We start from the raw sequence: 144,179 nt of genomic DNA on the forward strand, positions 1-144,179 counted from the left end.
GGTGGTCTTAGTAAATTGATTATGGGGTTTGTAGAAGTCACAACATCACCTTTATGGAGATTTGTGACATTTCATTCAGACACACAAATTGCAATGTTATTGACAAACTTCAAGGGAAAAGAAAACTCAAGGATGAAACTTACATGGTAAGACATTGAAATTGTATGTTTGATTAATGTTAAAAAAATAATTTATGTACAAGTTAATTGAAATTTTGCTATTTCATGTTATAGAAAAAAGTCAAATCTTATTAGTCACAGAGATCAACCAATTATAAGTGATTGTGAGTTCATCCATGTTGAAAGCTGGACAAAATATTATAGCTATAAGCCTATTCTTCTAAATCAGGTAGATGGAAAGAGTCATAGCCAAGTATTGGTTCATGATGTTGTTGTAAAAAAACTAACATATGAAGATAAAGAAGAAAAAGGAGATATAGTTAACATTTATCAAAAACCACAGTCATTGATTAACTATCTTATCGATTTATGTTCAAATCAAGGAGATTGAGTTTTGGATTTATTCTCAAGTTTAGGTAAGTTTTATTACATAAAATTGAATTTCAATATCTTCTTTTTTAATTTTTATGTGATTATACTAATTTAATTCATTATTTCTTTTATACTTGATGATTAGGTACAATGCTAGCATGTTGCCTACAAAAAGGAAGAAATGGCATTACCATTGAAAAAGACCCGGTACAGTGCAAATCTATTCAACAAAGAATTAATGCTCTTCAATTTCTTCCAGATACAATGCAAGAAGTTGGTTTTAGGAAAGGGGGTTTTAATGTATCACATGTGGCAAAATAGACAAAGGGACCTCAACCACCATTAGATGGAATGATTGGAAAGACATACATTGGGAGGTTCGCAGACATCAAAGATCCATCAGAAGAGGAAAATGAGCAAACTGAAGCAGAAAATATTATGGAAGAAGACAATGATGGAACCCTAGAAGATGAAGAGTATGGACTACGTGATATTAATGATTAAATTTATTTTATTCTTGGAAATCAAGTTCATTATTTGTAACTATTAATTAGTTCTACTTGTAATGTTTTGACTTTGACATTTTATGAGAAGAATAAGTATTCAATTATTATTGTTATATGTTTAATATTTGTATTATGTGATTTTCACTTTAATTTTTATGTGAATCATTATTTTTTGAAAAAAATTGTGATTATTATTATTATTTGACATGAAATTCATTAAAAAATGATACTTTTTAACTATTTTCTGTTATTTTTTTCCTATAAAAATTGTTTATTTGACATGTCATTTTTAGCAAAAAAGTCTCAAAATGTGTAATTTTTTTATTATATTTATATTCAAAATGTGTATTTTTATGTCAATTGTTAAAAATTATTGTTTTTTTAGAGACAATTATTTGATGTGCATTGAAATATTAATTAATGATATATAAATATATAGAAGATCGAAACTTTAAAATATCGACATTTTTTTTAACTATGCAAAAAAATAAAGATCTCACTACAAAAAAAAAAATGAAAATGAAAACAAAAAATATGAAGAAGATGACTACTTAAAAAATTGTTAAGTCAAAAATATGATATATATATCTATATCTATATATCTATATATATATATATATATATCTATATATATATATATATATATATATATATATATATATATATATATAGATATATATATATATATATATATATATATATATATATATATATATATATATATATATATATATATATATATATATATATATATTCTAAATCAACACTTTTCAAAATCGGTTGATTTTTTTGCTACCTAAAAAAGACGGGTAACAATTCCCGTTTCAAAATTTACATTGTTGCAAGAAAATTAGAGTGATATTCTATGTTTTGGGTTGCAGGTCAAGGAGAAAATACAATGAGGTAGAAGGAGCCATTTTGGGTTCGATGAAGGTTGTTTTGTCTCCGCAGTGCAGACCAACTTCTTTTGGGAGGGAGCCAAAAAATTTGAGAGGATATCTAGGCTATTTGGGTGATATCTGGAGCTACAATTTGTTATAGGTATGGATCGTATACCTTCCTGAAGTAATAACAAGTGTATAGCCATTGTTTGAGGAGGCTGAGAGATCTAACATCATGATTTTTCTAGGCCATAGTCAAGGGAAGGAACAATGTAAGTCTTAGGCCAGTCTTGGAGCTTAAATGAAGGAGTTTACAACAATGTTTAGGGATGTTTTAATTTCCTAACCAAGAATTTTCATCTCAAAATTAAGTGCACAGAATGCGTGGTCAAGAAGAGGTAAGAAAAGGTACGATTAGTCTCTTCTTATTGATATTATTTTCTAGGTGGATTTTGATCCTAAATAGGACATATTTGGAGTACTATAGTAGCCAAGAAGTAGGGATGATATGGAATATAAGAATCCGTAACCAGTGAGTAGATGCTATAGTGGTGATTGGGTGTCTATATTTTCACAATACCTCCTATATTAAATAGCAAAGGGCAGATCTTCAGAGCTCTAGTTGGATGATGTTTGAGAAGATATGAATGGCATGTTTGTTGGTGTCGGATTGGGCATTTGAGGTCTACTAGAGGGCAATAGGAGAGTGCCCAAGTATGGTAGCCTTAACATATCCTTGATGGACAAAGGAGGCTACGAGAGAAGGCAGATTGGAGCTCAAGCTTTGGCCAACCAGAGGAGTGAATTTTTGGAGCCCGTGTTCATCATTAGAGAAGCAACATTCGATGATGATAGGTGGAAACCCTATTACCCTATTTTAGTATTCATTGTAGTAGTGCATTAAGAATATAGTGGGAAGAATACCCTAAGTAGCTAAGAATCAACATTGGGCAATTGTGAGTTGTTCACAAATGGAGTTGTGAAAAACTCAACAAGAGTCTCGATGTGTTGATGCGTTAATGGACAAATGATCAACAAGAGTGCAGATTGGATAGCCAATATTCAGTGGCTGGATGGACTTGGATCATTGATAGAGGTAGGTGCTACATATTGGGAGAGAAGGACCTGCAAGTGTACAAGATATGAAAAAGAAGATGTGATCGTCGACTACATCAACTGGACCATCATATTATCTTGTATTTTATATTCATGTACTTGTTGATATTTGAGGGCCATTATCCATGGTACGAGTGTCCTAGACTTTTATATTAATCAATTAGATTAATATAACGAGGGTTGGGTTATTGCAAAAATTTGTGTAAAAAGTTTTGTATACTTTGTGCATAGTAGATTTACTATTGTATATTGTTCCGATGTGAAAAGTAGCTTCATTGTGATTCTTTATTTGGTAGCATCAATGATTTGAGATTCTATCTTAAACACCAAGATTGTGGAAAAACAACACAATTTACCTCCTTAGACAATGAATTTAGCTCGGGGGTGGTTGACTACAAGAAATAACAATAGTGTAGTCAACCTATGGTTGGGTAGAGAGTTCAAGTCCCTCTCTTAGTTTCCAGTCATATAACTATAAGATATGTATTTACTTTCATTTCCATGTTACTTATGTTTTTGTATTGTATAGGATGACTGGATTTTGAAGATATATTGTATATCTTTAGGTGCTACAATGAAAGGTGTTTTAAGTTGTTTATCTTAATTTCAAGGAGATGATTGATTCTTGTGATGTTGATATGTGTCTGTATGGACTATTTGTTACACTCATGAATACACAATGTAGTAACAAGTTCATGATCACGATTGATTGCTCGATGAACAAGCTATGTGTTTATTTTCCTCTGTTATGAGCCTGTATTCTTTGTTTACCTGTATTCATGCCTGGTTTTGGAATAATATGCTTATGTTACTAGTGAATAACTCAATGGGGTTGGATTTATGTACATTTCCTTGTATGAGTTTGCATGTATTCTCGATCACCCATGTGAATGTTGAGAAGATTTGTGAATAATGCGGGGAAGATTTTGTTTGTGTCCATGAGGAATGATTGAATGAAAATATTGTGAGCAATAGGAGACAAAGTCATCGCCTTTATGTATGAGAGCAAAATGCTTCTCTATTGAGTATAATAGCTCAGGAGAAATAGACAAAAAATTATCTAAAGTGTTGAAAGGGCATTCACTGTCAAGTATCTAAATAAAAATTCCTCTATTATGAGCCTGTATGGTTTGTTTACTTGTATTCATGTCTGGTTTTGGAATAAGAGGCATATGTTACAGGTGAATAGTCCAATGGGGCTAGATGTATGTACATTTCCTTGTACAAGTCTTCATGTATGATTGATCACCCATGTGAAGGTCGAGAATATTTATGAATAATGTGGGGAAACTTATATTTGTGTCAATGAGGACTGATTGAATGAAAATATTGTGAGAAATAGGAGTCAAAGTCATCGTCTCTATGTATGAGAGCAAAAGGGTTCTCTATTGAGTATAACAACTCAGGAGAAATAGTCAAAAAATCATCTAAGTGTTGAAAGGGTGTTTACTGTTAAGTATATAACTAAAAAATAACACAAAAACATAAGAAAAGATAGATCAATGACTAGATAATAAGCCTCTTGAAGGGGTAAACCTCCTTTACATCACATAAATGAATAATTCTTGGATGATTTTTGTATTCAAGCTTTTGTGATCCATAATGAATTAAGCAAAGTCTCTTATGTGATTTCTACCAAAAGACTTTGCTTAATTCTTGGATGATTCAAATAACAAGATCTCCTTGATATATATAGGAGTATAAAGGGTCAAAATATAATTAGGGCATAAATAAAAATAATAATTTAAGGGCACAACAATAACAATAATGGGATTCTATGGGGCATAAAAATAACAAATGGGGGCTATACTAGTATTATGGGGACCTGGCATGCCCCTCTCCTTCAATAAAGTGTTTTCCTCAATGCTTGAGTAGTTTTGGATGTTTCTGTAAAAAATATTCATCCTCCCACGTGGACTCTTTAGCATGCAACTTCTTCCACTTAATGAGATTCCTGTAAAATCAATCTATTCCATAGATGCCAAATTCTTATTTTCGTGATTGCTTCAAGCTCCAATATGATTTTTCCTTCCTCATTAATTTCTAGCAATATAATTTTAATTGGGAGGTTGTCATCTATAACCTTATTTAAGCATGAAACATGGAAAACTAGGTGTACTCATGAAGATGCAGACAACTCCAATTTGTATGCCATAATACCTATCTTTTGCAACACCTTGTAAGGGCCATAATACTTGGGTGATAATTTATTATCGTTATTAGCTTGCTTGAGAGAGATTTGTTTGTATGGTTTTAGCTGTAAAAATACCCAATCACCCACATCAAAATGTCTTTCACTACTATGCTAATATGTCTGTTGTTTCATTCATTCTGTGTCATAGTCATGTTATCCTTTAAGATTTGGAGAACTTGATGTGATCTTCCATTTCTTGAACCTTATAATTGCATCTTAAATATTTTGTGATGGATGGTGGAAGATATCCATTAAGCGATATAAATGGGGTCATTTTTTCTATGGTATGGAAGGAAGAGTTAAACCACCATTCTTCCAAAGGTAACCACTTGACCCATTATGTTTGTTTATCAGATACAAAGCAATGAACATAACCTTCAAAAAAATTGGTCACTATCTTAGTTTCCTATTAGATTTAGGTTGATAAGATGAACTATGATCTAAATGATTACCAACACAAGAAAATAATTCTATTTAAAAATTTCCAATGAAAATGGTATCTCTGTGTTGAAGCCCTGAACATCGGGTCTACAACAAGGGGGATACCCACCTGGTCCGAACCTTGAAAGCATCTCCTTTTCTGTTTGGGATGGTGGGTCCGACTGGGGATAATGGGACGAGCTTCCAAATTTGTGTGTGTGATGATAAGAATTGATATTTCCTTTTTGTGTGATGATAAGAATTGATATTTCCCTTTTCTAAAGATTTCTAAGTAAAATTCTTTCAATCTAAGTCTAAATTAAAACATGCAATTGTATCCTAATGAACAGAAATATCTAGTTCTAAAACTAACCCGGGATTCAAATTTTTACCTATGCGATCTAAAATAGTTTCTAATAGCAATTGGTAATAAAGATCATTCAATTGCTACGAGAAAAGAATTCAATAAAAATGAATTATTTCGTATAAGAAATTATCCGAAACAATTTTGAGAAGCATATCTCATAATAAGTCATTCATACATTAAGCATAAACAGAATAGTCATCACCGTACAAAAGTGCCAGATGATAACTCAAACATTCAAGCCTTCATATATAAATAATTGAACATAAATATTACTTTGACACATAAGCAGAATTATTGAGATAAAATTACCATTGATAACAAGTTCTACTCATGAGCTTCAGCAATATAGATTTATCTCTTCCTAATTCAACATCTACTAAGAGTACAAAAATGCATTTTAGTAGCAGAAATTAAACACAGATATCAATAAATCTCATTCCATTCATTCATCAAAACCTCCTCTGAGGGTGCGGAAGTGCATGCTCTAAGGAAACGTTTTTGACAAATTTCAGGACCCCTCTCTAAATGCATGAGAGGGGTTAAAATACTACTACCTAAATACTAAAAATAGTTTATTACAAAAATATAGGAGGAGGTTTAAATGACCGTCCTCATCTAAGGCAAAAATAAATAAAAAATAAAACTAAAACTGTATCTGGAAATTAACTATCTATGTATATGTTCTCTGAGATCGCAAGCATTCAGCATCGGCTTGAGGAGCATCGGTTGGCCAACCTGCGATTTTGGTTGCCCTGCGAAAACAGAATTGGGAAGTGTTGGTGCTATTTTCTTGGTAGAGTTTGTAAGGCATTTGAGAGTCATGCATTAACTGTGTAGTTTAACCAAGTATTGCCAGTAAGTGTCCCAATTCAACTTGGCTAACTTCTTGATGGACTTTGCCCTTTCCTCATCTTTTTGTCTCCAACTTGTCTGTAGTTGTTATGTCATTGGGAGAAATCCCATAGCAGTTTCTGATATGAGGTTTTCTCTGTGCAGGTTTTAATTGACACATCAATGACATTGTTTGCCGCTGTCGCTGCTTCTTCTGCTGCCTATTCTATCTTTTTAATCTGTGCATCCCACTTATGAGACAACATTTATTTGCGGGCTTCATTAATTTTGAGCACGCCTGCTTTCTTTCCTTCCTCTGATTCCTTCCATTTCAAATAATTAGAAATTCTTTTATCAATTAAATCACAGTCGAGTAGCAAGTCCACGACTTGATTTGTAATTTTATTGCTCATCTTGCAATGGGAACTCCATTGCGATATTTTCTAGCATAATGCCTCTTGTTGTTGCAAGAGTTAGTCGTTCAAGGCAAGGGCTTTTGAGACAAACTCTATGAGCTTGGGGTCATCTCTATGCATTTCAAGCATAGCCTATAACTGATTTTCCTTTTCGGCCAAATTGTTTTGATATCCTAGCTGCCTCTGTTGAAAATCTTGTTGTAATTTTTCTAACTTCTCCTCTGCTTCTCGGTTGGCACTAGCCTGCTATAGCTATTGCTACAAAACTTTGATTTGTTCCTCTCTATCCTTAAGTAATTGTTGTACCTCAGACGCTTTATCAAAGGTAGCAGAAGCATAAGCTCCTACAATCTGGGATAACTTAGTCATATTTTTAGTAGGGTCAGTGGTAGGGTCTCGCCAAAGGACATCTAGCTACTCTGCCTCAGGTGAGAGCACACTATCCAATTTCCTTTTCTTTCTTTGCCTTCTTACCACTACCTTGTGTTGTGGACTACAAAATACATCTAGAGGAGGAATCTCCTCTATCTTGAGCATGATTTGAGATGATGGAGTAATGGGAATATGCTCCATTTCTGGAGCATTGCTAACTATTCCAATGACCATATCTGTTATTGTCTGCACTGTACTCTTAGGTGTCTTCGTGTTCTACTCCTCAATATTAATCAATTCATTGAATGTTTCCCACTATTTATCTAGCTCAGTTCTCACTAGCTTTGGTGGTTGGATGAGGGGAGGGGGAACCTTTACCTGTGGTGTAGTCAAGACATGTTGTTCTAGGTGCTCTTTAGATTGGGCAATATCTCTTACTGACCCTTCACTTTTATTATGGTCACTCTTAGACTGTTTATAGAATTCTGGTGATTCTTTCCTAGACTTAGACTTGGACTTGTCTGTACCCGAACTTCCACTTAAACTGATACTGGGAGTTGGCTCCCTTACTGGTTCTATGCACAACTTATCCAAGGGGATGTTTGCTAGTCTCCTTTCTCTGTATAGTTTGAATTCATGGAATTCCGCTGGGGGAAATTCAATTTGAGCCATATGCAAAACTTCTTTTAGTGTTTTTTTCTGTTAGAAGATATCATAAAAAAGATCCTCTTCTTTAGAAAATACTTTTATCTTGATAGTAGTAGTAAAATTCTTAATGACATCAAAGGGGTCGAATTGTCTCCCTGGAAAATTGAACAGTCGTAGATTCAGCATATTGTCTACTTCTTTGAATGCATGACCTAAATCAAATAGTGAAAAGGCCCCACAAGCCATAGGAAATTGTGGCCAAATGGCCTTCTTCTTGTCTTTCAACTCTTTTCTCATTCCTCCCACCCCACAGGTCTGGTAGGCAATTTCTTGAGCCAATAACTTATCAGGAACATATAAGGGTAGCACATGAGGGGAAGCAATACTTCCAAATACTCTAACATAGGTGAAAAACTCTTCCCCAGACCATCTTCTGACAAGGAGGATGTCAACTTCCGCTTCAGGGGAAAATCTTGGGGTGTCCCATTATACAACATTCTGTGAAGAGGTAACATAATTCCATGACAAATTTTGTAAAAATATGGGATAAACTTGGAATCCCACCCTTCCTTATGATAAATGTGAATGGGAAAGTGATTCTGCATAGTCCACTTCCAACCCATTAAAGGAAATCTGGAAACGAAACAGATTGCATCCATAACATAAGTAGCTAAAAAGAAAGGTGGATAAATCCTCTGAGAGGGAGTTCTTTTAGACTAGTAGTTCCAAATAGCCGAGGCTAAATTATCAGACAATATCTAAGCCCAATCCATAATATTGGTGTTAGTGGCTCTATCTAATAGGGGTAGCCACTCAGATGAAAATTTGTTGATGTCAGGCCTTCCAAATAGCCTACATAGCATAGCAGCAACAAAGCAATATGGGGAGGAGATGGAACTAGTACTGTACATACCGTGTTTGTCCTTTTTTAATGGTTCTTCCCTTGCCGATTAGTTCTTGGTGCACTCCGCCAAATATTCATTTTATTTGGTGAACTTCTCCACAAACTGCTTGTTATAGCTTGCCTCTGGCTCTGGTAGATGATACATAAGCCTTAAATCCTGTGTACTGAATGACCCAATGAGGTCTTGGCTCTGAGACTTGAATTGTCTATCTATTATATTAGCACTATCTAGTACCCACTTGACCATGTTTGTGTATGGAAGTATCTCAGGCCTTGCCACTATTCAATGAAGGAATGAACATGCAAGTTCAGTAATTGATGCCTTAGATGACCCGCATGAGTCTGTTGTTGCTTTAACTTCCATAACTTTGAGGTTTTCTTCTTCGAGCAAACTATACATGCCTTCCCAATTGGTTATGCTAGCATCTCTGGTACAGGTGGTGTCTGTGAATAAGGGTGTCATCTCTTTGTCCTCAACAACCAGAGCTTTTCCCTTCTTTCCCATTACGTTCTGCACACTGGTACGTATATTATTCTACTTGCCGCTCCTGCAAGTTTATAAGTAAGGAAAGAATAATGGTAAGAGATAAGGTGATGGGAAAGCTCTTAATTCCGAAATCATATCAAATATATCACCCTACATGAAACAACCTCTCGATCAGATCTAATTCTTATCTCATAAATGACCATCAACTAACCACTAAATTGACATTAATACCCATAACTTGATATTGGATTATGAGAAATAGTTTATTGAACAATGAGCCCTGCCAATCTGCGATAAACTGATTTTGTGATTTGCTTCGCAATATCGCAGATCAAAATATCACTAATCCTTTTTGTTAACAATCAGTTATCACCTTATGCATCTGCGAGATGTGATTTTCAAGATTCCTTATCGCATATCGCTGGATCAGGATATTTCATCTTAGGTGATACTTGCGGCATATGAAATCTGCGATGTGCGATGAGTCTTTTAAGGTGAGGTCTCACATCACATTTTCACAATTTCGAAAGCTTTCTTATATGATGTCCTCCATTACCCTTTGCGATGCGATGTTTTATTGTTAAGAGAATGATTTTATTCGGAACTTATCATAAAACTTAAGTTTTTTGGTTTTGCGGGTGTTTTCTTAAGCTTATGATAGTATGTTTTATTCAAAGGGAAATATAAGTGCTATTTTTTATTTTTAGAAAAGGGTCCCCATTTATTTAGTTTTATTACTAATGCTAAATAAAAAGGGGGGGTTGTTGCTGGCCACAAAAATTGGCGATTCACTGGGAAGAACCAGTTATTTCTGATTATCTTTTGAATTTTCTAAACTTCTAAAATAGAAAAGATTTCTGGAAAATCAAACTTTATTATAGAAATATAAAGTGCATCATGCTTTTAGCCATTAATGGTAGTTTGTTTATTCCATGGTAACTCTGATTATTTAATTCCCAAAGCTAGTCATTGTATTTACATCAGCCATTACTTGGTTTATAAAGATAAAAACAATGACTTCTCTATAGATCAATTTTAAGTATGCTCATTTGTTGTAGGTAGAGCCTCTGCTGCCAGCAGGCATTCATAGCCTTGACAAGGTTACCTGTTATCCAGCAATGATCCTGTATCCTACTCAAAGAAATATACAATTTTCAAAGATAAATCCAGATCCACACTTTATTGCTTTTATTTTCTTTTAATTCTTAAAGAAAAATGTCTTGGTTTGGTAGCCAAATTATGATAGTGCCATTCACTTGATTTATAGCTTTTTTGAACAAGTTGGCTTGTGATGAGACCCCTTGTCTTTTGATTGCAACAATCATGAGTCATTGCCCTGTTTTGTATGTAGTTTTGGCAATGTCAGCAAGTTATAATATCTATGATCATGATAAATCGGGTCATGATGAGACCTCTTATTATTTAAGTCTATAGTGTATCATTGGATTACTCCTTGAAACTCGTAATTCCCTAGGTGGGGAGGAAGTCATTGGTTTCTTAAGAATAGATCTAGACGACAATTATAGAGTTTTTTGAAACAGATTTTCTACAGAGAACCTTTGTTTTGTTATTGATGATTTTCCTTGACTGATATAAAACAAATTCCCACCAAAGGTTGTTTTTTATCAAAATTGGTAAGGCTGAAACTAGTAGCATTTACAGTCTTGTAGCATTTGACTATATCTTTCAATAATAATGGTCGATTTTCCAACTCAGTTCTATTTATACAAGCGAAAAACAAAATCTAAAAGAAACACTAATATTTTTTCATGAATTCCAAAGATAACCATTTACAACTTGTTTTATTATAAAAATAAAGCTATAAACAATAATTTACAAAAATAGAAGTGGTCATCTTCTATGGAAAGCATTTTTTAAGGATCTTCCCATTAACAGGTAAAGACTCTCTTTTCCCTGTTAAATCTTGCAACATGAAAGTGGATGGATCTATAATTTCAACAATTTGGAATGGGCCAAGCCACATTCATTGGAATTTAGAATGTTTTCCTTTTTCTTCATGAGCCTTATCCCATTTCAAAACTAAATCTCCAATTTGACAATCCTTCCTAGATACCATGCTTGAATTGAAGGAAGCCTTTAAAAATGCTTGATGATGAGTGTGTGTGATTTAGCCTGTTCTCATTGTTCTTCTAGCTTAAGGATCTGCAATTGTCTTAGTTGTAAAGATGAAGTTGGTGTTTCGTCAATAAATTGAACTAAGGCCAAAGAAGGAATTGCTAGATGAGTTGGGAGAACCACTTCTTTCCCATAAACTAAAATAAAGAGAGAAGTGCCAATGGAAGCCTTTTGGGTTATTCAGTCTGCCCACAGAGCATACATCAAAGATTTGTGCCAATTTTTATGATTCTGATCAATGGTTCGCTTAATGATTCTGATTAAGTTTTTATTCATTGATTTAGCCAACTCGTTCCCTTGTGGGTGATAATTGGTAGAATATTTAAGCTTAAAACCTCTTTTAAGTGCAAATTCAGTCATTTCATTGCCAGAAAAATATGATGCATTGTCAAACATTAAAGCAGAGGGTAGACCAAACCTGGTAATTATGAACTGAGCTATGAAATCAATGATGTGTTCAACATTAGCTGTCTTGAGGGGTACTGCTTCTACCTATTTAGTAAAATAATCTGTAGCCGTAAGGATATACCTATGCTGTTTAGAAGAGTGAGGAACAATCTCACCTATTATATCCAATCCCTTTGATCAAAGGGTTGATCAATATTGACTGGTTGCAAAGGCAACGATGGTTTCTTCTGTCTTCTAGCAGCAGTTTGACAAACTTGACATTTCCTTATATAGCTATGCGCATATTTAAATAGTGTAGGCCAATAGTATCCTAGGCACAAAGTTTTATGTGCTGTAGCATCTCCCACATAATGTCCACCTGCTGGTCCACCATGGAGTTCTTGCAACACCTTTTCAGCTTCAGATTTCTCAAGACATCGTAGAAGAACAGAATCATAATTCATCCTAAAAAGTACATCATTTACGAGTTGATACTATTTGGCTTCAATCTTAGGGCTCTTTTCTTTGTATAATTCAGATTTGAAGGAGCATATCCATTCTTTAGATAAAATATGATATCAACATATCTCGATTCAATATCATTTAGGCTTACCGCATACATTTGTACCTCTTGATTTGGAGATGGTATTTAAGAAATAATTGATGCTCTAGCCAACATCTTGCAAAAGCCTTGACCTTTTACAATATTTGCTGGCCTAATCTCAGCATCATATTCTTGTAGGGAAGTGACCCAATTTGCTCTCTTTTCACCCACGTCTTTCTATACTAGGAGATTTCTTACCGCTAGAAATGGTACTATGATTTTTCTATGGGTTTTAAGAAGAAAGGGTTTAAAATATTTGATCACTTTGAAAACAACATAAGCTTGTTTCTCAACGTCAGAATAATTTAATTCATCCCCTTGCAAATTTGAACTAAAGAAGGCAATTGGGGCTTCCACCTAGTCTTGATTGGCTTGAGTCAGTATCGCAGCATATGAATTATCATAGGCAAATGTATACAAAATAAAAGGGTTGGAAAAATTTGGAGTTCTGAGGGATGGAGCATTAATAATCGCTTGCTTAATTAAAATAAACACTTCATACTCTGCTTGGCCCCATTTGAAGAGTGAATTCTTCTTGATCATTGCTTGTAATGGTGACACAATAATTGAGAAGTCTGGAACAAATATTTTAACAAAATTAATCTAACCAAGGAAGGATTGCATGGCTTTCTTATTATGTGGTAAGGATATTTCAGAAATGTCTTTAATCCTATCGGGATCAATATGGATTCCATATTTTGACACTATAAATCCAAGAAGTTTTCCTTCACTTAACGCAAAAAAGGACTTTTTTGGATTAAGTGAAATCGCATACCTTTGACAATGTTGGAAGATATGCTTTAAGTCTCTAAGGTGATTACCACGTTTTTTAGAATATACTGTTATGTCATCCAAGTAAATCACCACTGATTTGTTTACTAACCCCTTAAATGTGATATCCTTGGCCCTTTGAAATGTGGCGCCAGTGTTGATCAGACCAAAAGGCATCTTTTGATATGCATAAGTACCCCATTTGGTTCTGAACGTGTTTTTCAGCTAATCGTTAGGATGGACCAGAACCTGGTTGTATCCGGAGAAACCATCGAAAAAGGACATTAATTCTGATCTTGTAACCGCTTGAAATATTTGTTCCATAGGAGGCAGGGGAAAATTATCCTTTTGGCAGGCTTTGTTAAGATTTCAAAAGTCAATACAAATTCTAATATCTCCATTTTTCATTTTGACAGGAACCAAGTTGGAAACCCATCTAAAATGTCGAATGGGAAAAATAATTTTGGATTCCAATAATTTATTGAGCTCAAATTTAATCCGACTTTCTAGATTAGGATGGATCTTCCTCAGATTTTGCTAGACATGTTTTTCATCAACTATCATTGGGATAGTATGCTGAATGATCAAAGTGTCATAAGTCTTAAGGTCATCGTAGTTCTAGGCAAAGACACTTTTATACTGTTTCAAGAGGTGAACAAAGGCTAATTTTCTTCTGGGGCTAGGCCAAGACCTAGGTTGATATTTTGTGGCTTGGTATTTGTTCCTAGATTTACTAATTCATAGTTCAGAGTTGAACTCTAGAGTTTTGAATTGGTAGATATTTTAAATTCAGTCTTTCAAATCATATAGGTCTTCCAACTTGACTACATATTTTGGTATGGAATTATTAGTGCTCTCTTGTGGTAACTTCTTGTCATGTTGGTCCTCATCAATTATCTGATTAGTGTAAGATCCTTCTGATGTCAAGAAACTTACAATATCAGGATCATCATTAAAAATTCTCTAGTTTGTAACATTATCAGGGATGGGGGGCCTAAAGATCAATTCAATTGAGAATCTGTCTGGGCTATAGTCTTCTGAGGGAATGAGCTTGGAAGCTACATTAGCCAGGATGTCAGCACTAGCATTTTGGAGTCTAGCAATAGATGAAATATTGAATGCTATAAAATTTTCAGTCAGATCTTGCACTAAAGATTGATAATGCTTTAAATGACCTGATAGACAATGTATAGTATTTCGTACCTGTTTAATAATAATCTCAGAGTCTCTGAAGACTTGTAGATACTTGATATCTAATTTGATTTCCTTGTATAGTCCTTGGACTAGAGCTTCATATTCTACAGTGTTGTTTGTGCAATCGAACTCGAGTCTACATGTTAGCATAGTTTTGTTTCCTTCTGAACTAACTAGTACACATCCTACTCCTGCTCCATCATTAGACTTAGAACCATCAAAAAATAATTTCCAAACTAAAGAAGTATTTACAGGATTATCTACAAAATTAACGCATTTAGAACTATCTATTTGAGAATTTTTTTCTACTTGAGAAAGAACAGAATGTTCTAAGTAAGGCGAAGTATGAGCATTAAAATTTCCTAAGAAAGAGTCAACATAATAGTTGCCAATTATATTTTTGTTGTATGCTACAGGTTCATTTTCTCCTTCCAATTCCATCACTATGTATTTTTAGTGTCTTTCTCACTCAACCTTTATCTGATTTGGTTTACCATTTTAAGAGAGCCACATATGTGACCAATTGGTCGCAAAGTATCCATGAAGCTTTTCGGACCAATCCCTACTAAGAATTAAGCCATAAAATTCAGGAATGTCTACAACTATAATATCAATGACTTGGCATACCTTTGGATTAGATGACAACCTTATGGAAACTTGATTTAGTTCACCAATTACTTCAACCTGCGATTGGTCCAAATGAACTATGCGTACTGTAGATTTTTGAGGTTGGACGTTTAACTTTGCACATATTGTTTTAGGTAAGATATTAGATGAAGCTCCTGAATCTACCAAACAATTATGCAAGTTTTTATTGAAAATTTCGTAAGTTAGAAGGAATGGAGGAGTATGGGATTTTGACATACCTCCAATTAAAGCAATATCATTCAGATCAACTTTATTTGCCATATTATTTGAAGGTATTTCCATCTCATGAGAAGCTTGCGAGGTTACAACGGTAGGAAGAGGTGCAATAGGTATTGCATGTAACTATTTCAAAAGTAACTTATGTTGATGTTTCAATTTGCTCAATTCATGAAAAGTAATGTTAGCCCTAGTCTTCTTCATGTCTTCAACAATATTATACTCCATCTCATCAGAAACAATTAGTGTTTTACATGGAGTTGGTGAATCAGATTGGACTAGGCTTGTTTGAGTCGCTTTTGGTGATGATTTCTTACCTGCAAATTTATCTTTGGATGTCAAGCTTGCGCTCTTCTGTTTAGAACTAGGTTGTGGAGGATCGAGTTGATTCCTACTTCTAGTACTGACTGGTGATGCCTCTTGATCCTCTTTGTTGTGGGGAAAAATGCCTATGCAGGACGATCCTATCCACCTAAGGTGTGACAGTGCCTTAGCAACAAACAGAGACAGCTATTCTAGTATTCTTACTTTATGAATTAAAAATGAAGAGAGATAGATGGACTAACCGGTGTCTTCCGTTTGTCCCTCGATCCGGTTTCTCTTCTCTTTGCAGGTTCCCAGCTACTTGCCTTCTCGCTCGCCCAGCTTCAAGAGGTTTCTGCAAGATCACAAGAAGAGAACACTACACAAGACATGGATTCATATTCATAACTAGTTCAGGATTAGAAATAAACTAAACATACTAATGCAATCATACATCAAAGATACATCAGTATATAGGAGAAACCAAGATAGCTTTATTGATGAATAACAAGGTTCAGGAAGAGATACAACCCAGAGGGTTCCAATCCAGCATCTCCTTCCCAGCAAATGGAATTCCTATCTTCACCCCCTTTAAAGCATTAAGCACCCAATGATTCCAATCTCAAACCAACAGCAATTCTTTGCAATAACAAAATTCCAGCCTCTAGATCTTATGGAGGAGAGATCCATATATAGATGTTTGGAGAGAGGATGAGTCAGCTTGAGATCTGACTAGTGTCCTCTCCCTCTGTCAGTTCTTGATTCCACTTGGAGGTTCTTGCTTCCACTTGGAGATTGGGAACCTCTTACTCATCACCAGTCGAATTCACTGAGGCAAGTGTCATTGAGGAAGATTCTGGAAGCTTCCTAGGTCTTGACACCTCTTGGAATGAACTTGCCATTTGGTAATTCTCGCTCAACGCACCCTAGTAGTGCTTTTACCTGCGTTGCAGTGCAGGTAGCCAGTGTTGGCTTTGACATTCAGTGTAGACAACTAGTGGAGCCACTAAATTGATCCTGAATTGACTTGTTTTTGAGCAGTTTTTGGTGGAGAACTTCTGTGAATTGTTGTGATTTGTTAGCCTTGTTCCTCTAGGGGTAGGAACAACATGTTTAGGGACTTTGGATCCCTTAGATTATGGAAATTTCATGCTCAATGCTGTAAGGCACAAAAATGTCTATAACAGTTGCCCCCTAAAGTATGAGGCCGTTTATCGGGTGAAATGCTTTATCAGGGGGATCCGAAGTTCATCCAATGTTGGGAGGAGACCTGTAATAGGATACAATACAATACATTATTTTTCATACTGCTTTCATGATCTAGCTGAGGCGGTCATTCCCATGCTCAGCTCTATAAATTCATTTTTCTGTACATAGAACAGACAATCATCTGGTGGTAGACTGATAATTTTGATGAAATTATCATCCTTTGGGTAGGATGATTATCTGCTGCAATGATGTACATGTCAATGTCTTTATTTTTCCTGAATATATATCGCAGCCCGGATGGATGAAACTAGATCCAGGGTCTTCAAACTCGTTCAATCTTCACTCTAAGTACAAGTCGATCCATGTGAGAAATGTTCTGAAGTCGAACATGGAAAGACATCGCTTGATTACCGGTCAATGAGGTAAACCGTTAACAAGCGCGAGAGGAATCACCGATAATGATAATGAACCTCAAGGTACTGCAGTACAATTCACGTGGTGTGAATAAAGGACTTGGCGTCGAACACCACGCAAAATCTTTCGGTCGAAGGTCATTGATGTATACCTGTCGCCGGAAGTGAGAAACTTGCCATTGAGGCATGCAAGTTTCAAAGTACTGAAGGGGTTGTTCCTAGATCAACTTCCCGAATAATGAGCTGATGTCGACAAGAAGTGATCCGTCAAAGGAGGGCCTTAATGAATCCCACATCAATGACACGGAACGGAGCTAATGATTTTGATGGAGGTGAAAACGATCTGTGACATATGATTCAGGGTGGCGGTCATGAAAGGATGAAGGATAATGTACGGCAGTGGATGGGACACGGTTGACTTTTCTGAACGACTTCTCTTGAACATATGGCGACACTGATGCGATGGATCGGTAGCATTACCCCAAATATGGATGGTATGGCGAGACCATGGATGTGACCGGTGAATGAAACAACCCAACCCGATTGTGGTACGGAGGAAAAGTGTCATGTTCGAGAGCGACTTGCTACCATCAAAGTTTTCTTGAGTTTCTCCCAATTTTTCCCCAGTCATTGTTGACCAGTACCTCTTTATTTTTGTCAAGCTTGAGGAGGATAACATATGATTGTTCTATAACCTGCCCTTCGGGCAAGCCCATCGCTATGTTTTAACGAGCCTAGTGATAGTGAAACTCGTTCTCGTCTAAAGACAAGTTTGTCGCTATTTAATGCATTTAACGAATCTAACGACAAGGATAACTCGGTCCTTTTCATTTTTAGAGAGTCTGAAAAGATACATAAAGTTAACTCTGAAAGTCCTTTTTCTTCATCTAATCCCTTAAGTCCGAAAAAAGTATAAAACAATACAGAAGGGATGAGTTTTCGATAGTTTTAACGAGTCGAATAAAACAAGCGCTCGATCTTTTTGTGCAATAATCCCTCAGGTCCAAAAAGATTAAAATCTAGAGGAGGGATAGCACTTCCTGTCCCTTTAACGAGCTAGAAGGCCAAGGACTCGGAAATCTTTTCATATTTTACGAGTCAGATGAAAAGAGCTTAAAGAAGACTCGTCTTTTGAGGAACGAGTGATAAAACAGGTTAGCAGCTGATTCCAGGTACAGGTTGGAATTTTCCAATCACGGCAGTGTCACAAGGATGGCTAGTGAAATCACTCTTCGCAGCTGTTCCTCAAAATGTGTAAACAAATATATGGAGGTGAACGATTGGCCAATGGAAAAGTGGAGGTGACGGTGCAAACACGACCAAGGCTTTAATGGCTGATGATATTACATTCACTGTGGTTATTTACCGGGTAGTTCATTTTTTAATGAGCTTAAACGCGGATTGAAACACTTGCTCGATTTTATGTTTATTTTTTAACGAGCATGAACTATACGATAAAACTGCTCGGATCTTGCATTTATTTTTTAACGAGCATGAACTGTGTGCTAAAACTGCTCGATTTTAAGTTTGCATGCCCCCAGCATAATAACGCAAATCGAGGTGCATGCATATTGGTCACTATTTAAGCATAGTAACGCTTGAGGTACAACCCATTACGGGGTTGCGCCAGTGGAATTCCATCATAATCCATTAACTCGTAGGCTCCTTTTGCTAACACTCGTTTAACAATATAGGGGCCCATCCATAAAGAATTGAATTTACCTGCTCCCAATTTATCGGATTCTTGGTCATAAAGCAAGACCAAGTCACCTTCTGAGAAGACACGGGGTTTGACATTTTTGTCGAATTGCGCCTTGACTCGTTTCTTATGGGCTTCGTTAGCCAAAGCGACATCACGACGGGTTTCATCCAATTGGATTAATTCCAAGGAACGGGCCTCTTCTTCTGAAGTTCCGGGGAGGAGATCAATTGCGAGTTTAAGATACGAGATTTCACACTGGATAGGTAGGACTGCTTCCAGGCCATACACCAGTTGGAAAGGTGTGAACCCGTTCGCATTTCTTACCGATGTTCGGTAGGCCCACAAAGCTGAGTACAGGATTAGGTGCCATCTTCTTTTGTGAACCCAAATCATCCTTTGCAGCATGCGCTTCAGGACTTTGTTGATCGCTTCAACTTGCCCGTTAGCTTGCAGATAATATGGGATAGAGCTATCGTGAGATAGCCCTAGCTTGGCAGCTAATTCAACCATCATGTGATTGCGAAAATGCGATCCATGATCTGTAACTATAGCCTGTGGTACGCCGAACCTGGCGACTACATGATTGAAAAAGAAAAGGGCAGTTGTTTCACCAGTGTTATCTAATGTAGGCATCGCCTCGGCCCATTTGGTAAAATAGTCAACGGCGACTATAATATACCCATGCCCCCCGGTCGAGGTGGGGTTACATGTCATGAAATCGATGCCCCATTTGGCGAAAGGCCCAACAACAACTATTGGCTGTAAAGGTGCGGGTGGTCTTCTGGTTTTTCTATCAAAAATTTGACAAGCATGGCAACTTCTGACTGCGGTTATGCAATCTTTGAACATTGTTGGCCAGAAGTATCCTACTCGTAAGATTTTCTGTGCTGTAGCAATCCAGTTTTCTTGAGTTTCTCCCAATTTTTCCCCAGTCATTGCTGACCAGTATTGATTACCGGTCAATGAGGTAAACCGTTAACAAGCGCGAGAGGAATCACCGATAATGATAATGACCCTCAAGGTACTGCAGTACAATTCACGTGGTGTGAATAAAGAACTTGGCATCAAACACCACGCAAAATCTTTCGGTCGAAGGTCATTGATGTATACCTGTCGCCGGAAGTGAGAAACTTGCCATTGAGGAATGCAAGCTTCAAAGTACTGAAGGGGTTGTTCCTAAATCAACTTCTTGGATAATGAGCTGATGTCGACAAGAAGTGATCCGTCAAAGGAGGGCCTTAATGAATCCCACATCAATGACACGGAACGGAGCTAATGATTTTGATGGAGGTGAAAACGATCTGTGACATATGATTCAGGGTGGCGGTCATGAAAGGATGAAGGATAATGTACGGTAGTGGATGGGACACGGTTGACTTTTCTGAACGAATTCTCTTGAACATATGGCGACACTGATGCGATGGATCGGTAGCATTACCCCAAATATGGATGGTATGGCGAGACCATGGATGTGACCTGTGAATGAAACAACCCAACCCGATTGTGGTACGAAGGAAAAGTGTCATGTTCAAGAGCGACTTGCTACCATCAAAGTTTTCTTGAGTTTCTCCCAATTTTTCTCCTATATAGATTGGAGGCAGAAGTGCGAAAGTTCCCATTAATGTGGGGTCTTTCAGTAGGCCTACTCCAATATCTTGAAGCGAATGGTTGCTTCCATGGATCATGGGAATGCTTCCTGTATCTTGCGAACCATTAGGGAGGAAGTCTTGTTGGTCGACGATCGTAATCCCTCCTTGAAAAGGGAATGTGATCTTTCTAAAATAGGTCGACACAACAACTGCCATGGCATATATCCACGGTCTTCCCAGTAGGATGTTGTTGTCAAGATTCCCATCGATGACTTCAACATCTATTTCTACTGTTTTTCCCCCCAGTTCAACCTTCAAGTTATTTAGGATACCGCACGGGGTATAGGTCCTTCCGTCGAATGCTTTCATTATCGTCGAAGATCGCGACAATGTTGGAGACCCTAAAGTTTTCCAGCAACTCATCGACATAATACATGTAGATGCCCCCTCATCAATGATTGTTTGGTGAACAGTTTTGTTGAGGGCTTTCACTTGAATAAGGAAAGCTAGTTGTGCTGGCAACTGAGGATTGTATCCTTTGTGGTCGAAGGATACAAGACTGGAATCCTTAGGATCAACCCCACCAATGGCTGATAACAAAGCCTGCCTTTGGGATGGGCAATTTTGTAGTACTTCAAGAGTCGACATAGCAGATGTCGATTGGGCCAAATCTTCCACTATGTTATAATGCTGCGCCGCTCTGGCGCGAGGATTAAATGTCGACTTGTGTACTACTCCCTTTGGCGGTTTTATTGTTAATTCAGGAATGATGGGCGGTACCACTTCTGTCGAAGTTGTTGTTGAACTGCTTGGTTGATCTTTATCCTTGTCGTTCGACAGCTGCGGATTCCCGTAATCTTTGTTCCTTGTCGAAATCAAAGCATCATTCTGCTCTTTTGAAACCGACAACATAAGCACTTGCGACGGGGAAGCATTTCCACTATCAACCAGATTTTGACCTGGGTTTGGGAACGGATCAGTTAACACAGCTGAGGTTTGCGAACTTTTGAAGAATCTCTTAAGCTCAGCTCTGTATGGAAAATTGGTTGTCCAATGATCCTCGTCACATATAAAACATGGACTTTTTGGTTTCCCTTTCCCAGGAGGGTTTGAAGAATTTTTTTCAGGAGATGACTCACCCTATTTCTTCTTGTTCCCTTTGTTTTGCTTCTTCTTGCTTCCTGGTTGATTGGTTTCTTTGCCTTTATCTGCTGATACGACATTTACTTCCGAAGCAAGAATTTCTTCTTTTTCATTTTGATCTGAAGTCTTATGAGCCTTCTTGGAGTTGGCCTTTGTCGCCTTCGCGTTTGTCGTGCCAATCACGCCATTGCCGGCATGAGAGTCATTGTTTGATTTAGGAGGAGGAGGAATTGAAAATTCCGGTCTAGGGGCGTCAGGTATTTTGTCGTAGAGCGTGCCACACTGAGTGTAGACTAAGTCTAGATATTGCGCACGAGCGATAACTTGCTCTTCTATTACGACTCCCCCCTTTGCCACATCTTCCGTTATAGCAGGAAGTAACGACTTGATAAACCATTCAGCTAATAGCTGATCGGGAACATACGTTTTTACCATCCTGCGACAATGTCGTCACTCATGTATGATCAGATATGTGAGTGGCCGTTGTCTGTTTGAAGTTGGTTAAGATTTCCGTTCCTATTTCATACCTTATCGGTAATTGAAAATGGGTTAAGAAGGTCATGGCTAAGGTGCTGAAATTGTCGAACGAAGCTCTAGGCAATTCAATATACCATTTTGCCGCTAGACCCGTTAACGTCCTCTGAAAAAGGTGAAGCCTTATCGAATCGTCGTTTAAGGTGTTTGATGAACACCATAGATGAAATGTCATCACGTGATTCGATGGGTCTTCACCTGGATTTCCATTAAATTTAGGAATGTCCGAAGGAAGTTTGTGAGGAATCGCTGGCCACCAAGGGGCGTAAGCAATTGGATCGTTTGTTAACCGGTGTAAATTGGGTAACTCTAAAGTTGCCACGAATGGTAACTGCTGATTCAGGTTAGGTGAAGCATACCCAGGATACGATGGGATCGTCTGAGCAGTTGGCCTTTGTATACCAGCATAATGTAATTGATGTTGGTATGACTGATACGGTTGGTGGACTTGGCCACTGTAAAGTGGTTGGTTTTGACCGTTTTGAATATACGGTTGTCCACTGTTCGCAAAGATCTGCTGCTCAGAACCTTGGTACACTTGTTGGAATTGTGGTTGTTGATATTGCACCAGCCACGGTTGTGAAGCCATGCTCTGTTGCGCTATACCAACCGTTGGACCAAGGTGTGGGGTAATTGTACCCGTTTGGACCTGTGTCGCCCCACCAGTAGGCGATTGTGGTTGAGTCACAGGGTCAAGGGGCTGTTGCATTACAACCTGAGAAATCTGAGGTTGACATACAACAGGCAACGTTTGAACCTGCGACACTGTCACAATAGCTGGTGTGGTTGGGATGTTCGACATAGGTACACATTGTTACATAGAATACACAACCCTTGGTTGTTGAGGTAGCATAGGTACCCAACCACTTGTCGGAACTCCAATATAACCTGAATACTATTGAGAACTCCCGTATGGATATCCTCTCGGAGGGGGTAATGAAAGGGCATACTGCCCCCCATACTGTAGCAATCCGGAACTCAAGGGGATTGTTTGTCCTTGGGGACTGGATTGCCCAAATTGACCTCCAAATGGATCAATCTGGTGAGTCTCAACATAAGAGTTGCCAGATATCATTCCGGAGGAACAAACTGGAACGGACCATACTGTCGAAATAGTCCCTGGGTGGACTCCTAGCGGTTGTGAGCTAGTTGGGACAGATGGTATGCCGGAAAACATTGTCGGAGTGACGGCAGGGAGGTCTGCTGTCGCTGTGTCATTCGACACAGTCCTAGATGTTGACGGTTGCTCAGACATTTTGAGTCTATCCAAGAGATTACCTAGCGATTCTACAGGAACTTCCACTTGTGGTAGACTAACTTCTGATGAAGGAAATAGAGTGACCCCGACTCCAAAATGTGTTGGAGTACTTGCTTGCGGATCTTCTACAATTTCCTCTATCGCAATCAAACCAGGTTGAAGGGGAATACCGTCAGGTCCGTAAAATATTTCTGGTGCCGAAGAAGGGGTTGAATCGACAGCGACAATTGTTTGAGGAACAATACTCTCTGGACCGGTTACAGATGGAACTGGTTCAGTAACGCAAGTATTTGCTCTTAGACTAGGATCAGTGTTACTGTCCCTCTGTGGCTGTTGAACTTCTTCTATAGAGGCAAGGTTTCCAGAAATATTTGGAGTAACTGGAATCTCAGATGTTGTTGGAACAGTTGTTCTAACTTTGATAGGAGATTTCGAACCGGTTAAATGAGTTCGCTTTGTCCGTACTGTTTTCGATTCCGGAGACAAAGACGGTTGACTCGCAAGCCTCCGCGAACGACGGGGTTTCAATTGACTTTCTTCCACGATTGCGGATTACTCGATCAACCAAAATACAAAAGGGGAAAATGTGTTTCCAAATTAAATGAATTTTTTAGACGCTTTAGACACAACTTGCTTTTTCACTTTTAAAGAGTCAAGAAAAAGCTAAAGATGACTCTAGTCTCCTTCGATGTTTTAACGAGCCCGAAGTGACAAATGCTCGGATGGACTTTTGCCGTTATAGAGTCTGAAAAAGGCCAAAAGGAACTGCTCTGGAGTTCTAGGCAGAGGGTGTGCCAAACTTTTTGCAAAACCGCAGAATACTTTTTAGGGTACGGGCGGTCGATCTTCCTGAATGCTGTGTTCAGTGCATTGCGATCAGTAGGGCGGCCGACACGGCTTCCTAAGGATAAAGGTTTTATGCCTATAGGGGTCTCCCAATATATACGCGACGGTACATGGGAGCACAATCCATACTGGCGCTATCGTCCCTCAGGAGGAATCACCCACCATCAACGAGATCGACAGTCACCAGGCTTTACGACGTCGGAACACGTCTCTAGCCTAGACCTCTATGTTGTGCGTTATGTTGCAAAGTGTTGTTAAGTTCATTCAATTTATTTTAGGTTGATCTTTTTAGAAGTTTGCCTTTTGAGGTTCACCATGGGATGTATGATACAAATTCCTAAATGCAGTCTAAAGATGATAAGCAAGTTTTTTATATCTTTTCAACTTATGAAAATCCTAGCTACAAAGGGAAAAGAAAGACACCATCTTTTCTCAAAGAGCAATCAGCACACTCTAATGCACTTTTCCTAAATCAAACATGCAAACTACCAAGATGCAAATGCATAATGCAGGTGTTTGTTTTCCGCTTTCTTAGTATTGATGCCTACAAAGAAAGCTTTTTGCACAACTTTGAATTTGCTTTTAAATGACAAATACAAACAAGTTTACTTTTTCGAAATCAGAAAGGGTAGAAGAGATTACAAAACTTAACGATTTTCAAAATAAACTCTTGTTTCGACACTTTAAAAGAGACAAACTCAAACCAATAAGCAAAAGAAAATGTATAATCAACTGTAAACAACCAATGAACTCTCTCCTAAGATCACAATCAACAGATCCGAATCAAGGGCTACAGGATGATTATTTCACTCATGCAAAGGAAAACTGTGAATGACGCCACAAACACATAAAAACACTCACAGTCTTTTTGTACAAAAGGAGGCGGAATTTAAGCAGAGAAAAGGAGTTATCAGACTAGTACCTATGCTGGTTACAGGCTGCAAAAATCAGAGATCAAAACAGAGCAGAGAACCCCAGCTGCACAAGGCCTAACTGGATCAGCGCAACCTCAACACAGGGGTTTTGACATTCAGCGCAGGTAGCCTTCACGGGACCTGCATTGAAATGCAGAACCTCTTCACAGGGGTCGCGCTGAAGGAGAAACGAGAGTTTCTCACTGGGTTCTGGGTTACAGATTGCTGATTAATCTACTGTTTCAGGCCAAATAAAAGCAACAAGCAAGGTACAATCAAAGGGATGCTTTGAGGGGGTACTAAGATCTATCACAAAGGATCATCAAATCATTTGTGAATCCATTGTTCAGATCATAGACAAATCCAGTGATTGGATCAAAGCAGCAGCTGTCTACTTTGCATCTGAGAATAGCAGATGCAGTTTGATTGTTTCTGTTGAGTCTATGAAATAAACAATGATGGAAACACAAATAAAATGACTAAACAAATCTCCCCAGCGGAGTCGCCAATTTGTTGTGGGGAAAAATGCCTATGCAGGACGATCCTATCCACCTAAGGTGTGATAGTGCCTTAGCAACAAACAGAGACAGCTATTCTAGTATTCTTCCTTTATGAATTAAGAATGAAGAGAGATAGATGGACTAACCAGTGTCTTCCGTTTGTCCCTCGATCCGGTTTCTCTTCTCTTTGCAGGTTCCCAGCTACTTGCCTTCTCGCTCGCCCAGCCTCAAGAGATTTCTACAAGATCACAAGAAGAGAACACTACACAAGACATGGATTCATATTCATAATTAGTTCAGGATTAGAAATAAACTAAACATACTAATGCAATCATACATCAAAGATACATCAATATATAGGAGAAACCAAGATAGCTTTATTGATGAATAACAAGGTTCAGGAAGAGATACAACCCAGAGGGCTCCAATCTAGCATCTCCTTCCCAGCAAATGGAATTCCTATCTTCACCCCCTTTAAAGCATTAAGCACCCAATGATTCCAATCTCAAACCAACAACAATTCTTTGCAATAACAAAATTCCAGCCTCTAGATCTCATGGAGGAGAGATCCATATATAGATGTTTGGAGAGAGGATGAGTCAGCTTGAGATCTGACTAGTGTCCTCTCCCTCTGTCAGTTCTTGATTCCACTTGGAGGTTCTTGCTTCCACTTGGAGATTGGGAACCTCTTACTCATCACCAGTCGAATTCACTGAGGCAAGTGTCATTGAGGAAGATTCTGGAAGCTTCCTGTGTCTTGACACCTCTTGGAATGAACTTTCCATTTGGCAATTCTCGCTCCACGCACCCTGGTAGTGCTTCTACCTGCGTTGCAGTGCAGGTAGCCAGTGTTGGCTTTGACATTCAGCGCAAACAACTAGTGGAGCCACTGAATTGATCCTGAATTGACTTGTTTTTGAGCAGTTTTTGGCGGAGAACTTCTGTGAATTGCTGTGGTTTGTTAGCCTTGTTCCTCTAGGGGTAGGAACAACATGTTTAGGGACTTTGGATCCCTTAGATTATGGACATTTCATGCTCAATGCTGTAAGGCACAAAAATGTCTATAACACTCTTCATCTGGAAGAATGAAGTCCCACATTCCCTGTAACCCTACAACTTCATCTTCATCAGTAGGTTCCTCGTTGGAAACTTCCTCTTCTTCTCCTTCAGATTCTGCATTTGTTATAGCATTGGGAGGCTTTGAATCAATTGAAGGATTTTTTCTATAAGGCTTGTAGGGATTTTTAGAAGAAGTCTCTGCTACTTGTTTCTTAATGTCAACCATTTTGTTAGACATGGTTTTTAGGACTTTCTGCAATCCTTCTAAATCAAATGGGTCTTTTGATTTCTTTTTGTTGGGATCATCTCTAAAAGTAATCTTCTTAGATTTTCTTTCATCGACAATGTTTTTCTTTTCTAAAGCTAAGATACACTTTTCTATCGATATCGCTTCCTTCATGTTTTCAGCCAATGTTGTCTTGGCAGCCCTATCAACAAAGATCGCTATGTTTGATGGTAAAGTAGATATGTACCATTCACTTTGAACTTCTTCGCTAGGCTTGGAAGCGGTCAGAATTTTATTCAAAAGCTTGTTGAAACACGAGTTAAAATCTTTGATAGGTTCTCTCGATTCAGTCTTTAGATTCGATAGATCATTGATCAGTGTTGCTATAGATCTATCATCACTGAACATAGTAAAGAATTGCTCTTGGAAAATGTCCCAACTAGAGACGAACCCTGATGGTAGTGAAAAATACCAAGATCCGACTGTTGCTTGTAAAGTATAAGGAAAGAGTCTAACAACAACATCTTCATTAGTAACACCATTTAAATTTATCGATAACATAAAGTTTTTTATGTGTTCTTCTATTAGCATGCTTACTTCAGGATTAAACTTAGGCAACCATTTTTTAGGATGGGCCAATAATTGACTCAAGGTCATAGGCATTGAGACTGCCCTTGGATTATTCCATGGGTTTTGGGCCATTGTTGAACTACTAACAGAGGAAAGTGCAGACGAAGTTCCTTGTGGAAGGGATGAGGATGTTAAAGTTCCAGTACTCTGATGGACAACAATTTGAAGTGGAGGGGTGGATGGTTGACTTTGCAATGGGGAAGTTGGAATGGATGTTGATGATGAAAGAGTCTCACTATCAGACCCTTGAGGTGACTTCCTTGCTCTTTTCCTTTTTGGTAGAGGTAATTCAGTTGGTTCGATACCAAACTTTTCACTCTACAATCTGGTTAAAGGATGAGAAGGATTGTATTGCGAAGTCACACTACCTTGAGATATTTCAGACTTTTGTGGTGATATGGAAAATCCTTGAAGTTTATGAATCAGAGACTCAACTTCAGGAGGTTTGATAGTAGATTTGTCTGAAATGTTTGGGTTTGTGGTAGTGGTTGTTGTTTTCTCAACTTCTCGCTTAGGATTTAAAGATTCAGAATGCGATGGAGAAGTCGGGGGAGATGTTGAGGGTGATTTACTCTCAGAATGGTATTTAGATTTGGATTTACTAGCCATTCACAGTTCGGGGCCCTCCTTCTAGCACCAAATATGTTGAAGCCCTGAAAATCAGGTCTACAACAAGGGGGATACCCACCCAATCTGGACCTTGAAAGCAACTCCTTTTCCATTTGGGATGGTGGGTCCGACTGGGGATAATGGGACCAGTTTCCTAATTTGTGTGTGTGATGATAAAAATTGATATTTCCTTTTCTTAAAGATTTCTAAGTAAATGATTTTAATATAAGTCTAATTTAAAACAAGCAATTGTATCCTAATGAATAGAAATATCTAATTCTAAAACTAACCTAGGATTCAACTTTTTACTAATGCGATCTAAAATAGTTTATAACAACAATTGGTAATAAAGATCATTCAATCACTACGAGAAAAGAATTCAATAAAAATGAATTGTTTCGTATAAGAAATTAGCCTAAACAATTGTGAGAAGCATATCTCATAATAAGTCATTCATACATTAAGAATAAACATAATAGTCATCACCGTACAAAAGTGCCAAATGATAACTCAAACATTCAAGCCTTCATATATAAATAACTGAACATAAATATTACTTTGACACATAAGCAGAAATTATTAAGAGATAAAAGTACCATTGGTAACAAGTTCTACTCATGAGCTTCAGCAATAGAGATTTATCTCTTCCTAATTCAATATCTACTAAGAATACAGAAATGCATTTCAGCAGCAGACATTAAACACAGATATCAATAAATCTCATTCCATTCTTTCATCAAAACCTCCTCCGAGGGTGTAGAAGTGCATGTTCTGAGGAAACGTTTTTGACAAATTTCAGGACCCCTCTCTAAATGCATGAGAGGGGTTAAAATACTACTACCTAAATACTAAAAATAATCTATTACAAAAATATAGGAGGAGGTTTAAATGACCATCCTCATCTAAGGCAAAAATAAATCAAAAATAAAACTAAAACTGTATCTGAAAATTAACTATCTATGTATCTGTTCTCTGAGATCGCAAGAATTCAACATCGGCTTGAGGAGTGTTAGTTGGCCAACCTCTGATTTTACTTGCCCGGCGAAAAAAGAATCGGCAAGTGCTAGCGCTATCTTCTTGGAAGAGTTTGTAAGGCATTTGACTGTCATGCATTGACTATGTGGTTTAACCAAGTACTTCCAGTAAGTGTCCCAATTAAACTGGGTTAACTTCCTGATGGACTCTGCCTTTTCCTCAGCTTTTTGTCTCTAGCTTGTCTGTAGTTGATGTGCCTTTGGGAGAAATCCCGGAGCGGTTTTTGATATGAGGTTTGCTCTGTGCAGGTTTTCATTGACACAGTCAATGACGTTGTTTTCCACTCTCGCTGCTTCTTCCACTGCCTGTTCTACATTTTTAATCTATGCATCCCACTTATGAAACAACATTTCTTTGTTGGCTTCATTGATTTTGAGCATGCCTGCTTTCTTTCCTTCCTCTGATTCCTACCATTTCAAATAATCAGAAATTATTTTATCAATTAAATCATAGTCGAGTCGCAATTCCACAACTTGATTTGTAATTAAATCGCTCATCTCGCAATGGGAACTCCATTGTGATATTTTCTGGCATAATGCCTCTTGCTGTTGCAAGAGTTGGTCGTTCAAGGCAAGAGCTTATGAGATGAACTCTGTGAGCTTAGGGTCATCTCTATGAATTTCAAGCATAGCCTGTAATTGATTTTCCTTTTCGGCCAAATTTTTCTAATATCCCAGCTGCATCTGTTGAAAATCTTGTTGTATTTTTTATAACTTCTCCTCTGCTTCTCGGTTGGCACTAGCCTGCTATAGCTGTTGCTGCAAAACTTGGATTTGTTCCTCTCTATCCTTAATTAATTTCTATACCTTGGACGCTTTATCAATGGTAGCAGAAGCATAGGCTCTTGCAATCTAGGATAACTTAGTCAGATTTTCAGTAGGGTCAATGGTAGGGTCTCGCCAAAGGACATCTAGCTGCTCTGCCTCAGGTGAGAGCACGCTGTCCAATTTCCTTTTCTTTCTTTGCCTTCTTACCACTGCCTTGTGTTGTGGACTATAAAATACATCTAGAGGAGGAATCTCCTCTATCTTGAGCATGATTTCAGACGATGGGGTAATGGGAATATGCTCCATTTCTGGAGCATTGCTGACTGTTCCAATGACCATATTTGTCATTGTCTACACTGTATTCTTAGGTGTCTTCGTGTTCTTCTCCTCAGTATTAATCAATTCATTGAATGTTTCCCACTCTTTATCCAGCTCAGTTCTCACTGGCTTTGGTGGCTGGATGAGGGGAGGGGGAATCTTTACCTGTGGCGTAGTCAAGACCTGTTGTTCTAAGCACTCTTTAGATTGGGTAGTATCTCTTACTGACCCTTCACTTTTATTATGGTCACTCTCGGACTGTTTAGAGCGTTCTGGTGATTCTTTCCCAGACTTAGACCTGGACTTGTTTGTACCCAAACTTCCACTTAAATTGATACTGGGATTTGGCTCCCTTATTGGTTCTAAGCGCAACTTATCCAAGGGGATGTTTGCTAGTCTCCTTTCTCTGTACAGTTTGAATTCTTGGAATTCTTCTAGGGGAAATTCAATTAGAGACATATGCAAAACTTCTTTCAGTGTGTTTTTCTGTTGGAAGATATCATCAAAAAGATCATCTTCTTTAGAAAATACTTTTATCTTGATAGCAGTAGTAAAATTCTTAATGACATCAGAGGGGTTGACTTGTCTCCCTGGAAACTTGAACAGTTGTAGACTCAGCATATTGTCTACTTCTTTGAATGCATGACCTAAATCAAATAGTGAAAAGGCCCCACAGGCCACAAGAAATTGCGGCCAAATGGCCTTCTTTTTGTCTTTCAACTCTTTGCTCATTACTCCCACCCCATAGGTCTGGTAGGAAATTTCTTGAGCCAATAACTTATCAGGAACATATAAGGGTAGCACATGACGGGAAGCAATACTTCCAAATACTTTGACATAGGTGAAAAACTCTTCCCCAAACCATCTTCCGACAGGGAGGATGTCAACTTCCGATTTGGGGGAAAATCTTGGGTTTTCCCTATTATACAACATTCTGTGAAGAGGTAACATAATTCCATGACAAATTTTGTAAAAATACGGGATAAACTTGGAATCCCACAATTCCTTATGATAAATTTGAATGGGCAAGGGATTCTGTATAGTCCACTTCCAACCCATTAAAGGAAATATAGAAATGAAATAGATTGCATCCATAACATAAGTATCTAAAAAGAAATGAGGATAAATCCTCTGAGAGGGAGTTCTTTTAGACCAATAGTTCCAAATAGCCGAGGCTAAATTATCAGACAATATCTAAGCCCAATCCATAATAGTGGCGTTAGTGGCTGCATCTAATAGGGGTAGCCACTTGGATGAAAATTTGTTGATGTCGGGCCTTCCAAATAGCCTACATAGCATAGCAGCAGCAAAGCAATATGAGGAGGAGAGGGAACCAGTACTGTACATACCATGTTTGTCCCTTTTTAACGGTTCTTCCCTTGGGGACCAGTTCTTGGTGCACTCCGCCAAATCTTCATTTTCTTTGGTGAACTTCTCCACAAACTGCTTGTTGTAGCTTACCTATGGCTCTGGTAGATGATACATAAGCCTTAAATCTTGTGGAGTGAATGACCCAATGAGGTCTTGGCTCTGAGACTTGAATTTTTTTTCTGTTATATTAGCACCATCTAGTACCCACTTGACCATGTCTGTGTATGGAAGTATCTTAGGCCTTGCCGCTATTTGATGAAGGAATGAACATGCAAGTTCAGTAATTAATGCCTCAGATGACCTGTGTGAGGCTGTTATTGCTTTAACTTCCATAACTCTAGGGTTTTCTTCTTCGAGCAGACTATACATGCCTTCCCAAGTGGTTAGGCCAGCATCTCTAGTACAGGTGGTGTCTGTGAATAAGGGCGTCATCTCTTTGTCCTCAGCAACCGGAGCTTTTCCCTTCTTTCCCATTATGTTCTGCACAGTGTTGCGTATATTATTTTTCTTGCAGCTCCTACAAGTTTACAAGTAAGGAAAGAATAATGGTAAGAGATAAGGTGACGGGAAATCTCTTAATTCTAAAATCATATCAAATATATCACCCTACGTGAAACAACCTTTTGATTAGATCTAAATCTTATCTCATAAATGACCATCAACTAACCACTAAATTGACATTAATTCCCATAACTTGGTATCGGATTACGAGAAATAATTTATTAAACAATGAGCGCTGCCAATCTACGATAAAGCAATTTTTCGATTTTCTTCGCAATATCGCTAATCCTTTTTATTAACAATCATTTATCACCTTATGTGTCTGCGAGATGTGATTTTCAAGATTCCTTATCACATATCGCCAGATCGGGATATTTCATCTTAGGTGATACTGGCGGTATATGAAATCTGCAATGTGCGATGATTCTTTTAAGGGGCGGTATCACATTGAATTTTCGCAATTTTGAAATCTTTCTTATATGATGTTCTCCATTACCCTTTGCGATGTGATGTTTTATTGTTAAGAGAACAATTTTATTCGGAACTTATCATAAAACTTAAGTTTTTTGGGTTTTGTGGGTGTTTTCTTAAGCTTATGATAGTATGTTTTATTCAAAGGGAAATATAAGTGCTATTTTTTATTCTTAGAAAACGGTCCCCATTTATTTAGTTTTATTACTAATGATAAATAAAAGGGGGGTGTTGTTGTTGGCCACAACACTCTGTCACTTACAATAATTTTTGGGTTTCTATGTAGCTTTTGAATTATTTCCACAAATTCAATAGTTATTGTACTAGCTTTGAAAATATGAGAGAGAGCACTAAACTGTGCATACTTGGTAAGTCTATCAACTACTGACAAGATGACACTCTTTCCTTCAGACTTGGGTAAACCTATGATAAAATCCATTGATACCTCCTCCCAATGTTGAATTGCTATGGTTAATGGTTGTAAAATAACCTAGGTCTTAATTGTCTCAACTTTATTGTGTTGGAAAAATAAACATTTTGCCACAAACTTTTGAATATCAGATTTAAGGCCATCCCAAAAAAAATCCTTCTTTACCCTTTGGTAAGTTATTAAAAATCCCGAGTTCCCTCATATGGGAGAGGTGTCCGATTCCAAAAGAACCTATTGTTTGAGTTGGGAGTTCTTACATAGATATAAGTGATCTTTGTACCATAGTGTGTAGAAATGTAATGTGTAGATTCAAAATTTCTCATGAAATTTACTAGATCACAATACTTGAAGCTATTCTACTCGTCCATAGGAAGAAAATCATGATCGAGAACACAAATCATTAACATGCACCAAGATTTAACACACATACACATATATTTATCTAGGGGAAAGCAACTATTGAAAACCCCTTACTATATGTATTGCATTAATCAAAGAATAGAGAACAAATGCAATGCTTTCTCAAGCCCGAGAAACCTCTGCACTAGTATATTATATCTCACTTCCTCACATACTAACTCAAGCTAATGCTTAGCCAATTTATCACCCTACCAAGCTCCTATTTCCTTGTGTTGTTTGATGAGGAATTAGCCCCCTATTAATTAGGAAAATTACTCATTGAGAATTGTGATGTTCCTTTAGGCCCTTCTTTGACTACATGCACCACCAGTACAACTTGGAAAATTCTACAACTAATATTACATTGCCCTTGAAATTCAATATCAATTGGGTAACTCGAATTATTTGCATGCATGTGTAAATTTAGGTTGATTGATCAATTTAACTAGATGATTACTCAGTGTGAAAAAAGTTACACACCTTTGACTAAACCTACACTAGTTCCACTAATAGTGAAAAGTAGTTACACTAACAATAACTAAAATTAACTGAAATAGATTGCTACAAATTAGAAATCAATCATGTATAACTAAACTCAAGTGTCTCCAACTCGAATTTACTAAGTTAAATTAGGGACAAGATCCTTGTCACTTCAGTTAACTACCTCCAAGTATTTTATTGAAATTCAAATTTCTCCTAATTTAATCAAGGAAAAATTAAATTAGGATTTTCTTGCTGCATTTTCAACACTCCCTATCAACAATAAAGGGATTATCAGATTCCCCAATCCTGCTTCTATAGAACTTAAATTTGCCTCTTGACAAATCCTTTGCCAAAATATTTGCATCATGTTCCTCTATCAGAATGTACTGCAACAACATAATCCACCTTTGCACATAATCTTGTAGATTGTGATACCATATGTCGGTATTCTTGGATCAATCATGAAATACTGGATTCTAAGAGAGTTTGATACAACTCTAATTATCACAGTAAATCACTGTAGGATCCATCTTCTAACCAAATAAACCACAAGAATATTTCTCATCTAGATAACATCACATACTAATTGACTTGCAACCATGTACTTTGTTTCTATTTAGCTAAGTGCCACACATATCTACTTCCTGCCCTACCAAGAAATGTTTACTGACTAAATACTGAAAATTCATCTTGAAGTACTCTTCATGTCTAATGTAGTTCCCACTTAATCTGCATCTGTGAATCCTTACATCATCACTCCCTTTGTCCGTTTGTACCAAATACCAAATTTAGTAGTGCCTCTGAAGTATCTCAACACATGCTTTGTTGCCTTCCAATACAATTTGTTTGTATTAACCATGGCTTGATTAAGATAGTTAATGACATAACACATGTCTAGTTGTATGTTCAAAAAATACATGAGTGAGCCCAAAAGCTCCCTGTAAATAGTAGCCTCCACTTCCTCACCTGAAGTGGCATCCTCTTTCCTCCAGTTACCTGTTAGAGGAGTGTCCATGGGTTTTCTACTCTCCATGCAAAACTTCTTCAATATATCATTCACATACTTGCCCTGAGAGACAAATAGTTCCCCATCACTTTTCCATACTTCCAAACCAAGGAAATAATGCATGAGTCCCATGTCCTTCATCTGGAACGCTCTTGCAAGGTCCTCCATGCAATATCTAGTCAAATGCTCATCACTAGTAAGGATCAAGCCATCGACATATAAAACAATAATCAATAATTTACCTTCTACCACAATGTGATAAAAGTTTACATCTGCTTCACATTTTGTGAAGCCCAAACCAGTGAGATAACTTTTGATCCTCGTATAACAAGCATGAGGTGATTTCTTGAGTCCATACAACACTTACTTGAGTCTTCACACATGCGACTCTCTAAAAAAGGTCTCAAACCCCTCTAGATACTCAATATACAACTCCTCCTCAATAACTCCATTAAGGAATGCTATCTTCACATCCATTTGGTTGATATTTCACCCCATTTGTCCTAACAGTGCTAGAATTGACTTTATGGATAAGTACCTTTCTACTAGAGAAAATCTATCCTCATATTTAATTCCCTCCACCTGAGAGAACACCTTGGCCACAAATCTAGCCTTGTGTTTCTCTATGCTCTTGTCTGCTGAATGCTTTACCTTTTAAAGCCATCTTGAACCAACCATTGATTTGTCTGATAATTTGGGACCACTTCCCAAACACTATTTCTGACAACGGAATCATATTCCTCTACCATAGCATCAACCCACACTAGTTGTTGCATTGTATCCTTGAATGAGGATGGTTTTCTCTCAACTATCTCACTCATTAGATACATTTATCTAGTGTACTGATTCGGTGACCTCCTCTACCTGCACTAACATGTGGGTGCTCCCACATTCTCTCTAACATCCTACAATAATCTATTAGCTTTCATGGTCCACTTCCTTCCTTTTTTTGGATGTCTTTTCTTGAGAGGATTTCTCCACTCTCTCCTCCTCTGCTTGTGGCTACTCCACAACTTCCTGAGGTTCTTCCTTTGGATCCAAAATATCCTGATCAAGTTGAAAATGAAGCTCCATCTAAAGAGACCACTTTATTTCCTTCTCCTCATCAAACTTCACATCCCATCTGTCCATTGTCATCCTGAGGGATGGAAAGGACACCTGATAGTTGTGAGGTGTATCTGTGTACCACAAAAATATTCCCATCTCTATTTTCGGCTCTATATTTTTCCTTCTTCCTTGGAAACATGACAGTAAAATGATGATCCAAAGATCCTAAAGTGTGACACATCTAGTTTCTTCCCTAAAAATGATTCCTCTGGTATACTGATGCCAATAATCTTATGAGGATTATTGTTCTACAAATAGACCATTGTGTTGCATGCTTCAACCCTCAAGTTTAGAGGTAGGCTTTGGTCATGCAACATCACCCATGATTCTCCCACAATACTTCTATTTTTCCTCTCATCCACCCTATTCTGTTGTGGGTTATGAGGTGTTGTCAACTCTTGTTGAATGCCTTCCTTTGCACAATTTGTTTTAAACTCATTCGACACGTACTCATAACAGTTATTACTCCTGAGAGCCTTCACCTTCCTTCCAGTATCTTTCTCAACAAATGCTTTAAACTTAACAAATTTGGATAATGTCTAGTCTTTCTTTTGCATGAAGTAGATCTAGCAATTCTGTGAGAATCATCCACAAATATAACATAATACCTATGCTTGGCAGTGTAAGTTGTCAAGAAAGGCCCACATACATCAAAGAAGATCCTTTCAAGGATTGAATGAACCCTACTATCCCAATCGTTGAAGGTGGATTTTGTGTAATTCCCCAATGTACACCCTTTGCATGTATCCTGCTGCTCTAGTGATCCATTGTGGAGGCCTGTAGAAATATGTTGCATGATTTTTAAAGTGCCATGATGAAAATGGACAAGTCTTCTATGCCATAATTCATTGACATATCAAATCTTCACCTTCTCTTCTTTTATGCTAAATGTTGCACAGTTTTCCACATCTAATTTGTAGAGGTTCTTCACTCAAACCTCGATATTTGTCACTTGTCCCGGGGTGATGTTTCTCAAGAAAGACTTTCTTTTGTTGAATATCACATCATCCCCGGTCCTCCAACACCATGACAAAAAATAGATTTTTCTTTAGACCCGATACATACATCACATCCTTGAGCCTAAGAGGAGAGCCAAACTCCCTTTGAAAACTAACGGTTCCAATGATGGTCATGATATGCCTTCCATCATCTCCCATATCTTTGTGCATTTGGAGATCCTTCTCCTCCAAGTCACTTAAAAATTATTTGTTACCCGTCATGTGGAATGAGACACCACTGTCAAGATACCACACACTATCCATCACTATGCCTTCCATGCATGACATGAGGGTAAAATCAATTTCAAACTATGAAGCCAAGGCTTCACCTAATTCTCCTCCTATGGTATTCTTGCTTGCTTTATTATGTAGACATTTTGTGGCATAGTGTCCCAACTCATGATAGTGAAAGCACTTGCTTTTGGATAAGTCTTTATTTTGGCCCCTTTGACCCAATTATGCTTTGGATTGGGATTTATTCCCTTTCCCTTTCTTTTCCTTTCCAACCAAGGCACAATTCTCCTCATCATCACCCTTGAATTAGTTTCCTCCTCTCGTGTTCCGCCTTATCTCCTCCTATACCGAATCAAACCAAAGGTGTTCCCAATTTTGTAGCTTATCCCTCCCATTTACAAAGTCCTAGTAGATGTGCCAGCTCTTGGGAAGGCCTAAAAGTGCTAGGAATACTTGATCATCCTTTGCTATAGTAACACCAACTTGGCCAAGTTTGAACCTCTAGAGGTACTGTGGAATTTTGGTGCCCTTCTGCATCTTGATATTCTGAAGCTTGTCCTTCAGTTCCAACTTCCTATGGTCACTAATATTCTGGAACAAATCTGTCAAGGCCTGCTACATTGCATGTGGAGTCTATTTCCCATGGATATTCGAGACAATATGGTCTTGAACTCCCTCCAATATGATCCTCCTCGCCTTTGCTACATACTTCCATTCTACTATATTTTGAGCATCAAATTTTGGAGGTTTCAGATATCATTATCTATGAATTCCTTCAACCCATTATCTTCCAAAATTGATCCATATTGTCCTTCCAAGAAACATAATTTGAGATACCTCAAGGGCATACTCAATTCTCAGTCCATAGAAATCCATCCTACTAGCTCTGAAGAATTGATCCTATAAATTTGATCCACCTACGAAGACAACTAGAAATTCTCTTCTCTACTATCATTCCTACTATAATACCATATAGAAATTTAATGTGTATATTCAAAATTGGTCATGAAATTTACTAGATCACAAGACTTGAAGCTACTCTACTCATATGTGGAAATAAAATCATGATCAAGAACACAAATCATTAACATGCATCAAGATTCAACATAGATACACATATATTTATATAAGGGAAAACAATTGCGCAAAAACGCTTACTATTTGTATTGCATTAATAAAACAATAGAGAAGAAATACAATGCTTTCTCAAGCCTGAACAACCTCTGCACTAGTATAATCTATATCACTGCATCACACACTGACTCAATCCAACACTTAGCCAATCTCTCAACCTGCAAAGCTCCTATTTAATTGTGTTGTTTGATGAGGAATTATCCCTCTAGTAATTAAGGAAATTACTTATTTAGAATTGCATAATTCCTTTAGGCCCTTCTTTGATTGCATGCACCACCTGTACAACTTGGAAAATTTTACCACTGATAGTACACATCCCTTGAACTCCAACCTCAATTGGGTAACTAAAATTGTTTTCATGCATGAGTTAATTTAGGTTGATTGATCAATTTAAATGGATGATAACTCAGTGTGAAAAAATTTACACACCCTTGACTAAACCTCCACTAGTTCTACTAACAGTGAGAACTAGTCACACTAACAATAACCCAAATTAACTGAAATACATTTCTACAAATTAGAAATCAATCATGTTGAACTGAAATCAAGTGTCTCCAAATCAAATTTACTGAGTTAACTAAGTGACAAGAGCCATGTAACCTCAGTTAAATACCTCCAAGTATTTTATTGAAATTGAAATTTATTCTAATTTAATCAAGGCAAAATTAAATTAAGGTTTTCTTGCTATATTTTTAACATAGTGAATCATTTTTGTAGATAATGAATTAGATGCGCTAGAATTTTACTGAAACTTTTGAATGATTGTCCACATATCTTCATCATTCTTCCATTCATCCCTTGCTTGAATTATCCAATCAAGTTGGATAATAGAAATGGCACTGAGCAATGTCTCCATATCTTCATCCCTTCTTAAGAGTGCATCTGCAAAAAAAATTTGCTTCCCTTTTTTGTAGATGATTTCAAGGTCATAAAAAAATATTTGTGACCTGTTTTTGCTACCCTTCTGAAGCTAATATTTGTTCCAAGAAGTATTTAAGACTATCCTGATAATTTTTTTACCTTGAAATGTCTTTGAATTAGGTAAGTGTTTCATTTCTTCAAGGCATGTAGCATTCCAGACATTTCCTTCTCATAAATAGGTTTATGTAAATAACTTCCCTTAATTGGACGACTTAAAAAAGAAATGGGTATTCCTTCTTGCATTAAAACAACACCAATTCCATTTCCTGAGGCATCACATTCCATAGTAAAGGTATTTGTGAAGTCTGGTGAACCTAAGACCAGAGCTTAACACATTGCCTCTTTAAGATATTAAAAGGAATTAGTTTCTTCTGGAGTCCAGAAAAATGCATCTTTCTTCAGTAATTCTATTAGAGGTGTTGTTATTTTCCCATAATTCTTACAAACTTTCATAATACCCTTTCAACCCAAGAAATCCTTGAATATGCCTTAAGGTAGTGGGTATTTTCCATTCCTTGATGACTTTAATTTTGTTAGGGTCAACCTTAACACCCTCATGAGATATAATATGACCCAAATATTCCATTTCCTGTACCCTAAAGACACATTTGGAGGGTTTTGCATACAATTGTTTCTCCTCCAATAGTTTTAGAACCCTATAAAAATATTGAATGTGATCTTTCCAAGACTTGTTGTAGATTAGTATATCATCAAATCTTACTAAGAAAAATTTTCTAAGGAAGGGTTTGAAAGTGGAATTCATCAAAATTTGAAATGTGGAAGGTGCATTAGTAAGGCCAAAAGGCATGACCAAAAATTCATAATGACCTTCATGAGTTCTAAATGATCTTTTCAGAATGTCTTATGTCTTCATTCTAATTTGATGATATCCTAAATGAAGATCTAGCTTGGTGAAGTAAATTTCTCCATGTAGTTCATCCAACAATTCATAAATGATATTAATGGGAAATTTATCTTTAATAGTGAGCTTATTTAGCTCTCTACAATATGGAAACATACACCATGATCCATACTTCTTATGCACCAACACTACTGGAGAAGAGAAAGAAATTTGGAAAGGTTGAATTATACCTTCCTCTATCATTTCTGCAACCATCTATTCAATTTCACTATTCATGGCATAGGGATATCTATAAGGCATAATGTTTGGAGGTGCACTTCCTAGAATCAAGTGAATAGCATGATCATGATCACGAATAGGTGGGAGACCTTTAGGAGTCTCAAATACCTTGGAATGATTGTCAAGGACTCTTTGGAGATATGGAGAAATGGATGAATTAGATGTTTGAACATATAGTGAGCTTAATTGTGCAATTACCCCTCGTTGTTCGTTATTCAAAATATTTTTCATGCCATTAGAGCTAATTATTTTCCCAGGTTTCCCTTTGATACCTCTTAATCCAACTTACTTTCCTTTCTATAAAAATTTCAAGAAAAGTTCTTGAAAATTAAAATCTATCGCACCCAAAGATTGTAACCATTGGCATCATAATACAACATCAACACCACCCATTGGAATGATAAGCATAAGACTATTCAATATGTATTCCCCCATGCTTAGATTGATATTATGGCACTTCCTTGGGAACTTTATACTTCCTCCTTTTGAAATCATCACTTGACACTCTGGTAATGGATATAGAAAGAAATTAAAATCCTTGGCTATCTTAGAATGAATAAAATTATGGGTACTACCTGAATCAATCAACACTATTACATTTTTCTTGTTGATATATCCATCTATATTGAGAGTTTGAGGAGTAATAATTCCCTCTAACACATTACAAGATATGGTCATATTCATTTCTTCTTTTCCAACCCCTGGGTTGGTTCCTAGTGTATATCTTCTTCTTTTGATATTTATTGTTCCTTTTCCTCCTCCTCTTCATTATCTACATAAAATAATTTCTTCTCAGCACATTTATGACCTTTGGTGTATTTTCTATCACATCTATAACAAAGTCATTTTTCTCTTTTTTCCTCCAGTTGTTTTTGTGTCAACTTTGTAAGTTGTGGGAGGCTAGGAGTGGAAACAGTTCCATCTTTATAGTTGTGAGCGGTAAACCTATTTGTTGCCATAATTTTTCTTTCAAATTTTCTTGCTACCCTAAATGCATTCTCCAATTACATAGGTTCCCAAATGTGAACCTCATGTTTGATGTTATCCTTCAAGGTACCTATGAAGAAATCCTTCAAATTCTCTTCTGGAATATCAATTACCTTGATATTCACTCTTTGGAGGTCCTCTATGTGCTCCCTAACTGAGCCTTTTTGTTTGAGATTTATCAATTGTCTGTATCCTCATAATGTGCTGTCAATTCCTCCATAAAATTTGTCCAAGTGACAAGTGATTTAAGAGAATAAATCCATCGATACCACACAAACTGAATGGGTTCTAAATATAAGATGCAATGCATATTTTATGTGTTGCATATCATGTAGATCAAATAACTTCTCCATATGTAGTATCAATGTTACCAGATCCTTGTAATCAAACTTTCTCATATTGATCTTTGGAATATGGTTGGTCTTCATCACAAAGTTGGAGTCTCTAAATATTGATTCACGTTCCTTTTGTTTTCATCATGCTTTTCATGAAGTACCTTGTCACCATTAGGAATCATTTCTTATTACAACTTTGCCAAACCTTGCATGTCTACTTTTCAACCTTCCATGTAACCTTTTAAACCATCCATCTCAATGTTCATTGTTCTTTCTAATTCGTTATTGGTTGTTCTTTGTGAGAGTGAAATTTTTTGCACTTGGTCCCATAATTTTGTTATATCTTGTTTCATTTCTTCCTCTTCTTCATGCATCATAGTAGAGATTTTTGAGGGTTTAATAGGTTTAGTTTTTTTTTTGGGAGACATTTTGGAACCAATTAATTTTATATATGATTCAATATTCCCTTTGAATCACTTCAAACTAATTTTTCAAAAAAAGTTGCGCTAATTTAAAAATACACACCTTTTAGAGCTTGTTGATAAGACTCACCTTGAAAGTATTGTATCTTTATGATTTCGGTCTCCCAAGGTCTAAACTGTAGTCCTGTGGTATCCCTCTATGTCTTATTTAAAACCCCACTAGTTATACTAAGATTGGATTTTTTAACATAAAGTTATTCCAATTCTCCCACAATGACCTAATTATGAACTGGTTTAATATATTGAACTTGTAAAAGATGCCACGTGTCATTTTTTCAACATTCAACCCTGAATATCATACCCAAGATACTAAAGTCCATTAAATTTCATTTAGTTATTAAAAATTCAAATCTAATGCTGAAAGCGAAAGCTATGACAAATTTCTCTTGAGTTCCTATTTGAGACGAAATTCTGGAGTATGCATAAACCCTAACTTCCTTAGACCATATATATGAAAATATGGTAAACCAAGATCTAAAATTGTAACTAGATGTTCATAAATATTTTTGTTTCACATGGTATCAGTTTCATAGTCTGATGCTTTGAATAAAAAAAATTATAGTGAAAAATCGAAGATGACCTGTTTGAAGTAGAAAAACTCTAGGATCAATAGCTCTGATACTAAATGTTAAGTATCCAGATCAAAAATAGCACAGAAACATAATAAAATATAGATAAATGACTATATAATAAGCCACTACGAGGTGGAAACCTCTCTTTACATCACATAATTAAAGAATTCTTGGATGATTCAAATGACAAGATATCCTTGGTATAGATAGGAATATAAAGGGTCAAAATATAATTAGGGCCTACATAACAATAATAATGTAAGGGCACGAAAATAATAATCGTGGGCTTCTATGGGGGAAAAAAATAATAATATGGGGGCTACACCAGTATTATAGGGACCTAAAATTGACGGAAGGGAGCTTCCCATCATATAATAGAGGGATTCCCATTCTTGCCATGGAGGTTGAGAGAAGTTGCCATTTCAATCATGTCCTGGGAGATGGGAGTCGTGATACAATTTTTTTTTTGTCAGTAGGTGGAAACATGTATGTCATGGCTTGGGAGGGGGATTTAACCATTATGTGTCCTGATGAAAGGGGCAGGGGCACAAGACAAAGAAACTATTAGTTAAGTGGTGTAAAATGTGCTGTCATGGTTGCAACCTATAAGGGGCTATCCTCATGATCTTACAATGGAAGAAGGGTCAGGGTATGATTACGTGGAGGCCCAAAGACTGAGCTCTACAATAAGGCCAAAAATTTATAAAGGGAAATTTTAGTTTTACATAAGGAGCTAGGACCTTGGTGGGACCCATGCCAAGACTAATGTCTTGAAAATGCAACAAGAAAATCTCATTTTTACTTTCTCCTGGTCAAACTAGAGAAAATTCAAATTTCTATTTCAGCAAAAATCTTGGAGGTAGTTAACTGAGGTGACATGGAACTTGTCACTCAGTTAACTCAGTTAATTCGAGTTGGGGAAGCTCAAGTTCAGTTCAACATGATTAATTGCTAATTTCTGGGAATCTATTTTAGTTAAATTGAGTTATTGTTAGTTGAACTAGTTCTAACTATCAGAAGAACTAGTGGAGGTCAAGTATTGGAAGTGGAACTTCAACCACACTCAGTGATCAACCAATTAACTAATCAATCAACCCAAATTAATTGTTGCATGTAGAAAATTCAAGTTACCTAGTTGAGATGGAGATTCCAAGGCAATGTACTATCAGTTGTAGACTATTCCCATGTGTACAGGTGGTGCATGCAGTTAAAGGAAGGACCTAGAGGAATTATGTAATTCAATAGAGGGAATTTCCTAAATAATAGGGGCTAATTTTTTCAAGGAACAGTGCTAGGAAATAGGAGCTTGGAGGGCTTGAAAATTGACTGAGTGTTGGCCAGAGTTAGCCAGTCAGGAAGAGGGATAGACTATACACTTGCAGGTTGTGTTCAGGCTTGAGAAAACATATATATTTCATCTCTATTCTCTAATTAATGCAATATGGATAGGAAGGGGTTTTGAGCAGTTCCTTTCCCCTAGATAAATATTTTTTCATGTGTGATGTTTCCTTTTACATGTCTATGTTTTGTGTTCTAGATTGTGAATTAATGTCTGCAGAGTAGTAGAGTAGGTTTGAGTCTTGTGATTTAGTAAATTTCATGAACAATTTTGAATCTTGTTGGCTTGAGGGGGCTTGGACCCAAGTTTGGAGTTAGCTGCGCTAACCAAAAAAACCCTACACTATTGACCCTTTTGGCAACAACCCATGTAGCGTAGGCTGCAGTCTCACCCGAGGTAGTATTGGGGGATGCTAGAACTAGGTTTCTACATCCATAGGACTATTTTATGTCTTTCTTCCAGAAATAGGGATTTACCTTGAGCTTCACGAATCCTAACCCTTGAAACCCAGAATTTATAGTAATTAATAGTTTGCAGGTTTATGTCCTTTACCGATTGCACTAAACATGCATAGCATCATATAAACAAATAGATCTACGTCTTCACAAATGTATTAAGTAATTTTCTTGATTAAATGCATTCAAAAGATCATAAATACAGTAAATTCAGAGATAAACAGTAACACACAGATGCACAAATAGTTATTCAAAATAAGTCTTTTATTATGTTGCAAATCTTCAATTACAATTCTTCCCAACCTTGCGCACACAGCTGCGAGGGCCCACACACTCAACTACAGACTTACCAAGGTCACCTTGCACACAGCTGCAGGAGCCTTCCCCTTCGCCCAAGTACAGAATAAGTAAAATCAGACCCAAATAATGAACTATTCTTACCTAGCGTGCTATCTTATGGCTCTTCTATGACTTCCTTTTATATTATTCTTCATTACAATACCATGATCCTCGAACCATGGGCGGGTCTAAAAACAACTTGAATCTAACAAACTAAGGGGCTTTGACCTTCCTAAAGCCCCCTTTGTGATATGAACTTAAACAGGAACACAAGAACTTATAGATATAATCATAAACACAGAGATGCGGCAGAAAAACATTTCATTTCATTAATGGAAAAATATTGAACTATGCTTACAAATAGAATGAAAATAAGATACCTCGGGTGATGTTAGCTTATCTCTGAGGAGAGATGTGGTGGCTACATGCCTCTGAAATCTGTTACGATTAGGCTCAAAGGCCTATTTATTATTGAGAAACAATGGAAAACCCTAAACATCCAAAAACCTAACCCTAGAAGATGAAGCGCCAAAATTGTGGGCCCCGTTTGGGTAAATTGGTACATCAACTTCCCGGGGTCGTAACTTTGACATACGATCTTCGTTTGGCTATCATAATACCTCGTTTCGAAGATCTCAAAGAGAAGGCTGAAAAAAAACTAAGAGGTTGGTTTGGGAAGTTTTTGGTCTCTTCGTTTTCCCTAAAAATGCCATTTAGGGCCTCAAAATGGCTTTGGAAGTTCAGGACCCAAAAAATTGCCAAAAATAGTAAACTGTGCTACAATTAAGGAAACCAAAAAACTAAACGAGAAAATGTTGGGGGTCCAAGTGGAATAGGCACATAGCCACCAATATCCACCTAGATCATTCCTCCCCCTTTAGGAAGTAATGGTCCCCATTGCGTTGAGTGCCTCCATGAGATGGGGAAACTTCTGCTGAACTTGATCCCTAGTGAGCCACTTGCCTTGGTGAAGGAGTTGGCCAGCCTTGACAACCCGATATAGTTGGATCTTCTGCTAGCGAGTTCTCTTGACCTGTCTGTCCATGACCCGATCAGTGGTGGCCTGTTCCATGTAGTCTGGGTTTAGCTCTATTGATGTGAGTGGTTTTGCAATGTCAGATGTGTCCAATAATGGTGGGAAGTATGGTCAAAGGCAATCTACATTGAACATTGAGTGCAGAATAAGGAATAGTGGGATGTTGAGCTTGAAGGCATTATCACCGATGGCCTTGGTGATGGTGTCTGGCCCATATCGGAGGGGACGAAGCTTGCGGTGGGGCCCAGCAAGGCACTCTTTCTACAAATGAAGCCATTGTTTTCCACACGGAACTTGTGCGGCACTCAATGTTCATCATGGCGCTGCTGTACTTAGCATTGGACCTATCCAATATACCATGGACCTATTGGCGTATGTGTTGAATGCGCTCAATGAAGCTATTAGCCCTTTCAGCTTTGGACTTCACGTGCGTCAAATCTACTTAAGTGGCTATAAATGATATGGCCACATCAATGGGGCATAATCGCTGAAATCCAAGCCCTACCTAAAAGGGGCTGTGGGTTGTTGAGATGTGGAGAAATCTGTTGTAGCTATGTTGGACATATGGTAGACTTCATCCCATGTGCGTGGATGCTTTGAGTTGTACATGTGTAGAATGTGTATGATCATTATGTTGACAACCTTTGTTTGGCCATCAGTTTGGGGATGGAAAGTCAAGGACTTAGTGAGTTTTGTATCTAGCATCGACCAGAGACCTGACCAAAATGCACTCAGGAATCCGTTGTCCTGATCTAAGATAATGGAATGTGGGATACCAAAGTGTACCCACACTCACTCAAAGAAGAGCTTAGCAGTGACCTCTGTTGAGATACTCTTCTTACAGGCCGCCATGATGGACATCTTAGAGAATTTGTTGACAACCACGAAAAATAAAATCATTGTTGTGCTTAGTTGAAGGAAGGCCCGACATATAATCCATGGAGTTAGATTCCCATGGCCGATTAGAGTAGGTAGAGGAGTATACAAGCCTTGATTTTTTATGGTTGGTTTGGAAATGGAGCAAGTGGTGCGTGATTTAATGTACTTCCCAACATCCTGACGAAGTTTTAGCCAATAAAAATACTTCTACAATATCGCCACTGGTTTCTCTACTCTGAAATGTCCAATGACCCGACTATAGTGTGCCTCCCAAATCATCTTGGCATGCTCACTTGAAGGAACAAAGATGTGTCCCAAGTGGCATAACAGTGCATCCTGAAGGTGAAAATTTGGAACTTTCTTCCATTCCAGGAGTGTCTGGTATATGCTACTAAATTCTAGATCACTCTTGTAAACATGCGGCCACACTGAAGTCTCATGCCCACAAGAGTCAAGCACAGTGATCAGCGCCATGACTAGTGGTTTGTTAAGGCAATCAGTCACATTATTGGTACTTCCCTTGTTATACTTAATGTTCAAATGAAACTGTTTCATATAGGTGGACCATTTTTTATGGCGATCGTTCTACAACTTCCCTTGTGTTTGTATGAACTATAGAGGTTGTTGGTATGTGTCGATGACCGTTTCCTTCCCCAAAATGTAATGATTCCATTGACAACAAGCCGACACAACGGAATACATTTATTTTTCGTAAGTGGGGTACTTTCAGACTGTGTTTAAAAGTGCCTCACTCTAGTAAGCCACTAGATGCCCATGTTGAGTAAGAACTACCCCAATAGCATAGTCAGAGGCATCTGTCTCAATCTCAAATAGTTGTTGCAGGTTTAATAATGTGAGAACTTATGTCAAACAAAGGCGATTCTTTAACTCGGAGAACACTCGCTGCTGGGTTTTTGACCAAAATAACTTTTCTTTCACTCCGCCATTGGTGACTTGACTTAAAGGCCAAATGATATGAGAGAAACCTAACACGAACTTGGAGTAGAAATTGGCAAGACCCAAAAAGCTGTGGATCTTTGTTAGAGTGGTTGGGGCTAGCCAATCTTGAATGACTTGTATCTTGGATGGGTCCACATGTACACCCTCCTCATCAATGATGTACCTCAGATATTGAACCTGGGTCAAGCTAAAGGTGCATTTCTCCAAGTTAGCACACAACTTGTGTTGTCGAAAGGTTTGAAGGACTTGCTGAATATGGTGGAGGTGTTGTTCCCAACTTTGGATGAAGGTCAAGATGTCATCTAGATACACCACCACTAATGCATTGGTGAAGGGCCACAAGATGTCGTCCATCATTCTCATGAAGGTTGCAAGGGCGTTCGTCAATCCGAACGGCATGACCAACCATTCAAAAATGCCCTCCTTTTATTTGAAGTCAGTATTCCACACATCGGAGGGTTCGATAGGCATTTGGTGATAACCTGACTTCAAGCCAATATTGCTGAAATATTTGGCCCCCTATAGCTGGTCCAGAAGGTCATCAATCTACGGGATTGGGTACCTATTTCAGACAGTGATCTTTTTTAGCGCCCGATAGTCAATACAGAGTCTTCAGGTCCAATCCTTCTTCTATACCAATACAATCAGGCTCCTATAGGGTGATGATCTTGGCCTGATGTGCCCTTTCTACAGTAGTTCCTAAATCTGCCTCTTGATCTCATCATTCTCCAAAACAAAGTGTCTATAGATCAGTCCATTGGGAAGCAGCGCACCTAGGGTCAGATCGATGGAGTGCTTGACCTGATAGTGCAGAGGTACCCCTATGGGTGAGGCGAAAATATCCCTGTAATCCTCCACGACCTTGTCTATCAGTGGCTATTGTGAAGAGGAGCCCTGCCTGGAAGCTATGGCCACAACCTTCTTCTTGTCTTGGGGAAAAATCATAAGGAAAACGAATTTCCTGGTCTAGAAAATGATCTTACTGCATTTCTTTATAGAGATCAAAGAGATGGTGGTAGGTGGCGCTACCTCCGGTATCCTGTACAACTTATTAGCCAAAGTAATAATCACATAGAGAGGTCTAGACTCATATATAGCATGTTGCTTCCACAAGTATGGTTGTCCTAACAATATATCAGAAACTTTAAGAGGAGCAACTTCACACAATACCTCATCCGTGAAGGGCTTGATGTTATAGGGAAGGTGGCACTGCTGGTTGACGTGAAGATCTCGTCCTTGGTTAAGCCACCTGATGGTGTATGGTTGCAGATGTATTGTAGTCTTTAGGTCCAATTGCTTCACAACTTTTGTTGAAATGAGGTTCTTTTGGCTCCCACTATCAACAACAAATTTCAGCAGAGAACCCTTTGCCCACATTTGTGAGTGAAAGAGGTGTTCCCCCTCTTCTGGATCTTCAGGCTCAATTTTTTGGATCTTTGTGGTGGCCATGGTGGCACTAGGCTTCGCATCAATGATCTGCTTCCCTTCGTCAATCCCCTTATCGGGTTCTAATTTAGAGTCGGAACCTACGTCTGATTTGGAAGCCTTCAGCTCAGCCACTAGTGAATGCTTGGCCCGACACTCACCTATATTGTGAGTGGAGTTCTTATGGAACTCACACCATTTTCCCATGTCCTTCTTCATCTTTGTGGTGTTGTTCTTTTCTTGCGGCTTTGATGGGTTGTCCTGGGTAGCCCTGCCTTGGCTTGGTCCCTTGTTATGTGGTTTGGGAACACCTTTTCCTTGCTCTGGATTCGCATCTCCAAAGTCCTGCTTCTTTTTTTTAAACTTATGCTCAATATTTACAGTGTATCGTTAAGCCATGTTGAGCGAGGAAATGTCCAGGAACCCCATCTCATCTTGGATGTACTTGTGTAGATAGTCGCGGTACTTGAGCACCAAATTCCACTCAGTATCCTTGATACCTAGCTTCATGTGAAGGGTATGGAAAGTATTTGTCAACTCTGGCACATCTTGGTCACTTCCATGTCGTAGCATGGTCCACTTTACGTATTTATCTTCATAGCTCTCAACAGGGTAATACTGTTCCTTGATGGCACCTCAAAAAGAAGTCCAAGTGGGTGCAGCAGCAAAAAACAAGGGTTCACTCTTTTCCTTTTGTTCATAGTAGGTTTCCCACCAGCCCTTGACATGTGGGGCAGCTTTGAGAAGAGCAAATGTAATCTTTTCCCGATTGGAAAAGTCATGAACTGAAAAATATACTTCCAATAGATTTAACCATTTTTATCTATGACGTCTGCATCTATCAAGCCTTAGAATATGGGAATATCAAAGTTAACTTGTACCTTAAAAGGAGAGGTGCCTCCAGAGTGGCTACTGGATGAAGATGCATCACCTGTGGGTAGTTGTCGAAGGATCTGGGCAAATTTATCTATCATCACATCCCTCTGTCACTCGAGAGCTTCTTCAAGCAACATTTTGAAAGGATATCCTGCCCCCTCATCTTTCTTTTCTTCCTTCATAGGAGGTCGTCGGGTTTTGCAAGGTTGATCCTGCAATGGTTCAACCAGATCAAGCCCTAATTCCTTATACCCTGAACTCATCGGGGACATGCAAAGAAAAATAAAGAAAGAGGAGACCCCTCTGATACCACTGATCCGAACTTAAATAGGAACGCAACAACTTACAAATATAATCATAAGCACAGAGATGCAACAGAAAAACACTTAATTTCATTAATGGAAAAATATTGAACTATGCTTACAAAAAGAATGGAAATAAGATAGCTCAGGCGATGTTAGCTTATCTCTGAGGGGAGATGTGGTGACTACATGCCTCTGAACTGTGTTACAATGAGGCTCAAAGGCCTATTTATTATTGAGAAACAATCGAAAACCCTAAACATCCAAAAACCTAACCCTAGGAGATGAAGTGCCAAAACTGTGGGCCTAGTTTGGGTAAATTGGTGCATCAACTTCCCGAGGTTGTAACTTTGGCATACAATCTCCATTTGGCTATCATAATACCTCATTTTAGAGATGTCGAAGAGAAGGCCCAAAAAAACTAGAAGGTTGATTTGGGAAGTTTCCGATCTCTTTGTTTTCCCTAAAAATGCCGTTTAGGGCCTCAAAACAACTCTGGAAGTTCAGGACTTGAAAAATTGCCAAAAATAGTAAACTATGCTACAATTAAGGAAACTGAAAAACTGAACAAGATAGTGTTGGGGGTCCAAGTGGAATAGGCAGGTGGCCACCAATATCCACCTGGATCACTTTGACTCCTATCGACCTGTGCTACTCACGCTTAACAAAACTTAACAAAATTTGACCCAGGGGACCCCGTCCCAACAAGCCCCCATCACAAAGTCGTGACTCGTCCGGAGTCACTCTGCTAGTGTTGCCTCAATCTTTGATTGCAGACTATTGAATTTGATCTTCAATGCTTTGAAATTTTCCATTCCATGCAAAGCATTCTAGCAAATTTCCTTGACCAATTTCTCCATTGTTGGACCTTCAACTGCAAGGCCCACAATTCTCTGCATCTGCTAAAGAGTTTTTAACTTGCTATGGACTGTCTGTGCTAGTTGGCTTACCCTTTTGGCCCATGGGTGAATCCTTGAGGAAGTAATGGAGGCCTTCCAACACAACTCATCAGTCTGGGTCTGGATGAACTTCCTTTCTTGATGTCTAGTGAACCTTTGCACAGGTGCTAAGGTTTGCGTTGTCGCCCTGATCTCATCAAACTGCAACTTTTTTTCACAAATGTATGCTTTGATTATTTGCAAGTGTGGATCCTCCTGTAGTGAGGTCCACAACTCCATGGTCTGCTCAAACAATTCACTGAAGTCATTGATTGCATCTTCTAGAGTGGTCATGTCTGCTTTAATAGCAGCCTCCCATTGCTCTCTGACTTCTGAAGGAGTGGTTGGATGCAGCTTCAGTTGAAGCTCTGAAATCTACAATTGAATCTAAAACCAAACCTTTCTAATTTCTTCCTTGTATGCCTTCACTACAACATCCAACATGTGAATTTTCTCTGCTAAGGCCACCTCTGTGGTAATTTGGAGCTCAAAAAACTCGCTACACACTTGGGTAAGGGTTTCCTCTAGCCACTGATTTTGTTGTATCACCTCATCATAGGTCTGCAAGGCCTACGGTTTCTCTGTAAAAATTTGTTGATTGTTAGTTTTTACCTCGTCGATAATCAACAATGAACTTTTCTCCCGAATGCGGAGCTCTTCTAAAACTCCTTGGTGTAGCTCATGCAAGGTCTAAATCGATAGTGTTGTAAGGTTGATACTTAGATTTTCCAAGTACTGCACATGTTATCACTCGGGTTGTTCCCTGCCTCCAGAAGGGAATACGGCCAAGGTAACCACTAACCAATCTTTTAGCTGCAGATTCTAGCCAACCTGCAACTAGAGAGGGCTCTCTCTTTGTAATTTAGCTTTGTTTTGAAGTATTTTAGGCTAGTTATGATGCACAGAGTTTGATTTTAAATTTGTTGGATGGTGATCTTAAATAGAGCTGGGATGCAAGTCTAAAAAAATTTATACCATTGGGAAAATGGGGTCAATGAGGATGAACTGCTGAGAGTGTTCTCTTTGGTAAAGGGCAATGCTACAGAGCAAGATAATCAGACTTGGAACAATTTTGAGATCTGGAAGTTAATGGAATGTAAGCCAGTGGATGAAGGGCAGTCAAGAATCCTTCATTATGCTGGCAGAGGGAAGGTGCATGAATATTATCAAGGAGCAGTAAAGAATTCCTAGGCAATATTCAAAGTGAAAGAATCAGTGGAAACAAGAGCAGCTAAGAATTCCTGTTCATGCTAACTCTGAAGAAAACATAATTAATAGCAGAGATTGAACACAGAGTGTATTTAAACAAATTCTGGGCTATTCTTTTTCTCTGTTACTAAGACTATGAAACATATATGAAATTTGCAAACACAGAAAACATAAACGTAGGTTAGAGAAACTTATTGATCCATAGAAAGACACAGGAATTCTATAGCAGTTCCCAGAACATCAAATCCACATTCAGACGGTCCAGCAGCAATGAAATTCAACAGCCTTTGTATTAACAAGTCTCAGAGTTACAGTGCAGTCTAGAGAGTAAATCACCAACCCCAAATACATATTATGGGGAGGTATTTATACAAAAAGGAGATACAAAATATCATGTAGATAAGTTCTCAAGCAATAACTTCCTTCACCAACTCTTCAAAAGAAGTAAATGAGAGAAATGAATGCCGCAGTAAATGTTGGTGTGCTGGCTGTTTAATTTGTTAGAGATTTTTGACTTTTGGACTGAGTGAGTCGGATGGTAGCTATGTCTTTACTCTACGTTTCTGCGTTTGCTACCTTACTATTTTGCTATGTTGTTGTCCTGGCCTTGTCATCGGTGCTTGGTCTTGCATTAATGAGATGCAGTCACAATATGACTTCCTCTTTCTGTTGTCTTCATTCTTTGATAGGTGGCTTGTGTATTTGAATTTTCTGACATATAGCTAATCAAAAAAAGAAAAAGAACCGAAATCACCTTGGTAAAATCTCCAGCATTCCCTGCCACCATTCTTCTGTTGGCAACTGATGTCTTTGTATTTTTATTAGTGTTTCATCAACTTCAGTATATCTATAGAAGTTGGGCTGGACCTCAAAAAGGTGATTTATCTCATGTTCAATGTAGAACAAATTCTGTTATTTTTCATATAGACTCTGTCCAGAGGGAGGCACTGTGTCTTCTGACATGCTTGATGAAGCTGTAATTGGATTAAAAACATAGGTGTTTGCCCTGTTAGCATATTGTTTATGTGTTAGCAGTCTTCCACTACTGGTTAATAAGCTGGGTAACCCTTTGCTCTGTAATGTTGCAAACTTTAGTTTGAAGGCATTTATTTCTGTCTGCATTTCTTGGCACTTTCTTTCTAAAGTCTGTACAAAATTCCTCAGGGTCAGCACCTTTTTTACTATCAAAATGGTGTCTATCCTGTTCCTGATATCTAGAGCTGCCAGCTGCTCTTTGGTATGAGTATTCAAAAATTGAATCATTCTGTTGGCTTGCTCAGGCATGTTTCCCAATGATGCTCTGGCCTTTTGAGTTTCAAATTGAGCGATCCCTATCAATTCTATTTGCTCATGTATAGTCTGAATTGATTGCCATTGGTCAGTAATAGATTGGCCAATTTTGGCCCACAGAATTGTCTTGATTTTAGCCATAGTTTTATGCAGAGTAAGCTCTTTTTCTAAGGATTTTATTTTATTATCCAAGGCCTTTATTTCTCTTTTTTTTTCAGCCACTGTTATCTTGGACTTGTCATAGCTTACTTCCAGTTTGGCCAAATTTTCTTTGGCCTCTTTCAGCTCTGTCATTTGAACTTCTATCTCTTTTACTTATCTCATCATTTCTTCCATACTCATGCTAGATTCTGGTGTTGTTGTTGCTGCTTCTGCTAAAGCATCCGTGGTTGATGTACGTGTTGTTGATGCTGGGATGATAGGAGGGATTGCTGCTGCTACTGTGGGAAGGGCAGTGGGGACTGTTGGAGCTGTTACAGGTGGCTGGGAGGTCGACTCTCCCTGCTTTCCTTGCAATGCTTTCTCCAATTCTTGCTCCATTTGAATTATTCTTTGATTCATCCTCATCAGCAAATCCATTGTATCTCCCTCTGCCTTCTCTTCTGCAAGTTCTGTAGTTTGTGGGTGCATGGTTGCAGGTAGCCTCAATTGCTTTCTAAGTGCAGCAATATCTTCTTCCTTTTTCCTTATGAGGGCTTTGATGCCCTTGGCATCCTTAGGATCATGCCCTAGCTCAACAATAATTTCCTCCAGGGTCTTTATTCTGTTGTCTTTAGCCAAGGAAGAAATTCTTTCCAAATCCAATTGGGCAGATGTATTGCTTAATGACTCCTTCAATTGGTGGGCCAGCATTGCCTTGTCTGCCAATGTAGCATAGACCATTTCACCTGTTTGCTTGTGTAGCTCAATTTGATCCATTGGATGTATGTCTTTGGCAAGGACTTCTAGATTGGTCTTTATGTAGTCCGCAGTTGTCTGTGGTTGCTGAATCTTAGGCTTGAAATGACTTAAGATCATCTTTTCCTCCTTAAAGTCATAAGCTGCCATCAGTATTTGTTGTTTGGAGGGTGTTGTTTTGAGGAGTTGATCATAAAGTTGTATTCTTAATAATTCATTTTGGACCTTAATTTCCATGAATGTTCCTTTAATCCCAGGTGGTTGCTTACTTTTCTGCCTTGAGGAGGATACCTCCATACCATGTTGCCTCTCCGTTTCTTGTCTGTGAGAGCTGGTGGATGTTTGTTGGCTGGTTTCCCTCTCCCTCCTTGGACTCTCTATGACTCCTTCACTAATCTCCTCTTCAATTTGAGGATCTATTCTCTGCCTTTTGGCTTCTGGTGGCTGTGTTGACCCACTTGCATGTGTGGTCTCTTCCTTGTCTCATTTCTTGCTTCTTTCCTCATTGAGAGGAGTCTGTAATGCTGGAATCTATGGTGCCTCTGCCTGCAGTGGAGGGGCTTGCCCTTGACACTGTTCCTTTGAGGTAGTTGGCTGGTTTGTCATTCTTTCTTGCTCTATATCTAATACCTCCTTTCCCTTTGTTGTACCTACTACTGGTGCAGTCCTTTCTTGGGCAGCTTGTGAAGCTGCAGCAATTGATGTGCCTTCTCCGACTTGTTGTGGCAGTTTGAATGACACATGTTTTGATGGCGCGGTGAGCGATTAGCATGGGTGACTCGAGCTGCGGAGCAAATTTGCAGGTTGATGGACTATGCAGCTTTGGAGGTGAATTGGTTGTAAAATCGCATGCAGAGGTCTCGACTAACGAGCAAATAGAAATAAACAAAAAACAGTCATTTTTGCGACTTTTAACACAATTTGGGCCTTTTTGGGCTTTTGGCGCTTTTTTATGATGACATCATCATGACGTATTTTTTATCGTGTAGCGGGTACGAAGGATGACGTGGCAGCTGATGTGTTGGATGATGTGGTGGATGACACGGTGGCGTGGTGGTGATGTCAGCAGATGACATGGCACTGGTGCGGAGCGGTGGCGGGCGACGTGGATGCAACGTCATGAGGTGACGTGGGTATGACATCAGGGGGGAGGTGGCGGGGTGGTAAGCGGTATTCCCCGCACCGCCTTTGGCCCATGGTGGTTTTGGAGGAGGGGGCTCCGATCACGCTGGGAAGCCGACGCGTGGCAGGGGTACAACAGAAATACCGCCCATCCCCCGGACGCTAACGTTCGGCAGATGGGGGCTTCCGATATCTCCGCCAGCCATTAGATCTATGGTGCTGGATCGGACGGTCGACGGGTGAGGTAAGTGGCGAGGGTTTATTAACACGGGACCCGCATTAATATTTCGGCATTTTAATAATGTTTTGGTGGGTTTTAAACTGTGGATTAGGCGGAACGGTTATTCATTTAACCGGATGTTAAACGAAACCCGATATATACATGCGCGCCAGGTTAATGTATGGTTTATGAACGCGGAAGGGTTATCATTAAGGTTCCAAATGAACCCATAATTCCCGAACTTTGATATAAGGCTATAGTTGCCAAGGGTAGGGATATTATCTATTTTTGGGTTTTTTATATAGTTTTTTGTAGAATAGGGGTAGGGCCAATTATAAAGGAGATAAATAATAAAGTTAATGTTAATATGATTCTATGGATAGGTAATGCTAAGTTTATAAGGTAATAACATAGGTTTTTAGGGAAATGAAGTAAAATGGTAAGATCTTTTTCACAAGAAATGTGGCTTCTTTTAATTAAGTAAACACATAGTTCAACTTAGCATTTCTCATAAAATGAAGTGAAACAGGACTACTGGGCAGATCCCAAAGTCCCTGAGGGGATGTTAGTAAATGATTTCTGGGGGAATGAAAGGGGAAATTAGTCATGCTTCCACTGTTCTACAACCAAACAACTGCCATGGTACTTGTGTCATTCATGAGATGAATCTTTCTTGACAAGACAAAAAGTGATCACAAACTCGCTTCTGCAACCTCAAACTGCCTACTCAGCCTAATACACCTAGCATTTTTTCTTCCTTTTGATAGGGTGCATTTGGACTAGCAAACCCTGATTTTCCTCTTTTTCTTTTGAATGTCTTCCTATCTAAGTCTACCCTTATCTCTTCCAAGGGCCCAGATTAAGCAGTTGGGCTCCTTATTTTCTCTACCTATTTACTCATCTGCCAAGCTTACACTGTTTGGACAGATCTTTATTCTCTATTCTAAAGACAAGTAAATTCAAACATGATCTAACCAGGATTGAACTGTCTGGCTATTCATCAACTGTATGTAGAATCAACCACCTGTACACAATGAAATTCTGCAACAATGGAATAGTAGTGGCATTTAAACTAGCACACTTTCTTGGTCTTTTGGTTTGGGGTTCATTTTTATCATTTTTTCTGACCAATCCATTCTTTTTGCCCTTTGATTTTTCTTTTAGGGCATACCCTCTTTTCATTTTTTAATTTTCTTCCTTTGTTTACAAAATATGGAACCTTTGCAGCATGCAAGGATGAACATATTTGGCCCTTCTACAGTCAATCATGAAAAATGAAACCTATTGGTATAGGAACCTAACAGTGGCTCCACTTGGGGATGGCTTTTCCTGGTGAAAAGTCAAGAACAACAGGTCAGAGGGCCGTATGTTCAATTCTTGATGTAATCTGAAAATTCCTTCTGTTGTAGACAAAATAGTGCCTCTGCAAAATTTGAGTGACTCTCATGAATTCATTTACTTAGTTGCAGCTCTGTTTAGGTTACTCTGTCTGAATATTTTCCATCATTTTCACAGTTCCCAAGTCTCCTTTTTAACTTCTTCTGATAATCTCCAAGTGTAATACCATAAGGTGGTAGAATTCCTTGCCTTTCCCTCAAAATTTGCTGCATCTCATTCCCTATCATATTGCTGTAGTAAATTGCAGAAAGTAAACACTATTATGTACAAACTAAAGTGCTGATTTCTTCAAAAAACCTGATCAAAATAATGCTTCAGCATTCAACCATTTACTGGCCCATCACCCGCCTCTGTGCCATCCAAGCTTTTTAGAAAATAAGTGTTGTTTCCTTGTAGAGTCTGAATAACAAATGGTCCTTTCCAGAGGAAATCAAATTTGCCATGCTTCCCTTTATCTTCCCTCCTAGAATCCCACTTTCAAACTTTATCCCCAATGAAGAAATCCTCTGCTTTGGTTCTTTTATCAAACATATTTTTTAGTTTTTCTTGTAGAACCTGACTTCTCTGATATACTTCCTCTCTAGTCTGCTGCAAGTGAATAGTTTGATTGATCCTTCTTTGAATATCATTAGGTTCTGCTTGTATTTCTTGCAGCAACTTTATCATTGGGATTCCCAAAGATGAAGGGAACATTGCCTCCATGCCATAAACCAATTCATATGGTCTTGTTCCAATGGATCTTTTGGTGGTCAATCTGTCTGCCCATAGTGCATTTACAAGTTTTTTATGCCAATTTTTCTTGTTTTCCTCCAAGACTTTCTTAATGATGTTGATTAAGCTTTTGTTGGATGACTTAGCTAGACCATTACCTTGGGGGTAATAGGTTGTGGAGTGGCCCAAGGTAATGTGGTACTTATGACAAAAATTGATCATTCTTTTGGATTTAAAGGCAGCAGCATTGTCTGTAATAATCTTCTCCGGACAGCCAAATCTAGACAAGATGTTGGTTTCTAAGAATTGCATAATGATTGAGTCATTAGCTTGCCTGCAAGGGGTAGCTTCTATCCACTTGGTAAAATAATCTGTGGCTATCAAAATCCACTTATGCTGACTAGAGGATGAAGGGTGGATTTCCCCAATGAAGTCTAAACCCCATTGTTGAAATGGCCTTTCAGTTGAAATGGGTTTGAGGGGCAAAGGGAGCAGCTTTTTCTTGCCTTCAAAAATTTGGCATTTGTGGCAAGAAGTTACATATTTATTTGCATCAGCAAAGAGGGTGGGCCAATAAAATCCAACCCTTAGGATTTTATCAGCTGTTGATTTCCAATACAAGTGTCCACCACAGTCCCCTGCATGAAATTCCTTAAGTACCTTGTCAGTTTCATCCAGTGTTAGGCAATTAAGTAAAATACCTTCATGGTTTTTCCAAAACAACACATTATCTATGATACAAAACTTTGAAGCTTTCATTTTCAAGAATCTCTTTTTAGTCCTGGATAACCCTGGAGGAGCTTGCAGGTTTATCAATATATAACATATGTCAGCATACCAAGGTGATTGTAAGAAGGCTTGATTGATCTGTGGAGTCGCCATCTCCTGTTCGTTATCCAGTTCATTGATGTCAAGGGCTTGAAAATTGGTTTCAGTCATCAGCTTGGCTAATCCCTATCCTTTTATCAGTTTTGTTGGCTTAATTTCAATGTCATATTCTAAAATGTTAGCTATCCATTTGCCCCTTTTACCTTCAATTCCTTCTTGAGTTAGAATGTCTTTGACCACGGCATTTGGGACATAAGCAATGACATGTGAATACAAGATGTAAACTCTGAAATCCTTGATGGCTTTTACAAGGGCATAGGCCTGTTTCTCCATGATTTGATATTTGAGTGGAGCATCTCTAAGTGCTTTGCTGAAAAAAGCAATGGGCTTCTCACACCCTTGGTCATCCTTTTGCAATAGGATAGCAGCAATAGTATGCTCAGATGCAAAGGAAAAGATCATGAAATCTCTATCAAACTTGGGGCTTGTGAGGACTGGTGTTTTTGTTAAAGCTGTTTTGATGTCCTCAAAGGCTTGTTTAGCTTCCATTGTCCATTTGACTTTAGAATCTTTCTTTAGCATATTATTCAATAGTCTTATCAGTTCGGCCAAGTTGGGAATGAATCTCCTTAGGAAATTGATCTTTCCTAAAAAAGCTTGTAGTTCTTTGATGTTTCTTGGATGAGGCACTTGGAGAATAGCTTGTATTCTGTCCGGGTCAATTCTAATGCCATCTTTTGAAATTATGTGACCTAGGAGTTTGCCTTCTTCTAGGCCAAATAGTGATTTCTTTGGGTTCAATGATATGCCATATTTTCTGCAAATTAGGAACACTTGTCTCAGATGCTCTAAATGTTCTTGGTCTGATTTTGAAAAAGCAGTGAGGTCATCAAGGTATATGACTAAGAAATCATGGATCTCCTTTGCAAAGGCTATGTCCATTGCTCTTTGAAATGTGGCCCCTGCATTTTTTAGTCCAAAAGGCATTTTCACATATTTGAAGGTTCCCCAAGGTGTTGTAAAGGCAGTTTTATCTTGATCATCTGGGTGGACTAAAATATGATTGAATCCTGAGAATCCATCTAACAGTGAGATCCTAGAAGCTCCCACTACCCTTTGTAAAATATGATCCATCTTAGGTAAGGGGTAGTGGTCTTTGAGAGAGACTTTATTCAAATTTCTTAAGTCAACACACAGTCTTATCTCTCCCGTTTTCTTCCTAGTAGGCACTAGATTTGAAATCCACTCTGAGAACCTGATAGGTGCAATTATTCCAGCTTCATACATTCGTTTAACTTCTTTTTCAATCAGGGGAAGGAGGACAGGATTCACCCTTCTAAGCTTCTGTTTAAAAGGTTTTTGATTCTCTTTCAAAGGTATAGTATGTTGGATGACAGAAGTATCATAGGACTTGAGGTCCTCATAGCTCCAAGCAAAGACATCTTGGAACTCCTTAAACAACTCAATGTATTTCAGCTTTTGATCAGACGGTAATGCTTTGGAGAGTTTTACCATTTTGGGATTTTTTGTGGTTCCAATATTGCAGTCCTCAATTTCTGCATTCAATGGTTGCATTTTTGGCTTTCTTGGAATATCATTTGAATCAAATATATCCTCCAAAGGAGTTAAGCCTGTGGGCAGAAAATTATCCTTTAGTTCAATTACTTCAGATTCTCCCTCAGCCATTTCATCAAGGTCTATTTGCTTCAGCTCTTGTAAATTTTTTTCATCAAAAGTTGTTGGATGCAAAATTAAATTTGTTGTTTCAGCTGATATACTTTTCTCACTTTTGTCTGTTTGCTATTGATCATCAATGGTGCTTGTGTCAATGTTTATACTTGAGAATTCCTCTTTCAAAGTCAGGAAATTATTTATTTGTGTATCATTTTCAAACACCTGCCAATTTCTGACATTATCTGGGACAGCAGGTCTATGTTTGATTTCAGCAGTGAAGTGGTGGTTGGGCTCAAATGGTAGCTTGCAAGTGCTGCGAAAGTTTCCAAACTATGTGCATGTAAATTTTGCTTTCTTGGAATTTTGGTGAGCTGAGATTCTAAGAAGGTGTTAAGTATTTCAATGGTTGCCCCTCTGTAAGCTCTTAACCTAAGATCATTTGTAACAAATTTTCCCTTCATCTATTGTATAATCAAATCTGAGTCTCCTAGAATTGAAATCCTAGCTGCCCCAAGACTTTTAATCAGTTTGAGACCCAGTAAAAGGGCCTCATATTCGGCCATGTTGTTTGTACATCTGAAATTTAGCCTATATGCATGACCTTCAGCATGGTCATTTTGCATGTTATGTATCCAAACCCCTGCCCCTGCTCCTAATTTGTTCACTGACCCATCAAATTCTAAGTACCATAAGATTTCTTGGTTGTGACTAGCCTTAGGAGTTTTGGAACCTTGTTCAGTGGGCAAATTTGGATTTTGTAACTCATATGCTATGTCATGTTCATTTGTTGTATCAATCACATCAAGAATTTTTTGATCTTGGGCACTAGATTGTTCATTTATGCTTTTTGTTTGTGCTATTTTCAGGAGTTTGACATCAGTTTTGGGACACATCTTAGCATTGTATAAAATGAATGAATCCATATCGGAATGCATAGAATAGATGGGGAAGTTTTGAGGTTTCTCTTGACTGCTAACCACATATTTCATAAATGTTTCCCAGTACAATCTCTTTGGCTGTCCAAAGACTGAAATGGTGGCATAAGACATGTCTAGTTGCAAAGACCCTTGGAGTTTTGCACCCCAAGATCTAGACAAAAGCATACCATACTTTGGTGGGATATCAGCTACCACCACCTCCATCAAGATTGTCTTGGCAGGGTATTGTACTAGAGATACACATAGATCTTTGATTAGGCCTAGACACATGACCTGGCTGGAATCAAATGAGAACAAGTCTTTGTATGGCCTTGTGATATCTAGGTCCAGTATTTCCATCACAGACTTAGGCATTAGGTTATGGGAAGCTTCTGAATCAAACATTGCATTATGCAGCACTTTGTCATGAATATTTAAGCTTACATAGGATGGAGCAACCCCTCCATCTACTGTTTTACCATTGACTTCAGGACCAAAAATCAGTTCTGGTTGGTCATCTAAAACATTGACTGCATCCCTATTCTCTGATATTTGAAGTGACCTATTGATTTGTTCCCTATACACTTCATGTTTAGCCTATTTGAATAGTGGAATTGCTATTTTCAATTTGCCTATTTCAGTTTCTAAGCTAAAAGGTTTTTCCACTTGAATTTTTGTATTGTAAGTAGCAAGGTTTTCCTTTTTTGCTATATTTTCAGTGAACTTCTCTTCATCATGAGTGTTGTTTTGAGGTAAATCTGTTTTGAAACTATTTTCAGGGGGGCAGTTTATATTTTCTTTTGAGGGAAGGGATGTAGATGACTGATTTTTTAAGGGCTGTAAATCTGATATGTCTTCCACAGTGGCTTCCTTTGGGTCGAGATCTGTTTTAGTAGGGTGTTCTATCAGGATAGCTTTATCCTTTGTATTCTTTGGCTGCTTGGTATCTTTCAGCTTGTAGGTTCAGGCACATCTATAGTTCTGCTTCTTAATTTTTATTTTTTATGAACCTCATAGACCGTTGCATCGTAGCCTTCTCTGAAATCAAATGACTCTTCGGATTTGGTTTGAAATTGGTTGAAATTATGAGCTTCTTGGTCATCTTGGGTTAGAAAGATTTGTTGTTCACTATTCAAACCCATTAGGTTGATTTGAGCATCCTCTATTGGCTCACTAGAGGTTGAGGCTTCAGCATAGTTCTCTTGAAATGGAGTTTTGATATTCTGATCAGGGCCAACTTTCCCGGTGTTAGGATTTTGATTTTTTCTAAAGTTTGGATTTCGGGTGATATTACTTGGTTGGCCATCCCAGGAAGATTTCCTTTCAATGGTTTCCACTCTATCACCCAATCTATCCATGCCTTTGATGATTGCATCTAGTTTTTGCTCAAATGCAGAAGGCTCTTCTTTGAAAGTTGTTCTCCTTTCATTTCTAGCCCGATTTCTCTTAGATATCAAGTTGGCCTCTACAATAACCGCTATGCTTTGCATGTCTTCTAAGCTAGGAGGAGCTCTTTCCCTTAGTTGATATGCCATGTCGGAATCAAATCCATTAGGGAATTTGATCAAGGCTAGGTCAGGTGGAGGTCTAAGGTTTTGCGGGATAGCATTGTACACATTGTTGAATCTAGCACAATAGTCTTGGATAGTTTCTTGTGGGCCTCACTTTAAACTGTCATACTCTGATAGAATATGCAATGGGTCCTTCTTCTTTTCCCATCTGTTAAGAAAGGTTTGGTAAAGGGCATCTGGATCAGCAATTGTATTTTCCCCAAGTGCCCTAAACCAAGTCCTTACTTCGCTAGTTAGGCTTTGAATGAAAATTTTCATTCTGACATCGTTGTCATCAATTTCATAGTTGTCAAAGTAGTCCATCATTTTCTTAGTGTGTTGCTAGGCTGTATAGGAGCCAATACCATCAAAATATGTGATTTTGCTCTGATGATCCTGAGGCATAGCCCCTGGATTTCCAGGTAACTGCAGAGGAGCATAACGGTTTGCCATATTTACAGGGATAAATGGGACAGCAGGATGAAATAAGACAGTTGGAACAGCAGGGATAGCAGTGGAAATATGTGCAATGGATGGGGGAGTGGAAAGGATACTTTGAGGAGTGGATGAAGAACTCGGAGAGGCTGTAGTATTGATAGAAAGGACTGCTGCTCTCCCAGGGGTGAGCTCAGATTTTGTAGGATTTTGCTGAAATATATCAAGGTCTAAATCAGCAGATTTTTCTAGTTTTTCTTGTCTTCTAAGGCTCTTAGAGATTAAGTTGGGATTTTCAAAATATCTAGAGGATCTGGATCAAGATTTGACCTAGTGTACTGGACTTTCTACTTTGGAGCCAGCTTCTAATTTTTTTTTTTTTGGTATTTTCTGGGAATGTTTAAAGATTACAGTCTTTGATAACATTTTGCAGGAAGCTCTTTGAAATATAGGAGGCCTTGGGCTTTCCTTTGAATATGTTGAAACAAGGAAACTGATTAAATATTTGGGACAACTATTTAAAGCCTAAAACTAGACTGGAGATTGATTGAAGCAGCGTTTATTTACTCCTGTAAATGCACAGCAAAAACAGTTTCAAAGGCTACCTAACTAACTTCAGGCTCCATCTGTAGCTTTAGAAAATAGACAGCAGTAACAAACAGTCATTTAGGTCCCCAATGATGTTATCACTCAGGTTGTTCCCTGCCTCCAGAAGGGAATACGGCCGAGGTAACCACTAACCAGTCTTTTAGCTGCAGATTCTAGCCAACCTGCAACCAGAGAGGGCTCTCTCTTTGTAATTTAGCTTTGTTTTGAAGTATTTTAGGCTAGTTATGATGCACAGAGTTTGATTTTAAATTTGTTGGATGGTGATCTTAAATAGAGCTGGGATGCAAGTCTAAAATAGTTTATACCATTGGGAAAATGGGGTCAATGAGGATGAACTGCTGAGAGTGTTCTCTTTGGTAAAGGGCAATGCTACAGAGCAAGATAATCAGACTTGGAACAATTTTGAGATCTGGAAGTTAATGGAATGTAAGCCAGTGGATGAAGGGCAGTCAAGAATCCTTCATTATGCTAGCAGAGGGAAGGTGCATGAATATTATCAAGGAGCAGTAAAGAATTCCTAGGCAATATTCAAAGTGAAAGAATCAGTGGAAACAGGAGTAGCTAAGAATTCCTGTTCATGCTAACTCTGAAGAAAACATAATTAATAGCAGAGATTGAACACAGAGTGTATTTAAACAAATTCTGAGCTATTCTTTTCCTCTGTTACTAAGACTATGAAACATATATGAAGTTTGCAAACACATAAAACATAAATGCAGGTTAGAGCAACTTATTGATCCATAGAAAGACACAGGAATTCTGTAGCAGTTCCCAAAACATCAAATCCACATTCAGACGGTCCAACAGCAATGAAATTCAACAGCCTTTGTATTAACAAGTCTCAGAGTTACAACGCAGTCCAGAGAGTAAATCACCAACCCCAAATACATCTTATGGGGAGGTATTTATACAAAAAGGAGATACAAAATATCATGTAGATAAGTTCTCAAGCAATAACTTCCTTCACCAACTCTTCAGAAGAAGTAAATGAGAGAAATGAATGCCGCAGTAAATGTTGGTGTGCTGGTTGTTTAATTTGTCAGAGATTTTTGACTTTTGGACTGAGTGAGTCAGCTGGTAGCTGCGTCTTTACTCTGCGTTCCTGCGTTTGCTGCCTTGCTGTTTTGCTGTGTTGTTGTCCTGGCCTTGTCATCGGTGCTTGGTCTTGCATTAATGAGCTGCAGTCACAATCTGACTTCCTCTTTCTGTTGTCTTCATTCTTTGATAGGTGGCTTGTGTATTTGAATTTGTTGACCTGTAGCTGATCAAAAAAAAGAAAAAGAACCGAAATCACCTTGGTAAAATCTCCAACATTCCCTGCCACCATTCTTCTGTTGGCAACTGATGTCTTTGTATTTTTATTAGTGTTTCATCAGCTTCAGTATATCTATAGAAGTTGGGTTGGACCTCAAAAAGGTGATTTATCTCATGTTCAATGTAGAACAAATTCTCTAATTTGTCATACAGACTCTGTCCAGAGGGAGGCACTGTGTCTTCTGACATGCTTGATGAAGCTGTAATTTGATTAGAAACATAGGTGTTTACCCTGTTAGCATATTGTTCATGTGTTAGCAGTCTTCCACTGCTGGTTAATAAGCTGGGTAACCCTTTGCTCTGTAATGTTGCAAACTTTAGTTTGAAGGCATTTATTTCTGTCTGCATTTCTTGGCACTTTCTTTCTAAAGTCTGTACAAAATTCCTCAGGGTCAGCACCTTTTTTACTATCAAAATGGTGTCTGTCATGTTCCTGATATCTAGAGCTTCCAGCTGCTCTTTGGTATGAGTATTCAAAAATTGAATCATTCTGTTGGCTTGCTCAGGCATGTTTCCCAATGATGCTCTGGCCTTTTGAGTTTCAAATTGAGCGATCCCTATCAATTCTATTTTCTCATGTATAGTCTGAATTGATTGCCATTGGTCAGTAATAGATTGGCCAATTTTGGCCCACAGAATTGTCTTGATTTCAGCCAGAGTTTTATGCAGAGTAAGCTCTTTTTCTAAGGATTTTATTTTATTATCCAAGGCCTTTATTTCTCTTGTTTTTTTAGCCACTATTATCTTGGACTTGTCATAGCTTACTTCCAGTTTGGCCAACTTTTCTTTGGCCTCTTTCAGCTCTGTCATTTGAACTTCTAGCTCTTTTACTGCTCTCATCATTTCTTCCATACTCATGCTAGATTCTGGTGTTGTTGTTGCTGCTACTGCTGAAGCATTCGTGGTTGATGTACCTGTTGCTGATGCTGGGATGATAGGAGGGATTGCTGCTGCTACTATGGGAAGGGCAGTGGGGACTGTTGGAGCTGTTATAGGCAGCTGTGAGGTCGACTCTCCCTGCTTTCCTTGCAATGCTTTCTCCAATTCTTGCTCCATTTGAATTATTCTTTGATTCATCCTCATCAGCAAATCCATTGTATCTCCCTCTGCCTTATCTTCTGCAAGTTCTGTTGTTTGTGGGTGCATGGTTGTAGGTAGCCTCAATTGCTTTCTAAGTGCAGCAATATCTTCTTCCTTTTTCCTTATGAGGGCTTTGATGCCCTTGGCATCCTTAGGATCATGGCCTAGCTCAACAATTATTTCCTCCAGGGTCTTTATTCTGTTGTCTTTAGCCAAGGAAGAAATTCTTTCCAAATCCAATTGGGCAGATGTATTGCTTAATGACTCCTTCAATTGGTGGGCCAGCATTGCCTTGTCTTCCAATGTAGCATAAACCATTTCACCTGTTTGCTTGTGTAGCTCAATTTGATCCATTAGATGTATGTCTTTGGCAAGGACTTCTAGATTGGTCTTTATGTAGTCCACAGCTGTCTGTGGTTGCTAAATCTTAGGCTTGAAATGACTTAAGATCATCTTTTCCTCCTTAAATTCATAAGCTGCCATCAGTCTTTGCTGTTTTGAGGGTGTTGTTTTGAGGAGTTGATCATAAAGCTGTATTCTTAATAATTCATTTTGGGCCTTAATTTCTATGAATGTTCCTTTAATCCCAAGTGGTTGCTTACTTTGCTGCCTTGAGGAGGATACCTCCATACCATGTTGCCTCTCTATTTCTTGTCTGTGAGAGCTGGTGGATGTTTGTTGGCTGGTTTCCCTCTCCCTCCTTGGACTCTCTATGACTCCTTCACTAATCTCCTCTCCAATTTGAGGATCTATTCTCTACCTTTTGGCCTCTGGCAGCTGTGTTGACCCACTTGCAGGTGTGGTCTCTTCCCTGCCTCGTTTCTTACTTCTTTCCTCATTGAGAGGAGTCTGTAATGCTGGAATCTATGGTGCCTTTGCCTGCGGTGGAGGCGCTTGCCCTTGACTCTATTCCTTTGAGGTAGCTGGTTGGTCTGTCATTATTTCTTGCTCTGTATCTACTACCTCCTTTCCCTTTGCTGTACCTACTGCTGGTGTTGTCCTTTCTTGGGCAACTTATGAAGCTGTAGCAGTTGACGTGCCTTCTCCGACTTGTTGTGGCAGTTTGAATGACACCTGTTTTGATGGCACGGTGAGCGATTGGCAGGGGTGACTCGAGCTGCGGAGTCGAGCTACGGAGCAAATTTGCAGGTTGATGGACTTGCAACTTTGGAGGCGAATTGGTCGTAAAATCGCATGCAGAGGTCTCCACTAATGAGCAAATAGAAATAAACAAAAATCAATGACTTTTAACACACTTTGGGCCTTTTTGGGCTTTTGGCCCTTTTTTATGATGATGTCATCATGACGTATTTTTTTTCGTGTAGTGGGTACGGAGGATGACGTGGCAGCTAATGTGTTGGATGACGTGGCGGATGACGCAGTGGCGTGGTGGTGATGTTAGAAGATGACATGGCACTGGTGCAGAGCGGTGGTGGGCGACATGGATGCAACGTCATGAGGTGACGTGGGTCTGACGTCAGGGGGGAGGCGGCGGGGTGGTAAGCGATATTCCCCGCACTGCCTTTGGCCCATGGTGGTTTTGGAGGAGGGGGCTCCGATCACGCGGGGAAGCTGACGCATGGAAAGAGTATGGTAGAAATACCACCCATCCCCCGGGAGCTAACGTTCAGCAGATGGGGGCTTCCGATATTGCCACTAGCCGTTAGATCTACGGTGCTGGATCGGATGGTCGACAGGTGAGGTAAGTAGCGGCGGTTTATTAACACGGGACCCGCGTTAATATTTCGACATTTTAATAATGTTTTGGTGGGTTTTAAACTGTGGATTAGGTAGAACGGTTATTCATTTAACTGGATGTTAAACAAAACCCGATATATACATGCGCGCCAGGTTAATGTATTGTTTATGAACGCGGAAGGGTTATCATTAAGGTTCCAAATGAACCCATAATTCTTGAACTTTGATATAAGGCTATAGTTGCCAGGGGTAGGGATGTTATCTATTTTTGGGTTTTTTATATAGTTTTTTGTAGAATAGGGGTAGGGCCAATTATAAAGGAGCTAAATAATAAAGTTAATGTTAATATGATTCTATGGATAGGTAACGCTAAGTTTATAAGGTAATAACTTAGGTTTTTAGGGAAATGAAGTAAAATGGTAAGATCTTTTACACAAGAAATGTGGCTTCTTTTAACTAAGTAAACTCAGAGTTCAACTTAGCATTTCTCATAAAATGAAGTGAAACAGGACTACTGGGCAGATCCCAAGGTCCTTGAGGGGATGTTAGTAAATGATTTCTGGGGGAATGAAAGGGGAAATTAGTCATGCTTCCACTGTTCTACAACCAAACAACTGCCATGGTACTTGTGTCATTCATGAGATGAATCTTTCTTGACAAGACAAAAAGTGATCACAAACTCGCTTCTGCAACCTCAAACTGCCTACTCAGCCTAATACACCTAGCATTTTTTCTTCCTTTTGATAGGTGCATTTGGACTATAAAACCCTGATTTTCCTCTTTTTATTTTGTATGTCTTCCTATCTAAGTCTACCCTTATCTCTTCTAAGGGCCCATATTAAGCAGTTGGGCTCCTTATTTTCTCTACCTATTTACTCATCTGCCAAGCTTACACTGTTTGGATAGATCTTTATTCTCTATTCTAAAGACAAGTAAATTCAAACATGATCTAACCAGGATTGAACTATCTAGCTATTCATCAATTGTATGTAGAATCAACCACCTGTACACAATGAAATTCTGCAACAATGGAACAGTAGTGGCATTAAACTAGCACACTTTCTTGGTATTTTGGTTTGGGGTTCATTTTTATCATTTTTTATGACCAATCCATTCTTTTTGCCCTTTGAATTTTCTTTTAGGGCATACCCTCTTTTCATTTTTTAATTTTCTTTCTTTGTTTACAAAATATGGAACCTTTGCAGCATGCAAGGATGAACATATTTGACCCTTCTACAGTCAATCATGAAAAATGAAACCTATTGGTATAGGAACCTAACAGCACACACCCTTGGTCTTTGGATATCTCAAACTAGAGAGAGCTCGCTAGTAAATGCACTACTCAGAGCTCGGAAGTGATTTTTGCAGAACCAAATTTCGACATGCTCACTTGATCTGTGCATGCTTGCACCACACTCACCTGGATCACCCTTGTTTGGACCTGCAAGTCCTTTAAGCCCTACTGTACTTTATCCAAAACCTAGTGGTACTAGTGCTGGATGTGTCCCCATATGGTTTTAGTGGCAGAGTGGACAAAATCCCCTATCCTATCAAGCTCCCCCTCCGTGAGGACCAATGGTGTTGTACTCACAGACGTATCGAACTTATTCTTCCTGCGAGGTCCCGTCGAGCTTCACTTCTTCCTCTTCCTGACCCTTAAGGGGGACTCTAACTCCTCCAATCTAGGATAGGGGTATCCACCCCCTTCCTCTTCACCTTCTGTTTCAACCTCAACATTAGTGCATTCTTTCTCAAGTTCTTCGAGGTCAATAGTGACCTGCGATATTACTACTTACGGATATTTTTCCTTTTCTGCTACCTACTCTTTTGTAGAAGTCTTTTCCTTCAGTACTTCCTTCTCTTTTGTAGAATCCTTTTCCTTCGGCTCTTTTGGTATCTACAGATAAATACTAATTCCCTAGATAAGTAGCCATATATAGAACAACAATTTAAAGAACTTCAACCTTTTTCTATAAACAATAGATAAGACAAAGAGAATGAGAGGACCTACTTGTACTTTCGCTTTCCTCTTGACTCCTTTATATTGATACTGTCAATCCTTCCCATACTTAACACGCTTAAGAAGTACCTGTAAATATCAACAGAAAACAAAGAACCAATCAAAGAAAAATATATATTGATTACAAGTAAATGGAATTAGATACATTCACACATATAAGCATCACATATCAATATAAGCATATGGAAAAAAGGTTCAAATACTTTATTGAATAGAAGGAAGAATTAAAACCATGAAGCATGATTTGAAGTCACTCCTCCAGCTTTGGTTCCATCCACATCACATCATAAGCATGACAATCCGGCAGCATAATGACACTTACCATAGTCTCAAATCTAAAACTAACATTATCTCCTTAAAATCATCAAAGTCCATCCCTTGATCACTTAGATGAGTGTTCAATTTATAGGAAGATGGAGGAGGTTTTCCATAAATGAGGGTATTGAATGGCCTTCCAAACGTAGAGTTAGTTTCCATGGAGGAAGGGATGAGAGGATAGGAGGTTAATGGATCCATAGCTTATCCAATTTTGAGATCATAGGAGGTGATAAGAGGTGGGATCCTTCTAGAATGATCTAGAACAGAGGAATATTCCAAGAACCCTCTGCAAATTTCACTCAGTCTCATCCAGCACAAGTCATGTGGGCCTAAGTTCTCTGCAGAGCACCCTTACATTAGCCTACCTATGCTAGTCCTTCAAGGAGTCATTTCAGGATGCCTTCAGGCCATGAAACTGTCTGGGAAGGAGGCATTCAATAGGTTGACTTGTTTAGGGAATGTAGCAACTGAAATTAGGGTTTTATGAGCCCTAAAACACTAATTTGGATGATGGGAGTGATGTGCCCAAATGGATCTATAACAGCTTCCCCCTAAAGCATGAAGTCAAAAATAATAATGTCGAGTGATATTCTTTACGATGTGATGAGGAGGTTCCGAAGTGGTTGGTGACCTGCATCAATTACAATACATATGTCATGATATTTTGATTTTTACATGAATTGTTGAGGGAAGGCATACCCATGCTCAGCATATACAATTTCATTACATGTACATAGATAGTCATCTACATATATAGACCCATGATCGAAATGACCATCAATGTAAAGCCATTGTACGAATGATTTGGTACATTTCCTGAAATTGCAGTGCAGATGGATGAGACGAGATCCAGGGTCTTCTATCTCGTTCAATAATTTGCTCAAGTATGAGTCTAACCATGTGAATATGTGATCTAAAGTCGAACACAGGAAGAAACCGTCTGCTTACCAGCCAATGATGTAAGTCATTAATAGATGCAAGAGAAATCATCGATAATGGTAATGATCCTCAAGGTACTACAATACATTCAACATGGTGTGAATGGATGATTTGATGTCAAATACCATACAAAGTCTTTTGGTTGAAGGCCATTGATGTCAACCTATCGTCAGAAGCGAGAAACCTGCCATTGATGTATGCAAGCCTCAAGGTACTAGAAGGGTGTTTCTAAATCAACTTCTTGGATAATGAGCTGATGTTGACAAGAAGCAACTAGTCGAAGAGGGCCTTGATGTATCCCACATCAATGACATGAAACAAGTGTAATGATTTTGGAGACGGAAGTTGACTGACGACACAAGGTTCAGGAATGGCAATCATGAAAATGAAGGTTTATGGTATTGTAAAGGATGAATTTTAACTGAATGACTTCTCTTGAACATGTCGGTGACACTGAAATGAATTGGTAGCATTGACCCAAAACAAAGTGATGGATGGTATGATAGACCAATGGTATGATAACCATCAAGCTGATAATCCAACCCAAGTAGTCATGGTGATGAAGTGAAAGTGTCATGTTCAAGAGCGAACTATTACCATAAAGTGGTTTTCCCCTTTTTCCCATTTTCCTCAGTCATTGCTGACCAGTACCTCTTTGTTTTTATCAAGCTTGAGGAGGATAACATATGTTTGTTGTATAATTCCACCTTTCAGGTGAATCCATCGCTATGTGATGTTTTAATGAGTCTAGTGAAGGTGAAACTCGGTCTTGTCTAGATGGACAAGTTTGTCACTATTTGATGTTTTAACGAGTTTAAGGACAAATATAACTCAATCCTTTTCACATTTAGAGAGTTTGAAAAGGGAAAAAAAGAAAAGTCCACAAGTTCTTTTTTGTAGATTTGTCTCTCAAGCCTGAAAAAGCATAAAACAATACAAGAGAGAACCTATTGACCTTGTTCAGTCAACATATTCCTTTTTCGTAAATAATCTATCTCAGTCCAGAAAAGGGTTAAACTTATATTGAGTAGATGTTGTTTCCAATCTGTTAATGAGATGAACAGGACAAGCGCTCGGCAATCATTTCATATTTAGAGATTCTGAAAGGAGCTTAAAGAGGACTCCAATTTGAGGAATGATTGGTGTCAAGGGTAGAAACTGGTTCTGGTGATGTTGGAACTTCTCAAAACATGTTGATTTATGTGAAGAGGCTATCTAATAACACCACTCATTGCAACTATTCCTCAAAAAAGGTAAAAAAACCAAGTGAAAGCGTATGATTGGCCAAGCAGATAGTGATAATGGAAGGATAAAAACCAAGGCTCATCTGATGGAAGAGGCTGATAGAATGGAAATCAAGAGGGTTAAAATGGAAATGGGTTCATTTTTGGACAAGATTTAACAATAGGGAACTATGCTTGGATCCATTTTCATGTTTACACAAGCTTGAAAAGAAAAACTATGCTTGGATTCAGTTTCATTTTTACACAAGCTTGAAATGAAGAACTATGCTTGAGAATGGTTTACATGCCCCCAACATGATGAAAGGGAGAGTCTCTTGTAACCAGATGGAAGTCATTGCGGTGAAGTAGGATGGTTATCCAACACCTTCCTAGCTTTGTCCAGATAGGGACAAAGGTGAATGGGGTGATTCCCTTCACATAACCTACAAGGAAACTTAACTTTACCACTAAGTGCATGCCCCCCAAGCTTCATTACATTCACCTAAGTAGACTACTCGTGGTTATCAGGTGGATGGAATGAAGGTTCTTTTACGAGATCAAGTGAAAGACTCAACTGGGATTTTATGAGATCTAATCAAAGATTCAACTTGGAACTTTTCTCCAGGGGACCTTGTTTCATTTCTTAATGAGCTTGACACAAGACAAGGAACTCTACTTAGGGAGCTATTTCATTTTTTAATGAGGTTGAAATAGTAAAATAACTATCCTCATTTTCCTCGATCACGACTCATAAGAGGTCATGACTTCCAAGAGGTTTTCATCAGATGGGAGAACAATTCTCTGGAGGGGATCTGTAGCAAGGAATCCATTAGAGAGATCTGGTTCCAATGCCCCTAGTACATAATGTACAACATCACTAAATTGATCATCAGTTGATGTAGGCATGGAATGAGTTGCCACATAATTAACCCGTGGCAGGGATGATACCATTGGTACAAAAGGACCACTTAGGGAAGATGGTTGACTGAAAGCCATATTTGGACCGAGAAATGAAAGTTGGTCAACGGTGACAATTCTGCCTTCATGCTAGAAATATATCACTCGAAAGAGTGTTGAAACAATAGCTCCCATGTCATAAACATAGTGGCGCCCAAGACGTAAATTGTGATCTAAAGGTCCTAGGAATACCATCACATTGAGATAAACATTTTTTCCTCCCAAAGCAATAGGTAACTGAGGGAGTATCCCTAATGGTTGATTGGTTCCTATGTTAAAAGCCAAAAGTTTATGGGTAACTGGCACAAGTGGTGGCGAACCGAGCGCTTGCCAAGAAGTAGAGGAAAGGATACTCACTGATGCACCTTCATCTATAATAATTCCAGGTACAATCATATTATAAACCTGTACTATGATCTGGAAAGGCACATAAGAAGGAATACAACATCTTATCAGTCGATTCCAATCGAAGGAAGTGACCAGACTACTTAGAGGGGCTACCATAGAAATGGGAGAATTAACCCATTAAGTTATGAGAGCGGGAGGATTTTCCTCCTGTATTGATGGAATGGGAAGATTTCCCCCAAGCTCATTAGAATCTAAAGAAATGAAAAGAACCTGAGTGGTATCATATTCACTCTCTTCAGGAAAAGTATGATTAACTGAAGGTGAAATCGGGTCAACTATTTCCCCGACTGGTGATCAGTCAAGTATAGACTCATGGGATTCATAGTCAGAGAGAGTGGGTTTGACCGACGGTTTGTTTGGGTTAGTCACTTTATCAACTAGTGAAGGAGTAAGGGATAGTCTCCTATAACTAGATGGAAGTCGTTGCAGTGAAGAAGGATGGTTATCCAACACTTTTTTGGCTTCATCCAGATAGGGACAAAGGTGAATGGGATGATTCCCTTCACATAACCTATAGGGAAACTTAACTTTACCCTTCTTTCCATGAAATTTACTACCACTAGTTGATGGTGTGTCATTAGCATGATCTCCAGAAGTTGATGACATAGGATGATGTGAACGAGAAGACCATTCTTCTAAGATTTGAGGAATATCAGGACAATTTAGAAGAATATGGTCTCCTGCACAAATTTTGCATGGGTATCGAACTTTGTGAGGCTTGATGGATGGTTTCTCATTAGATGTTTCATTCAAAGAAATGGTTGCTTGGTTGCCCCTCTACTGAATTTTCTTCTTCTTCTTCCCCTTCTTCTTCTTCTTAGCCACCTAGTTACTAGTATCAATACTTTCACCAAGCGAAGAGGAAGAAGGGGAGGAAGAAACAACCAAGGAAGAAGGAAAATGATCAACTTTAGGATCAACTGGAGCTTGATTTTTTCTAGTTGGAGGTATACTCAATTACAGAGAAATCACTACATTTTGAACCAAGGAGTTTGAAAAGAACCATACTGGCAAGCCAATGGTAAGTCCCAGAAGGGACAATATAGCCATATAAGGAGCACCAATATTTCCAAAAGGAGGGAAAGGACTAGGATTCCCATCAAAAAGAATTCCTTGATCGGTGGACTCCAGATTTGTTGCCATATGTCTCAACCTAAGACCAACTAAGGAGTGAGCGTGGAGGATGTTACCCGCAGTCAATTAATTATATTTTAATCAAAGTAACATAACAAAACAAATTAGGGATAATCTAGGCAAAAGGTTTACCAAGCAACTGTGAACTACAGAATACCTCCTGACAAACCGAGAAGTATGGGCAAGCAATCTCCTCGAATGCTATGTTAGGTGTATCACAGTGTACAAGATGGCTGACTTGGTTACCTAAGGATGGATAGAAACCTAGTGTTTTCCTCTCATATATACCCGAAAGTAGGTGGAGGCCCAATCCGTATAAGCGTTTTCTAATGAAAAACCGCACAGTGAGAGCATTCCCATATACTTTGCATACTGTAACACCGCCATATATACCCGAAGGTACGTGGATGAGCTATGATTTACTCACATACGTGGAATGAGGTGTCACACTCAGGATGTATTGCAGACAAGTTAGCGATAACTGATTTTTTTTAATATGCTGGAACACGTCTCTAGCCTTGAACCACTAGATGTTTTTCATTAGGTGACAATGCTCCATTAGGTAAATTCAGATAAATTTTAATTTGATCTTCTTTAGAATTTTCCTTTCAAGGTTCACCATGTGATGTGTGTTTTCAATTCCTAAAATGCAACTAATATGATAAGTATTATTTTCATTCAATTGAAAAATGAAAACCTTAGCTAGTAGGGATAGAGTAGTGATATCTTTGACAAAGAGCAAAGAGCACATCTAGTGCAATTTCCCTAGCTATTCCTTTCAAGCATTCACAAACTACAATATGAACAATGCAAGTTTTTCTTTTCAAATTCCTTAATGTTATGATGAACAAAAAGGAAACTAATGCACATACAATCAATCAATCTTTTTATAAGAACGAAGACTTTACGACAGTTCAGTTTCGAAGGAAAATAACACTTTTACAACACTTACTTTTGAACAAAGATTAATATACTATAATATAAATTTGACGATGAATCCGTAACGACAAAGAAATCATTTAAGAAACATTAATCAATCAAGTCAAAGTAGGGTTGGAAAGAGGAAATACAGGTTGATTTCAGAGACATACTACAATCATTGATCTTTCAGAAAGCATAAACAAAGGAAATTTGGAGAAAAAACCCAATCCAAAGGTGAAAATTTTCCCTAAGGTGGATCATCACAGGTCAAAGAGGGCCTAACTATGCTACAGAGAACTGTCTCTCACTCAAGGGTGCTCTGTAAAGCACTGTCCCCTGACCAAGCTTGCATTGATTCCTGAGAGGCCACTCAAGAGTCATCTAACCTCAATTTTTTACCAAATAACACTTCAACAAGGCTGAAATAAAATCAATGAAAGGAAGTAAGGTCTTCTAGAGTGTCCTAGGATGTTCATAAGCTACTTGGAACAATTAATCGTTCCCCAACGGAGTCACCAATGTTTTTTGGAGAATTTGGTATCTACAGATAAATATTAATTCCCTAGATAAGTAGCCATATCTAGAACAACAGTTTAAATCACTTTAACCTTTTTATATAAATAATATATAAGACAAAGAGAATGAGAGGACCTACTTGTACTTTCACATTCCTCTTGCATCCTTTGTATCGATATTGTCGCTCCTTCATGTACTTACCACGCTTGAGAAGTACCTGTAAATATCAACAGAAAACAAAGAATAGATCAAAGCAAAGGATCTATTGATTGTAAGTAAATGGAATCTGATACATTCACACATATATGCATCACATATCAAGATAAGCATATGAAAAAAAGGTTCAAATACTTTATTGAATAGAAGGAAGAATTATAACCATGAAGCCTGATTCGAAGTCACTCCTCTAGCTTTGGTTCCATCCACATCACATCATAAGCATGAAAATCCGGAAGCATAATGACACTTACAATAGTCTCAATTCTCAAACTAACATTATCTCCATACAATCGTCAAAGTCCAGCCCTTGATCACTTAGATGAGTGTTCAATTTATAGGAATATGGAGGAGATTTTGTCATAAATGAGGGTATTGAATGGCCTTCAAAACTTAGAATTAGTTTCCATGGAAGAAGGGAGGAGAGGATAGGAGGTTAATGGATCCTTAGCCTATCCAATTTCAAGCTCATAGGAGGGGATAAGAGGTGGGATCCTTCTAGAATGATCTAGAACAAAGGAATATTCCAAGAACCCTATGTAAGTTTTTCTCAATCTCACTCAGCGCAGGTCAAAGTGGGCTTAAGTGCTCTGCAGAGAACCCTTACATGGGCCTACCTGCACTGGTCCTTCAAGGAGTCATTTTAGGATGCCTTCAGACCATGAAACTATCTAGGAAGGAGGAATTCAATAGGTTGACTTGTTTAGGGCATGTAGCAACTAAAATTATGGTTTCATTAGCCCTAAAACACTGATCTAGATGATGGGAGTGATGTGCCCAAATGGATCCGTTACAGATCAATTTGGGCACATCACTCCCATCATCCAGATCAATGTTTTAGGGATCATCAAACAGTTTCATGGCCTGAAGGCATCCTGAAATGACTCCTTGAAGGACTAGCCTAGGTAGGCCCATGTAAGGGTGCTCTGCATAGCACTTAGGCCCTCTTTGACCTATGTTGTGTAAGATTGAGAAAAATTTGCATATGGTTCTGGGAATATTCCTTGGTTCTAGATAATTCTAGAAGGATCCCACCTCTTATCCCCTCCTATGAGCTCGAAACTGGATGGGATAAGGATCCATTAACCTCCTATCCTCTCATCCCTTCCTCCATGGAAACTAACTCTAAGTTTGGAAGGCCATTCAATACCCTCGTTTATGACAAAACCTCCTCCATCTTCCTATAAATTGAGCACTCATCTAAGTGATCAAGGGTTGGACTTTGATTATTGTAAGGAGATAATGTTAGTTTGAGAATTGATACTATTGTAAGTGTCATTATGATTCTAGATTGTCATGCTTTTGATATGATGTGGATGGAATGATAGTTGGAGGAGTGACTTCGAATCAAGTTTCATGGTTGTAATTCTTCCTTCTATTCAATAAAGTATTTGAACCTTTTTTCCATATGCTTATCATGATATTTGATGCGTATATGTGTTAATGTATCTGATTCCATTTACTTTTAATCAATAGATCTTTTTCTTTGATCAGTTCTTTGTTTTTTGTTGATATTTACTGGTACTTCTCAAGCATGTTAAGTATGGGAAGGAGCGAAATTATCAATACAAAGGAGACAAGAGGAAAGAAAAAGTACAAGTAAGTCCTCACATTCTCTTTTTCTTATCTATTATTTATAGAAAAAGGTTAAAGTGCTTTAAACTGTTGTTCTAGATATGGCTACTTATCTAGGGAATTATTATTTATCTGTAGAAACCAAATTCTCCAAAACATTCCTGTCAAAATTCATTTCTTCCTCTTCCTGACCCTCAAGGGGGACTCTAAGTCCTCCGATTCAAGATAGGGGTCTCTACCCCCTTCCTCTTCACCTTCGGTTTCAACCTCAACATCGATGTGTTCTTTCTCAGGTTCTTCGAGGTCAATAGTGACCTGCGATATTACTGCTTGTGCATATTTTTCCTTTTCCGCTACTTGCTCTTTTGTAGAAGCCCTTTCCTTCAGTGCTTCCTTCTCTTTTGTAGAAGCCTTTTACTTTGGCACTTCCTTCTCTTTTGTAGATGCCTGTGGTGTTTCTTTGTCTTTCATAGAAGCCTTTTGTGCTTCTTTCTCTTTGTCTTTCCTGGTCGTTGTAGCTACTGATGTTTGCCCCATTTATCCTTCTTCTACCTTACTTGTTTCGAATACTTTGCCAGATGGGGTGAGCCAATCACTCAACAATTATTAGATGACCCCCATAATATCATCCTTCGTGACCAAATACAACAACTTGTGCCATGTGCCTGTGACATTCTTCTTTGTACATATGGACAAATTGTGAAAATATTCCTTGAAATCTGTGATATTTTTGTACTGTGCATGTAGACTAGGTGGAAACCGTGACCATTGGTTGATCACCATCTGCAACTCTGACCCAAAAAATACCCAAAACATCTTTATTTCATTGATGCAGTTAGGATCCTTCATTTCCCAAAATGAGGTGAATTTCTTAGCCTCACACAAGTATGGTTCCTGTGTTGGGAACTGGCTATCCTCAGGTGTCCTCCAAGCTACCAACATGATTAGAAGCAGTAACCACGTGTAGTGGAATCCCTTTCCGACCTCCTGGGCTTCACGAAAATCCTACAAGAACTCATGATAGATGTATTTAGCCCAGTTGAATTGGACCCCTTAGCTACACTACGCAACTAAAGATACCATTGGTGTTGGTAATTCATCTGCACGATACTTCCACATTATCTTTCCATCCAAAATTTGTGCAAGAAACTTCACAACACCATCTAAGATAGAGATGATGGCATAGTTGTGTAACTTCTTCACCAACTTGAAGTTTCTCTTCGTCTGATCCACGAGCTTCTTCTCCTGCAACTTCCCCACAAAAATGTTTGTGCAGTTCACGCCCTAATAAGCTAACAAGGTGATTTTTTGGACCAACATATCATCAATTGGAATGGGCCCTCCCAACAAAACTCACCCGTCATGAACTTGCACCAAAAATTGGTGCACACAAATAGTATTAATTATGTTGCGACTAAAGTGTGGAAGCCACAACGTATTTATCAATCTTGTACGCTCAATTTCGACCTTCCACTTCATTAGATCAATCCTTGTGACACCCATCTCCTTGTAGTAGATTGCTTTCAAATATTTTCTGGGTTCTAAGTACAGAAACTTCGCATGATCACCCAAATCTGAGTCCTCCATATTTAGAAATGGTACTCGGGTCAACAAGTTTCACTCAACAAGTACCTCCTCCGACAGCAATGGCATGAATACTTTGTACTTTAGCAAGTCAGGGTTCTTAGTGACCTTGGCAATGGATTCCTTAGGGGGTACATAACATGGTAGGCAAGTAATGGGCACTGCTTCCTCTGCATCAATATATTAAATTCCCATAGTTAGTTCTTCTTCATCCAGACCTAGGGGTTCCATCGGTTGCTTTCTTTTATCCATCTGACCCTTCTATCTAACCTCCATTTGGTTTTTGCGTGGCAATTGCTAAACCGAAGCTTGTTGTGGCTTCTTTTGCTTCTTCTCTCATGTCACGGAGGCAGTAGGTTTTGGCCTCGAGAACCTAGGCACTGTGGTAGGGAATGGTGGTGTTGCAGTCATCTTGTCAATGCTCTCCTAGAACAGTTTCTTCTGCCACTTAGAGAGATCTACCTCAAACCGAAGCCCCTTATGCAAAAACTCCTTCTCTATCTCTTGCCAATCTCAACTAAACTTGCAACAATTGTCTTGGCTCAAATTGATGCGCAAAATATGAAGGCAAGATCTCTAGAAGAAAAGTGTTTGAATGTGGAGCGAGATACTATATTTATAGCCCTTTTTGAATTCAAATCCATTGATTCCCTCCAAAGTTCCTTCATTAATTTTGTTTTGGCATCATATTTCCAAATATATGCTTCTTAAATGCTTTTCCCTACACTCCCTTTAATGGAAAGATAGACATCCAATCATCTACAGTGTTGCCAAGATAATTTTCTGGCCATGTTGTGTGGGACCCACCTTGCTAGCGCATCTCCTTCGTTGCAGCTCCCAATTGCACCTTTCTCCAAACCATTGAACAACCCAATCTCTTTGCCAAAATTTCCTCCTGGCAACATAGTTTATAGTCTCTCACTTCATTACAACTACCTAAAGTAATAAAACTGTCCTACATCCATATAGTCATTATGCAGGGGTAGGATTGCCCTTGTACAACTTCAACAAAATCCCATTGATTCTTCCTAAATAGCTCCCCATTCAACTTCACAAGCTGAACTACACTTCCATCTGTAATCTCCTTGGTGATGTATGGTCCTAGCCAATATATCTGAAACTTTCTTGGAAACTTCGTAAATTTTTTATCATACATCAGTACTAAATCTCCACTTTTAAAGATGCACTACTTAATGTGGCAATCATGCCATGCATTTTCTCAAGCCTTCCATACCTGCTGATGAAAACCTGGCAAGAATCAAACTTCTTCTAACTCAAGTATCTATGTGAGGTGTTCTTCCATTATATCCTGATTTTCCATCTCTGTGACTATAACAATCCTCAAGCTGGGCAATATGTACTCCATTGGCATTAGTACTTCCTATCCATAAACCATCTTAAATGGTGTTTGTCTAGTCAACTTCTTATAGGTAGTTCTATATTCCCAAAGAATAATTGGTATGAGCACATCCCAATTGTTCCTATTTGCATTGCAGATCTTCATCAAAGCATTCTCCAACATTTTATTGAAAGCTTCAACCGTTCCATTTGCTTGAGGATGGTATGACGTGCTTTTTTGAAGATACATATGAAATTCTTCAAGGAAAGCAACAATCATTTCATTCAGGAAATACGAACTCGTATCACTCATAAAAGTGTAGGACAACCAAACATAGACAAAATGTACTCAAATATAAACTTCACAACTATAGTCATGCTTCAATCCTTCACGGGTTATGCCTTAGCCCACCTGGTCAAGTATTATGTCATTATGATACTGTAGCGTGCTCCTGTCTTCTTTCCTGGTGATTGGATAGGTCCCACAAAATCTATTGCCCATTTGTCGAATGCCTGTAATGAGACTTTTGGATTCAGAGGTAATTCATCCCTTCGCGACGACTTCTCGATCCTCTGACAAACATCACATGCCCTACATTATTCCTTGGAATCTTTATGCATAGTTAGCCACCATAGTCCAACACATAGGATCTTTTGCGCATTCACTCCTCTAGCATAATTTCCTCCAACAACTTTTCCATGTGCTTCAGTGAGGATACTTTGTCTTTCATAATCTGGTACATTCCTGTGTAGAACCTCATTTGAGCACATTTTATAAAAGTACCCTACAATTACAGAGAAATCCCTAGCCCTGGCCACCAATTCCTTCTTTTGATGCATCATAATATCCTTAAGGAGCTACACCTATAGACAAGAATTGGATGATATCCGCAAAATGTTCATCTACAATGCGCACAAAAAAGAGTTGTGCATTAGGCAATCTTTCATCAAGACTTGTAGGTTCTTCACCATTCTCAATCAATGAAAGGTGATCGGGTCCAACATTTAATCTCCCTGGCTACACAATTACTTCAAAGTCGTACCCCTGAAATAACAATAACCACCTACAAATACCCCCCCCTGCAACATAGGCTTGTTGACCATGTACTTCAAAGATGAATGGTCTGTATACATTTTGAAGTGTGCACCCAACATATAATGCTTGAATTTCTATAGCACATATACCATCGCCAGCCCTTCGTGCTCCGTTGTTGAATAATTCCTCTCTGCCTTAGATAAATTTTTTTCTTGCAAATGCAATCAAATGGTCAAGAACTCTTGCACCTGGTTGGGTTAACACTACTCCTAATGCTATGCAGGACGCATCCACATGGACATGGAATTCTTTCTTCCAATTGGGGAATACTATAATAGGTTCTTTAACGATATTTTCCTTCAAAACATCTAAGATTTTATGGCAACCATCATCTCAACGAAATGTCACATCTTTCTTCAATAATTTCTCCATGGGCGCAGTGATCTGTGTGTATGCCTTAATAAATTTTCTATAGTATCTTGTACGGCCCAATGTAGCGCACAACTATTTTACATTCCTCGAAGGCTCCAGATTGGTAATCATTGCAAATTTAGCAGGGTCCACCATCAACCCTTGCTTATAAACAACATGGCCCAAAAGTATCCCATATGGTACACAAAATATACACTTCTTTAGATTGAGGGAGATTTGATACTTCCTACAAGTATCCAACATTAGGCAAAGACTTGAAACATGCTTTTTAACTAACCTAAATACCATCCAATAATCAAAGTGGACCTCCAAAAAATTATGAATAAATTCTTTAAAAGCTACGACTACCACCCTAGAAAATATCGCAAGGGTATTCTTAAGTCCAAAGGGCATAACTGTATACTCAAAAGAACCCCATTCTGTTGCGAAGGTAGTCTTACTTCAATCTTCTGGTGCAATTTTGATCTGGTGATATCTTGAGAATCCATCTGTAAAAGAGTATGCTTCTTGACCACCAACGTTCTCCAAGACTTCATCTGTGAACGACGTAGGGAATGGATCATGTACACAAGCATCGTTGAGCTTCCTTAGATCTACGCACATCCTAATTTCACCATTTCTATTCTTCTCCTAAACCACCATAGGGCTAGCCCAGTCTAATTCTTCTACAGGCTCAATAATTCCTGTTTTGAGCATCTTATCCAGTGGTTCGTGAACTTTTTCTTTGTATTTAGGATTCAATCACTATTTTACCGACTTCACATCTAGCTTCAGATTGATCTTCATAACACCCAGATCACCTACTATCCCTTTTAGATCAGAGAACTTTGTTGGAAACAAGTCATGATATTCCCACAATAACTCATGACCTTGTCAACTGTGTCCTCATCCTAGTAATCACCTATATTCGCGAACTTTGGTTGTGCTTTCGATCCAATGTTTACTTGCTTGGTATTTAATGGTTTTGAAATCTTAGACACCTCTAGCTTAGGCCCAGAGACTTTGTGCTATCCTTCTGATGTAGGGATATTGATATTCCTGGGATATTCCTCGCCTTCTTCTCTGGTAACATTGTAGCACTCCATAGCATGGTGCAACTACATACTCTAGTCAGGTTGTACCCATGTGATAGGCTCTACTGGCATTCTGAATATCACAACCTTGATTTCCAGTAATGCTTCATCAATACACTTGAATCCATTCTCAAAATTGAATGTTAACAGAAAGCTTTCCTTCAGAACATCCCACTCTATGGTTCCATGTCACAACTCTCTTTCTAAGTAGAAATTCATCGAAATAGTATCCAAGGTATGAAAGAATATATGTACCCATTCAGGATGTATTTCTTCTCCCCATGATTTCGTCCAACAAGCTAGATGCTCGCATGAATCATACTTCCTTGTATACTTTCCAGTAATGAGGGTATTTTCATAGCCAAATCACAACTTCATCATCCTTTGATATTCCTTCCAATCTGCAAAATTGTTCTTACATGTAACCCACCATCTGGTAGGTGTAGATCTCAATGCAATGTCAAATGCCTGGAACCGATGCTCCTCTGGTACATCCCTTTCAAATTTATCAAGAAACAAATTTACATCTTCTAAGGCATCATAATATGGTAAATTGTGTACCTCAGTGGATATACACTCGAGTGATTTAGTAATTCTATTACATCGCAGAGTTGATAATGCATGCAATCTATTATGAAAATTATTGAGATCTACATCTAAATTCAAGTTGCAAGAGCTGTCTTTTTCCCAATTAATTCTCCCATCCACCATAGGATTGATCCAATTCTCATTCCACACAGTAATCTTATAGATCTACTCATTATCATCCTCCTCATAGTAATCTTAGACTGGCTCAGTATACTGTGCATCCTCTGCTAGATCCAAGGGAACAATGAATCTCATTTCCTTCTTCTCAAATGTCATGTTGTGCTTCTTCAGGTTGATGATCACATTCATATCAAATGCCCAATCAATTCCAAGTAGCATTGGGTAGGGATTACTATCATCTACTATTTCGATTACCTCAAAATAAGTAATAGCGTGAGCCCCTTCAATGTCTGCAATTACTCCGTGTAAGCATCCCATAGGAATAATCTTCTATTGGTTCACCATTTGCAGCTAAATTGGAGACAATTGTAGCACCAAATTTCCCATTCTTTCCCAGGTTTGTTTAGGAAAAACATTCACATCACATCCCAAATCTAGGATCATCTAATCCATTTCAAATTCTCTTGTTTGTTGGGTTGTGTTATATTCTTTCCACGACTAGCCCACATAGTTAACCCGGGGATTAGATGGGGGGAGGAGCCCCTCCCCCCTTCGTTGCGTCAATAGCATAGTGGGGGGGGGTCACAGGGGGTTTGAGGGGTGCAAGTAACCCCACTTTATGGGGTCTGGGGCAGTGCCCTGGAAAATTTTTGTTTTGGAACCTATGTTAGGTTGGACAGTCCCAGCTATGGTTTTGTGCATGATTTTCGCACATGTTTTTTGGACGTGATGGTTTTCGGTCCATGATATTGGACGTGATGGTTTTCGGTCCATGATATTGGACGTGATGGTTTTCGGTCCATGATATTGGATGCGATGGTTTTCAGTCCATGGTATTGGATGCTTCTGCATGTATAAATATGCATTATAACATTGAAAGAAACATAATGGAAAATCAAGCTGGTAGTCTCGGTTTTGGTATCTAGGGGAAAATTTCTGTGTATATGTGTTTTATGTGTTATGCTCTCGCATTGTTTATTTTCTATGTTTTAGAATTCGTATGTAGGTAATTTCCGTATGGGTTTAAAACCTACATTTGGTATCAGAGTTGTTTTGGCTTCAAGGGGACACCTTTTTTTCTAAGGGTTTTTGCTCGGGCCTGTGGTAGACCCTGTTCAGTGGGAGATTTGTGAGATCGATTCTGGTGGTGAAAGAAGCTGGTGAGCAGTGGAAATATAGAGATTGATAAATTTAATGGTTAGAATTTTGAGTTGTGGAAACTCAAGATGGAGGATCTATTGGTGGATAAAGATTAGTGGATCATGGTAAATCCGAGTACTAAACCAACGGGAGTGTCCGATGAAGAATGGAAGAAGTTGGATTGGAAGGCAAAGAGAATAATATGATTGTGTGTCTCAGATTCAATATTTATAAATGTATCAGGGGAAGCTACGATGAAGGCTTTGTGGGACAAGTTAGGGACTTTGTACCAATCTAAGTCTCTAGTGAATAAATTGTTCCTACGAAAAAAGTTGTATACCCTGAGGATGAAATATGGAGACTCAGTGACAAAGCATCTGAACACATTTAATACTGTGGTAAGTCAGTTAGCATCTGTTGATATTAAAATTTCAAATGAAGATAAGTGCATCATTTTGTTTTGTTCTTTACCAGATTCGTGGGATAGTCTGTTTATTGCAATAGGTAGCAATGCAACTGCCTTGCAGTTTGATAAAATAGTCTCATCCTTGGTGACGAAGGAGATGAGACAGAAAAATATGGAGAGCCAGAATGGTGATGCCTTGTCTGTACAAGGACAGTCCTAGAACAGAAACAAAAATAAGTCATCGAGTGGGAGATCTAATTCTAGAGGGAGATCTAAGTCTCTAGGAAAACCTGTAAAGGTGGTGTGCTGGAAATGCGGAAATCAAGGGCACTACAAAATGAACTATAAATATAAAGCTACTGATAAAGGAAAAGGATCTAATAATGCTCCTTCTGCAAAGGTGAAAACCACCTCAGATGAAGGTGGGGATGTGTACTTGGCTTCTTCAAGTACACATGTAGATCATGAGGCATGGTTGATTAACTCAGGTGCATCCTTTCACTTCACACCCCATAGAGAGTGGTTTTGCGAGTATGAGAAATATAATGGTGGTGATTTCTTCTTAGGAGATGATAGGAAGGTTAGAATCGTTGGTTGTGGAAAAGTAAAGTTGAAGTTGCAAGGTGGAAGGGTTAGAACAATTCCGGGTGTTCTACATATTCCTGCATTGGCTAGAAATCTAATTTCTATAAGAAAATTGGATGATGCAGGTGTAAAAACAGTGTTCGAGAAGGATACCTCTAAGATGGTTTGGGGAGAATTGGTATTGATACGAGGAGTTTAGATTGGAACTCTGTACAAGCTACAAGGTAGCACGGTTGTTGATGGGTGCAACAGTTCTGTGTTTCCTGAAAGTGGATTAGAAAATCTAGTGGTCTTTGTAGAGAAGACCATGTTGTGGCATCAAAGGCTTGGACATATTGGAGAGAAAGGCCTTCGAATACTTCATGGTAAAGGTATGGTAGAAGGTAAGAGTAGTAACTCTCTGGATTTTTATTTCTGTGAAAATTATGTATATGGGAAGCAAAATCGGGTGAGTTTTCCCTCTGATGGTAAGAGGGCGAAACATATATTAGAGCTTGTGCATAGTGATGTGCTTGGACCTATGAAGGTTCCATCACTGGGTAAGTCTGTGTACTATGTATCATTTATAGATTACTTCTCAAGGAATACATGGATATATTTCCTTAAGAAAAAATCTGAAGTCTTTGACAGGTTTAAAGAATTCAAGGCTCTGGTGGAAAACTAGACAAAGAAGAAGATAAAGGTGCTGAGGACAAATAACGGTGGAGAGTTTTGTAGTAAGGAATTTGAAGAATTTTGTAAGTGTTATATAGCATGGTAGAAGACTACTCCATATACATCTCAGCAAAATGGAGTTGCAGAAATAATGAACAAGACGTTGATGGAAAGGGAAAAAAGCATGCTCAGTGGTTCTGGGTTAGGATAGGAATTCTGGGCAAAGGCATTGGAGATAGCATGTTACCTAGTCAATAGATCACCTTCATCAGCGTTGGAGGATAAAACTCCATAAGAGGTATGGACTGGTAAGAAACCCTCTCTTTCACATCTGAGGGTATTTGGATGTGATGCATATGTACATGTTCCAAAGGAGAAACGAACCAAGTTGGATAGTAAATCTGAAAAAGTGCATCTTTATTGGGTATAAGGATGGTTTAAAGGGTTATAAGCTTTGGAACCCAGTAATAAGGAAGGTTGTGTACAACTGAGATGTGGTGTTCAGAGAGGTGAAAGATGTTATTAAACATGAAGTTCAACCAAAGGAACCTAATAAGATAGAGTTTGAGCTAAAGGAGGAAGAATCAGACTCTAAAACAGAGGAGGAATCAGAAGATAAAGAGCCACAAACTCCAGGTGTGAGAAGATCCGTTCAAGAAAGAAGGTAGCCAAAAAGGTATAGTCCATCTGATTTCTATTCAAAATTTTCTTTATATATTACTGATGATGATCCCAAAACTATGAAGGAAGAATTAGATTCAGAGGATGGAAAACTCTGCAAAGAGGCCATGGTTGATGAAATGGCATCTTTTCATAAAAATGAGGCTTGGGATCTGCGTGGATTTGCCAGCTGGAAGGAAACCCATTGGTAGCAAATGGGTGTTCAAGAAGAAGACAAATGTAGAAGGAAAGGTGGAGAAATATAAAGCTCAGTTGGTAGCAAAAGGTTATTCACAGGTGCTCGGAATTGATTTTGGTGATATTTTTTCTCCTGTTGCCAAGGTAACCTCTATTAGATTACTTTTATCTGTTGTCGCTGCTTTTGATTTTGAGGTATAACAGATGGATGTGAAGACAACATTTCTTCATAGGGATCTAGAAGAGGAAATCTACATGAAGCAACTTGAAGGCTTTGCAGTGAAGGGCAAGAAAGAACTAGTATGCAAGTTAAAGTCTCTGTATGGGTTAAAACAGTCACCAAGGATGTGGTATCAGAAATTTTATACATTTATACGGGGACTTGGCTTCACCGGAAGCAAAGAAGATCATGGTGTGTATTTTAAATTAATTGGTGACCATGTTATTTATTTGGTCTTGTATGTGTATGATATGTTGCTGGTTGGAAATGACAAAGAAATTATCTAGGATTTGAAGTCCCAATTGTCCTCCAAATTCGACATGAAATATCTTGGTGCTGCAAACTATGTTTTGGGCATGGAAATTAAAAGAGATTGGGCAAAGAGGAAGCTCTAGTTAAACTAGAGGAAGTATGTCAAGACAATATTACAGAGATTTAATATAAAGGATAGTAAACCGGTGAAGGTTCCTATTCCTGTAGGTGTAAATTCATCTACTAAACAGTGTCCCAAGACACAAGAAGAGGAAGAGGACATGCCCCTTTTTCAATATGCAAGTGTAGTCGATAGCCTAATGTATGCAATGGTCTGTACTAGACCAGAAATTTCACATGCAATGGGAGTATTGAGCAGTTTTATGTCAAAACCAGGAAAGGAGCATTGGATAGCAGTGAAGAGGGTTTTCATGTATTTACGTGGCACCAGTGATTATGGTTTGTGCTACCAAGGGAGACCAAGATTGGACAGAGTGTTGGATATTCATGGCTCTGTTGATGCAAACTAGGTTGGAGATTTGGATCAGAGAAGATCTACAAGTGGGTATGTGTTTAACCTATTTGGAGGTGCAGTCAGTTGGATGAATAAGAAACAATCTATAGTGGCACTATCAACTACAGAGGTAGAATACATGGCAGCCACTCATGCAAGCAAGGAAGCAATTTGGTTGCAGAGATTGTGTTCAAGTATGGGGTTAGTACAAGGAGCTATAAGGATAGACTGTGACAGCCAAAGTGCAATTTTCTTGGCAAAGAACCCTGCATATCATTCAAAGAAAAAGAACATTGATGTTCAGTATCACTTTGTGAGGGATATGATAGAAGACAAAAAGGAGTTTCTGGTAAAGGTGGACACTTTGAAGAATCCTGTAGATGCATTGACAAAATATGCGAGCTCTGAGAAGTTCTCTTGGTGTAGGGAAACAATGGGAATTACAAAGCTAGATAAATGACTAAGCTCTCTCGTGGGCCCCTATGGAAAGAAAACAACAAGTGGGAGAATGTTGGGTTGTGTTATATTCTTTCCACGACTATCCCAAGTAGTTAACCAGGGGGTTAGAGGGGGGCAGCACCCCCCCCTTCGTTGCACCAATTGCGTAATGGGGGGGTCATAGGGGGTTTGAGGGGTGCAAGTAACCCCACTTTATGGGGTCTGGGGCAACACCCTGGAAAATTTTGGTTTTGGAATGTATGTTAGGTTGGGTGGTCCCAACTATGGTTTTGTCCATGATTTTTGCACATGTTTTTTGGACGCGATGGTTTTCAGTCCATGGTATTGGATGCGATGGTTTTCGTTCCATGTTATTGGATGCTTCGGCATGTATAAATATGTATTATAACATTGAAAGGAACATAATGGAAAATCAAGCTGGTAGTCCTAGTTTTGGGATCTAGGGGAAAATCTCTGTGTATATGTTTTTATGTGCTATGCTCTCACATTGTTTATTCTATGTGTTTTAGAATTCATATGCAGGTAATTTCTATATGGGGTTAAAACCTACACTATTTATGTAGTCAATCTCATCTCCCGACTAGTCCTTTTCTTACTTTTGTCTACTTTATGCACTGTACGCTATTCAAGCAGAGACTTACCCTTGCCAGTGTAGTTTTTGATTAATTATTGCAGTCCCTCCACTGCTTTCTATTCCCTTAAGAGGTTCATGCAGGTCTATAAGAAGGATGCCAATACTAAAGGGTTTGTTTCCTGCATAGCACTAACTTATTCAGGCTTCTCCATTCATGCACTCTGATTCTTTGATGTGGAAGCTCCTGAATCCACAAAGCTCTTCTTTGCCTCCATAAATGTTTCTTTTTCCTTATGCAAATCAAATTCAGTATCTTTGTCAGCAGCCCTACACACCCAAGGATTATCTTCTGGCTGTTTCCTTGTGGCTTTATCTTCCCTAGTAGCTATACGACTCCACGTAGCCATATTCACACTGGGTTCATCCTCATGTGGTTCTGACCTCATCATCTGGACATTCTAAGTGGGATGTTGGTTCTTCTTCTCTTGCATTTTTTCGATGAGTACAAGACAATATTCTATTACGTGGTCAAACTATCGATAATACTAGAAATAGGAGCATGTCAAGTTCTAACAATATTGCACAAAGTGGCCTAGTTCCCCATAATTGTAACAAATAATCTATCTGCGACCTCTTCCAACTCCTCCCCCTTGTCCTCATCCTCATCCTTGGAATCCTCCATGCGCTACAAGTGTGCCTTGATCCTGCTACGGATGAGTCTCAGCATGTACCCTATAAATTGGAGTTTTATTCATCATTAAATCAACTTTGGTAATTGCACTCATCATGGCCTATAGACTTATAGAAATTGTAGAATTGTTGTTGGGGAATCTGCACAAACTTCTGCAACAAATGACAATTGTTTGTTGTGTTTTTTCTTGTTATTTGACAGATAGTGCACCATGGCACTACCCGTTACTTGATCTAGCTGAAGTTTTTGGCTTCAGGGGGATAAGACCTCCCCCAATTAGATAGTTCTGATAAACCACACAATGATCCTTGTCATGACCATTCTCTTTGCATTTTAAGCACCATACTTCAAAACGGGTCCCATTTTGGGCTTCTCTCCCCTTTTTGAGATCTTACAACTCCATATGCAGGCTATCCAACTATGACTAAATCTGTTGCACTCCCAGATTCATATTTTGAATAGGCAAAGCCTCCAGCTTCATAGCAATTTCTAGCACTTCAACATGCGATCCAAGATTATGCTATGACAATGGTAATCTCAAATGATTTAGTGCAGTACTTAATGTACCAAGTTAGTGCATGGTCCTGCAAGGCACTAACCAACGTTTCTTTCTTCATTTTATCATCCATGATACCCTAAGTTTCCCATACAGCCTTCACAATGAACCAAGATTGTTCCGGATCTTCATTTCCTACACCCTTTAACACAGGTAGATTTATGGAGTTCGCCATGTTGAACGGTGGTGGAGGTGGCAATGGTATGGTGAGGGGGTAAGTGGTGGAGGTGAGGATGGAGGCGGTGTGGATGGATGAGGTAAGGATAGAGGTGGTGTATGTATTCGTGGGAATCCCTGTCTTATCAACTAAATAACACTCAACGGAGAAGCCTGTGCTACTCCTTCGTCATCACTCAGAGGAGGCTCAATTAACGGGCTATATTTAGGGCCTTTTCTTTCTATGCCCTTGAAAATCCTTCCACTTCGCGTAACCCCAAACATCAAGGTAACTGCATAACCCGCTTTTCACGCAAGAGCATCTTAATCCAAGTATTTAATGATTTAAAATACTTACCTCGCAGCCCCTTGAAGAAGCATCGCACTGCTTCATTGTAACTGACCAAAGTATCGACCACGAACTTTTCCAAAAATCCTCCTATGATACAATTGAGCCAATGATCAACAACGCGAGTGGTCTTATCTTTCGGGGCTTCCAATTTCCACACTAAATACATGGTCTAGACAATCGGACCATCAAGCCTCCACCTCCCTTGGTTGTTTTCCAACTTCGTGATCCACTCGTATAATGCAATCGGTAAGGAAGAGAAGAAGATTCCGTGTATCTCTGTATACAAATATTTGTCCAACCACTCTTCTTTCGTCAATTGAAGATTCTTGTTTTCTTGTGGCGTGAATTTGTGGATCTTTCTATCCAACTAGTCTTCAATCTCTTTCTTAGTTGGATTCCAATGATGCAACATCACACTCCTTGTTATGCATATCCCGGTCCCAGAAATGGAACCATTTTTTTGGCTTGATGGGACCTGACCAAGGTTTAGCTTTAAGCAGCCAAGCAAATCCCTACACTACTGGCTCTTTTGGCATCAATCCGCGGAGCGCAGATTGAAGTCTCACCCGAAGCAATATGGGAGGATGCATGAACCAAGTTTCCACATGCTGAGATGGTTGTGATGTCAATTATTTTCCATAACCTTCCTTCGCACAGATCGATAAGCCCTCTAGGGCTTGTCAAAGTACTTCTCTTATTCGTCCTTGAAGCCTCTATGAAAGTCTTCGATCATCCTTTGCAGACCCTAAATAGATAGATCAGGAACCTATGTGGCCATACAATTACTCTTACTTCTATATCTACCTAGATTTGCTTAAGTATTGGTTACTTTAACATGCAATTATGATTATCTTCACGTAAACATATCTCTACTTGTACTCATATAAAATAGAGAAACATATAGATTCACGCATCAAAGTAGCATTAAAACATAAACCCAATATTCAACATAACATAATCGCATGCAAGGAACAAAAGTAAAATACAAAATTAATTTTAGAATTCAAATATCCAGTACAAACTTTGACTACCCTATGCACACAGTTGCAGGGGTCTGTGCACTGAGTTGTGGACTTCTACCCTAGCCTATGCACACTCATCTAGAGAGCCTCTTCCTACGCTAAGACTCTTCACTCTTAGCTCTCACGGACCCATGCATAAAACATAACAAGACTCAACTATGAACTAAATTATCTTATACTCCTCTAAGACCTTCTTTTTGTACAATCCCATGGTCCATAGACCATGGGTAGATCTTTAGAGCCGACATGACTTATACAAAATAAGGGCAAAAAACCCTTAGTAACTCTTTACATCTTCATGCTTGGTGACCATAAAATGTGGAGACTTTACACAAAACTTGGGCTTTTAGCCCCAAAACTTGGGCTTTTAACCCCAAAATTGACCCCAGGGGATCCGTTCCCGACAAGCCCCTAACACAAATCTAGTGAATTGCCCTCGAGTCACTCTACTGGCATAGAGATCTTGTCGTGAAGACCTCCTAGGTTGACCTGTAACACTACAACTTCAGCAGCACGCTGTGTTGTCGCCTGCTTCATCTAGTCAACCAACTGCTCCATCGTTGGCCCTGCGCCATTTGCTTGTGCCTTCTGTTGCATTCCCTCCAAACTAGACAATTTTCCTTCAATGTCGGTTGTGATTGCATAGGCTTCATTAAGACACAACCCTATTCTGGCCTTGACGACACCCTCTTTGCATTGTGCTGCATCCACCTGCTCCTTTAGCACCTTTGCCTCCTACAGTTTTGCTAGCCTCTGCATAAGGGTGAAGGTGCACATTGACACTTTGACTTCATCATATCTCTGCTACAGCTCTCGGGTAACCATTTCAAACCTTTGCAACATGGGATCCTCTTGCAAATTGATAACCAGTTTGAGCATCTACTCGAAGAGCATTGTGCACTCCTTCACTGTGTTATCTACATTGGCTACTACATCTCTGACAGTGGCCTCATGCTACTCCTTTACCTCTGGCAGAGTTGAGGGCTAGTCCCTCAATGAAAATTTTGTGATATTAAGGTTCTGTTCTAACTTAACCTTGGCTAACTATGATCTCGCTTTGCGCACTTCGGCAGCGAGATTCCGAATTCGTTCTTCCACTGGCACATCTTTAGGAATATCTAGCTCGGGGACAGACCTGCATGCCTCTACCACTACCTTGGTAGTGTGCTCATCCTTCATGGTGATAGCCTTAAAGAGCTCAATGGCAGAAGTATTCTCAGCAAACATTTGAGCATTGTTCGGCTTCTTTTCACTAATGATGTTCAATGCTCGATGTTCCCAAGCTCGAAGTTCTGCGATCACACCATCATGCAAGGTGTGAAGGGCTTCTCTTGGAAGCATGACCAAGTCTAGCCCAACATTCTAGAGGGCGTGAATAGTAGCTTGATAATCTTCTTCTTCCATGGCCGGTGCTCCATCTTGTAGAGCGATAAACCAGGGGTCCAAGGGCCGGACCATTTTTGCTACTTCAACTGTCCCAGGCACCAAGCTGGTTGACGTTGTGCTACTTTGACCCACACTAGTCTGCACTTGTAACGCCTAGATATATAGCTCACGCTGAGCCAGGTGGATGTTGGTGGCCACCCACCTACCCATTTTGACCCCCAAAATTGTATCTTTCAGGTTTTTAGTTTCCTTAATTGTAGCACAATTTACTATTTTTAGCAGTTTTTTGGGTCATGAACTTTTGGAGTCATTTTGAGGCCCTAAAATATGTTTTTTCGGAAAACCGGGAGCAACATGGGTCCATGGATTGATGTTTCTCTTCCCAAATTTGTATTTCTTAGATAGATATTTCTAACGAGATATTGTGTGCATCAAACGGAGATCGTATGCCAAAGTTACGACCTTGGGAAGTTGATGTACCAATTTACCCAAATGGGGCACATAGTTTGGCGTTTCATCTTATAGGGTTATGTTTTTGGATGTTTAGGGTTTTCCATTGTTTCTCAACAATAAATAGGCCTTCAAGCCTCATTGTAACACAATTCAGAGGCATGTAGCCGCCACATCTCTTCTTAGAGATAAGCTACCATCGCCCTAGCTAGTTTATTTCCATTTCTGTTTGTAAGCATATTTCAGTATTTTACAGTAATGAAATGAAGTATTGTTTCTGTTGCATATTTGTATTTATGGTTATCTTTGTAATTTTTTGTGTTCCTATTTAAATCTGGATCATGTGGAGACCCTTCTGAATGGTGCCCAAGGCCTGCTTTTGCTACTACTCAAACTCCTAAAGTAGTTATGCAGTGGTATCCCTCACCGTATCACCAATGTCATTTAGATCACCTTCTATCAAGGTGATTGGGTCAAGGAAAGTCTTTCTGGCCTTGGACTTCTTCCATGGCCCTACTTTCTCCGGTTCCTTGTTGCACTTAATCCATAATGGAGTAGTCTTCTGGTCTGCTCCTCCTTACCCTGACTGTTGTTCCTCCTGCTCTTCTGTTTCCAGGGAAGGTGACTTCTGACTCCTGTCAGAGTCGCCTTCCTCTTCTTCCTCTATCTATTTTTTAGCAGTGCACTCTATCTTTTTCATTAGCTTCCTTCTTCCTCTTTTCTTTTAGTTGTTCCACCTTCCTCTTGGCTTCTTCTTTCTTTCACTCTGTTGTAGACTTACTAGACCTAGTTGTCAAGTCCAAAGCGGTGCACCAATCTGCCGACCAACGGTCGAAGACCATTGTAATCACATCGTCTATGGCTAGGTATGAAAGGTCATACCACTTTTTTACAGGATCCTTCCATGCATGCATCGAGACCCAGTGGAAGTCCACCTTGAACTCCACATACTCTGCCAGCTGATCAAAATGATTAGCGACAATCGCGGTTTGTGGTTGATGGCCATGTGGATATTCATCTCCATCAAGATCCAAAAGACCTTGTTGTCCTTGACCCTTTGGGGGTCCTTCATAGCCCAGAGCGAAGTGAACTTCGCCACTTCCAGTAGGTCCTGCGCGACTAGAGGAAACTAAATATCCTCTAATAACTCCCACGTGGCCAGCACTATGGATAGCAACAGCCATGCGTAGTGAAACATCTTGCTTTGATCCTGCGCCTCTTTGCAGTTATCAAGAAACTTGTTGTAGAGGCAGCGCGCCTAGTTGAACTATACCCCTCCATTCACTGGGCCGCTAAAGACACTACTGGTATCGACACTTCATCTGCATGACACTTCCACATAATCTTGCCTACCAAGATCTGAGCAGCTACCTTGACCGTGGGGTTGGTTATGCTAGTGATGGACTAGCCACGCGACTTCTTTGCGAGATTAAATTTATCCTTCATTGCTTTGGCAAGGTCATGCTCACCTACCTTTCCTCCAAGCGCCATGGCTATATTTTCTCCTGCGTGCGGCAGCCGAGTGATCCTATGGATCATCATGTCAGTGACCGGTATCGGCTCCTCTAGCACAAGCACCCAGCACAACAGTTGCTTGATCACTATCATGGTTATGTGCATGCGGTTGTAATGCGCTACCCACAACATGTTTAACAGACCAACCTTATCCACCCCTTTTACCCACTTTCTTGGCTCTAGTGTGGTCACACCAGAGTCTTTATAGAAGACACGGTGCATGAGTTGATCTATGGCTAAGTGGGGAAAGTGCTCTATATCATCCAAATCCCAATCCTCCAATTTTAACAGGGCAATGCACCCCAGGAACTGTCCTTCAAAGGTGATTTTGTCCAGCAGTAAGGGTGTATGCAGCATGACCTTGTTTTCATCAATGTCCTTCGGAACCTTTGTCTTGCCTCTGCGCGGAGGAATGTACTCGGGCAGCTTAGAGATAGGGTCAGACCCCTCAACGTCAACATCCTCTGCCCCCATGTCAATTTCTTCTTCATCCATAGGGATCTCCTCAACATCCTCTTTAGGTTCAAGGTCAATTATCTTTCCCTTCTCCTTCACGGGGGATTTTCCTTCTGCGGCTGCCTTTTGGGTGATGTTTGCACCAGATGTGGCATTTTCTACTTATATTTCTTAGATTTTGGAACCTCTTGGATCAGTGTAGGCCTCGTCCTAGGCATACTTAATGATTTATGCACTTCTGCCGGTACTTCGATGCTCTCAACCTCCGAGGCAGCTTCCTCAACTGCCAATGCTACTTCTGGGGCAATTCCCTTAACTACCACTACTTCTCTTGTACTCACGGTTTCTATTGGAGCTGACATAATACTGGACAACAACTCCTGCATCTCTTTTGGCAACCTCTCAAACACTAAACTTGCTATCAGAGCTTCAAATTTCTCACGGTTCATGCGTGCCTGAGAGCTCAACAACTCAATTTTCAAAATGCCAAGTGTTTTTCACTAGGCAACCACTTGTAATTTATGGGTATTTTTGAATTCAAATCCGACCGTTCCCCCCAAAATTCATTCATAAATGTTGGATTGGAGGCATATTTTCACAGATATTTCCCTTAAATTCCAACTTAAATTCTGTCGCCCCGCCCCATTTGGATATTTCCCTACTATCAAGTCATGAATAGTGACCATAACGGTCACTTTCTGGCTGCCTTGCACAGTCTGTTCTTGGATAGCACAACTCCTTGTGTGTTTTTGCTGACACTGTAACATTCCTTCATTCTACGCAGTTCCCCAATCGCGCAACTCTCCAACCTAGGCAGTGTAGTTTATAGCCCTGCGCATCCTTTCAACTACCTAGAGCACTAAGACTATGCTTCCACCATGTAGTCATCTAGCCAGATCGCTGGTGTATGGCTTCAATCAGCTGCCATTCACCCACCCTGGCAATGGTTCCCCATTCAAATTTACCAACTGAACTGCTCCACCATCAGTAATATCATTGATGAAATAGGGCCCAAGCCAATGCATCCGAAATTTTCCTGGAAATTTATCAAACTTGCTGTCGTATAATAGAACTAAATCATTTACCTTGAAGGTGCACAGTTTGATGTGTCGATCGTTCCATGCCTTTTCGCACTCCTTTTAAACCTGTTGATGAAATCCAACTAGAAATCTATCTCCTTCAAGATCTGCTAGTTGCACGAGCCTCTCCTCCAGGGCTTTGCGATCTGCCATTCCTGTGAATGCCACTTTGCACAAAATAGGTACAATGTACTCCATCGGCATCACAGCTTCCATGCCATAAACTAGTATGAACAACGCTTCTCCAGTCAACTTCTTACAGGTCGTTCTATAAGCCTATAGCACTGCGGGCACGTGAACATCCCAGTCGTTTATTTCAGCATTGCAAACCTTTGTTAGTGCAGTCTCCAATACTTTATTAAATGTTTCCACCATCCCATTAGCCTGTGGATGATAGGGTGTGTTCTTCTGATGGTAAAGCTGAAACTCTTTTGTCATCGTGCTGATCGTCTCATTGAGAAAATGTGTACCGCGATTACTGATTAGAATTTTTGGACAACCAAACCTTGTAAACATGTACTCAAAGATGAATTTGGTTGTTATCGCGCTTGTACAGTCCTTCACAGGCTATGCCTCCACCCATCTAGTTAAGTACTCAATCACGGTGATGATGTACCACGCACCCGTCTTCTTCCCTGGAGGCTGAATTGGTCCTACAAAGTCAATCACCCACTTCTTGAAGGGCTGTAGCGATATTTGTGGATTCAGTGGTAGCTCATCCCTATGCGAGGGTCTGCCCATCCTTTGGCATGTGTCGCATGCCCTACAATATGCTTTTGAATCCTTATGCAAGGTTGGCCACCATAACCTAGCGCGTAGAATCTTCTGCATTGTTGCTTTTCCTACATAATGACCTCCCATGGCTCTGCCATGAGCCTCAACAAGGATGATGTTTCCTTCAAACTCTAGCACATCACGTTGCAATATTTCATCTAATCCCATTTTGTACAAGTCCCCTACAATGATGGAAAAGTTTGTCGCGCACACCACCAGTTCCCTCTTTTGTTGGCTTACATATCCTTTTGGAGCCATACTTGTTGTTAGGAAGTGTATAATATCTTCAAAGTGGTTGTACGCGACACATACTGCAAAGAGATGCATGACGAGTAGTCCTTCCTCCAAATTCATAGGTTCCTCTCCTGTTTCAATGTGCGAAAAATGATCTGATCCAGCATTCAAGCATCCTGGTTTCACAATAACTTCAAAATCATACTCCTGGAACAACAACAACCACCTGCATATCCCCCCCCACCCCACCAACACAAGCTTGTTGACCAAATATTTTAATGTTGATTGGTTTGTATACAACTTAAAATGTCTGCCCAACAGATAATGCCTAAACTTCTGGAGTGCGTACACCATAGCTAGTCCTTCACGCTCGGTCGTGGAATAATTTTTCTCAGCTTTGGACAGATTCCTACTTGTGAATGCTATAGGGTGATCAAAGTCCCCTTCATCAGCCTATGTCAGTACTGCTCCTAGTGCAATACATGATGCGTTTACATGAACATGAAACTCCTTCCAATCCAAGAATACTAGGATCGACGCGGTGACCATTTTCTCCTTTAGCACATCCAAGTTCTTCTAGCATTCTTCATTCCAACATAACGTAACATCCTTCTTTAATATTTTTCCATCATCTCGGTAATCTGGGCATAGCTCTTGATGAATTTCCTATAGTATTTCGTATGCCCCAACATTGCACGCAACTGTTTCACACTCCTTGGCGTCTCCAAATTGATTATGACCACAATCTTCATTGGGTCTACCATCAAGCCTTTTCTGTGTACCACATGGCCCAGCAAGATCCCAAAAGGGACACAAAACAAAAATTTCTTCAGTTTGAGCGCAATCTAGTACCTCTGGCATGTGTCTAGCATCAAGAGCATACTTGCTACATGGCACTTCACTAGTCTGAACACTGTCCAATCATCAAAATATACTTCTAGAAATTTATGAATGAAATCCTTGAACATCGTGATGACTACAGGTGAAACGATCAATGGTGCATTCTTCAACACAAAAGGCATCACCGCGTACTGGAAGCATCCCCATTCAATTGTGAATGTCATCTTACTTCTATCCTCCAATGCGATATTGATCTGATGGTACCCAGAGAACCCATCAATGAATGAATATGCTTCATGTACGCCAACGTTATCTAGGACCTCATCAGTGAACGGAGTTGGGAAGGGATCATACATGCAAGCATAATTCAATTTCCTGAGATCTACACATATCCTTATTTCTTCCTTCTGCTTCTTTTCCTGAATTACTATTGGGATCACCAAATTAGATTCTTCGACCAGTTCAATAATACCTGTCGTGAGCATCTTATCTAACTCTAATCAGACCCTTTCTTTCTACTTTGGATTGAGGTGGTAAGGTCTTTGCTTCACAGGTTTCGTGTCCAGTTTTAGGGTGATCTTCATGACACCCAGGTCCCCTATTATCCCTTTCAAATCTGAAAAATTTGTGGGAAACAGGTCCTGATATTCGCAGAGTAGTTGTGCGACCTTATCTATTATCGCATCATCCCAGTTTTCCCCAATCTTTGCAAACTTTGGCTCTACCTCCATGCCAATGTTCACCTGCCTAGTTTTGAATGGCTTAATTATGTCTAGGTTCTCTAGATATGGTCCTTCAACTTCACAGCATCCTTCAGTCTCTGGAATATTAATATTCCTCAGGTCTTCGTCTTCTTCTTCTTTTGTGACATTCTAGCGCTCTAGTGCATGGATCAACTGGGTGGTCCAATCAGGTTGAATCAAATCTAGAGGATCCTGTGGTACCATGAAATTTTCCATCTTAACCTCCTGCAATGCTTCGTTGATAGATTCAAATCCATCCTCAAAACTAAACATCATAAAAAATCCTTGGCGCAAAACATCCCATTCTTCGGTGCCATGGCAGAGTTCTATCTCCAAGTACCAATTCATTGGTATAACATCCAAGGTATGACAAAACATATGGACCCATTCTGGTTGAGGCTTCACTCCATACACTTCAGTCCATTTGGCCAAATGGTTGCATGGATCATTTCTCCCATCATATTTTTCTGTTAATCACACCTTCGGATGACCAAAGCATACCCTCATCATCCTCCTATATTCGCACCAATCATCAAAATTATCTTTGTGCATACCCCACCATCTTGTGGGCATAGTGCGCAGTGCCCAAACTAATGCTTGGAAGCAATGCTTCTCTGGTACTTACCTTTCAAGTGAATCCAAAAAGTGATCAACATCAGTTAACCCATCATAGTAAGGCATGTTTCTTACCTATGATGATACACAACGCAACAAATTGGTCATCATATTACATCGCAGTGTAGATACTTCATGCGGTTGATTCTGCTAGTGATCCAGTTCTTCCTCTAAATATGATGTATAGGAGCTCTCATGGTCCCATGTAATACATCCGTATGCTGTCAGGTTCACCCAATCCTAATCTCACGCCATTATCTTGTAAATCTTGTCCAAATCTTCATCACTTTCATAATCGTGGACCAGTTAAGTATAGCACAGTCCTTCTACAGGGTCCAGTGGCACCACTACGCGGAGCAATTTCTTCTCAAATATCATGTTTTTCTTCTTTAGGTTGATTACCCCATTCATGTCAGTGGCCCAATCAATCCCAAGGAGCGGAGGGCAGGGATTATTGTCATCAACAATCTCTAACACTTCAAAATCTCTTAGTGCACTTGTGCCTTCGATATCAACTTTACCCCCTACAACCTCCCCATTGGGATGATTTTCTGTTGATTCGCCATCCTTAATTGAATCGGAGACCACTGTAGCACAGGTCTACCCATTATTTCCCATGTATGTTTCAGAAAAACATTCGTGTTGGACCTTAGGTCCAAGATAACTTCGTCCATTTCGTATTCTCCTATCTGTGTGGTGAGTCTCATCTCATGTCCAATCCTTGCCTTATGCTTACCAAGATTCATAACTATGTGTGGTCTGTCAGTAGCGGTTTCCTTACCAATGTACCTATTGATTAGCTCCCATGGTCCCTTCATAGCGTTACTATCACGAAGTAGTTTCATGCAGGTCTCCACACATGTGGTAATCATGAACAAGTCCATTTCTTCAATCGGTTTCTCTTGACTCCTTGAGGTAGAGGCCTCAATGAAACTTTTATTTGCTTCAATAAATGTTTCTTTTACGCATTCTAAATCAAACCCAGTCTCCATTTCTGGTGCTTTGCAGACCCACTCACCTTCTTCGAGATACTTCCCCTTATCCTCACCAGTATTCACTCCACTCCGCAGAAAAATATTTACCTTAGGGTCTTCCTCACGAAGCTCAGCCCTCATCATCCACAGGTTCTAAGTCAGTTGTGGACGCTGCTTCCCCTTCTCACATATTTTGGCTAACAATATAGGGCAATCCTCTGTCACATGGGATGGATCATAAGTAAGAGAGAAAATAAGAGAAGTGGGGGTCGGTCTGCTTTTCATTTCATGATTCTCCCCCTGGGTGAGGTGGAATACGTCTCCATAGTGATTGATTGGGAACAGAGATAGATAAGGTCAAACTAAGTATAATAGCAACATGATAGCCGCGTCGAATTCAGGCAGTTTCACACATGGTGTCTAGGTCCTCCACAATTGTAACTAATAATCTACCCTCAACCTCTACCAGGTCCTTCTCCACCTCGTTCTCGACCGCGCCCCTGATACTCACCTCGAGCTCCTCCAACACCTTGGTCCAGAGGTTGCATTTCTTCCTGCACCCTGTATGTAGGTGTCCTATCCATCATTAATTCGTAACTTCAGCAATTGTGCTCATCATGACCCATAGATTGACAAAATTTGCAGAAGAGTTGTTGTGGTGTTTGTATGAATTTCTGTAGCAAATGGAAATTGTTTGTCTCATGTTTCCCAGCTACCTAACAGATAGCACACCATAGCATGTGTCCTATCCTTGGCCCTGCTGTAGCCTCCAGCCTTAAAGGCATTGGTCCCCTTTATCCAACATAAGTTGTGAAAACATGACAGTGATCTTTGTCATGCCCCTGGCTTTTTCACTTTAGGCACCACACTTCTTTGTGCACCTTTGTACAAGCTGTTTTGTCTTTCTTCAGGATTTGCATTTCGAGGCAAAGGTTCTACAACTACGCTTGGATCTTCTAAACCCCCATATTATCATCCTACATTGGCATCTCGTGCAATCTCATCGTGATTTCTAGAGCTTCTGCCTAGGTCTCGATCTTCTGTTGTGATAGAGAAACCCTAAGGTGGGGGAGGAGCAAGGCCACAAAACATTCGCGGTGCTACCCATCAGTCAGATTCATGTTAGCTTCACGAATCATACAGTTCAATCTTTGATCCAAATCCCAGGGCATCTCTCTAGGCTTCATCATGATCTTCTTGAATCCCACAATTGATTGTGCCTTGGACTTAGGTCTACTGAATTCCTTATTCAAAGCAGTCTAGATATCCGCCAATGCAGATGTTGGTTTATCAGTGCAGTACTTAATGTACCAAGTTAGTGTGTGGTCCTACAAGGAACTAACCAATGTTTCTTTCTTCATTTGATCATCCGTGATACCCTGAGCTTCCCATACAGCCTTCATGACGAACCAAAACTGGTGTGGATCTGTATAAATTCTAACTGTAGATTAACCTGATAATGCAACATACTAAATAAAAATACTTAATCTACTTCTACAATCAAACTTGCAGAAGCTTAATCGATTTGAGCAAGATCAAACAGAACACATATAATAGAGAAGAAGAATCAATATACATGAAACACAAAAGAATACTCTGGGGAAAGCCTCAGCTAAAAATCCCCGCTATCTATATTATCATAAAAGTGGAAATATCTCAAGATTACACACAGCTTTAGCTCTCACAACTATCCAACTCTCAGTACAATCCCTCACTGTTGCTCATAGATAGAATAGACAGCTCATATGCCTTTCCTCTACCCTCCAAGCCTTCTATTTCCTTGCGCAGTTTTCCCTGGGTGTTCCTACTGTAACCTTGTGTGACACTGATCTCACACACTGCTCCAACGCATTGTAAAACTATGCAAATATCAAGGAATGAATTCCTTATGCATGCAAGAGATTTTCTTATAGGAAAATTCTTGCAACTGATAGTACATTGTCCCTACCTTTAATCTCAATCGGGTCTTTGTCTGAACTAACATGCATGAGTTATTTATGAGAGAATATTTAGTTATCTGGAGTACACTAGTTTCATGCATGCATGCATTAACTAACTAAATTCACAATTAGTTCCTCCAATAGTTTGGAACTAATTTAATTGGACTTAACTCTGTTAACTGAGCTAACTAATTACAACTCATCCTTATCTCCTTAATTAAGGGATAATCTCCTCAATCAAAGGAATAACTGTTGCATGACTTCACAAAGACATCTAGCTTGAATTTCTCCAACTAATTAACTCAAGATGAATTAATTAATTATTTTCCAAGCAGTTGGTGAGACTAAATTCGATTTTAATTCTCAATTTTAGTTCAAGGACAAATTAAAATTGGAATATTCTTTTTGCCACATTTCAACACTCCCTCTCAACAAGAAAGGGATTATCTACCACCCCGATCCTGACTCTATGGAACTCAAATTTACACTTTGACAATGCCTTAGTCAAAATTTCATCATCTTGCTCCTCGGTCAAAATATACTGCAACAACATGATCCTCCTTGCCACAAAGTCCTTGAGATGATGATACCAAATGTCGATATTCTTGTACCTGTCATGAAATACTGGATTCTCATAGAGTTTGATGCAACTCTGATTATCACAATAGATTAAAGTTGGATCCATCCTTTGATCAAACAAACCAACTATAATTTTCCACACCCAGATGGCCTCACATGCTGCCTGACTTGCAACCATGTATTCATCCTCTGCCAAGCTAAGTGCAACTATCCCTGTTTCCTGTTGTACCAAGAAACTGTCGCTAACCCAAAGTTTAAAATTCCTCTTGATTTTCTCTTCCAATCTGATGGACTCCCTTCCCAATTTGCATCAGTGAAGCCTTATAGCTGCACTCCCTCTGTTCATCTATACCATAATCCATACTGAGATGTGCCTCTAAGGTATCTCAAAAAATGCTTTGCTGCCTTCCAAAATAGCTTGGTAGGCCAAACCATAGCTTGACTCATTTGGTTCACTACATAGCACAAATCTGGTCGTGTGTCACTAAGTACATCAGTGAACCCACAAGCTGTCTGTACACAGTATCTTCTACTACTTCTCCTGAAGTAGCATCCTCCTTCCTCCAGTTACCTGCTAGAGGAGTCTGCATGGACTTGCGCTTCTCCATGTGGAATCTCCTAAGTATCTCATTGGCATACTTGCTCTGAGACACAAACAACTCCCCATCCTTCTGCCACACTTCCATGCCAAGGAATTAGTGCATGAGACTCATGTCTTTCATCTCGAATTCTCTTGCAAGGTCCTCCTTGCAAGACATGATCAACTGATCATCACCTGTCAATATGAGATCATCAAAACAAAGAATAATGATCAACTGCTTACATTCCACCATGATGTGGTATAGGTTCGCATCCGCATCACTCTTTGTGAAGCCTAACCCAGTGAAGTAGTTGTCGATCCTAGTGTACCAAGCCTGAGATTCTTTCTTCAGCCTGTACAAAGCTCTCTTGAGTTGACACACATGTGACTCATGATTGAAGGTCTCAAAACCTTTCGGCTGCTCTATGTACACCTCCTCCTCAATATTGCCATTGAGGAATGCAGTCTTCACATCCATCTGATGGATCTTCCAACCCATCTATGCTGATAGTGCCAACATCGATCTGATAGATGAGTGCCTTGCGACATGAGAAAATTTTTCATCATAGCTAATCCCCTCGACCTATGAGAAACCACGAGCAACAAATCTTGCCTTATGTTTCTCCATACTACCATCAACAACTTGCTTTACCTTTCAAAGCCAATGGGAACTCACAACTGACTTGTTCTCTGGTCTTGGAACCACATCTAAAACACTATTCCTAACTATAAAGTCATACTCCTCCACCATAGCATCAACCCAAATCAGTTGTTGCATTACTTCCTCAAAGGAAAATGGCTCAATATCAATACATTCCACAACAAGGACCATGTATCCAGTGTACTTATCGGGTGACCTCCTCTGTCTATGATGAGAATATGGTTCTACCACATTCTCTCTTGCATCTGACAACAATCTGTTAGCTTCTCTTGAGTGCTTCCACCCATCTCTGGAAGACTCTGCTTAAGTGGATGCCTCCACTCCTGGAACCTCTGAATGTGGTTTCTCCACATCAGTCTGAGGCTCCTCCTCCTTGGGAACCAAAAGTTCCTCCATAGCCTATAGTTGGAGCTCCATTTCAAGGGAAACTCACATGGATTTCTTCTCATCAAACTTTAGATCTCTTCTTACCACTATCCTCTAACTGGTAGGAAAGTACACCTGATAGTTGTGAGGTGTATCAATGTGCCCCACAAGTATCCGCAACTCAGCTGTTGGCTCAAGTTTCTTCCAGGAATCCTTGGTCGCATGGAAAAATATTGATGAGCCAAAGATCCTGAAGTGATTCACATCTAGTCTCTTCCTGGAGAAAGCTTCTTCTAGTGTCTTCATTCCAAGTATGTGATATGGGCTTCTATTATGCAAATAAATTGTTGTGTTTCATGCCTCGGCCCACAAATGAAGTGGTAGGCCTTGGTCATGAAGCATCACCTGAGCTACCACCACAATCATTCTGTTCTTCCTCTCGGCCACCCCATTCTGCTGTGGGTTATGAGGTTCTGTCAATTCCCTTTTGATTCCTTCTGCTGCATAGAAGTCCTTAAAATCTTGAGAGACATACTCTCCACTATTGTCACCTCTCAAGGCCTTGATCTTATTCCCTAATTCTTTCTTAGCCAAAGCTTTGAACTCACAAAACTTTGAGAAGGTTTGATCCTTCTTCTGCATGAAATAAATCTAGCATTTACAAGAAAAATCATCAATGAAAATCACCTAATACCTTTGCTTCGCGATGGATGTTGTCGAGAATGGTCCACACACATCAGTATGAATTCACTCTAAGATTGCCTCAACTTGACTATCTCGATCATGAAAGGAAGACTTGGCATACTTTCCCAAGGTACAACCTTTGCATGTGTCCATTTGCTCAAGTTTACCTTTGGGAAGTTTGGTAGAGATTTGTTGCATTATCTTTAAGGCCCCATGATGCAAGTGGCCTAATCGTCTATGCCATAACTCGCCAATGTCTTGGCTTTGTCCCAATTCTTCTTTCGAACTCAATGCAACACAGTCATCTACCTCTAATTTGTAGAGATTCTTCACTCGAATCCCAATCGTCTTGGTCTGACCCATGGCTATGTGTCTCAGGAATGCCTTTCCTTTACTGAAGACAACATCGTAGCCTTTGTCTTCCAACATTGTGATCGATACCAAGTTCTTCATCAGTCCAGGCACATCCTTCACATTTGTCAAGGTGAGAGGAGCTCCATGCTCCCTCTGAAAAGTAACTGTGCCCACTCCTGAAACATTGTACTTCTCGTCATCACCCATCTCTATGCGCATCTTGAGGTCTTTCTCCTCCAAAGTACTAAACAAACTCTTATTACTGGTCATGTGGAATGAGGCTCCACTATCAAGATACCAAACACAACCCACCATTGATGAAAATCAGGGTAAAATCCAATTTGAACTAAGAGGCTAATGCCTCACCTTCTGATCCTTTTGAGGATCCCTTCTTGGATTTCTTCAATGGGAAATTAGTTGCATAATGACCCACCTCATGACAGTTAAATCATCTCACTTTAGATTTGTCAATCTTCTACCCTCCATGAGAAGAATTTGATTTGGAATGGGAAGCCTTCCCTTTCCCTTTCCTTGCCTTACTTGCTAAGGCTAGATTTTCTTCATCATCATGCTTAGATGGAGAACCATCTCTAGTGCTCCTCCTAATCTCCTCTTGCATCAGATCCAACCACAGTCGTTCTGAATCTGATAGTTTCTCTCTTCCATTCACAGAGTCCTAGTATCTATTCCAGCACTTAGGAAGGCCGAGGAGAGCAAGAATCACCATATCATCATTGGTTGTAGTTATTCCTACACTACCAAGCTCATCTCTGTAGGTGATGAGCTTGTTCATATATGTATAAATAGTATCGCCCTTTTCCATCTTGATTTTCCTAAGCTTATCCTTGAGTGCCAGTTTCCTCTAGTCATTGTTGTTCTAATAGAGATCCTTCAATGTCTTCCACATTGAAAACAGATTCTCCTTCCCATGGAGACTCGAGACAATATGGTCTCGAACTCCCTCTAGAAGAATCTACCTTGCCTTCGCCACACACTTCTTCCATTTAGCCAATTCTTGTGCATTAGCTGCAGCTGGCCTGGGGATTTCTTAATCAATGAAATCCTTCAAACCATTTTCTTCTAATACCGCTTCCATGTGATCTTTCCATGCTATGTAATTCAAGTTTCCATTCAGTGCATACTCGAGTCTCAAGCCATTGAACGCCATTGGTGAAATTAGAGGTATGATAAGAATTCAATTTAACTCCTCCAACAAAGAACTTCAAACTTAGAATTTCCCTTCTTTAGTATACTGTTTACTGCTTCGATCACCTTTTCTCTGATACCATGTAGAAATTTTGACTCTATATTAACCTGATAATACAATATACTAAAGCAAAATACTGAATCTACTTCTACAATCAAACTTGCGGAAGCTTAATCGATTTGAGAAAGATCCGACATAACACATATAATAGAGAAGAAGAATCAATACACATGAAACACAGAAGAATACTCTGGGGAAAGCCTCAGCTAAAAACCCCCGCTATCTGTATTATCATACAAGTGGAAATATCTCAGGATTACACACAACTTTAGCTCTCACAGTTATCCAGCTCTCAGTAAAATCCCTCACTGTTGCTCATAGACAAAATAGACAGCTCATATGCCTTTCCTTTGCCCTCCAAGCTTCCTATTTCCTTGCGCAATTTTCCTTGGGTGTTCCTATTGTAACCTTGTGTGACGTTGATCTCACACACTACTCCAACACATTATAAAACTACGCAAATCTCAAGGAATGAATTCCTTTTGCATTCAAGACATTTTCTTATAGGAAAATTCTTGCAACTGATAGTACACTGTCCCTACCTTTAATCTCAACTGGGTATTTGTCTGAACTGACATGCATGAGTTATTGGTGAGAGAATATTTAGTTATCTGGAGTACACTAGTTTCATGCATGCATGCATTAAATGACTGAACCCACAATTAGTTCCTCCAACAGTTTGGAACTAATTTAACTGGACTTAACTTAGTTAATTGAGCTAACTAATTACAACTCAAATACAACTCATCCTTATCTCCTTAATTAAGGGATAATCTCCTCAATCGAAGGAATAATTATTGCATGACTTCACAAAGACTTCTAGCATGAATTTCTCCAACTAATTAACTGAAGATGAATTAATTAATTATTTTCCAAGTAGCTGGTGAGACTAAATTCAAATTTTAATTCAAGGACAAATTAAAATTGGAATATTCTTGTTGCCACATTTCAACAGGATCTTCATTTGCTACACCCTTGAACACAGGTAGCTTTACGGAGTTCGCCATGTTGAACTGTGGTGGACGTGGCGATGGTGTGGGTGAGGGGGTAAGCAGTGGAGGTGAGGATGGAGGCTGTGTGGATGGATGAGATGAGGATGGAGGCGGCATAGGTATTTGCGGGAATCCCTATCTTATCGCCTGAATATCACTCAGCGGAGAAGCCTGTGATGCTCCTTCGTCGTCACTCAGAGGAGGCTCAATCAACGGGCTATATTCAAGGCCTTTTCTTTCTCTCTCCTTGAAAATCCTTCCACTTTGCGTAGCCCAAAACATCAAGGTAACTGCATAACCTAATTTTCACACAAGAGCATCTTAATTTAAGTATTTAAAGATTTCAAATACTTACCTTGAGGCCCCTTGAAGAATAGCTACTCTACTTCGCTGTCACTGATCGAAGTATTGATTGCGAGCTCTGTCACAAACCCTCCTATGATACGATCGAGCCAATGATTGACAACATGTGTGATCTTACCTTCATAGGCTTCCAATTTCCGCACTAACTCTAGGGTCCAAACAATCAGCCGTCAAGCCTCCACCTCCCTTGGTCATCTGCCAACTTTGAGATCCACTCATATAATTTAATCGGGAAGGAACAGAAGAAGATTTTGTGTATCTTTGTGCATAATTATATCTCCAACCACTATTCTTTCATCAATCGTGGATTCATGTTTTCTTGTGCTACGAATTCGTGGATATTTTTATCCAACCAGTCTTTAATCTCCTTCTTAGTTGGATTCCAGTGATGAGACATCATACATCTCGTTATGCATATCCCAGTCCCAACAAAAAAACCATTTGTTGGCTTGATGGGACCTGAACCAGGTTCAGTGGTAAGCAGCCAAGCAAATCCATAGACTACTGGCCCTTTCGGCATCAATCCACGGAGAGCAGACTGAAGTCTCACTCGAAGCAGTATGGGGGGATGAAGGAACCAAGTTTCCGCACCCTGAGATGGTTGTTATGTTGCTTATTTTCCCTAACATTCATTTGTGGAGATCGATAAGCCCTTTAGGGCTTGTCAAAGTACTTCTATTATTCATCCTCGAAGCCTCCGCGAAAGTATCTGGTCGTCCTTCACGGGCACTAAATAGATATATCATGCACTTACACACCCCTACAATTACTCTTACTTCTGTATCTACCCAGATTCACTTAAGTATTGGTTACTTTAATGTGAAATTATGGTTATCTTCATGTAAACATATCTCTACTTGCAATCATATAAAACATAGAAACATATAGATTCACACATCAGAGTAGCATTAAAACATAAACCTAGTATTCAACATAACATAATCACATGCAAGGAACAAAAGTAAAATACACAGGTAATTTCAGAATACTCCTCTTTATTATTGATTCAAATATCCAGTACAGACTCTGACTACCCTGTGCACATAGTTGTAGGGGTCTGCGCACTCAGTTGTGGACTTCTACCCTAGGCCTCTACACACTTAGCTGCAGAGCCTCTTCCTACACTAAGAATCTTCACTCTTAGCTCTCACAAACCCATGCATAAAACATAACAAGACTCAACTATGAACTGAACTATCTTAGACTCCTCTAAGACCTCCCTTTTATACAATCCCATGGTCCATGGACCATGGGTAGATCTCTAGAGCTGACATGACTTATACAAAAGAAGGGCGGAAAACCCTTAGTAACTCTTTACATCTTCATGCTCCGCGACCACAAAATGCGGAGACTTTACACAAAACTTGGTATTTTAGCCCCAAAACCTAGGCTTTTAACCCCAAAATTGACCCCATGGAACCCATTCCCAACAGATAATTTATAATATTTAACAAAATTTAACAAAATTTTACCTAGGGGACCCCGTCCCAACAAACCTACGCATTAATTTCTACATGGTATAGAGTAGGGTTCATAGTAGAGAAGAGATTTCGAAGTTGATATTGCAGGAGGATTGAAAAAATATTTCATTAAATTTGGAATTAAATAGTGGATATAGAATTTCAAAATAACCAAAATATTCAATTCTAGTGATGTCCTTGTAATAAAAAAAATTATTGCTTTAATGCAATACATGTTATTGGATTTGTAGGTATATATTATTTACAACTAGAAGGATGGATTTATATGGAATAAGAATCTAGTAGGCCCTTGAGGGAAGCTCAAATTATGTTGCTTGAAAGGATCGCATGGAGGCAGTGCTGGAAGATAATGGATTGAATGAATTCATCGATAATGACATCTCGAAACTAGCAACAACTGATACTCAGTATCTATTAGAATGGAAGAAGTGTGTATCCAAGGTGGGGATAATCATATTGGAGGGAGCATGAGACCATATTGTCTCATATATCGATGGGAAAGAGACTCTGTATGCAATGTGGAAAACATTAACAATTGTTTTCTAGAATAGTAGTGACCAGAGGACGCTGGGCTCAAGGATAAAATTTAAAATACCAGGATGCAGAAGAATGAGACTATTTCGTAGTACCTAAGCAGGTTCACACAATGTCGTGATGAATTTGGTCAAGTTGGTGTTACTATAGTAGAAGATGATTTGGTAAGCCTAACCCTCATAGGCCTTCCCAAGAGCTACCACAATACCAAGATTCAGTCAATGGGAGGGAGAAACTACCAAATTGGGAATTCTTATGGTTCGATTTGGTACAAGAGGAAATAAGGTGGAATACTAGAGCTGAGACTTCATCAAAGGGTGAGAATGAAGAAAATTGTGCCTTGGATGGAAAGGAAAAGAAAGGGAAAGGGAGCAAATCCCAATCCAAAGAAGAATCTAGTCAAGGGGGTAAGAAGAAAGACTTGTCCAAAATCAATTGCTTTCACTGTCATGAATTTGGGCACTATGCCACGAAGTGTCCACATAAGAAGACAAGAAAGAAGACCTTAGGAGGAGTAGAATTTGAATCTTTGGTTTCAAAGCTCAACCGTGAATTTACTCTCATTGCATGCATGGCGAGCATATTGATAGGGAGTGTGTGGTAATTGGACAATGGTGCCTCGTTCCATAAGATGGGGAATATATATTTTTCAGTGATTTGGAGGAGAAATATCTCCAGATGCACATCGAGATGGGAGATGACGGAATGTACAACGCGATTGGGATTGGTACATTCACCTTTCAGCAGGAGTTAAGCTCCCCTCTTAGACTCAAGGATGTGGTGTTTGTTTTTGGTCTAAAGAAAAATCTCATCTTCGTTGCAGTTTTGCAAGACAATAGTTATGATGTCATCTTAATCAAAGGAAAGGAATTCTTGAGACACATAGCCACGTGATAGGTGAAGTAGATCGGGGTTCGTGTGAAGAATGTGTACAAGTTAGATGTGGAGAATTGTGATGCATTAAGCACAAAGGCAGATAAGGTGTAGAGTCATGATTTCAGTGAACTTTAGCATAGAATACTTGGCCATTTGCATCATGGCACTTTGAAGATCATGCAACAAATAACCAAAAGCATCCCTAAAGGAGAACTATAGAAACATGATACATGCAAAGGGTTTACCTTAGGGAAGTACCTTTGAGATTTTTGATAGAGAGTTTCATGTGTGAAAACTCAAGTGAGCATTGTATGGTCTCAAGCAAGCACTCTGTGATTGGTACACTAGGATCCATAGCTATCTCACCAATTTGGGCTTCACCAAAAGTGAAGCAGATGCAAACCTCTATCATATTTTGGTAGAAAGTAAATTGCTGATTATTGTCTTAAATGTTGATGACTTGATTTTGACTGGTGATGAGTTGCTAATCAAATCTTGTAAGAAGGACCTTGCAAGAGAGTTTGAAATGAAGTACATGGGTCTCATGCACTATTTCCTCAACTTGGAAGTACGTCAAGGTGATGGGGAACTATTTTTCTCTCGGGGAAAGTATTCCAATGAGATACTTTAGGGGTTCCATATAGACAAATGAAAACCCATGGAGACACTTCTAGCGACCAACTGGAGGAAGGAGGATGCCACTTCAGGTGAGGAAGTGGATGATATTGTTTACAGATAGTGGGTGGGTTCACTGATGTATCTTATGAACACATGACTAGATATGTGCTATGTAGTCGACCAATTGAGACAAGCTATGGGTAAGGCAACCAAACTATTTTGGATGGAAGCTAAGCATGTTCTATGGAACCTCAGAGGCACTACCCAATTTGGAGTATGGTACAAACAAGCAAAGGGAGTGAAGTTGTGTGGCTTCACAAATGCAGATTGGGCGGGAAGTCCATCAAAATGGAAGAGTACATCAGGTGGAATTTTCAATATTGGGTTTGCAATGGTTTCTTGGTACAACATGAAGCAAATATCTATAGCACTCAACTCGGTAGAAGTAGCATACATGGCTACAAGTTGAGTAGCATGTGAGCTGATCTGGATGAGAAAGATACTTGTTGGATTGTTTGGTCAGATGATGGATCTAACTATGATTTACTATCATAACCAGAATTGCATCAAGCTCTTTGAAAATATTGTTTCCCACGATCGATCCAAGCATATAGATATCTAGTGTTACCATTTACGGGATTGTGTGCAAAGGAAGATTATGTTATTGCAGTACATTCCGACAGAGGAACAAGATGCTAATATTTTGACGAAGGCCTTGTTAAGAGGGAAGTTCAAGTTCCACAGGTGTAGGTTAGGGGTGGTTAATAATCCCTGTCATGTTGAGAGGGAGTGCTGAAAATGCAACAAGAAAATATCAGTTTGACTTTGCCTTGGTCAAACTAGAGAAAAAATGAATTTCTATTTCAACACAAATCTTAGAGGTAGTTAACTAAGGTGACATGCCACTTGTCACTCAGTTAATTTGAGTTAGGGAAGCTTGAGTTCATTTCAACGTAATTTTTGGCTAATTTGTAGCAATATATATCAGTGAAATTGAGTTATTATGATTTAAACTAGTTCTAACTATCAGAAGAACTAGTGGAGGTCAAGTTGTGGAAGTGGAACTTCAACCACACTGAGATATCAACCATTTAACTGATCAATCAACTCAAAATAATTTTTTCATGCAGAGAATTGGAGTTACCCATTTGAGGTGGAGATTCCAATGTAGCGTACTATCAGTTGTAGACTATTCCCATGTGTACATGTGGTGTATGCAGTCATAGGAAGGGCTTAGAGGAATCACATAATTCAATAGAGAAAATTTCCTAAATAATAGGGGCTAATTTCCTCAAGGAATAACACAAGGAAATAAGAGCTTGCAGGGCTTGAAAATTGGCTAAGTGTTGGCCAGAGTCAATCTATCAGGCTAAGGGATAGACTATACAATTGCAAGTTGTGTTCACGCTTAAGCAAGCAAATTTATTTCAACTCTATTCTCTAATTAATGGAATATAGATAGGAAAGGGTTTTGAGTAGTTTCTTTCCCCTAGATAAATATCCATGCACGTGTGATGTTTCCTTTTGCATGTATATGATTTGTGTAGTAGATTGTGAATTAATTTCTACAAAGTAGTAGAGTAGCTTTGAGTCTTGTGATTTAGTAAATTTCATGAGAAAATTTGAATCTACACATTAATTTCTACATGACGTAGAAATGAGGGAGGCATGAAACATGGCAGAAATAGGAGGTCTTTTTGAGTGACACATGACACTAGTAGAGGAGGAGATATACTGGCATGATGTCATAATAATTTTATGACAGGATAATGTCAAGATGATGCTAGTATGATGTCATTGTGGGCTCAGAGACCTCGGAAGGTTCTAAATGCATGTTCATAGGTTGAGCCGCAAATGACAGGGTCGTGGAAACAAAAATATTTCCATCACTTGAAGGTTAATTTTCTATCATGAAATCATCACGAGATGAGCTCTGCATGACATTAATGTGACATCATCGTGGTCCCTAGGATGATCAAATGGTGTGTTCTATCACTAATATATAGTTAACGGAGGTTGAGGGATGGGAAAATTCCTCTAAAGTTGACGAAAATCTCATCATCACAGGTCACAGACCATAGGAGGATCAAGAGGTGCTTTAAGCATGCCGAGCTACGATTAACGGGGCTGGGGGATGGAAAATTTCCCTGGAACTTGATGGGAAAGTTGTATTCATTGGTCATAGACCCTAGGAGGATTAAGGTGTGTATTTTAAGCAAAGATCATGGTAATCGAGGTTGGGGGGCATGAAAGGTTGCCTAATAATTAATGTGAATTTTTCCCCTTCACACCGTGAGCCTCCTAGGCATATCTTTAGTTACACTTTGAACTCAAAGGGCAGGGCGAGACAACGTGGCACAACTTGCAATCATGTGACAAACCATGTGGAATTCAAGGGTGACATGGGCCAAGGTAGGGCCACATGGTAGAAATGATGGCATGATAGGGTTATTGAGGCTAAAACTTTAAATGACCATAACTTTTGATCCATAAGTCAGATATCAATAAAATTTATATCTCCAAAAATTTCTTGATGAGTTGAATGTGATGGTGTAGTCCAAAAGTTAATTTCACTAACTTTGGAAAGGGAGGAAATTTTATAATCACATTTCCATAATGATACCATGGAGGTTGGGTTAGGATTAAGTAACACCTCTTATTCAACTTAGAAGGTCCAAGGGGGTGGGAGGGAGTGTTACATCATAAATTTTGAGTTTATCCCATAGTTATTTAGCTAACTTGTACTAAATCACTTTTACAAATTCAATATTTTATAAACCACTTAAGTTGACATGTTTTTCCATTTCATTATATGCATAGGAATATTTACTAGCTACATTAATGAGAGGAGTTGCAGGTACTTGGAAACCATTCTCAACAACCATCCATACATCTACACCTAAAGACATGATGTAGGTTTCTATTCTTATCTTCCATAAAGCATAGTTTGTTTCATCAAACTAAGGAGGTATTGACAGTGCTGGATACCACCAACACACAGGAGGTCTACACAATATGAGGTCCCAATTAGACCTCACACCATTGGTGTAGGAGTCCCATCCGGAATATGACATCACTAAAGTTTACTTAAATATATGCCATGGATTTAGTTGTTTAGCATGAGAGATAAGCGAACATGTGCTTTTGAATGAGCAAGAGAGTGTGCCTTGTGAATTCTCGATTACAGGTGTATCAAGGTTCTTTTGCTGCAAAGGGGGAATAAAGTGAGCCTCTAAGAGAAAATTAATAGAACTACCCTAATGGACACACACACACACACACACACACATGATAAAGACTTGTCTAACATCAAGCAAAATAGTTCACATAGATGTGATGATCATTGCAAATATTACAACACATTTCCAATAAGTTGAGCACCAAAGTCACCAAAATAGTTCAATTACTTTAGTATATGTGAAAGTGAACATGAATCATAAACATTCAAAGAATAGTCTTAAAACATCCACAATCCATGTATGAAAATGTGTTGGCTGGAAGGCTTCAAGTATTAAGCAAAAGTTCCAAGATACATAAATATAATGAACACCACTAGCTTCAATAGTGGAGCATTAGAGCCACTACTTGCTCCCCAAAAGTACTAACTCTATATCTCTAATTCCTTATCAGAGAAGCCAAAATTAAAATTACTTTGCATGAGTAATAAGGATCCTTTTATAAATTGAGGCATGATCTTTCACCTCCTCATGGCTATCGAATTTCTAACTCCTAGTGACCTTTGGACTTCCAAATGACCTCTAGAATTACATATGACTCTTGGTATTATATGTCCTTTGGAATTCCATGGATCCGTTGCCCATACATGACTCTTGGACGTCTACATATTTTTCTTTATAATTATTACATCATTACATCATAATTTCCACGTCATCATATGATGAGGCTTGACAAGCCATTATCCTTGATGACTGGGACTAATAGTGGTTGATGACATGGAATTTCTTGAATGGGTGACCTTGCTTCCACTAATGTCTTTGTTCTTCATGCAACCTCTAATTGTTGATGTCTTCACCCTTTGAAGGATCTTCAATCTTATGTACCCTTCAGGGTATTTTGATCATGAAGACTTCAATGTGTTCTCTATTCTTCATGGCTTCCTTTGTTTTCCATATTTTCCTTATCTTCTTCATGTGTGCTTGTCATGATATTCCTGAGGTACCTATAGTTGTAAGCACTTATATAAAGTAACCATCAACCTAAAAATACCCTATTCTAACATGTTTTATGAAAGTTTTTTTTTCATGCCTTTACAATGCTCTTGGAAAGAGAAAGGAGAGATTTTGGGCAAAAGGGCACACTTCAAAAGGACAAAGAGCTGAAGGGAAGACTATTTAGGGCTTCTTCATATGCTCATGTGCTCAAGAGAGAAGGAAAATTAAGGGAGGGCATAGGTTCATGCTCGAAGGATGAAGGAGAAGGATTCAGGCTTTCCAAGTGCATTGTGTGCTTAAGGGAGAGGAATAGGGCATGGGGCACACTCCTCAAGGCTGGAGGATGGGGTTTCATGCCTTCAGGTTGTGCTCATGTGCTCAAGAGACCAAAGAGGGTGCATGGCGCAAGTACAAAGGCTAAAGGATGAAGATTTTTTCCTTCAGAGTGTGCTCATGAACTTAAAGGGTTAGGAGGTTGCATGGTGCCAGTTCGAACACTGAAGGATGAAGCTTCATGCCTTCAGAGTGTGCTCATGCACTTAAGGAGGGCACATTTCTTCGAGTTGAAGGAGTGAGCTCAAAGGAAGGATTGGTTTATCAAAGGGTGCAGTTCGGAACAAGGAAGGGAAAAGATGATTAAGGAGTGCACTACATGCTATTGAAGGGCGTATGGTGCACTTTCGAATAATGAAGGGTTCCCTATCAAGGCTTGAGAGTGCTCTTGTGCGCTTCTTTCCTCAATCACTTCATTTTACAACCGAGTTTTGTAGAATTGTTGAAGATTGGACAAGGTTGAACATGATGAGTTCATACATAAAACCATGTGTGACACATACCAACTCATCAAGAAAACTTAGACAAGTTTGAACAATGATAAGTAGACATCAAACCGTCACTTTACAAACATTCCCCAAATATGCCAAATGAAGTGTGTGTGACTATGACTAAAAAGTGTATTTACAACCACAAAGGTGTTTTGACCATGATATGCACTAAATTTGTTCTATTTAATGTGACGAAACATGAGAAAAATCAAGAACACTTGGAACACATAGGATGAATTGAAACAACACTTAACAACCAAAGGGACATTAAATACGACGGTGAAGTATGCTCAAAAATTTGAATGTAGTGAAATTTGGGAGGGTGTTGTAGCAATGACAACAGTAGGCTTGTCTGAAGATCTGAGATTGACCATGTTCCTTATGGTAAAGCTTCTAGTGATTAATTTTTCTTGAAGGAACCTGCTATGATACTAATTTTCATAATAAAGATTACATTGAGAGGGGGGGTGTGAATTAGTGTAATAGCCAATTTAACAAATTTAAACAATTACAAAATTGAACACAACTGTAAACATAATAGTGCAATAAGAAATACCACCATTTCATCAACACATGAAAACACCATACACATGTTGAAACCCATAAGGGAGAAAACCACAAATATTTTATCTTCTTCAATCTTTAATTACATCAATTCACAGACACCAACCCCCAAAAAAAAATTCAGGAATCAACCCTAGAAATATATTTGCAAGCACCAACTCATTGGAGGATCTAACCCCCAAGGACATGAAAGCACCAACGTTCTGTAGGCTACAACCTGATTGAGGCACTAACCTCTGTAATATGCAAACACTAACTTGTTGTAAGTTACAACCTAATTGACACACCAACCTCTGAAATGTGCAAGCACCAACTTGTTGCAGACTCCAACTTGATTGAGGCATGAACCTTTGAAATATGAAGCATGAAATTGTTGTAGGCTTGAACCTAATTGAGGCACCCATCTCCTTCACCAAGCATACTGGATCACTTTTCACAATCTTTCGAACTAGATCCACAAGCTTAAGACATATCTGATAATTTCAATTCAACCTGTTCTTCAATCTTCAACACCTTCTCCTTTTCTTGTACCTATTCATAAGCCCAAAAACATTTTTAGAAAATAAGAATAGATTTCTACACTAAAAAACTTATCTTCATGATTTTTACTATCCTCCTTTAGGATTAAAAGCAAATTCTTTCCATTTTCCCCTTTTCAAAAATTAATTTGAACCTCAAACTGACCCATAAAACATTTTTAAAATTAATTTATAACAAAACGTAATTTTTTGATCCAAAGTCTATAAAATTCACCTTTTTGGTGTGCATTCGACATAATGTTCTTCGCTGGTTTTGATTAAATATTTGATGGAATGCACTTTCAATCAAATAAAAAATATTTGAAAAAACATGACAATACTCAATATCATGACCACTCTTGGCATAACTAAACCAACTACCAATTCAGTTGTAGTTTTCCTTGTTCATTTCCATTCATATAAAATACATTAACTTGAGTCATTCCATAGGAAAAAAGTTTCACTTGAACTAGAACTAGTGACAAAACCATAAAATATGCCTTCAAGCTTAACCATAGAGCCGATAACCATAGTATATATCTTATACTAGATCAAATCACTTGGATTCAAACTTGTGAAAAAACTAAATACGACTTCAAGCTTTCCCACAAAGCCAAGAGCCACATTGTGTATCCTCAAACCAAATTGATTCACTTAAACTCGAATTCATGACTGAATCAAATACACCTTTGGGCTTCACCACATAGCTAAGAGCCATGGTATATATGTCTCATAACCGAATACACCTTTAGGCTTCATCATAGTTCCAATAACTATGCCATGAACTCGTGACAAAACCAAATACTCCTTTAGGATTTACCATAGTTCCAAGAATCATCCCATAAAATCATGATAGAACCAAATTTCCCCTTGGTCTTCATCATAGTGCTGAGAACCAAGCCATATATGTCTCATACCAAATGAAATTGTGATAGATCCAAAAATTCCTTAGGGATATCAATTAATTGATCAATTAATGCATTATGCACCACAAACACACACACACACATGTGTGTGTGTCTGTGTGTGTGGGTTCCCTTGGGCTATTGTTGGGGCTGGAATTAATTTGATTTTTGGGTCGACAATAATTTGAATTTTGGGTCGATAATAATTAGAGTTTGGTGCTTATGTAAAACTCCCATATGACCTGATTTTTGCGCCTAAACATTAATTAGGGTAGCCCTGGGTATTTCCCAATCATCCATATGGCCATACAACATGACTTGGTCCTTAGCGATTCATGGTTAATCTGATGCTAACTTAAGTGTGATGTCATCATGCTACGTGGAACTTTTATGAGTTGTGCCATGTGTCACTTAGATTTGGCCCAATTGACTGGACATTACACATGGCACCATGATGTGCATCCATGTCATCAATCATACCACTACATCATAAACCATGTGTAGCTATGCTGCCAATTGTCACCAATACTATGCTTTCATGTCATAACTCCTGTGTCATCAGTCCACGTGTCCTACAATTCAAGGCTTAACATGGCATCTAGTAAAAAGTCCACCTATTACCTGCCACATGTCATATGTCCATTGGTCAATCATGGTGGAGGTCGAAAGACATGGGGTGGGGCCGTGACCTATGTTATCGATTGAGCAATTTTAAACTCCATCTACCATTCATCAACAATAGATCATCCATAACTACCTAATCTGTTTGGAGTTGCATGATGTTTAATGTTGTTAAAAAATGTACAAGTCACCTGAACATGGATCCACCCTAAACAGCATGAACCTTAACAAATTTGGTGTTTTGAACCTTTTGACCATGTTATTTTCAATCTATTTTATCTTCTCATTTTTTAGGACTTTGATCAAGTGAAATATAAATTTGGAAAGGTATTGGAGAGGACTATCCAACTATACCATCTACATACTCATTTTATTATTTCAAATTCAACAAAATTTCCCAAGAATATTAAAGCCATCATAACTTCTTGACATCAATGATGTGCCAATTAAATGTGCGCAATAATCTTCAGACCATCATATGTTCTTGACATCACGAATGTGTCAATCTAAATGCTCAATGATGTTCAAAGGTAGCATGAGATCATTGACGTGTCAATCAAATTCTCAATGATCCTTTGACATGACAACATTATTCCCACCAATTTCCTTCCTTTCACATCGAAAACATCACACCTTATTTGATATCTGTTATCACTTAGAACTAAAATTGATATATGTAACTTTTCATCCTAGCCCGATGATAAAGGTCAGTGCTAGTTTATTTTTGTTTTAATTTTCTTCCCTTAGAATCTGAAGTTTTGAAGAGCTTTTGAGTCAAGTTGTTCTCAGCTCCCATTGGTCCCCCTCCATTTACCATTGTTTTATAGCCACCTGTTATCTTGTGTCAGCCACCGTGTCTTTTTGTAATTTCGTAGCGAAATCATGATTAGGCAGTTTCGCAGCGCAATCATGATTAGGCAGTTTCGCAGCGCATCATTCAAATTTAAAACTGACCGCGCTGCGAAATCATGGATTCGTACTTTTCGCAGCGAATCTTTCCCGAAATATCAAATCCGTTAGGTGAGTCATAGGCCGTTTCCTCTCATGTTAGCTCATGTACCCCTCTTATCACATTTCACCACTCATTGCCACTATCACCACCACTAGATCTGTTGATACGCATGAATTATCATTCCCAAGAAAGACAACCGTGCATAAATCTTGATGATGGCCATAAGTCTTGCATGAATGACAAATCTACAAGGTTACATCTTGAAAGATTTTAAACGGAAAAAATTTAAAATTCAAGTGAGGCTGATAATCAAGCGAGGTTGATTTCAAATAGAAGCTGAAACATAATTCCAACCGGAGCTGGTAGTTATTGTTTGCGAGGATTTGGAAGAATCAATGGAGAAAAAGGAGCACAGATCCGGCAAACCTCTAAGGACTGAGCCTGAAGGCCTGGATATAACGCTGAGAAATGAAGAGGTGAAGAAAGCATTTAAAAAGGCTGGGTGCTGGAAGTTTTGCAAAAAGTTACAAGGAGGACACACACAGGTAACCAAAGAATTTGCACTTAATTTCACAGGCTTGAATTCAAAAGTAGCCATGTTAGAATTGCAGGTTTCGCCAGAAGTGATATCTACTGTGACAGAGATCCCATGAGGACAAGAGGAATGGTTTAAAAACTTCAAATTTGACATGAATCCTTGTAAGGAGTTTTTGAAGGATGAATTTGTAAACGAAGATTTAAGTAAGGCAGTGCCCAGGAATTATGTCAAAGAATATTATGCTCACTTACTCACCTGCATACAGAAATATCTGACTTGTGAAGGAAGGTATAACAAGGTTTACTCTTACCATTTTAAACTCCTTTTGCATTTCACCGGGAAGGTCTCCATAGACTTACCTTTTTATCTGTTCCGTAGTTTGAGTAAGATGTGTGATAAGGTACAGCTGAGGAAAGAGGATTGTGAAACCTCTTTGTTTCATCATGGTTTGATCAAACTACTGGTTTTAGATGGGCTCCAAAAGGTAGACAGAGATTGGAATTCATTTATTTTTATGGCTGGCTTCTAAAGCCAGATTGGCCTCATTCCTCAACCTGCTAGAGATTATACAATAGCTGAGCTCCAAACAGAAGTAAGAGCTAAAAGAGTTCCAAAGTCACAAGTAAGAAAACAAGTGAAGCCACTCGTCATCCAAGATCAACCTAAGCAATCAACTAAGGAAAAAGCTCATGGTAAAAAGACTGTACCTGAAACAAGAACATCTGAAGTAGTCTCAAGGATAAGAACAAGAAGCCAGATGAATAAGGAAAAAGGTAAAGCTATAGCAGTCGAAGAAAGTCCAGTGTCCAAGGCAAGTTTAAATGACTTATTACAGGCTATTGAATTTGAGCAGTCTCTACCAGTTCAAATCGAGTTAATACAGTCAGAACAGGAAAGCACCAAGAAATTCAAGGCCTCAAAAAGGCTTAAATTTGATGAGCCAGCTGAAGAGTTTGTTTTTAAACCTAGAAGACCTATGACAAGGAGATTCCAGCAAGTACAGGAAGTACTGCCAAGAACAGAGGAAACAGGGGAAGAGACACAGAAAAACGCAGGCAAAACAATCATCACATCTCAAGAAGATAATATAGCAGCTATAAAGAGCCAATTAGAATCAGCCAAGCATGAGATCTCCAAATTGAAGAAAGCTGCTAGAAGACATGCAATCATACACGCAAAGTATTATAAAGCTCTATGGAAAGGGAATGAAACTGTAGAAGCCCAGTTGAATTCAGTGGTTGATGGCCATTCACAATTTCACACCTGGACAGTACCAGCGATCAAAGAAGCCAAGTACATCAGAAGGATCAATATGCAACTGAGAGCTGGGAATAAGGCTATGAAGAAACAAATTGAAGATCTGAAGGCATAGCTAAGCCATCTTAAAGGACCTGCTAAATGAGGTTTCATTTCAAGTAAGATTTTGCTTCAAAAATTTTGACAAGTTTGCTTGATCTTATCTTTCTGAAGAAATATAAATTCCTATTCGACCTGTGGAAAGTCTAAAGAAGTTTTGGAAATCAAGCACTTGGCTAATAAAGGTCTCAGGTCAAAAACAAGTTGTTTTAAATAACTCAGCAGTTTCGTAGTGCGCTACGAAACTGCTGAAAGTGATGATTTCAACGTAAATCAAGCAGTTTTGAATTATAAGCGGGAATTTTGAAAGGGAAACGTCTAAAAGGCATACAAGGCATCATCTGAAGCTATCAACAGTCAACCAGGTCAAGACAGGTGGAGAAAATATATATTCAAATCCAACTTTAAATTTTTGCCGTAAAGTGAGCACATTTACCACAGTTCAGGATATATCAAACAGTTTACAAGAAACTTTTGCCTGCACACATGTACAAGGGAAAACGCTTACAACGCATCAAGGACGTGGCAGTCTGCTCCATTTTTGGTAATTAAAGGATAAAGGACATGCTTATTTGCATTCGAATATTTTGGGGAAAACTAAAGACCAGTAAACAGGGGTAGTTTCCTATCTTTCAGGGCATTTGAAAACATGTGTCATTGAAGACAACTATGGAGCCTTGAAGGCCATCACAACTAAACTAGAAGGGAACCAGATGTCAAATAACGAGGAATCATCTTAATTAAAGCCATCATGCATGTAATATGGAGTTAGAGTCATAGTTGATTTAGATCTCTAAAAAAACTCCAGTCAACACTTTGTTGTATTTATTAGTTAGTTAAAGGGTTAATAGGTGTCATTAGAAGTAGTTTTCAAATTCCCCTCATGCTGGAGGAGGAATCTCGATCAGTTAGAATAAGAGCTCTATATATAGCTGAAATAGAAATGTAATCAGGGTTGGAAAACTTTATAACAAAGCTTGTATTTGGCTTATGTAAGACTCATTTGCAGTAATATAATTTTGACTTTACTTCTCAGGATTCATGAAGGATTTCTTATGTTCAAAATATGTGATGTTGTCCTTTTCTTAATTCTTATAGTGGTATAGATGTATAATCACTCAAAATTCACTGAATGTGCTCTGATTTCCTGTATACATTTATAAACTGTGTGGTCCCATATGAGTTGATGTTCTGAATGTCTAAATGCCGAATGCCCTGACTTCTATCTAAGGTTAAGTTCACTGTTATATTGAGGTGTTGTTGACTCCATAAGCCCAATGGATAGTTGTTTAATGTGTTTCCAGCATTCATATTTTTCACAGTTGTTCTATAAGAGTTAGCCATCTTATCTTTAATCAAAATCATTTATCCATCTAAGAGAGAGCCCTCTCAGGTTGAGGAGGCTAGGCCTCAGCCTAAAGTAGGTTTGAAATAGTTACTTAGAGTCAACCTGACCAGCAGCCTATCAGGGTCTGATTTTGAGATAACATTTTGGTGCGTCTGCCGGGAGCCTGAAGATTACTCATTCCCGAAATCATGAAGCTGAACTTCTGAAGGTAGTAGGAGCTCAGAAGGTTTTCGAGGCTGCATTCTACCTTGGCGACTCCATACAATCTTAAAGTTAAAAAGGTGGCTTCGAGAGGAAGATATACAAGGAGTAACCCTGACCCAGATCCACCTACTCCTGTGGATAATCCAAACATCATCTCAAGGAGCAGGCAAAGATTTCCTGATATACCAGGTACTTCATCTGTATCAAAATCTTTGTTCCCTGAATTTTCTAGAAGTCCTGAAGATAAAATTGTAGATGATAAAATTCATGAGGTATTGTTGAGGTCTGAGAACGAAGAAGAACTTATTGGAATTATTTTAGATTTACAAAAAAGAGGCATTGATACTTCATCCTTAGTGTCACAAAAAGATAAGGAAGAGTTTTGGGAGGTTGTTACTTCAGAATTACTGTTAGAAGAAGAAGATTTGAATCAACTCAAAGAGCTTGATCCTTTTGATGTTTTGCTCAAATCCAAAACTGGTTTACCTCTCCCAAATTGGAGTTCCTTTGTCAGTGGTTTGCAAAGTCCAAATAGTCCTTTTCGTACCAATACTTTATCTTCTACCTCTGCTAGTCCAAATAGTCCTCAGACACTATCTCACACTAGTTCTGCTCCCATCGGTCATACAATACCTGTTATCACTGCTCCTCCATTCATTATGGCTATACCTGCTAGGTATGCCCCTCTAGCTCTCCCTGCTGTTTTACATGATCTTCCTAGCAAATATGCTGCCAGAATTCCAACATGGGGAGGAGATGAAGATATTACAGCAGAGGAACATGTGGATAGGTTCAATGATTTTGTTGACAGGGAAGAAGTGGATGATGAAGATGTAAAACTAAGATTGTTTGCTCAAACTTTCATTGGGGAAGTCAGAAAATGGTTTACAGCCCTTAGAGCCGGAAGCATTCATAGTTGGGTAGAATTTGAAGATAGCTTTCTAAGGAAATGGGGAAACAGAACCAACCCTGTCCAAGCCCTTACCGAATACAACAATCTTAGAAGAGCTCTAGACGAAACTGTCCAAAACTTCTCTAAGAGGTTTAACAAAATACACAATTCTATTCCAGCTCATTTGAAACCTCATGGAGCTTTGGCACAGTTGAGATATGCTGAATCATTTGATTCAGATTTCTCTCTTTTACTCATAGAAAGGGAGTCTGCCTCTCTTGCTGACATGCAAAATGATGCAATTAAGGTAGAGGTGAATATGCTTGCTGCTAAGAAATCAAAGATGGCAAAGACTAAGCTGAAGGAAGAAGAGAAACCTTCTACCTCTGCTCAAGAAGACAAGTTTGAAACAATGATGAAAACCATGGAGAAATTGATGGACCGACTAGCTCTTGGGAATGCTTCTGCTCCTCCAGCGCAGCAGGAACCTCAATTCAAGAACCCTCGGTTCAAAAGACCTCAGAATCAACAAAGGCCAAGAGACAACAGAAATCAGTAGGCAGATCCTCCAGTGAGACCTCCCTTCCAACAAAATTTGGTAGATGAAGAAGATGAACCCGAAGTCCCTGAGGAATCAATCCATTGTTTTGATGAAGAAGTGTCAGGGATTTTCTTGACTAAGGAGGAACATGATGAGTCCAGTATGATAAAATCAGGAGAAGAGCCTTCAGATTTTTTAAAGGGCTATCAGCACACTATCTTTGAGATGCAAAAGCAGTATAATCTTAGGAATAGAGATGTTCCTATTACAGCAAACAAAGCACAGCCCAAGAAGAATACCTCAAAGACAGTTGAAGATAAAAAGGAAAAATCAAAGGTGGTTGAAGGTAAGGATGATTCTCCTCTTGTCAAAAAGGATATTCAAATTCTTCTTCCTCCTAAAGAAATTGACAAGACTACTTCTGTTTTTAATCTTGAGAATGAGATTGCAAAAATCAAGGGCACAATGCAGATGGACCTTACATATGCTACCATCCCAGTGTTTGGTGAACAAAGGAGGTTGTATCATGAGACAAGGATGGCCTACATGGTAAGCAGCAAAGACAAGCCTCAGAATTTCCCTATTTATTCATGTGATACTGGTCTTGGGTCAGCTATCCTTTTCAATGAATCAGTTGCAAAAGAATCACAAGATGAACCTGCGGAAAATCAGTGTCAAGAAGGGCAGCAAGGAGATAAAAGAGAAATCATGGGCTGTTGGTCATTATACTTTGATGGATCAGCAGGAAAAGAAGGGGCAGGAGCTGGGATTTGGATCACTAGTCCAACTGAAGAAAGTAAGTTTCTCTCATACAAATTAAACTTTGATTGTACCAACAATATGGCTGAGTACGAATATCTGATTTTAGGTTTGGAAGCCTTGATAAAATTGAAAGCTAGAAACGTTGCTGTTTGTGGAGATTCTGAATTGGTAATTAAACAAGTAGAAGGTACATATCAAACTAAGGATACAAGGATGAGAGCATATAGAAATTTAGTGTTGGAAATGTTGGAAAAATTTCAATCCTATTCTTTTAGCATCAAAACTAGAGATCAAAACTCTATTGCAGATTCTCTTGCTGTTTCGGCCAGTCTCTTTATCATTCCTAAGCACTCTTCTGAAAATTATGAAGTGGAGGTTCGCCATAGACCAGTTATACTGGATAATATCACAAATTGGCAAGTTTTTGAGGATGATCAGCATGTAAGGAACTTCATTGAATTAAAAGGAGAGTTTGAACACAATCAGATAGATCAGCAGAATATGTTAATAGAGTCAAAGGAAAGCTCTGAAGTCTTACAATTACAAAACAACTTAATTCCTAAAGGCCTCATTCCCCTTGAGAAATTATTTGATCAAAATGATGTGTTCAAAGCACCAAGACTACAAGCTAATGAAGAATAAGTAGAAAGCTGCAATTTAGGAGACTCGGTTGTGCCTAAGATAGTCAAGATTTCAAAATTCCTTTCAGCTGATATGAAGACTAAATATGTTGAGATGATGAAAAGATTCATTGAAGTTTTTGCATGGAGTTATGCTGACTTGAAACAATATGAATCTTCAATCATACAACATACCATTCCTATTAAGCAGAATGAAAAGCCTTTTAAGCAGAAGCTAAGAAGAATTAATCCTCTTCTAATGCCATTGATTGAAAAAGAAGTGAAAAAGCTCTTTGATGCTAAAATTATTGTCCCAATCAGATTCTCAAATTGGCTTGCTAATTTGGTACCAGTCAGAAAAAAGAATGGAGAGATCAGAATTTGTATAGACTTCAGAAACTTAAACAAAGCTTCATTGAAAGATAATTACCCCCTTCCCAAAATGGATTTCATTCTGCAAAACATTGTTGGTTCACAAAGGATGTCTATGCTTGATGGTTTCTCAGGGTACAATCAGATTCTTGTTCACCCAGATGATCAGGAGAAAAGGGCCTTCACTACACCATGGGGAACATTCATGTATGCAAAAATTCCATTTGGCCTCATGAACGCGGGAGCCACTTTCCAGAGAGAAATGGATATTGCTTTTGCTGAAGAAAAGGACAAATCAGTAGTGGTTTATCTTGATGACATCACAGTTTTTTCAAAGAGGGAAGAAGACCATTTAAAGCACCTTGAAAGGGTCCTACTGAAGTGTAGGAGGTTTGGTATTTCTCTAAACCCAACCAAAAGTATTTTCGCTCTAACTTCTGGCAAACTGCTTGGTCATATTATTTATGAAGAAGGAATTAGGATTGATCCTAATAGAGTTAGTGCAATTCAAAAATTAGATTTACCAAGGAGTAAGAAGGAGATTCAATCCTTTCTTGGGAAAGTTAACTTTGTTAGAAGATTCATTCCTAATTTTGCTGAAGTTGTTAAGAACATAACAAAGATGTTAAAGAAAGGAGCAGATTTTAAATGGACAGTTGAAGCAAAGAAATCATTTGAAGAGATCAAGAAGGCACTTACTCAAGCACCAGTACTCATCAGCCCGGATTTTACCAAGGAGTTCCTTATCTTCACATTCGCTTCTGAAGACACAATTGCTGGAGTTTTGTTGCAAAAAGGAAGTCAAGGTACTGAACAACCCATTTCTTTCTTTAGCAAGACATTAGCCAATGCTGAATTGAAATATAATATCTTAGAGAAGCAAGCCTATGCATTGGTGAAAGAAATTAAGGATTTCAGAATCTATGTTTTACACTATCACATTTTTGCCTACGTCCCAAATGCTGTTATAAAAGATATTCTTACACAAGCTGATCCAGATGGAAAAAGGGGAAAGTGGATAGCAAAACTGTTGGAGTATGACATTGATATCAAACCCACAAAGTTGGTAAAGGGTCAAGGCCTAGCCAAATTGTTGACTCAGTCAAATTTGGACTATATTGATATTAATTTAAGCACAGAAATCTCAGAAATGTCTGAAAATGAAGAGGAATTGGTCCAAATAAATGAGAAATTCTTGATCTTACAAGGATATAGCATTTGTTTTGCAGCATAATAGAGCTCCTGATAATCTTTCAAAATCCAAAGCTCGGTTTACCAAATTGAAATCTCTCAGATATTTTATGTATGACCAAAATTTGTTTTGGAAAGATGCAGGAGGAATATTATTAAACTGCCTCATTGAAGAAGAAGCTGATAAAGTAATTGATGAGTTTCATAAAGGGGATTGTGGAGGACATCACTATTGGAAAGCCACTGCAAACAAGGTCTTGAGAGCTGGCTATTTTTGGCCAACTATGTTTAGAGATATCTATAAAAAGATAGCCACATGCCATGAATGTCAAGTGTTTGAAGGAAAGAGAAAGCTTATGCCAATGCCCTTGGTTCCTATTTATGTTGAAGCACCTTTCCAGCAGTGGGGATTAGACTTTATAGGGGAAATCCATCCTCCTTCATCAGGACAGCATCACTGGATTCTCACAGCCACTGATTACTTTACAAAATGGACAGAAGCAATACCCACAAGGCAGGAAAATGATTCAGTGATTATTTCTTTCTTAGAAAATAATATATTATCAAGATTTGGTTGCCCAATCAAGATCATTACAGACAATGCTCAAGCTTTCAAGTCCAAAAGGATGATTAATTTTTGTCATCAGTATCACATCTCCCTTGGACATTCCACTGCTTATTATCCACAGGGAAATGGTTTGGCTGAGTCATCAAACAAGAGCCTTGTGAGAATCATTAAGAAGCTGCTGCAAGAAAATAAAAAAGCCTGGCATTTGAAACTGAGATATGCTTTGTGGGCTGACCGGATTTGCACAAAGAGGTCCATTGGAACATCACCATATGAGCTAGTATATGGGGCAGAGGCTATATTTCCAACATCCCTTGGAGTACCAGTAATGAAGTTGATTCAAGGACTAGAAGAAGAACCAAATGCTATACAACGAAGGATTAATCAGCTAATAGCTTTGCAAGAGAAAAGAAATGAGGTGTTTGACAGTCATCAACAAAACCAGAACAGGATCAAGAGAGCATTTGACAAAAAGATCAAAGAAGTTACATTCCAAATCCATGATAAAGTCTTGAAATGGGAAGCTAGAATTGAAGAGAAAGGTAAACATGGTAAATTTGAAAATTTGTGGAAAGGGCCATATCAAATTTCTGCTTTCCATGGGAATAACACCTACATTCTACAAGAGATTGATGGAACACCGTATGTTGGAGGACCTGTTAATGGCAGGTTCCTAAAGCATTACAATTGATTAAATCTCTGCCAAGTTTCTCACAACATTGTACATAACCGTTTTATTAGTCTTTCTTTGTTTCAAATAAATGACAAGCTGAACAGGAAGCTCAAGCCCGAGGTGAAGGCTCACAAAGCTAGAAAAGGATGCTTGTCAACTTCATCTATGCTTTCATAAATTGGACAAAGCACTGGACATACGAGTTCTTAGTGTACTACAGGAGCACACTATCCCAAGTGGAGCCACTGTTATCACTTAGAACTAAAATTGATATATGTAACTTTTCATCCTAGCCCGATGATAAAGGTCAGTGCTAGTTTATTTTTGTTTTAATTTTCTTCCCTTAGAATCTGAAGTTTTGAAGAGTTTTTGAGTCAAGTTGTTCTCAGCTCCCATTGGTCCCCCTCCATCTACCATTGTTTTATAGCCACCTGTTATCTTGTGTCAGCCACCGTGTCTTTTTGTAATTTCGCAGCAAAATCATGATTAGGCAGTTTCGCAGCGCAATCATGATTAGGCAGTTTCGCAGCGCATCATTCAAATTTAAAACTGACCGCACTGCGAAATCATGGATTCGTACTTTTCGCAGCGAATATTTCTCGAAATATCAAATCCGTTAGGTGAGTCATAGGCCGTGTCCTCTCATGTCAGCTCATGTACCCCTCTTATCACATTTCACCACTCATTGCCACTATCACCACCACTAGATCTGTTGATACGCACGAATTATCATTCCCAAGAAAGACGACCGTGCATAAATCTTGATGATGGTTGTAAGTCTTGCATGAATGACAAACCTGCAAGGTTACATCTTGAAATATTTTAAACAGAAAAAATTTAAAATTCAAGCGAGGCTGAATTCAAATAGAAGCTGAAACATAATTCCAACCGGAGCTGGTAGTTATTGTTTGCGAGGATTTGGAAGATTCAATGGAGAAAAAGGAGCACAGATCCGACAAACCTCTAAGGACTGAGCCTGAAGGCCTGGATATAACTCTGAGAAATGAAGAGGTGAAGAAAGCATTTAAAAAGGCCGGGTGCTGGAAGTTTTGCAAAAAGTTACAAGGAGGACACGCACAGGTAACCAAAGAATTTGCACTTAACTTCACAGGCTTGAATTCAAAAGTAGCCATGTTAGAATTGCAGGTTTCGCCAGAAGTGATATCTACTGTGACAGAGATCCCACGAGGACAAGAGGAATGGTTTAAAAACTTCAAATTTGACATGAATCCTTGTAAGGAGTTTTTGAAGGATGAATTTGTAAATGAAGATTTAAGTAAGGCAGTGCCCAGGAATTATGTCAAAGAATATTATGCTCACTTACTCACCTGCATACAGAAATATCTGACTTGTGAAGGAAGGTATAACAAGGTTTACTCTTACCATTTTAAACTCCTTTTGCATTTCACCGTGAAGGTCTCCATAGACTTACCTTTTTATCTGTTCCGTAGTTTGAGTAAGATGTGTGACAAGGTACAGCTGAGGAAAGAGGATTGTGAAACCTCTTTGTTTCATCATGGTTTGATCAAACTACTGGTTTTAGATGGGCTCCAAAAGGTAGACAGAGATTGGAATTCATTTATTTTTATCGCTGGCCTCAAAATCCAGACTGGCCTCACTCCTCAACCTGCTAGAGATTCTACAATAGCTGAGCTCCAAACAGAAGTAAGAGCTAAAAGAGTTCCAAAGTCACAAGTAAGAAAACAAGTGAAGCCACTTGTCATCCAAGATCAACCTAAGCAATCAACTATCATGGTAAAAAGACTGTACCTGAAACAAGAACATCTGAAGTAGTCTCAAGGATAAGAACAAGAAGCCAGATGAATAAGGAAAAAGGTAAAGCTATAGCAGTCGAAGAAAGTCCAGTGTCCAAGGCAAGTTTAAATGACTTATTACAGGCTATTGAATTTGAGCAGTCTCTACCAGTTCAAATCGAGTTAATACAGTCAGAACAGGAAAGCACCAAGAAATCCAAGGCCTCAAAAAGGCTTTAATTTGATGAGCTAGCTGAAGAGTTCGTTTTTAAACCTAGAAGACCTATGACAAGGAGATTCCAGCAAGTACAGGAAGTACTGCCAAGAACAGAGGAAACAGGGGAAGAGACACAGAAAAACGCAGGCAAAACAGTCATCACATCTCAAGAAGATAATATAGCAGCTATAAAGAGCCAATTAGAATCAGCCAAGCATGAGATCGCCAAATTGAAGAAAGATGCTAGAAGACATGCAATCATACACGCAAAGTATTATAAAGCTCTATGGAAAGGGAATGAAACTGTAAAAGCCCAGTTGAATTCAGTGGTTGATGGCCATTCACAATTTCACACCTGGACAGTACCAGCGATCAAAGAAGCCAAGTACATCAGAAGGATCAATATGCAACTGAGAGCTGGGAATAAGGCTATGAAGAAACAAATTGAAGATCTTAAGGCATAGCTAAGCCAGCTTAAAGGACCTGCTAAATGAGGTTTCATTTCAAGTAAGATTTTGCTTCAAAAATTTTGACAAGTTTTCTTGATCTTATCTTTCTGAAGAAATATAAATTCCTATTCGACCTGTGGAAAATATAAATAAGTTTTGGAAATCAAGCACTTGGCTAATAAAGGTCTCAGGTCAAAAACAAGTTGTTTTAAATAACTCAGCAGTTTCGTAGCGCGCTACGAAACTGTTGAAAGTGATGATTTCAACGTAAATCAAGCAGTTTTGAATTATAAGCGGTAATTTTGAAAGGGAAACGTCTAAAAGGCATACAAGGCATCATCTGAAGCTATCAACAGTCAACCAGGTCAAGACAGGTGGAGAAAATATATATTCAAATCCAACTTTAAATATTTGCCGTAAAGTGAGCACATTTACCACAGTTCAGGATATATCAAACAGTTTACAAGAAACTTTTGCCTGCACACATGTACAAGGGAAAAAGCTTACAACGCATCAAGGACATGGCAGTCTGCTCCATTTTGGGCAATTAAAGGATAAAGGACATGCTTATTTGCATTCAAATATTTTGGGGAAAACTAAAGACCAGTAAACAGGGGTAGTTTCCTATCTTTCATGGCATTGGAAAACATGTGTCATTGAAGACAACTATGGAGCCTTGAAGGCCATCACAACTAAACTAGAAGGGAAACAGATGTCAAAGAACGAGGAATCATCTTAATTAAAGCCATCATGCATGTAATATGGAGTTAGAGTCATAGTTGATTTAGATCTCTAAAAAAACTCCAGTCAACACTTTGTTGTATTTATTAGTTAGTTAAAGGGTTAATAGGTGTCATTAGAAGTAGTTTTCGAATTCCCCTCATGCTGGAGGAGGAATCTCGATCAGTTAGAATAAGAGCTCTATATATAGCTGAAACAGAAATGTAATCAGGGTTGGAAAACTTTATAACAAAGCTTGTATTTGGCTTATGTAAGACTCATTTGCAGTAATATAATTTTGACTTTACTTCTCAGGATTCATGAAGGATTTCTTATGTTCAAAATATGTGATGTTGTCCTTTTCTTAATTCTTACAGTGGTATAGATGTATAATCACTCAGAATTCACTGAATGTGCTCTGATTTCCTGTATACATTTATAAACTGTGTGGTCCCATATGAGTTGATGTTCTGAATGTCTAAATGCCGAATGCCCTGACTTCTATCTAAGGTTAAGTTCACTGTTATATTGAGGTGTTGTTGACTCCATAAGCCCAATGGATAGTTGTTTAATGTGTTTCCAGCATTCATATTTTTCACAGTTGTTCTATAAGAGTTAGCCATCTTATCTTTAATCAAAATCATTTATCCATCTAAGAGAGAGCCCTCTCAGGTTGAGGAGGCTAGGCCTCAGCCTAAAGTAGGTTTGAAATAGTTACTTAGAGTCAACCTGACCAGCAGCCTATCAGGGTCTGATTTTGAGATAACAATATTAATGACACAACATTGGTTGTCATTGATGGAAACATTATTCCCAACAATCTCCTTCCTTTTGCAACCAAAATATCATACTCCATTTGAGAGCAATGGCATGACTTTGTTTATCATCAATGACAACACTATTCCCATCAATATATGCATATTTTCATGCAAATAATTTGAAGACATGTGCTAAAGGTGTTTTATTACAATTTGCATAACAACTATTTGATCTGAAATGGGGACCTAAAGGCTTCTTGTGAACCTACAAGAACTTCTCCCACTCCAAAGCTTAAGCAATTTCCAAGATCTATGCTTATGATTGTTAATTTGCGGATTTAAAAGAACTAGAAATAGGTGTATGCTTTGTTTGCCTTTAACTGTTCAAGTGCTTGAGTTCATTTGCTTAAATTGATATTTAAACATATAACAGTAAATGCAGTGCAAAAATAAGCAATCACAAAAGAAAACAATATAATATGGAGTTCACCCTGATATCTTGGGCTACGTCTCCTTGAGCTCTAATCAATTTTACTACCCTCTTTGGGATTATGGCTTGAATTATTTTACAAGTTCCACACTCAAATCCAATGGTTTACAACTAAACCAATGGGCTTAGAATGCCATCTTACCCCTGGCTGTCCTTTAGCTGCAGACGGATCTAGGCTTCTCTGGACTAATTCTTTTAGTCAGTGCTCTGAGCTTCTTGAGTTTTTGGCTTCTCTGACTCCCTCAGAATTCCTCTGGAATTCCTTCTTCTGTCTTTTGCACAACAGGCACCAGTAACAGCTTGATCCTTTGATCTCTTTGTTGTCTGATACTTCACTAAAGCATTTAGGCACTGCCTCCAACCTCTGGTGGCTTCTCTCTGTTAAGTGCTCTGGCTCTGCCTCCCAACCTCTGGTGGCTATCCTCCATCTCTTAGAATTCCTTTAGAATTCCATTTAAAGATGGCTTCTTCAACTTCCTGCCGAATCCTCCTTACTTTCTGTGTTATTTGTGTTTTTATAACACATTTAGTTACATTTCGCTTAAAGCGTGGAAACATATTGTTTATAATAGAGATAAAATATAAACAAAAGACCGGTGGGCATGGGTAGACCCGACCATCCGGTGATAATACTAACACAAATCAAATGGTTATCACTTCTTTTTTTATCGTTATCACATATCAGAATATCACATATTGCATGGTCTAAAGACCTGAAGTCCATTCCTTTTCCAATGGAGTATTGCGACACGATTTATCGGCAATCACAAATCGCAATCTCTTACGACCCAAGGTCCATTCCTTTAAACATGATTCATTGCGATGTGATATCTGCGACTTAATCTGGTCTGTTGATTTATGACCTCCAATACAACAGATGACAACCATTTTGGATGGCCCACTTGCACGGAGATTACCCGCACAAAAAAGCAATTTTCTCTCTCTTGCAGTGTGCTACGTGTCGGCTAGTGTATGGAATCGGGTGAAGCCCTTCCAATGCCACTTACCACCTGAAGCATGCCTGAAATACCATTTACTACCCTCCTCTCGGAGCTCAAAAGGTTTAGTTTATTTTCTATAAACTCTTCGGATCCGCTTGCTTGTAGCTTTAGCTGTAAAATGCGTTGATCTCCTTTGATTGGATGATCCTCCGCCTTTGACCTTGTTCTTCATTATTGAAGACTTGAACCAATCTATGACTGCCACATCATCTACTATGCTAACATCTTCAGACACTTGTGACTCTTTCCCGAGTTGCCACATGTCTTGCTGACGTAGCCATTGACTTTTTGGCTCGAAATTTGACTTGGTTATATTTTCTTTTTCCGAACTCAGATTTACATGCTTTTGCACTATTAGTACCTTTTCCACCTTTACCTCTATTTGAAGTCTTTTAGATTTAGAGGCCATGCTAGATACATTTTGGATCAATCCTCCCCATTGGGAATCTTTTGGACCCCAAAAGACTGATATACTGATCCAAACAGTAGATAAGAGTATGACACCCTCTTATTTCAACCTCCATACACTTGCCTTGCATGGTGCCTTTGAACCAAAGCCTTTGAACACTTCCTTCCTCGATGTGCTATTCCTCCGGTTAAGAACTGTATTCCTCCTTGACTTCATGCAAAACTCCTGCTGAGACGGTTACAAAAGGTAGTTTGAACTTCTCTTCCTTGATCATTGATCCAAGGTGGCTCAAACAAATGTGAAGTTACATCTTCGTCACAAAAATTTACATTTGTACCTATTACAAAAATGTCCTATTGACATCTTGTCAATAACAACAGAATTACAGACAAAACTAGATGGCCTAAACTCTTGCTTCAACAAAAGAAACAGATTTCACATCTTGTGAATTACCTCCATGTCTTTACATCTGCATACAAATGATTGACTAGATAACAAGCCCACAAAACCTTACATGCATGTTTACAACAAAGTAATCAACCCTTCAAGTTAATCACACATACATGTTAAAATACAAACAAAACATCAAAATTCTTGTGTTCATGCACATCATTCTTATGCATGCATTTCATCCTTCAACTTTCACTTAAGTACACTATACTTTCAAAGCTGAAATGAAAATGATTTAGCTGCAATAAAGTGAGTCTGCATACTCAACTTTTCCATTTACCTTCTTGGTAAAACCCTACAACGTGCATTCTATTAGCAAATAGATGCATTATATCAATAGACATGCAACCTTTAATTGGATGAGAACTCTAACCATTTCTTACCAATCCATTTTAAAGGTGCTTCCTTTGCCTTCACATCAACATCAATACGTGAATAATCCTGAAACACATCATTTATGGAAACTTCTTTTCCATTCTTGCCATTCTCTCTTTCCACCTTCTCCAAATTTCGTGGAAGCATTGTTGGATTCAGAGTCCAACATTTTTCAGAAATGTGTCCTTGCTTATGGTAGTAAGTGCAACACATGTGCATCTTCTCAACAACATGATTTGCCTTGTCTAGTGGACCTTTGGCTTCTTGCTTCCTTTCCTTCAAAAGTTTCCTATATGTGGCCATTCTCTTCCAACATCTAGAAACACTATGGTTATCCAAACCACAAAAGGAACATGCAATTCTTTTCCCATGCCTATATGGAAATTTACCATGTTGTACATAATCAAAAGCAATATGATTAGAGCTAGATTTATACCTTTCTCTTTCACCTTTATTACCTTCATGAGGAGGTGAGTCAAATGAAGAAGTGGCTCCCTTTGGATCGCCATCAATCTCTTCAATAGTTTCTGAATTTCCACAACTCTATAGCTCAAGTGTATAGATATGAACACCTTTTTCCTACAAAGTATGTTTCAATCTATTGTATTCCCCAAGAATACAATCTTTACACTTCTGAGGTAGAAGACCTGACATGAAACTCCTTCTAGGAACTGCTTCAATTGCCTTCCTGACTACTTTGGAACTTTCTTCATAAGATTGTCCATAGCCAAGACCCAAATACTTAGGCCTTTCCTCAACCATTATTGGCTCAACAATACCCTATGCATGTTTTACCAATCCTTTTCCTTCATAGCCCATTCTAGACATTAACTTGGACCCTATGCCTCTAGTATGTTTTTCAAAAGAACCAACATAATCATTCTTAGAGGAATTCGAAGACAAACTGGAATTGTTTACCTCTTCTTCAAGCTGATACTTGACTAAGGATTCTTTGGCAACAAGAGTTGTGTCTCCAACTCATGCACCCTTCCCAGATCCATATTTGCAATATGAAGTTGTCTCTCCATTTCCCGTAATTTGTTAGAAAGCGACTGCTTCTCTTCCTTCATGGAATTCAACTGCTCTCGAAGTTCGGTACTCATTTCTCTCACCATATCCATCATTATGAACAAGTCTTGCGTCATGTAATTATCAAAGACTCTTGTAAATGAGGAAGATTTTGAGAGCTTACTTGTAGAGGTTGTCATTATGAAAATGAAGAAAATAACTTCAACAAAATTTAGACAAATTTATGAAAATGACTTCAGAGTCAAGCTTTTATTCAAGTAACATTTTGCAACAAACTTCTTATGCTTCAAGGATTGTCTTGAGGTCCTTTGGGATAAGGAGAATGCCTTCAGCCCTTCTTCCTTCTTTTCGTCTCTTGGACTTAGCTAACAGCAGCTTTCCCTTCACCTTTTCAAACTCAAACAATAGTCAGTTTACAAACAATCAAACAGTAGAATCCTTTGTACTGTTTAAACACCTATAAAGTCCAGCAAGCAAATAGATTGCCTTGTCAATCAAGCATCCAGCTCTGATACTACCTGCTTCATGATACCGCCTGATCTGAAATGGGGACCTAAAGGCTTCTTGTAAACCTACAAGAACCTCTCCCACTCCAAAGCTTAAACAATTTCCAAGATCTATGCTTATGATTAATAATTTGCGGATTTAAAAGAACTAGAAATAGGTGTATCTTTGTTTGCCTTTAACTATTCAAGTTCTTGAGTTCGTTTGCTTAAACTAATATTTAAACATATAACAGTAAATGCAATGCAACAATAAGCAATCACAAAAGACAATAATATAATATGGAGTTCACCCTAATATCTTGGGTTACATCTCCTTGAGTTCTAATGAATTCGACTAGGCTCTTTGGGATTATGGATTGAATTCTTTTACAAGTTCCACACTCAAATCCAATGGTTTACAACTGAACCAATGGGCTTAGAATTCCATCTTACCCTTGGTTATCCTTTAGCTGCAGACATATCTAGGCTTCTCTAGACTAATTCTTTTAGTCAGTGCTCTGAGCTTTTTGAGCTTCTGGCTTCTCTGACTCCCTCAGATTCTGTACTGTCTCTGGAATTCCTTCTTCTATCTTCTACACAACAGACACCATCAATAGCTTGATCCTTCAATCTCCTTGCTATCTGATACTTCACTGAAGCATTTAGGTGATGCCTCCAACCTCTAGTGGATTCACTCTATTAAGCACTCTGGCTCTACCGCCCAACCTCTGGTGGCTATCCTCCATCTCTTAGAATTCCCTTTAAAGATGGCTTCTTCAGCTTCCTGCTAAATCCTCTTTACTTTCTGTGTTATTTTTGTTTTTATAGCACATTCAATTACATTTCACTTAAAGCGTGGAAACAGATTGTTTATAATAGAAATAAACTATAAACAAAAGACAGATGGGTGCGGGTAGACCCGACCGTCTGGCACTAATCCCAAAAAAATCCAACGGCTATTGCTTCTTTTCCAATCATTAACGCATATTATAATATCGCATATCACATGGTCTAAAGAACTGAAGTCCATTCCTTTTCCGATGGAGTATTGCAATGTGATATATTGGAAATCGTAAATCGCAATCGCTTATGACCCAAGGTCCATTCCTTTGAACTTGACTCATTGCAATGTGATATCTATGACTTAATCTAGTCCGGTTATTTATGACCTCCAATCTAACAGCTGAAAGCCATTTCGGATGGCCCACTTACACAGAGATTACCCGCCTGAAAAAGCAGTTTTCTCTTTCCTATGGCATGCTACGTGTCGACTGGTGTATGGAATCAAGTGAAGCCCTTCCAATACCACTTACCGCCTAAAGCCTACCTGAAATACCACTTACTTCCCTCCTTCTGAAGCTCAAAAGGTTTAGTTTATTTTCTGTAAACTCTTCGGATCCACTTTCTTGTAGCTTTCGCTGTAAAATGCATTGATCTCCTTTGATCAGATGATCCTCCGCCTTTGACCTTATTCTTCATTATCGAAGACATGAACCAATCTCCGACTACCACATCATCTACTGCGCTGACATCATCAGACACTTGTGACTCTTTCCCAGGTTGCCACATGTCTTGCTGACGTAGCCATTGACTTTTTGGCCCGAAATTTGACTTGGTTCTATTTTCTTTATCCAAACTCGAATTTACATGCGGTTTGCGCTATTAGTACCTTTTCCACCTTTACCTCTTTTGAATTCTTTTAGACTTAGAGGCCATGCTAGATCCATTTTGGATCTATTTGATTAAATAACTCAAAGATATAAATCAAAAGTTGCATGATTGAGTGGTATATTTCAGTTAGTATGCTATAAGTGGAATAAAACAAATATTTGTTATATTATTTCACATAAAATTTCTACACCAAAAGGACTACTTAATTGGTTGTATACAATTTATTTGAGGAAATTTTTACATGTAAAGTGTCTAACAAATTGTATGAGAGATGAAAATCAAGTTTTTGCAAGTGTAGTTACGATAAAATTGGTTGGGGTATTTGATAAAGAGGTATAAGGGCTTATTGTTAAGCTAATAAAAATAAAAAGAAATTTTTGGTTTCCCCATAACCTCTGTAAGTCACTAAGGGAATCATATATGTGAAAAGAAATAAGGAAAAGAGCAGAAGAAAAGAAAAAAATAACGTTTCCATGGATATAAGTGCTCTTGATTCTTCTAGCACACCATTAACAGGAGGACACTTTCCCACAAAAGAACTTAGATTTGGGAGATACGACTCTTAAAAAGAATGAATAGTTGCAAATTTGGACAATTTCATATTTGAGAGGAAAAATGGGAGAATCATTAGGAAGACCATCAAAATAATCTTTGTACCAAGTGTTATTTAGCTTTATGTGACAACAAAAACAATTGTAGTCACCAACATTAACACATATCCTATAGCCATTGCTTTCAGTCATTCAACATTAACTTTCGCCACTAAAATAAATTTCAAAGTCCTACTTGAGGAGATCAAAATTTCAACTTTGTAGGATGAAAATCGAAGACACATGAAATAAAGTGCTAGCATGGTTGAATATAAGGAATGCGCCATTGATGTGTTGAAGGATTTTAGAGCCATGAACAAACAAGAGTATCCTTTCCTTCAATAATTCTAAGGGGTCGTTGCAAAGGTAGTCTCATTGGTTTCTAATGATAAGAAAAAAAATGATGCATTTAAAAGGAGCACAAATAGCCATTGATGATTTGAATAGATGGACCCAAACACTTCTCCAAAAATACCATGCCTAGAGGAAGTATAAATCAAGTTAAATGATGTACTTGTTATAAAAGATAAGAGAATAGTAGATGTGCTAGAAAAAGACATAGAAACCTCTCTCAATATTTTTCAAAAGGTGTATAACTTTGTTGAGAAGCGAATTTAGAATGCTAAACTTCCCAAAATAAGGAATCTAGGGGAGCTAAGGCCACCTGAAGAAGTGCTTACAAATATGGAAGAAACACACATTCAATAGATAGAGATATTGAAATGACACAATGGGTGAATAAGATTATTTTGAAGGAGCATGTGGTTGAAATGAAAAGAGAACACCAATTGCCAAATTATTATCAGGTTACCCTCAGCCGGGACACGAAAACATTGACTAAGAATGTGGTTGAACACATAGTTAAATTGGAAAATATATTATCTGATAGGACAAGTATAATTTCTTTGTATTGTGACATCTAGGATGCATACTTACAAACAAATTGGCTTATAAAGGGAAGTGCTTAATGTGTAAATAAATTCTACATTTTTTTGATAGTTTATTACACATAACACAAAATATGACAAAACATAAAAGTTGCATAGTTGAAATTGTCCTTAGGAAGTAAAGAAATCCCAATAAACAATTGCACAATTATATTATATATATTGGTTAGAATATAAGAGAAAGGGTTCTTATTCTTTTGCAATTTTGAGAACTACTTCTAAACATATTTAATGGAAAGAAGCTCTTAGGGCCAATTTTGAAGGAGAAAATATTTTAGTGTTGGTTTAATGCATGACGTGAACTAATTCTAGTTTATACTTCAGTGCCACTACTTGTTGTAATTTTTACCTTTCATTCAATATATTTTTATTATGATGAGATATATGGCTTCATTGTTTATTGTTTTATTGGAAATTTATGTCCTGAATGAAGGCTAAATTTTAATGAATTTTTGTTTTAAACTACTTTGGGCATATATGTTGTTTGGTTATTTGTTGATTCCCATTTTTCTCTAATAGCTAATTGTTTTTTGTAATGCAAATGGGTGTTAGCCATTGTCTTATCCATTGTACTATACGTACATGAGTAGGGAAATTCAAGGAGAGAAAAACCCCAACAAAGTGGTTTAAATGATTTTAAAAAGAAAAAGGGTGATGGGGGGTAGAAGATTAGTGCTTTAGCTAGCCAATTTATTTTTGGGGAATCTGGGATGTTACACAACATTTTGTCACTATCCCTGTACTCCCCGTTCCTTGATCCTGGAGGACCTCTATAGTGAACCCCATATGCTTCCCTTCACGAAGAAACCCCCGTTGTGTCCCTCTTCATGAGCAGATCAATTCCCTTTTGCACAATTTCCCATGAAACTTCTATTTTTCCCACTTTACAAGACCGATTCTAATTTCCTTTGTCTCCTCCAGGCTAATGTACAGATATTAGAACTATCCCTAGCGCCAACCGGAGTGACTAAGATGTGTTCCAGTCGTGCCAGTCTTGTTATGGAAATTTTTTTAAATTAGGAGCCGAAGCTTCCAGCTCTAGAAGCTTCATAACGGAACTCTGGTAAATGGTTTGGCCGGATGGGGTTGAGGATGTCATTTTGGACTCCTTTCCCTTAAAATGATGGAACTACCTCAAGGGATAAGCCCTTCTCCCATGAGAAGAGGATCCATTTCCCATCCATTCATCCTATATAAACCTCCCTTTTTCCCAAGCACAAGCTAGTGTTAGTGTTAGAGTGCTAATGTTGGTGTGCTAATGCTATTTTGGTTTGGAGTAAAACAACAAGCTATTCATA

The sequence above is a fragment of the Pinus tabuliformis genome, chromosome 5_1 (genome assembly GCF_031772625.1).
Source record: "Pinus tabuliformis cultivar Carrire ecotype Pingquan chromosome 5_1, CPIR1, whole genome shotgun sequence".
In the NCBI taxonomy this organism is placed as follows: domain Eukaryota; kingdom Viridiplantae; phylum Streptophyta; class Pinopsida; order Pinales; family Pinaceae; genus Pinus; species Pinus tabuliformis.